This window comes from Mirounga leonina, unplaced genomic scaffold (genome assembly GCF_011800145.1).
Source record: "Mirounga leonina isolate KUSES-001 unplaced genomic scaffold, KU_Mleo_1.0 Mir_179, whole genome shotgun sequence".
Classification (NCBI taxonomy): Eukaryota; Metazoa; Chordata; class Mammalia; order Carnivora; family Phocidae; genus Mirounga; species Mirounga leonina.
In genome coordinates, this window is record NW_023270466.1 from 1,681,697 (window position 1) to 1,793,178 (window position 111,482).

At 37.0% G+C, this 111,482-nt stretch overlaps 1 protein-coding gene across 5 annotated transcripts; it reads right to left on the reverse strand.

The window, feature by feature from the left end:
- Nucleotides 1-26,635: 26,635 nt before the first annotated feature.
- GKAP1 (G kinase anchoring protein 1) lies at nucleotides 26,636-96,685 on the reverse strand. Of its 5 annotated transcripts, none has more exons than XM_035024389.1 (12): nucleotides 96,664-96,685; nucleotides 84,891-85,143; nucleotides 83,448-83,591; nucleotides 73,997-74,074; nucleotides 69,376-69,499; nucleotides 67,001-67,023; nucleotides 47,279-47,428; nucleotides 37,029-37,130; nucleotides 33,379-33,442; nucleotides 29,849-29,919; nucleotides 29,240-29,317; nucleotides 26,636-26,963 (listed from the first exon to the last, which is right to left on the reverse strand). In XM_035024389.1, exons 2-12 carry the CDS (start codon nucleotides 85,098-85,100, stop codon nucleotides 26,916-26,918), a joined length of 1,092 nt encoding a protein of 363 aa, XP_034880280.1. In that variant the 5' UTR covers nucleotides 85,101-85,143; nucleotides 96,664-96,685; the 3' UTR covers nucleotides 26,636-26,915. The 5 variants fall into 5 exon arrangements, with proteins under 5 accessions (XP_034880280.1, XP_034880279.1, XP_034880278.1 ...); XM_035024388.1 differs by having other exon boundaries at nucleotides 96,593-96,685; XM_035024387.1 differs by having other exon boundaries at nucleotides 96,531-96,682.
- Between the last annotated feature and the right edge of the window lie 14,797 nt (nucleotides 96,686-111,482).

The following is a 111,482-nucleotide window of genomic DNA, read 5'->3' on the forward strand; positions in this document are numbered from 1 at the left end:
TGGGATTGCTTACTTCCACCACCAAACCCCAGTGTGTTTTCCCTTCCACCTTTTCGCCAACCATCTCCCACTTACACCTTGTGTCCAGAGGGTAAGATGCAAAAGGGTTGAGGACATTTTTCTAAAACTTATGGAGACCCATTATGTCCTCCACGTAGGCCCTCACAGGCCATTATAAGGGAACTCAGAGAGACTGTGCTCAGCTATGTAGTTATTATCCTTATGCACTAGGCCCATGTCAGTCCAACAGGAAAATCCAAGTAGCTGACCTAGAATTAAGTTTAATCCCTTAGGCCCCCTTCTGATTGTGCTGCCACCAAGAGGGTGTACCAAGCAGGCAAGTCTGCAATTGCCATTAGGGAAAAGAAAGAAGCAATATGCCCAGGAATGTCCTGGGTAGATTGCTGGATTTTCAAAGTAGGTGTGTAAACTCCCCACCCCACCCATTTGTCCTTATCATAATCCAGGAAGTGGCTAAGAGGGGATGATTCCTTTCTGGGGATGGCTACATCCAGTGACCAAAATATCCCAACTAATTAGTATATGAACTAGGAGGAGTTGAGGGATATCGAGTAAGAAATCTTTTTGAGTTGATTTCTGAAGTGAACTGTCCCAACACTCAACACTACCAGATGCCTGTGGGTAGCAAAAAACATGGGAAGTCCATTAAGTACGTTGGCCATTAGCCCATTGTTGAGTGGCTTTTGCAATAAAAAGTACACCATTGTCAGACTGCAAATGGTCCAGAAAGCCTAACATGTGACACAGATTAACTTCAAAAGGGCCACATGGTGTGACTAGAGTCAGTCAATTGGACTGGAGCAGTAACACCAAAGCTAAAACAGTGTCAGCAGCAGGGAGGCACCACCAATAGCCTTGAGAGTGGATCAAAAGTCTAATGTAATCCAGGAGTAAGTGGTGGCCATAAGCCATGCAGGGTGGCTTTGTTTGCTGTGAAACAAATGTGTCACCTTTGGTCAGGAGTCCAAGTCTGGCAGGCAGTGGTAGGGTAGTTTCTCTTTGCATGAGACACATTAATTCCTGTACTTTGTGCCCACTCTATGGTTGGTGTGGACTGTGTCCAGCACAGTGACAGACACAGATGGCAGTGGTGATGGTCAGGGCAGCACAAAGCTCCGTCAGCAGCTGGACTCTAGTCAGTCTCCTCAAAATGGCCCCTTCCAGGGACATCTCCACGAGAGACCCACGTGGTTGGCTCCACAGCTGTGATTTGTTTCCATTGTTCATGTCGCCAAAGAAGAGGGATATTTTCCATCTGCCAGTCTGTAGTTTTCCAAGTTCAGACCAAAGAGCCAGACCGTTGGCAACAGCCGAAGAGTCAACACAAATATAACAAGAGCACTATTGGGCAGAGATAAAGAGAGTGGCCTTGAATTCTGCCCACTGAGAACCAAAAGTTCTACATGATGACACTGAGCTTGAACAGCTGTTACAGTTCTGAAACCTACCAGGCTTCCATGTAGCCAACCCATCAGTGAATCAAACCCAGGCATTTAGGGGAAACTGTAAATCGAAAGCTCCATTAAGCCAGTGATTTTGCTTCTGGCAGGAAAATCAGAGGGAGGAAAAGGCGAGGATAAAGCTTCTCCCGGGGGGATAGCTCCCAGTTGTTTGTATAAAGCCAAGATGCCACTGGGGCCAGGAGTATTCTTGGATACACCATTTCCATTTGATAAGCGAGGCTTATTGAGCCCTTCTCACTTGGACAGTCATTCAGTCCAAGTTGACCCACCCCAAAATATGAGTATCATGCTGCGAGTTGCAAGCCCTTTACCTGTCAGGCCTTCAGTTGCAACAAGAGCTCAGCAGCAAGCCAATAGCTGCTCTTCAAAAGGGGTGTATGCAGTAGCCGGGTCCCAAAACCCCAAACTGGCACCTCTGACAAGAGGAAGCTCTGATTGGCAAGATCATCAGTCCCACAGACTTGTAGCTCAAACTGTGGCACCTCAAAGGTACTAGCATTTCCCTACATGCTAGCTCTCCGCAATCAGGAGAATCTCATCTGGCACTTTCAGGAGAGGAAACACAAGTACCTAACACATCGATTCCTCATAGACATTCAGATGTAAAAATAACGATAACACTTTGTACTGGCTGGAGGGCCCCACCTACAGGGTCATGATAGTCGTTCCCCCCCCTCCCCCGCCGCCCCCGCCCCATGAAGCCTGCCCAAATCCTGTTAGCTGAGTCCAGGTGCCGGGTCCCCATGGAAGGGTTAGAACGGTGACTTGGGCGTGTGTATCCAGCATAGCCATACAGGGGTGAGCTCCTCTCCTTCCCAAAGTTGCCCAGCATACTTGCTGGGTGCATAGACTTTTGATTCCCCTTGGTGACAGGGCATCCTTGGCCCTCCCCTAATCATCTTTCCATTAAAGCGGCCAAGGCTGACACAGAGGAGGAGGGAGGGACCAAGAGGCATGAAGGAGGGTGACTGCGTGCTGGAAGTGAAGCACCTGGACTTTGTTGGAAGTGGTGCAGTGGTTGACTGCAGCTTAACCAAACAGACTTCCAGTGTTACCCGTGCAGCCCAAGCCCTGTCTTAAGCAGCAAAGTCATCATTCGCTCACCCGATTCCAGCTTCAGGAACTGTGGCAGGCCACAGCCACCTTTCCCAGCTGTGGCTGGGGTTTGTGCCCTTTGGCGGATGGCCTTTTCTGAGAAGTCCTCCTTAATCTGAGGCATCTGCTGCCCGTTATCGAAATAACATCTCTTAAATTCAACGTCAATACTAGGGGAAAGTTTTCCATGATGCAAGGGCAGACTGTAAGAATTTATCTATATTTCTTTGGGTCTGTTTCTCAATCTTCAGTGGGTTACCTCATCAGCATCATAAACCCAATGTGGGGTGGAGAAAACACAGCTAAATTCTTTCCCACAAGAATTAGTTGGCCTCAGAAGAAGCTGAGAGGGCCAAAGTGCCTTCTAACAGTTTGGATGCCTTGTAAACAAACACACACACAAAACAACAACAAAAACTCTGAGACCCTTTACTCTCATCTCTGGATGGATCTAAGATTAGCATGATAGACTTAAGGGAAAAACAGCTTAGCGGTTGCCATTCTTCTTCTTCTTTTTTTTTTTTTAAGTTTATTTATTTACTTAGTAATCTCTATGCCCAACACAGGCCTCCGACTCACAACCCCAAGATCAAGAGTAACCTGCTCTTCCAACTGAACTAGCCAGCGCTCCAGCTGGTGCCATTCTTAAGAAGTATTGTGCACCCGAGCACCTGGGTGGCTCAGATGGTTGAGTGTCTGCCTTCGGCTCAAGTCATGATCCCAGGGTCCTGGGATCGAGTCCCACATCGGGCTCCCTGCTCCTTGGGAGCCTGCTTCTCCCTCTACCTCTCTCTCTCTGTCTCTCATGAATAAATAAATAAAATCTTAAAAAAAAAAAAAAAGAAGTATTGTGCACCCACTCCCTCATCTCCCAAGCCAATAAGCCAAAGTTCTAAAAATTTGTCGGGTTTCTGCCCATAGCAGTAGTGAATTTCCCTTTCATGTTCAATGTACTGCATGTCTCTGTCACTGCTTTCTGAAAGAGGGCAAAACTTAGTACTAGTTGTCAGGATGGGGTGAAGCTGAGGGTGATCTAGTATCAGCCTCTCCTGGCCAACTTGCAAGCTGACAAGTCAGTGTGCTGCCATTTTGTGGGCAGTCGTGCACAGAAGACACAAGGGTCCCCGGTCAGAGGCAAAGGACTTTACTCCTTACAGCGGTAGCTGTAGACAGAGGATCAGCGCTGTCTGGTCCAGGATATAAGCCAAATCTGAGCCTGTGCTTCTAACCACTCTACTATACTACCTTGAATAAGCTGAGAAAGTCCAACCTGGATGAGAAGTCTCAGTGTGAACATGGAAGTTGTTTTCAAATAGGTGATGAGTAGTCATGTGGTTCCTGAGAACAGAGTGAGGACCAATGAGTGGGAATGATAAGGAGGTAGACTGAGTACATCCTAAAGGAAGAGCCTTTAATAATTAGAGGTCCTTAACAATTGACCAAATTGACTTGTGAAAGTTTATGTAAAAGGAAATACCAACAGAAAGTATTACAGATGTTACAGAGGATTCATGCAGTGGCTGGGCCTGGTAACTAATCTCCAATACACAGCTCACTTTAAAATTCACTGGAGAGAGGCACCTGGGTGGCTCAGTCTTAAGGTTAAGCAGCTGTCTTTGGCTCAGGTTATGGCCTGGAATGGAGCCTGCTCCCTGATCAGCGAGGAGTCTGCATCTCCCTCTGTCTCTGCACCTCCCCACTGCTCATGCTCTTTCTGTCTCGCTCTCTCAAATAAATAAATACAATCTTTAAAAAGAATTCAGTGGAGAAAACACAGCTAAAAATTTTCAGCACAAATACTGTTTTCCAACTTCCAAAGAGGCTGAGTTGTGCCCTAGTACCTGTGTAATATCTACTCTGAATTTTTTTTTAAAGTATAAAGAATGCATCTTAAAGGGAGCTTAAGTGTAATTAGATCTTTATTGTAAATACAGGCTGAATTTGATAATTAAATGAAAACTTTATAGGATAGGTAGATTGGGTCTAGACCTATTTTTGTAGGACCTTAGACTCTGTAAAATAACTTACGTAACAACTAGCTGTTGTTTTTAGAATGTTGTACCTTTAAATTCGCTGTTGTGAGAGCTAGCATAAGAGCAAGGGAGAGAGAGGGAGAGAAACAGAGAAGCAAACAAGCAGGGAGGGGGAATGTGCTTTGGGAGCTGCTGGTCATTGGGGGAAAAGCAAATATTTCAAAAGGGGTAGCTTCTCTTCAAAGTGGAAACTAGATCTATTAGTACTAAGCACACATGAGAAAAGAAAGAGATCGCATCCCAGTAAAAGGGAAGGAAACATAGGCATCACTGACATGTACAAGTGTTTTTGTCCTTTGGAGTTGGATTATTAAATCTATTTTACCGCGTTATTCTTCAACACTGCGTTTATTCCAAAGGGCTCCAAAGGATAAATCCAAACCCTTCTGAATCATATCATCAGCATTTAAAACTACCGTCAGGTACACCATCAACACAGCCAAAACACATCGTCTGGGTTTTCGGAATTCTTATTAGACAGACACTCACTTGCTTGCTGAAGGGTACCGCATCCCACAGTCATCTGCATCTCACTTCAGAAAAGTTACAGAGTTTTCCATTTAGTTGAAAGACTGGATAAGTAATACTTCTGAGTCTCTGATTAATATAAGAGCAATAAAACCGTAGGAACCTTTATTAAATAGCTCGAGGGAGCTAGGACAAAGGGAAAAAACTTTATATTAAATATTGAAGACATTAGCCCCAAATAGCCTGATATTCAAAATAGGGAAACTGCCTCCATGATTTCACCTCCAAGGATCAGAGGATGGATTTATTCTCTCCTGGGTGAGCAGTTGGAGGTAGAAATCAACTGATGAGCAAACAAAACTGAAGAAGGGGGTGTTATTTCAATGATTTTTCTTTTTCCTATTAGCAACGCTATCAGAAAGAGGCAGGGGCTTGGTCCAATGCATGCCACGTTCTGTTTGTTCTATTTTGTTTTCCACCCTTCGATTGCTTATTTTCTGAGTTTTAATTCAGTTAAGTTCTCTTGTTTGAGCTGCTTTCTTGTTTAAGGCTCAGGAGGCACTAGACTGTCTTGATAGAGTTGTTTTCCAAACATATTAGGGATTCTCTAAAGAAAAGAAAGTTAATATTCAGAACTCATAGTCTTTTTTTTTTTTTAAGATTTTATTTATTTGAGAGAGAGAGAGCAGATGAGAGGGGGGAGGGTCAGAGGGAGAAGCAGACCCCCTGCTGAGCAAGGAGCCCGACATGGGACTTGATCCTGGGACTCCAGGATCATGACCTGAGCCGAAGGCAGTCGCTTAATCAACTGAGCCACCCAGGCGCCCCAGAACTCATAGTCTTTAAGCAGAGGCCTGCTGCTAAATTTCTGGGTGGAGGTGCAGGTGCTGATTTGTAGCATTTATCAGTTGCCAATATCCATGCTGTAAATATTCCCACCTTGGCCAATTACAAACTATCAGTGTGATTGGAATATTACTGATTTCGGAGTTGGGAAGAGATTCGCACAATCAACTCTCAGGAGCCGGTGAGAGTCATGGCCAACACATGACTGTAATCTTAAGTCACAGATTACTCCTCAACATACAGTGTTCCCATTTTAGTCATGTATGCTTTTTAAAGGGCACTTTTAAAACTTATGTGGTGTTCAAAAATTCCCTGGTAATATTTTTTTAAATCACAAAAATGAGCAATGGATATTTAGAATCTTCAAGGGCCCCAATCATATTTATAAATCAGAGAGAGAGAGAGAGAGAGAAGCCTAGTTTCTTCCTTGAAGGATTTAAATAGTTGTTTGTATTTAAGGGGCTGGGATCTAGGATCCTTTTCATTTTCTAACATACCATGAACTGCCTTGTGGAGAGTATTAAAACAAGAGATATTTGCAAACAGTGTTCCTTTTTTACTAATTAATTTTATGATACATAATAGTACATAAAGTTTATTATATATATACATATACATTTTAAACATATTTATATAGAGATATAATTATATCCAAGATCAGTAAATAGAATATTCTTAGCACCCCAGAAGACCCCATTAACTGTGTGGCTTCCTATCATAATCCTCTCCCATCTGCTAGAGATAATAAAATGACTTTCAGGATAATAATTTATTTGATTTTGTGTTTTTATCACCTAAAATAATACACAATGAAGTTAATTTTGCCTACTTTCAAATTTCCTTTGCATAAACTCGTACTATTTGTTTTTTTTCTGTCTTCCTTCTTTCACTTAGTATTACATTTGTAAGATTGACCCATCATATGGGGCTTGTTAATCTATCTTAGATGGACTTTTTTCCCCCCATTTTTTTCCTATTACAAACAATGCTAGTGTCAATATCCTTATACATATAAAACATAAGGTTCTCCAAGGTATATATCCTTATGGGTGGAACTGTTGGGTTATGGGGTCTGTGAGTCCTTAGCTTTGCCAAATAATGCCAAAACATTTTCCAAAGTGGTCATGACAATTTACACTCCTACCAGCTCTGTATGAGAACTTAAATTGACCCCAAATTTCACCAACCTGGGTATTATCAAACCTTTACACTTCTACCATTTTGGTAGTGGAATGAATGGTTTCTCTTTGTGGTTGGAATTTAAATTCAGTTGGACACATTTTCATATTTTTATTGGCCATTTGGATTTCTCTTTATGTAAAGAGCCTGATATTCTTTTGCCTATATTTTTCTGTTTGGTTTTAACAATCTTCTGGGTACATAATTGTGATTTCAATTTTTATTTCCCTTATTATTAATAAAGCTGATCACCTTTTTATATGTTTACTGGCCATTTGGATTTCCTCTTCTGTGAAGTGCCTGTTCAAGCCTTTTGCCCATTTTGGAATTCTGGTCTTTTGTCGGTTATATATATTGCAAATAGCTTTCCCCACGCTGTTGATTGCTTTTTTAGTCTTCATAGTACCTGTTCATGAAAAGAGGTACTTTTAAGATAGTTAATCTTTTCCTTTATGACTAGTATTTTTATACTTTTTCAGACCCTGAGGTCAAGAAAATATTCTATGTTATTATATTAGTTCCTAGGGCTGCCATAACAAATTACCACAAGCTGGGAGGCGTTAAATAACAGAAATTCATTTTCCCACAGTTCTGGAGGCCAGAAGTCTGAAATTAAGGTGGTGGTAGCGTTTGTTCCTTCTGGAGGCTTTGAAAAGAGAATCTGTTTCATGCTTCTATCCCAGCAAGCGCTCTGCTCACTTTCAGCAACTCTTGGCGTCTTTTGGCTTATAGTTGCAGAACTCCAGTCTCTGCCTCATGTTCACATGGCCTTCTCCCTTGTGCTTCTCTTGTGCGTCTTTTCTTTCTCATATACAGACACTCATGGTTGGATTTAGGGTCCACCTTAATCCGGGATAATCTCATCTCGTGATCCTTAACTACATCTGCAAAGACTCTTTATACCAAAGGGTCCCATTCTGAGGTTCCAGATGAACATCTTATTCAAGCCACTACAGTTACATCCTAAAAGTTTAGGGTTTTGCCATTCACATATAGCTCTTCAATCTATCTATAATTAATGTATTCCTGTGTATGGTATGAGGTAAAGGGTTTTTTTAAAGATTTATTTATTTATTATTTTAGAGGGCAGAGAGGGGTAGAAGTAGAGGGAGAGAATCTCAAGCAGACTCCCCGCTGAGCATGGAGCCTAACACAGGGCTCAATCTCATGACCCTGAGATTATGACCTGAGCCAAAATCAAGAGTCAGAAGCTTAAACGACTAAACCACCCATGCACCCTTGAGGTAAAAGTTCTTTGTCCAATTGTTCCAGGACCATATATTGAAAAGACAGTCCTTTCCTGTAGGAAATGATCTGCAGGACCATTCTCAGAAACCAAGTACTGATACAGCTGTACTCTAAGCTCTTTATTCAATCTATTTCTGAGGCAATTTCACAGTCATAGTTACTGTGATGTTATAAAAATTCTTGGTAGCTGGTAGAACAAATCCTTAAATAATGTTTTATCTTCAAGGATGTCTTGGCTTTCCTTGGCCCTTTCCTTCAGCCAAGTACCACAAAACAAAACAAATATTCTGTTGAGAATAACTGAGGTTATTTTAAGTCTATAAATCCACTTGGAGATAATTAAGATCTTTAAAATATAGGACTTCGACTCCAGGAACATGGATACATGTACTTATTTAGATCTTTATTGCCTCCTAATAAGCTTTTTTTTTTTTAATTCTTATGTTAATCCCCATACATTACATCATTAGTTTTAGATGTAGTGTTCCATGATTCATTGTTTGTGCATAACACCCAGTGCTCCATGCAGAATGTGCCCTCCTCAATACCCACCACCAGGCTAACCCATCCTCCCACCCCCCTCCCCTCTAGAACCATCAGTTTGTTTTTCAGAGTCCATCGTCTCTCATGGTTTGTCTACCCCTCCCGATTTCCCCCGCTTCATTCTTCCCCTCCTGCTACCTTCTTCTTCTTCTTCTTTTTCCTTAACATATACTGCATTATTTGTTTCAGAGGTACAGATCTGTGATTCAACAGTCTTGCACAATTCACAGCGCTTAACAGAGCACATACCCTCCCCAGTGTCTATCACCCAGTCACCCCATCCCTCCCACCCCACCCCCCACTCCAGCAACCCTCAGTTTGTTTCCTGCGATTAAGAATTCCTCATATCAGTGAGATCACATGATACATGTCTTTCTCTGTTTGACTTATTTCGCTCAGCATAATACCCTCCAGTTCCATCCACGTCGTTGCAAATGGCAAGATCTCATTCCTTTTGATGGCTGCATAATATTCCATTGTATATATATACCACTTCTTCTTTATCCATTCATCTGTCGATGGACATCTTGGCTCTTTCCATAGTTTGGCTATTGTGGACATTGCTGCTATAAACATCGGGGTGCACGTACCCTTTTGGATCCCTACTTTTGTATCTTTGGGGTAAATACCCAATAGTGCAATTGCTAGATCATACGGTAGCTCTATTTTCAACTTTTTGAGGAACCTCCATACTGTTTTCCAGAGTGGCTGCACCAGCTTGCATTCCCACCAACAGTGTGGGAGGGTTCCCCTTTCTCTGCATCCCCACCAACATCTGTCGTTTCCTGACTTGTTAATTTTAGCCAGTCTGACTGGTGTGAGGTGGTATCTCATTGAGGTTTTGATTTGGATTTCCCTGATGCCGAGCGATATTGAACACTTTTTTATGTGTCTGTTGGCCATTTGGATGTCTTCTTTGGAAAAATGTCTGTTCATGTCTTCTGCCCATTTCTTGATTGGATTCTTTGTTCTTTGGGTTTTTGTTGAGTTTGATGAGTTCTTTATAGATTTTGGATACTAGCCCTTTATCTGATATGTCATTTGCAAATATCTTCTCCCATTCTGTCGGTTGTCTTTTGGTTTTGTTGACTGTTTCTTTTGCTGTGCAAAAGCTTTTTATCTTGATGAAGTCCCAATAGTTCATTTTTGCTCTTGCTTCCCTTGCCTTTGGAGATGTTTCTAGGAAGAAGTTGCTGCGGCTGAGGTCAAAGAGGTTGCTGCCTGTGTTCTCCTTTAGGATTTTGATGGACTCCTGTCTCACATTGAGGTCTTTCAACCATTTGGAGTCTATTTTTGTGTGTGGTGTAAGGAAATGGTCCAGTTTCATTCTTCTACATGTAGCTATCCAATTTTCCCAACACCATTTGTTGAAGAGACTGTCTTTTTTCCATTGGACATTCTTTCCTGCTTTGTCAAAGATGAGTTGACCATAGAGTTGAGGGTCCATTTCTGGGCTCTCTATTCTGTTCCACTGATATATGTGTCTGTCTTTGTGCCAGTACCATGCTGTCTTGATGATGACAGCTTTGTAATAAAGCTGGAAGTCCGGAATTGTGATGCCGCCGGCTTTGCTTTGCTTTTTCAACATTCCTCTGGCTATGCGGAGTCTTTTCTGGTTCCATACAAATTTTAGGATTATTTGTTCCATTTCTTTGAAAAAAGTGGATGGTATTTTGATGGGGATTGCATTGAATGTGTAGATTGCTCTAGGTAGCATTGACATCTTCACAATATTTGTTCTTCCAATCCATGAGCATGGAACGTTTTTCCATTTCTTTGTGTCTTCCTCAATTTCTTTCATGACTATTTTATAGTTTTCTGAGTACAGATTCTTTGCCTCTTTGGTTAGATTTATTCCTAGGTATCTTATGGTTTTGGGTGCAATTGTAAATGGGATGGACTCCTTAATTTCTCTTTCTTCTGTCTTGTTGTTGGTGTATAGGAATGCCACTGATTTCTGTGCATTGATTTTATATCCTGCCACTTTACTGAATTCCTGTATGAGTTCTAGCAGTTTTGGGGTGGTGTCTTTGGGGTTTTCCACATAAAGTATCATATCATCTGCAAAGAGTGAGAGTTTGACTTCTTCTTTGCCAATTTGGATGCCTTTGATTTCTTTTTGTTGTCTGATTGCTGTGGCTAGGACTTCCAATACTATGTTGAATAGCAGTGGTGATAGTGGACATCCCTGCCGCGTTCCTGACCTTAGGGGGAAAGCTCTCAGTTTTTCCCCATTGAGAATGATATTCGCTGTAGGTTTTTCAAAGATGGCTTTTATGATATTGAGGTATGTACCCTCTATGCCTATACTCTGAAGATTTTTGATCAAGAAAGGATGCTGTACTTTGTCAAAGGCTTTTTCTGCATCTATTGAGAGGATCATATGATGCTTGTTCTTTCTTTTGTTAATGTATTGTATCACGTTGATTGATTTGCGGATGTTGAACCAACCTTGCAGCCCAGGGATAAATCCCACTTGGTCGTGGAGAATAATCTTTTTAATGTACTCTTGGATCCTATTGGCTAGTATTTTGGTGAGAATTTTTGCATCCATGTTCATCAGGGATATTGGTCTGTAATTCTCCTTTTTGATGGTGTCTTTGTCTGGTTTTGGGATCAAGGTAATGCTGGCCTCATAAAATGAGTTTGGAAGTTTTCCTTCCATTTCTATTTTTTGGAACAGTTTCAGAAGAATAGGTATTAATTCTTCTTGAAATGTTTGGTAGAATTCCCCTGGGAAGCCATCTGGCCCTGGGCTTTTGTTTGTTGGGAGATTTTTGATGACTGCTTCAATTTCCTTAGTGGTTATAGGTCTGTTCAGGTTTTCTATTTCTTCCTGGTTCAGTTTTGGTAGTTGATACATCTCTAGGAATGCATCCATCTCTTCCAGGTTATCTAATTTGCTGGCATAGAGTTGTTCATAATATGTTCTTATAATTGTTTGTATTTCTTTTGTGTTGGTTGTGATCTCTCCTCTTTCATTCATAATTTTGTTGATTTGGGTCATTTCTCTTCTCTTTTTGATAAGTCTGGCCAGAGGTTTATCAATCTTGTTAATTCTTTCAAAGAACCAGCTCCTAGTTTCATTGATCTGTTCTACTGTTCTTTTAGTTTCTATTTCATTGATTTCTGCTCTGATCTTTATGATTTCTCTTCTCCTGCTGGGTTTAGGCTTTATTTGCTATTCTTTCTCTAGCTCCTTTAGGTATAGGGTTAGGTTGTGTACTTGAGACCTTTCTTGTTTCTTGAGAAAGGCTTGTATTGCTATATACTTTCCTCTTAGGACTGCCTTTGCTGCATCCCAAAGATTTTGAACAGTTGTGTTTTCATTTTCATTGGTTTCCATGTATTTTTTAAATTCTTCTTTAATTTCCTGGTTGACCCATTCATTCTTCAGTAGGATGCTCTCTAGCCTCCATGTATTTGAGTTCTTTCCGACTTTCCTCTTGTGATTGAGTTCTAGTTTCAAAGCATTGTGGTCTGAAAATAGGCAGGGAATGATCCCAGTCTTTTGGTACCGGTTGAGACCTGATTTATGACCTAGGATGTGATCTATTCTGGAGAATATTCCATGGGGACTAGAGAAGAATGTGTATTCCATTGCTTTGGCGTGGAATGTTCTGAATATGTCTGTGAAGTCCATTTGGTCCAGTGTGTCATTTAAAGTCTTTATTTCCTTGTTGATCTTTTGCTTAGACAATCTGTCCATTTCAGTGAGGGGGGTGTTAAAGTCCCCCACTATTATTGTATTGTTGTTGATGTGTTTCTTGCCTCCTAATACGCTTTTATACTTTTCTTTTCAGCAGTCTTTTTTTTTTTTTTAAGATTTTATTTATTTATTTGAGAGAGAGAGAATGAGAGACAGAGAGCACGAGAGGGAAGAGGGAAGAGGGCAGAGGGGGAAGCAGACCCCCCGCTGAGCAGGGAGCCCGATGTGGGACTCGATCCCGGGACTCCAGGATCATGACCTGAGCCGAAGGCAGTCGCTTAACCAACTGAGCCACCCAGGCGTCCCCTTTTCAGCAGTCTTGCACACCTTTTTTTGGATTAGTGTTATATATTTTTATGTTATCTTAAATGATATCTCTTAAATTTTTTATTTAAAATTATTTAATGAGATATATAGGAATAAAACATAATTGTGTGTGTGTGTGTATGTTTGGCTAAAGATGAATTTTAGTTGTTCTCTTTGCCTATCTAGATTTTTTTTTAAATGGAACATATACAGCAGGAATTTTTAAATCTACTTTTTTGAGATATCATTTACACACTATAAAACACACTCAATTTTAAGTGTATGGTTCTGTGAATCTCTCAATATGTGTACACCTGTGTAACCACTACCACAACCAAGATACAGAACATTTCCATCACCCTGGAAAATTCCCTGAGCCCTTTCCCAATTAATCCTTACCCCCGACAATGGCCCCAGGAAACTATTCATCTGTTGACTGTCATTATAGATAGTCTTTTTTAGAGTTTCATATAAATTAAATCAATATGTAATCTTTCATATCTGGCTTGCTTTATTCAGGAAAATTACTTTAGCAAATTACATACAACAATACATTAAAAAGATCATTCACCACAATCAGATGGGATTTATTCCTGGGATGCAAGGATGGTTCCACATACACAAATCAATAAAATCATGATCATCTCAGTAGATGCCACAAAGCATTTGACAAGATTCAACATCCATTTATGATTAAAAAAAAAACCTCTTAACAAAATGGGACTATAGAGAATATACCTCAACATAATAAAGGCCATATATGAAAACCCACAGTTAATACCATCCTCAATGATGAAAAACTAAGAGCTTTCCCTCTAATGTCAGGAACAAAACAAGGACGTCCACTCTTACCACTTTTATTTGACATAGTACTAGAAGTTCTAGCCAGCAATCAAATAAGAAAAATAAATAAAATACATCCATACTGGTAAGAAGAAGTTAAACTGTCACCATTTGCAGATGACACGATACTATACATAGAAAATCCTAAAGATTCCACCAAAAAAACCCCTAGAAGTAATAAACCAATTCAGTAAAGTGGCAGGACACAAAAAGAAATTAGTAGTTTCTATACACTAACAAGGAAGTTGCAGAAAGAGAAATTTTAAAAAATAACACCACCATTTATAATTGCACCAAAAAGAATGAAATACCTAGGATTAAACTTAACCAAGAAGGTAAAAGACCTGTTCTCTGAAATTTATAAAACACTTATGAAATAAATTGAAGATGACACACAAAAAAATGGAAAGATAGTCCATGTTCATCGATTGGAAGAATTAATATTGTAAAAATGTCCATTACCCAAAGCAATCTACAGATTCAATGCAATTCCTATCAAAATACCAACAGCATTTTTTTGCAAAACTAGAACAAATAATACTAAAATTTGTGTGGAACCACAGAAGACCTTGAATAGCCAAAGCAATCCTGAGAAAGAAGAACAAAGCTGGGGGTATCACAATTCTAGATGTCAAGATATACTACAAAGCTGTGTGTAATCAAAACAGTATGGTGCTGGCACAAAAATAGACATATAAATCAGTTGAACAGGATAGAGACCACAGAAATAAACTCACATTTATATGGCCAATTAATATATGACAAAGGAGGCAACAATATACAATGGGGAAAAGACAGTTCTTTCAATTAATGGTGCTGGGAAAACTGGACAGCTATATGTAAAAGAATGAAACTGGACCCCTTTCCAACACCATACACAAAAATAAACTCAAAATGTATTAACGACCTAAATGTGAAACTTAAAACCATAAAAATCCTAGAAGTGAACACAGGAGTAATTTCTCTGACATTAGCTAGAGCAATATTTTTCTAGATATGTCTTCTAAGGCAAAGGAAACAAAAGCAAAAATTGGGACTACATCAAAATAAAAAGCTTCTCCACAGTGGAAGAAACCATCAACAAAACAAAAAGGTAACCTATTGAGTGGGAGAAGATAACTGCAAATGATATATCCAATAAGGAGTTAATAGACAAAATATATACATTAAAAAACTCATACAACTCAACACCAAAAAAACAATCTGATTAAAAAAGGGGCAGAGGACCTGAATAAACATTTTTCCAAAGACAGACAGATGGCCTGCAGATACATGAAAAGATGCTCAATATCACTCAGCATCAGGGAAATACAAGTCAAAACTACAATGAGATACCACCACACATCTGTCAGAATGGCTAAAATTAACAACCAGGAAACAACAGATGTTGGTGAGAATGAGGAGAAAGGGGAACCCTCTTATACTGTCGATGGGAATGCAAGCTGGTGCAGCCACTCTGGAAAACAGTATGGAGGTTCCTCAAAAAGTTAAAAATAGAGCTACCCTACAATCTAGCAATTGCACATTTACCTTTAGATCTTAAAAGGATTTCAGATATTACCTAAGAAAAATTTCATTTTGCAGATAAAGAAATTAAAGTGAATTTTCAGGTGAAATTGAAGTTTTGTGAACTTAAAATACTTAGGAAGTATTTTGAAAGTTGCCAATAGAAATGACTACTCTAATATGTATATCAGAAAAAGCAAAGGTAATGTGGTGGTTATCAAATTTTAACATGTGTAAGCTTCTCCTGGGGGAGTTTGTTAGAATTTTAGATACCTAGGCCTGCCTCCAGAAATACTGATTCACCATAGCCGGAGTGAAGACCAAAACTACATGTTTTTAACAAATACCACCAGGTAAGTTTAATACAGATGATTTGCAGACCAGTTTGAGAAATAGTTATAGTGGAATGGAACTGCATTCAGAATTCTAGTTCCTGGCCCCATGATTTGGTCACTGGGAGACTTTGTGTAAATCACTAATTAAAAACAAATAATATTCTGCTTCCACCCATGAAAGCAGGTTCCCTTTTATTCTTCTAGTGATCCATTTCATAGACAGTATAAATTATCCATAGGAAATAATGTTGCCTTCCGTCTTCTCAGTGGGGAGTCTAGATGAAGCTCTCTAGCCAAGGATAAAAGAGAAGAGACATTCTTGCCATTCCAGGCAGACACAGTACCCTGATGAAGAAGTAATTGGTTCCATCATCTTGGGGTGGGGGAGATGCCTCTGAGGAAGTCAGGGAGGAACAGTTTATTTACTGAGTTATAGCATATTTAACACATACTAAGGTATGTGGCCTTCTTAATTCAAGCTGCCCAGAAGAGGACTATAGGGCCCTCTATTTTAGGCTAACTGGATGCGCTCCTGGCTCTTAATGAGAGTTACTGTATTTGTGGCTTGACTCTCCCTGTGCAGTTAAGCCACTCAACGTTCATATTTCTAAGACGGCATGTTTTTCTGAACTGCAATGTAACCAATTTGCATCACCTTATTGAAGCATATAGCCTTCTCATGCATACAGGATCTTGTATGCCACAGAGGTCGGTTTGAATTTTATTTTCTGTGCATTGCGAAGGCAATGAGGGGTTTTAGACAAAGGAATGACATAGTCTGATCTACAGTTTTGAAAAGTTGACCTGGTTGTATGTGAATGAATAGTGTGGGCATAGGAACAGAAGCAGGAAGACAATTAGGAGGCTTCTGCACTAATCCAACAGAGATGATGATGACTGGAAATAGGGTGTTGACAATGAGGCTGGAGAGATATGGGTACATTTGAGATAGATTTGGAAGAAAACTTGACAGCACTTGCTAAGAGATGGCATGTTGAAAGGCAAAGATCAATGACAACATAAGCATGTGGATGGATATTCGTATCATTTGTGGAGACAGGAAAAATTGGAGGGGTGATAAAATAATTTTGAGATGTCTCTTAAAATATCCGAGTAAGGATAAGTATAGTTGACCCTTAACACAGGTTTGAACTGCATGGATCCACACATATGTGGATTTTTTCAATACAGTACAGTTCTGTAAATGTATTTTTCTTCATGATTTTAATAGCATTTTCTCTAGCTTATTGTAAGAATACACTATATAATACACATAACATACAAAATATGTGTTAATTGACTATGTTAACAGTAAGGTTTCCCGTCAACACCAGGTTATCAGTAGTTTAGTTTCTGGGGAGTCAAAATCATGTGCAAATTTTCGACTGTGCATGAGGTCAATGCTCCTAACCCAGGAGTTGTGCAAGGGTCAACTGTAATTGAATGTGTTATCTGTAGCCAACCTATCTTTGAGAAGCCAGGTATGGAAATATAAGTTTGAGAGGCATGAACATATTGCTAGTATTTAAAGCACAGTAATGGATGAACTCACTAAGCAGCATGAGGAAGGTAGACAATGCAGAACGAAGTCATGGAGCACCATAATATTAAGAAGTCAGACAAGGAAGATCTTGCAGAGGAGACCATAAGGCGTAGCAAGCAAGATAGGAAGAAAATGAGAATTTGATGATGTAGATGCTTTGCTGATGTATTCTTTCTAGGACTGCCATAACAAATTACCACAAACTTGTTGGCTTAAAATAACAAATTTATTCTCTCATAGTTCTGGAGGCTAGAAGTCTGAAATCAAAGTGTTGGCAGGGTCATGCCTCCACTGAATGCTCTTGGGAAGAATTCTTCTTGGCCTCTTCCAGCTTCTGGTTGCCCCTGGCAATCTTTGGCATTCCTTGGCTGATACCTGCATCATCACTCCAATATTTTCCTCTGTTGTAACATGGCCTTCTTCCCTATGTGTATGTGTCCAAACCCCCCTCTCTTTTCTCTTACAAAGAGAACGGTCACTGGATTAGGGCCCACTCTAATACAGTATGACCTCATCTTAACTTGATTTCATCTGCAAAGACCCTGAGTCCAAATAAGGTCATGTTCACAGGTATCAGGGGTTAGGACCTGAACAGATCTTTTGAGGGGAAGGTGCACAATTGAACCCATTATGGCTGGATACTGTCAATTTGTGATCAGTATCTGTTCTCACTTTCTTCAAAAGGAAAAGGTAGAAACTGTCAGTCTCTTAAAGCCTGGGGTCATTCTCCATATTCTGTTGATCAAAGAACACTCTTGAACTACCCAGATTCAAGGGACAGGGACACAAAACCCCTCACCTTTCTGTCATGTCATTGCAACCTCAGCTCCAAGTCCAGGATGTCAGCATCTAAATCAGGCCCAGGTGTAGTTCTTCTCAATTCCAATCTCCAGAGAATTGAGAGGCAAGTTATCTACCCCCTGCCCACAAACAGGATAACCACAATAGACACTTCTACTCAGAAAGGAGGAAATTATGAGACACTCAACAGTTACTGGTCTACTTAGCAAATCTGAACTCTAGTGAGGCGTATGTTGCCAATCCCTTGATTAGAGCCTTTCGGCTCTGTTCTTGGCTCCTCTCTGAGTCACCCTTATTTTTTCTTAAAAAACAGCCCTTATTTACATCTGGGTAGCTTCCTCAGACTGCTTCCTGCCAGTAGAAGTTTGATGATCCAAAGGTGTCTCTTTTATTTTGTATTGTTCTTATCCCTTTCAGTTCAAGCTGGTACAGTGCCTTTAAATTTTTTGTGTATTTCTTGTAATCATCTTCATTAGACAAAAAACATATCCATACCTGTTTTGAAGAAAAAACTTCTCTACTCTGTGCTGTCCATAAGGCTGTAGCACAATGCCCTTAGGATTCTTTGTAGCTCTGCCAGGCACTCCCTAAGTCTTTGAAGTCTTAACCAAGGGTCTTAAACAAGTACACCTTTGAGATCTTTATCCTGAAATCTTTATTGTTATCCCTCTGATTTTATCTTTGCCCTAAAGCCATTTATTATTTTGAAAATCTTTGGCAGGGAAAGTCTGAGTTTATTTTTGAACCCAACAATTCCTGGCTCCTTTATATTTTCTTCAAATTCTGCTCAAGAACTTGTTCCTTTAGTTCATCAATTTCTTCCTGTATTGTAGCACAGGCCATTACAAAACACCAATTGTAATTCTATATTGTCTGAAAAACCTTCCCAGCCAGACTTACCTTCATGAGATTTTCTATGCTACTACAGCCAATAATGTTGCCAATCTCTTGTCATTTCAAAACAAGAAGCCCTTTTCCAGCTTTCAATAACATTTGTCTCCCTGTCTTTTAAGCTCTCACCAAAAGTCTCAAGTCCCTTCCACACTCATTAAGAAGACCCTTAGGATCTTTCCACCTTTTGCCAACACCAATATCATATGCACCGAGTTTTATTACATTACCATTCTTCCAAGAAACAAATTTTGCCTTGGTTATTTATTGGTGCATAACAAACTATTCTCAAACTGAGTACCTTAAGACAACAATTTGTTATCTCTCACTGTGCTATGGGCTGTCTGGGCAGTTCTCACTTGATATCTCTCATGCAGTTGCAGTCAGAACGCAGCTCAGGCTGGGGTCATAATGAAGCCCTGACTGGGAGAGATGTCCAAAATGACTAGCTCACATGGCCTACCATTGCTGCTGGCCATTGGCTAGGCTGTGGTCATCAACCAGAGTGCCTATAGGTAGTCTTCCATGTAACTTGAATTTTTTTATAGCATAGAGGCCTCAAAATAGTTACACATGGTATTTGGCTTTCCACATAGGGAGCACTTCAAGAGGGTAGAAGTGGAAGTTGCCGGTGCCTTAAGGCCCAGGCTTAAAAACAGGTATAGTGTTATTTTTGCTGTATTCTATTGGCTAAAGCAGTCACAGAATACACCCAGATGCAAGAGGAGGAATCATAAATGCCACTTCTTGATAGAAGATAGGTCAAATAATTCCTGGCCAAATTAGAGGAAGGGGCAGTTCAGAGTATTTGTGTGTGATTTTCACACACACAGGCATGCGCACACACACACACACACACACACACTTTCCCTGAATCTGTTTTTCTCTTTTGCCATTTAGCCCAGTAGTTTTCAACCTGCATGGCTGCTGTTTTTAAATCATCTGGAGAACTGATTTACTATAATATTCCATGACAACTTTGTTTGCTATCTTATAAGCATAAAAGGCTGATATTCAGAAATGAGAAAAAGAACCCATTATTCTGACCAAAAAATAATACTTTGCTAATAAGTCTAGATGTTAATAGTATGACTAGCATTTTCCTTTATAAAAACCAAAAAAGGTATCTTAATGTATATATTATTTCTTAGTATATACAGTGTTACTGATTGGGTAACTAGACATAAATGTTAGGTCTGGTAAGATTAAAATCACTGGCTCAAAATGAACTACAGTGTTGAAAAAGAGTAACTAAAATTCTAATTGCCAGCTGTTTTCCTCCAGCAATAGTTGGCTTAATGATAGCAACTTGAAACAGTTATTTAAAAATGTCAGCCCAGTCTGCAATAAAACTTTGTACAATAAAGTGGTGGGTATAGATCCATTAAAGAAGAAAATAGAACAAATAGAATTTTTAGTTCCTTCTTTTCCATATGACACACCAGCTTGTTCAGACAAACTCTCCAGTTTATAAAAGCTAAAATGTGGAAGGAATTCATAAAAGCATTGAAGGCCTGACAAAGGAGGAGGTCACCAAGTCAATCACTCAAAGAAAAGGAGGAAAAGAGATAAGCAGAAATACAGAAGGTTTGTCAGACTGGGATTTTTAAAAAGTACAAAATGCTATTCAGAAGAGAGATATTTAAAATATAAGGACAAAACAAACTAGTGATAGTCACTTTGTAAAAATAAAATCACCACGGGGGCGCCTGGGTGGCTCAGTTGGTTGAGCGACTGCCTTCGGCTCAGGTCATGATCCTGGAGTCCTGGGATTGAGTCTCGCATCGGGCTCCCTGCTCAGCAGGGAGTCTGCTTCTCCCTCTGACCCTCATGATCTCTCTATCTCATTCTCTCTCTCAAATAAATAAATAAAATCTTTAAAAATAAAATAAAATAAAATAAAATCACCAGGAAGATAGGAAAAAACTCAAATTTGTATGTACCTCAAAAGAACTGACAAACATAAAGTAGACAAATCCATAATCACAGATTTAACATATCTCTCAGTAACTGATAGGACAGAGGGTAGAATCATTGAGGATACATCAGATTTCAAGAAACTTGATCTAACTGGGCATATACAGAATATCGCACACAACAACTATAGAATACACATTCTTTTTAAGCCTACACATAACACTTACTAGGTAGGTCACATATTGGTGCCTACAGCAAATCTTAACAAATATCAAAGCATGTTCACTTATCCCATTTAAATTTTTCTTTAAAGATTTATTTATTTATTTATTTGAGAGAGAGAGAATGAGAGAGAGCACATGAGAGGGGGGAGGGTCAGAGGGAGAAGCAGACTCCCTGCCGAGCAGGGAGCCCGATGCGGGACTCGATCCCGGGACTCCAGGATCATGACCTGAGCCGAAGGCAGTCGCTTAACCAACTGAGCCACCCAGGCGCCCATCCCATTTAAATTTATGTGCAGCTGTATGTCAATTATATCTCAATAGAGTTATGTTTTAAAAAACTAATTTTATACATGATGGTACAATCAGTGCTCACTATATATACTGAGGTATGGAGAAGAAAATTATCGCTTCCTTAACAAATTCACAATGAGGAGCATACTATATTTAATATTTATAAAATAATTCACATCTTAATTTGTAATATGAATATCAAAAAAGTTAATATTGAAAATGTCACCAGAACAATATGACATGGTTAATGGAAGTAAAACTTCTAAAATTTTTTAAATGGGAAGTAAAACAAGGGAAACATCAAGCTGGTTGGTTAAATTTTACAAGTTTTCTTGCAGCCATACAGTCATATGATTCACAATGCTACCTTCTCTGCACCAGTTCTATTGGAATGAAGGGTTCTGGATTGAAAGACAAAACAAAACTTCCACATCCAGGAGATGTCTCTTAAAAATCAACATAATTCAACTGAACATGTCAATAAGTTGGGTCAGTTAATACAACCTACTCCCATAACAGCTAAATTACTTAACAAGTAGTAGTGTTTTTCCTTTTTCTTAATTTCAAAAAACAGTACATTAGATAAGATCTGGGGGGGGAAAACAACCCATAATTCCCCATAATCCCCCTATCCCAACACAGTTTTATTTCAGAATTACTACTTTCCAGTTTGTCCATGTGCACATATATTTTCACATAGCTACAACCAGTTTAAAAGTTTTTATTTTGTTTTTATATTTAAATGCTGGTCAACATAGTCTATGTTTTTAGTCATCTTAATTATACTTTTTAAAAGGCTGCATAATTATTCCCACTGATGTGTTATATTATTTAGTCATTCAAATTGGATCTTGGGTGAGACACTGAAGTTAGACATTTGGGTTACTCCATGGTTCCCTACTATACATACTGTTATACCTGTCTAGATCTTTTAAAACTTATTCTTCTCTCAAATTATTTTCTAAGGGTAAATGATCCAATATCAGTATTAGTGGGTATAAATACTTTTCTGGCTCTTGAAACATTACCATAGTGCTTTTCCTAAAGGCAAAACCTAAAGTATAAGGCTGCTAACAGTATATATAATGGCATCCACTTCTTAGCAACCCCACTAGCTGTGGGCGCTCATGTTAGGTAACATTTTGAATTGAATTAAAAATTTACCCCAGGGGGTACCTGGGTGGCTCAGTCAGTTAAGCATCTGCCTTCAGCTCAGGTCATGATCTCAGGGTCCTGGGATTGAGCCCCGCATCGGGCTCCCTGCTCTGCGGAAGCCTGCTTCTCCCTCTCCCTCTCCCCCTGCTTGGGTTCCCTCTCCCGCTGTGTCTCTCTCTGTCAAATAAATAAATAAAATCTTTAAAAAAAAATTTACCCCAGGAAAACTCAATGACAGATTTTAGAGAATCTTAGACTATCTTTCACTTACCATCTTACATGTTGCTTCAGTAATTTTTCATTCCCATGGTGTATAAAAGCTAAGTCATTGAAGTTTACTAATGTCTGTGTCATTAAATTGTGTTTCTTTTCTTTTTTTTTGAAGATTTTATTTATTTATTTGACAGAGAGAGAGAGAGAGATCACAAGTAGGCAGACAGGCAGGCAAAGGGAGAGGGACAAGCAGACTCCTTGCTGAGCACGGAGCCCCATGCGGGCCTGGATCCCAGGACACTGGGATCACGACCTGAGCTGAAGGCAGCCGCTTAACTGACTGAGCCACTCAGGTGCCCCAAATTGTGTTTCTTCTTTAAATCCTTCAATTCTGCTCAAACATTCTTAAATTGTTATATGGAAAGGGTTATATAATTCCACTAACAGAGAGCAGCTTAGCTTATAATTAAAAATCACAGAGGGTTGATAAGGCAACCAAATTGTGTGATGGCAAGAAAATACCTAACTGGTGGACTCACAAGACCATTCCTCACCCTCACCCCCAATCTCTTTGTTATCTTGACTGGCTCCTTTGTGTTCATGAACACTGCAAAGGTCTCCTTGGTCCCACATAAAAACAAACCAATCCTCATTCAATCCTGTGGCCTCTTCAAGGTACCTTCGGGCCCCTTTAATTGCTAAAAGTGTTAAAGAGTTTAACTTTTTCCTCAATGCCTTGCTCTGTGCCACTGAAGAACTATTTTGAAGGTCATTAATATGTCCTTTAGCTGTCCTATAGTTTTTCCTTGGGCTTATAAACAGACCTCTCAACAACATTCATGACCATGCCACCCACTTTTCTGACCACTACCATTCCCGAAGTCTGTCCTCAGCAATACTTCTCTTCAAAAACTTTTGCCTTTGAGTGTGTCAACTATTCATACAACTCAATTGTACACATTACAATTCATACTGTTAACACCAGTCAAAGGACTATATTCCTAACTTGATGGACTCTACTTTTAGTTGCTCTGTGGGCAAATCCAGTTTAAGAAGTCAAAGCCAATTCTGTCCATCACGCTACATTCATTCCTCCATCAGTCCACCCTGCTAATGGCACTATCATTCTCACTCTCATTTCGGCATGAGATCTTGTTTTCATCTCTGACGCCCTTGTTCATCTTGTTTTCATCTCTGACGCCCTTGTTCATTTTCTCACTCCACACAAGTTTGCTAGATTCCACTCTGGGAATGTTTTTTACTCCATTTTCTGAATCCTACTGCCACCTCTCTAGTTCAGATCCTCTTTATTCCATATTTCTATTACTGGAGCTTCTTTGACACTCTCTTCCAAATTACTTCTTCTATAATTTGCTATTACATCACTGCCATTTCAATCTTCCTAAAGGGCAACAGGGATTACATCACTCCTTGTTCATAAACTTGCCCATGCCTACCAGATTATGTAGAGATTTCTTAATCTGAAATTTAAGATGAATGATAGCTATCCCCAAACCACCTCTCTGGCTATCTCATTACTGTCCTATACTCTAAGCAAAATGAAGGCAATCTCTTTCCTCAACGCATTCTTTATCTTTCTGTTCCTTGAACACTCCATTGTTTTTCCTTTTTCCATCTTTTTTATTTTCCTTTTTCATTACATGACCTATACACTTAAAAGCTGCTTGTCCTTCAGGAAGCAGTTACAAAATACTATTTTTCCTATAAGTAACATTTGGCTTTCCTCCTTATGGAATCCACTGTATTCTATCTTGAATTTTAGTTATCATGTGCTATGTTTTTTTATTCCTGTTAGACTGAAAATAATTTGAAGGAAGAGACTGCATCTTAGTTTTTTTAACCCAGTACTTTCACTAGCTGTTCTCATTTGATATCCAATTTCACACTGTTCAATCATTTATTGAATATTCACTATGAGTCAAGGTCATACAACTAATAATAGAAGTGGGACTTCAACAGAGTTCTAGTTCCTCTGGCTTTACTAACACACAAATACAGAAAATGTAAAAAAATCCCACAGATCTCGAAAATATTTGCTGAATTTAATTAACCAGCTATATTGTCATAATCATATTTTAAGGAAGACCTTATTAATGGAGTTTGAAATAATTAAAATAAATTGCCTAAGATACCCCTTTAAAATGGTAAGATGCATTTTCTTCTGTACTCCAACAGCAATTTGAATATAACAGTATTATTTATTAGAATATTTTATGAGTATTTCTTTACATTTCTGTTTTCTTCCAATTGACTGTGGATATATTTGCATCTCTAGTACTTAGCACAACACCTGGCACATGATAAGCTATCAATAATTTCAATGAACATTCAGGAAATGGAAAAGAATCTAAATAATAATATATATTAAAACAGAATGTCCAAGAAATCAATTTAATAGAAAAGAAACTCCAGGGCCGCCTGGGTGGCTCAGCTGTTAAGCGTCTGCCTTCAGCTCGGGTCATGATCCCAGGGTCCTGCTCAGCAGGAAGCCTGCCTCTCCCTCTCCCACTCCCCCTGCTTGCGCTCTCTCTTGCTGTGTCTCTCTCTGTCAAATAAATAAAATCTTAAAAAAAAAAAAAAGAAACTCCAATTAATCACTGATTGTCTTTTCTCTTTCCTACTAGATAAAGCTTTCCCCGATGAAACTAAAGTATCAGCCTACAAGTGATAGATTAAGCCATGGAAGTAGATATATCAGTCAAGGAAAAAGAATTCAGGGAGAAAAATAGAGCAATGCATACAGTACTCCAGAGAATACCCATCTCAAAAGAGGATGATCAATGAAGTTTTCTATGTGCCCAGGTGATTTTAAATCAATATACACCAGTAGAAAATGGCATATCTGTTTAGCGTCTACTATGTGCCAGGCACTGTGCTAGAGGTTAGATAATGTACTAAATGGATAATACGCAGGCATCCAAAGCAGATGACACAGTGTGCTTTGATAATTCAGTTCATAAACTACTTGGGTAATTCAGTTATAATTGAAATTATTCAAGTTCTGTCTAGCTTGTTCATATAGGACAACATTAGAAATTTGATTTTGTTCATCAGAGTTGAAAAATGTGGCATCATGGAATATGACCATATAAATTTAATGAAATATTTAGGTTCTAATGGCACCTATTCTTAATCAAAGTTAAAATTAGGAAAAAACTATCTAAAAAAAGCTTTACCACTTTATTAAATAATTATTCAGTATCCATTCTGTGCCACACAAAGGACTAAGTGCTGGGAATATAGGGAAAAATAAGAAGTCACAATTCTTTGCAAGGTTCATGTAACCTCATGGAAGGACCCAGACATAAAAGCCATGATGACATTAAGTATTTTTTTCTTTCAAACACTTAACATGAAGTGGAATTTTTCATTTAATGCTGGTTTTAGAGGCCAAGGTCAGTATTTACGTATTCATTTTTGTTGTAGAACCAAAAAACCCTCTGTATTTTAATGAATCATATTTGTATTTCACTGACTACACTAAAAACAAAATCAATCCCATAAACTACTATTTATTTTAGCGATTGATGAAACCCATGAAAAATCTCTCATTCATTCCTCCCCCACTTCAATAGTTTTTCTTTTCTCAGTGTGTCATGCTTCTGTCCACAAGATAGACTGTTCTCTAAACAAGTATTTCAGCACAGATTTTGCTCCTTCTGCCTGGAATGCCTCTCAACAAATTTACAGCAAAGGTATCTACCCTCTAAAAACTATCTCATACAAGTTTTCTCAATTTCCAAACAATATGCTATCACACTAATATGTATGGTAATTACTTTTGCTGTTGTCTTTACACCTCCCCCACTTCTATGTCCCCTGAGCATAAGCTACTTGAGGGTATCCACCATTTTTCACTTATTTTGCAGGTCCTATAGGGTTTAGCATGCAGAAAGTGCTGAGTAAATATTCACTGAACTTAAACAATCCAATTAACTAATAATACTTTCACATTGTTTCTGAAAATTTAAAAAATCAAACATATTAATGGAAGAGTAAATTAATTTTATTGACTGATGAAAAACTAAAGTGATAAGAAGTATGGATAGTAAACAATAATCATTGAGTTCTGCTGGAATTCTATTTTTCTTCTTTTCACTTTAAGCCAAAAGGACATAAAATTATAGACTGTTAGTGAGCTAATCATTTTAAAGTTTCTTCAACAAAAACTGCATAGTTTAGCAGTTGCACAGCATTAAATATATACATTTTTGCAAAACCCTGAAAGTTTTAATTTTTGTGTTGACCTCAAAGGCTAATGGAATCACCTACACTGGTCGGATTCAGAGTTTCTTTTCCCTTTTCTGCCACCCTGTAAAGAAAAATAGGGCAAATTATTTAGGAAGTATCATTTTGGGGGCATTTTCATTTTAAGAATAAATGAGACCAAAGGCATTTTGAGTATGAGGAACAAGCAATCTTTTTGAGTTTGTTGTAAATTTGAATGTGCATACCACTGAATTATTTTTACAAGGTTATTTTTTTACAAATGGTTAAAGCAGGTTGTATGAAGCAGTTACTTCCACTTGAATTAGTTTAGACTCAGTAAGATCACCAATATTTTATTTTTAGAGCTCATTTGGACTGTCCCAGGTTTTTAAAAATATGTAATTTTTGATCAATACTAAAATAAACAATTTGCTTCATATAATCAGCAAATTTGCTAATTCAGTTCATTACCTTTTAGAATAATTCAATTTCTAATCCAAGTTAGTCTTGTTCATATTAGACAGCATTAGAAATCTGATTTTGTTCATCAGTGGGTTGAAAAGCAGGTTATACTTTTCATATTGCTCAGTGACATATATGAATCTGTATTTAATTTGCTCCAAATGAAACTCGACCTATGAAATTTTACTTGACCCAAGGAAAGAGGTAGGAGTTTAAAAGAAGTTTTTTACATAACTTTTAACATAACACTTTCTGCCTGACTCTAATTTAAAAAGCAAATACTCATTGTAGAAATACAGAAAGTACCAAGGTACAAAAAAGAAAATTAAAATCATCCTTAACTATTCAATTCCCCATTTTAACCATAAGTAACGGTTTGATGTATTTTCCTTACAATAATTTTATAGTTTTCTCCTCCATTTTTATAAATTATGGCAATGATACCCAAACTTAGTTGATCAATAGAATCACCTAAAGTGGTAATATTTTTCAAATTCTGATGTCTAGACTTTGTCCCGGATCTATTTATTTATAATTACCAGAAGTGGGCTGAACAACCTGTAATTCATAAAGTTCCCAAGTGATTCTTGGTCACTTTCGTGGTCAGCCAAGTTTGGGAACTAGAACTTGTCTGTGGAAGTGCATTTCTTAAACTGGTGGTTCTATCAGGGGCACATGGAATCCAGACCCATTTACTAGTGTTGGCAGCTACTCTTTGTTGCTTTCATCCTTGTTCTGCTCATAACTTCCCTCTTGGTGGTCACATACATTTCTACATCAACCTTTTTTATAAAAAAAAAATCAAGTATAAGAATGCCATTATTCATTCCTGACCAAATAAAAGTTTTGCACAGATTCATTCAGAGAAAAAAAAGTAGAAGAGAGTATATGGGACCTGAGATGTGTAATACCATGTATTAAAAACAAAATTTATTTCCTGTAGCAGGAAAATACAAATACATTTACTAAAAACTTTCCCACAAAGTAGATACCCACTATGCGTAAGTACCGGTGTTACACAGCTTAAAACTCTTACCTTGTTTTTCAACAAGATTAAAAACAAAAACAAAACAAAACAAAAAACCCCACACAAAATTCAAGAATCCTTTTTGAAGTCTCCCAGGCAAAGGGAATTCTCCTTCCTAGACTGATGAGAGGTCAAACCTGGGGCTGTTAAAACTTTTATGTTCTCCAGGCCAACAGTGGTGGCTTTCCAACCTTTTCGACTATGACCCCCCACATTAACACATTTTTATATCATGACTTAGACACACATACATACATACAAATATATGTGTGTGTGTGTATATACACATATATACATATACACATATATTGAAACAAAGAACTGATTTTTTTTTTTACTGCTTCGTCCAGAAAAAAATGCTGAATGCCAGCTTGTAAATGCAGAAGAAATAATAGAATTAGAAAAAGTCACTATTTTTGCAACCACCAAAATAATAACTGATACAAATATCATCAATGGAAGCTAAAACCACTGGGTAAAAAGAAAAGGATAGTCACACAATCTCAAAGTATCACTTCACATATTTATTAATTATAAAGGGGAAAAGATATCTTTACAATGCAGATATCTAGAAGAAACTGTTGTACCCAAGTGATCAAATTTATATAATAGGACAAATGTCATTATGTACTGTCCCTCAGTATGATTCACTGACACATATGCCACATCATGTACCAAGGATTTTACTTTAGTTATTGCTGTATGTACCAATATTTAGGATAACCTTAACATTTTCTAAAGTGTAAATTATACGACCAATAACAACAAAATTATTAATATGTTTGGCAAACAGATTTTGGACTGAATAAAATAGTGCTTTATTTTCACACAGTATCTATTCTAAATGTATTATTTGTGATAAGAACACTTTCAAAATTATAAAAGCATACCTGGTATTTGGCTAGTTCTGCTTGTAATACTTTCACTTTAGATCTTTCTTGTTCTAATGCGGCATGAAGTGAAGTCACCTAAAATCAAACATTCAATTTAAAAAAGGCTGTCTCTTTAGGCAAATACTCTTTAATTCTTAACATTTACTCACAATGATGAATTTGATTACTAGATGAACAGACATCAGAGGAGAACCACCTCCTGTCCACCAAGCACACACACAATTTCAGTTAAGCATTTTACTCAGTTATATACTAAAGATGAAGAGGAGAAGCTCACTATTCTAAGAGAAAATGCAGAGTAAGGATGGGAAGGGGAAAAGTCAAATCCATGAATAGGATAAATTCTATCTGCCCTTTTTATCTCTGAGTCTGCATCAAGTAAAACACAACCTTATCTTCCCTTAGTCTTCAGGACATAACTCCCTCCCTCAGAACAGTAAACAGAATCTTCATTCATTTGCTGTTACATGGTAATAATGGAGTATAATTTGTTTCACTTTATCACAGTGTTGATGGGCTGTATTTTTGTTTAACCAAGTTTCATAATTTAGGACTAAAGAAAAATAGCTTAAGAAAATCAGTCCTGTATATTTCAGTTTTTCTTACCTGTATAGTTAGCTCATTCTTGATACTTTGTGATTCATCAACTTGCAGAAGTATTTCTGCTTTATCTTTCACTGACAAGAAAGGAAAAACAGCAGTATAATCTTTTTAATCACTCAAATACTTGAACAATACTTTAGTGAACCAAGACAGCAGTGCAGTTGGGCAAAGATTAATTGTCCTTATACTGAATGAATGTATTTCTTAGTTTTATATAGCTCTTACTTTTTCACTGGTAAATTCTGATCATTATTACTACAGCAGTTTTTCTTGGAAATTTCACATTTTCTGTGGTGTTAAAATATTAATTGTATAGATATCTTGAAAGAAAATTTTTTCCCAGCTATTCTAAAGAGGACAAGTACAGAAACAATTTCTCATAGGAATAAAAAAAATATCTTGACTAATCTTAAAGCAAGATTTTAAAAGCAAGGTAGAATGTTTTTGTTTTGTTTTGTTTTGTTAAATTGTCAGGGCGAGCAGTACTGTAAGGCCCACAAAAATGATTTTGATTTGACTGTTCATACCAATAAAGCACCGTCAAGTAAATGTAGCTCATATGATAACTGATTACATACACCTGTGGTCTTTTAGAACTATCCCTTTTTCTAGAGGTTTTCCCTCTTTGGGGAAGCAAGAGATTTATCTACATTTCGGCCCCTAGGTCTCCTAAGCTTTAAAAATCTTCACATGGCTAACAACTTCTTTAACCCATAGTAATGATTATAATACATGAAAAACTAACTCGTCGACTTTGAAGACAAACTAGGAGAGACTGAAGAGGTAAAACTGTAATAAATTTAGTGAAGGAGGAAAAGATCAAATATATGAGTACTGTTATCACCACAGCTCTACCAATATAACACTGTAATTCAAATTTATCTGTCATAGTTTAATGCAGTGAAGTGAGACACTGCATCAAGAATCAAATCACAGTCTCTCAAGATTCAACTTGGTAACTTTTACATCCCTGCTCCCCAGAATTAGGCATAGTCACTTAGAACTAGTGATTTTTAAGAATTATGTAACATTTCAATTATAGTCAGTTTCCCAATAACATGCTTGTTTTGAAAACACATATTTGTTTCATTGAGATTGTTGTATTATGAAACAACTTGAACATAACATGAATTTTGCATTTGCTTGAGCATAATTTCACAAATACAGAAAACAGCACCCATGCACACACCTCAAATATCAACCAGCTATTTCTGTCCACTGTTAAGAACCACACCAACTTTCCATCCTTCCACTGCTTCATAGTAACACACAATCTGCGGACCCTCTGAGGCCTATTTCCTCAAGCAAACTTAAGGCAGTCTTTCAGGTAAAGTGCCATACTTATTATAGTATTTGTGTTTAACCACTTTAACATGTGTAAAACTGTGTTACTGTTTTTATTAGGCTCCCAACTTTTTTTAAATGTGTCTCTGATGAAGTTTTTTTTTTTTTGAGTGTTGCACCCTCCTAATCCCATTTCCCCATAAACCTTGTGGTTTTAATTGTGTGCTTTTGCAGAGATTGGTAATTTTTAAGAATATGTGTTGCGTTATAATGGAGCTGACTGTATTCACACTCACATTATAAATGCTAGCATATGTGTGCTCTAACGTAGTATATTTTTTATGTAATGGTTCTATATAAAATTCTTCTACTTGGATTTTTTTTAAACTTAAATTCAATTAGCCAACATGTAGTACATCACTAGTTTTTGATGTAGTGTTCAATGAGTAATTTGTTGCATATAACCCCCAAGTGCTCATCACATTACGTGCCCTCCTTAATGCCCATCACTGTGCTACTTGTTATTTTTTTAAAAGTAATCTCTAAACCCAATATGGGGCTTGAACTCATGACCCTGAGATCAAGAGTCGCATGCTTTACCAACTGAGCCAGCCTGGCATCCCTACTTGGATTTTTTTATAGTATACAGTATGGACACTGATTTTTAGCCATTTTAAATGTATTTTTGAGAGAAAGCTTTTATCAGTTAACTTTCTCACTTTTCACAAATGTTTCCCTAAATAGGAATATTACTGTTTTTACATATTTAAAAATCATGCATCCAATGTCCAATGATACCCCTAATTTCTTCAATTAGAAATATAGCTTGTAAACAATTATTTTTTTTCATAATTTTGTTCATTAAATGATCCACATGGAACTCTTAACATCCACAGATCTATTAAATGATCCACATGATCCACATGGAACTCTATTACATGCACAGATCTAAATTAATCTCAGAATATTCTTTCCCCATTATTCTTTAACTTCTTCAAATAATGCCTTTCCCCATTATTCTTTAACTTCTATTTCATCATAGTTAAGCTGTATAAGTTAGGTTATAAAAAAGAGTAAAGTTATCAAACAGTAAGTTTGAATCTATTTCAACACCATATATTCTGTTCAACTGAACATGATTCCTGGTTTTTACTCATATGTTTTGATAACTGTTTTTTAATATAGTTTACAATTTTGATTGGACAATTCCACTCCCAGTATCTTCAATTTTTGGTATCTTGCTTATTCTGATTCAAGGTGAGTTTCACAATTTCTTGAACACTATACAGTACACACAAGAGATCTATTTGGGATATCACTGACACTTATTAATAGGGAAAACTTTATTAAATTTAATTTTGTCTATTCAGAAGATTTTCTTATTCAGGTCTTCCTATGTGACTTTTATGATTTATAATTTCCTTTGCATGAGCTTCATATTAAAAAAACTAACACACTTCCTTTTCTGTTATGAATGAAAAATTTTCATAGAACTTTCAAGGTAAATATCACTAGGTATACATAATCAGGAATGCTACTGATGTTGTGGAGGGGCTTCATATAACATCTGCTTTACTAATGTAATTATCTCTAATCATTTTTGATTGATTTCCTTGGCTTCCTGCTGGTGAAATATTGCCAAAGTTTAGAGTGGGCCGCAAAAGTATAAAGAGTTGGGGAGGGGCGCCTGGGTGGCTCAGTTGGTTAAGTGTCCAACTCTTGGTTTTGGCTCAGGTCATGATCTCAGAGTTGTGAGATCAAGCCCCATGTTAGGTCTGTGCTCAGCACGGAATCTGCTTGTCCCTCTCCCTCTGCTCTTCCCCCTGCTCATGTGTGCACACACATTTTCTCTCTCTCTCTCGTTCTCACTCTAAAATCAATAAATGAATTAAAAAAAAAAAGACTTAGGGGAAGGGGAGAAGGAAAACCTAAAATGATGATAGGCATTCTCCTCTAATAATTGAAAAGAGAATCTTAAGCAAGGTCTATTCTTGGTTTCCTGCTGAATGTAGTCCAATACTTTATAAGAATTGAAATTTCAAGCTTTCTCTTACCTGAATAGTTGGAAACTTGTGTTATACTAAGGTGCTGTAAGAGTAACTTGTAATAATAAAATAATCAGCAACAATTCAATCTGAATCACTCTGGGAAAATTTTTTATTTTATTGAGTTAATCATATATCTTGAAAAATTATCTTCAAATATTTTTTAAGGTTACTTCTAATTCTAAAAACACACAGATCACTTACTTTCACCTTCCTGAAGCATTTTCAATAACTGTGCATTTCTTGCCTTTACTTCTTTATACTTTGCCTAATAGTCAAAGAAAAAAGATTTAATTTAAAGTAAATGGTGTAATTAATGATTTACTCTGAACTTATTGAGCTATGAATTCTAGGCTTGCTGAAAGACAGAAATTACTTTTGAAAGAAGTAGGATGGAGGAAAATGTATTCAGTACTATCTCCTCCTAAATTAATTCCATGGTACAATACTAGAAATTAATATTATAGGTGGTGGAAAATAAAGAAGAGATAAAACTGGAGAAAATTCAGGATAATACCAAATTTTCTTGAAGTTCTTTCTCTTTTTTTTCCTTAAAACCCTATACAATTCAAAATAATTAGATGAAAACAAAGGAAGATGATTCACAGCTCTAGACCAAACTGTCCAGTTCTATACTAGAACTTTCTGCATGTGTTCTCTATCTGCCATTGTCCAATATGTGGCTACTAACTACTGGGAGTGCCTAGGTACACACACACAGTAGTTACAGAACTATACAGCACAGTACTATGTCTGCTCATTTAAGGCTTTATTAATCTCTCATTATTTCATTAACTATATGTTGTTAAAGTAACTTTTAGCTGATACGAACTAGTAATTCACTGGAATATCTTTTAATTCTTTTTCAATTTCCTTTTCCAAATGATTTTGCTTCTCATAATACATAGATGACACAATTATACACTTATGAACAAGAGGAAATATGTTCCCACATTAACATCTTTATTCCAAGGAATTTTCTCCCTACAATACCTTATTTAACATATCTTAAACAGACTTAATTATTTATAAATATTTAATATATTAATACATTATAGAAAACAATACATTTAATACATTATGGAAAAACAAAAGATCAGGGAAAGAAAGCAGATCAGTATAAGAAACCTGTAATTTATTCTCTTAACATGTAGGCACAGAAGTACAGAAGTTACTGATTCAAAAATCTGTCTTGTAAAACATTTTTAATGTATTTTAAATCAAGGCAAATAGAGATGGCTTTTACTAAACACTCTATCCAGTAAATTGCTGATAATAAACCAGTAATGATATTCAGTGATATTGCAGACAATACCCTGAACAGAAGTAAACACCACAGTAAATATAAAGGAAGCAGAACTTTTGAGAAGCTTAGGTAAGTCAGATGGACACATAAAAATATGAAGGGGAAAAACATACATAGTTAGCTACAAGTATATTCACTATGAATATATATCCACTATGAATATGAAACTGTATCTAAGAAATTCTCTCCCAGGGCCTCAATCAATGTTAATATCTTGCCAAACTCTATCTCCAGCTCAAGTCTTTTGTCCAAGGTGCAGATCAGTGTTCAGAGACACCTCTTGCAGTAGCCTTCGGGTCTAAAGTCAGCTCATAAAGCAAGAATCACAAATAAGCAAAATCACCTATGAAAAATCTTTATGTTGTCCATAAAAATAGCATATATAGTTTTGTATATACAACCCTGAATAGGAAATTTATCTATAAAAACAAAATGTGTAACATACTAATGCCATGCAATTTATAAGAGCATGAATGAAATATACAGGACCCTTATTAGTATTTTTAATTTCATGAAAAAGAGAGAACTTAAGTTAACTAAGTTAAATGATACATATATTGTGAGTTCAGCTGCATCCTGAACATCTATGCCTACATCCATAGCCATTTCAAACTTAGCATACACAAAATGGGCTTTTACTAAACACTCTATCCAGTAAATTGCTGATAATAAACCAGTAATGAATATATATAGTCCTCTCTGCCCAAACCTATTCAAAATGTGCTCTTCCTCTCACACTCCATAGCTCTTCATTGTTTTACTACACTGTCTTCACTCCAGGCCTCATGTATGTGTGTGTGTGTGTGTATATAGTGTGTGTATACACACACACACACATATATATATTTTATATGCATCTTATAAATATATTTATATACATCTTATAATATATTTAGGTCGAGTTTTTCAGTAAGAATTGAAGTATATATATACTTAGCACCAATCCAGTGGTTCTAATTGCAGTTCTTTTTTTTCTGCCCATAATTTATGAAGCTTTGAGTTTATTTATTTAATTCTATTTTTTTCATCATAAGTGTACTCTTTAATCCCCATCACCTATTTCCCCCATCCTTCCACCCACCTCCCCTCTGGTAACCATCAGTTTGTTCTCTATAGTTAATAATCTGTTTCTTGGTTTGTCTCTCATTTTCCCCCTTTTGTTTTGTTTCTTAAATTCCACATATGAGTGAGATCATATGGTGTTTGTCTTTCTCTAACTGGCTTATTTCACTTAGCATTATATTCTCTAGATCCATCCATGTTGTTGCAAATGGCAAGATTTCATTCTTTTTATAGCTGAATAATATTCCATCACACACACACGCACGCACACACACACACATGCCACAACTTCTTTATCTTTGTTGTGCCCAACAAAAGAAAAGGAAAATATAAATCACAAAGAAAAAGCTAAGGGAGATGGGTGGATGCAGTCCAAAAAAAAGGTTTTAGCTGGGATGATTCCTAAAGGCATGTGTAAAGGAGAAAGGAAAATATAAGAACCATGAGGGCTGGAACTTGATTTATCATTTTTTTCACTATTACATTATGTGGGGCCCAGAAAAGTACCTGGCACATTATAGGTACTCAATAAATAACTGTTGAGTGAATAAATATTAGTCGAAAAAGAATGACACTTGAGATGAATAAGAGATTTTTTGAAAAGCCTAAGGAATCCTTGCAAGTAAAAGAGTAACATGTAGCTCTTGGCTTAAAAAAAATTGTATAAATAACAAGTGTTGACGAGGATGTGGAGAAACTGGATCCTTTGTACATTGATCATGGGAATGTAAAATGGTGCAGGTGCTATGGAAAACAATCTGGCAGTTTCTCCAGAAGTTAAACATAGAATTACTATAGGATCCAGCAATTCCACTTTTAGGTATATACCCAAAAGAACTGAAAGTAGGGACTCAGATACTTGTACACTAATGTTCATGGCAGCATTGTTCACAATAGCGAAATGGTGGGAACAATGCAAATGTCCATAAACAGAATAAACAAAATGTAGTATATATATATATATATACACAATGGACTATCATTCAGCCATAAAAAGAATGAAATTCTGATACATGCAAAAACATGGATGAAACTTGAAAACATTACGCTAAGTGAATTAAGCTAGACACACAAAGACAAATATGATTCCACTTATATGAAGTATCTAGAATAAAGCAAATTCATTGGGATTAGAGGTTATTAGAGGGCTGCAAGAAAAGGGAAATGGGAAGTTATTTAATGGGTACAGAATTTGGGATGATGAAAAAGTTCTGGAAATAGATAGTGTTGATAACTACACAACACTGTGAAGATAATTAATGCCAATAAATTATATACTTAAAAATGGTTAAAATGGCAAATTTAATGTTATATATATTTTCACATGATTAAAAATCATAGTCATTCAGATTTTATATCATTAAATGAGTTTAAAAACCTAAACAGCAGAAATATTATTTTGAATTAATTAAATATTATATATATTAACATAAAAGAAAACCAGAAAAGTGCAATTTTATAGAATTAGCAGTAAATAATTACAAACCTCCCACTGAGTGATCACATTTTTCAGCTTCTGGATTTCAGCATCTTTCCTTTCAAGTTCCAACTTTAGTCTTTCAATTCTTCCATCTTTCAGAACTACTTCCTGTGGGAGAAAAACACTATTTTAGAACTAAGATAGTTCTGAGGTGCCTGACTGGCTCAGTCAGTAGAGCATGTGACTCTTGATCTCAGGGTTTTGAGCTCATTGAGCCTCACTTTGGGTATAGAGATTATTTAAAAATAAAATCTTTAAAAAAAAAAAAAAAGGAAAGAAAAAACTAAGATAGGCTTACCGATTCTGGTTTGCAATATTCCTTTGTGAAAAGTTTAACAGGAAAAAAAATCCCGATTTTCCTGATTTCAATTCATTTTCTAAAGCAACCTTAAACTGCTGACTACATTTCTACTTCTACTCAAATATATAATTGTAATTATTACAGTGAAAGCAAATAAGATATTTATGATTAATCTCAAGCTACAAACATAACAGAATAATATCAGAGCTTTGAAATATTTCTATACTGGAATAAACATATTAAAAGTGCTCTGTTACAAGTTGTTATTAGTCTATCTTTAAAACCCAAAAGAATTTAAAACTTATGAGAAATAATAAATAGTAATGAATTTTTATAATTATTTTATAATTTATAATTATTTTATAACTATACAAAATAAATAAATAACAAAGAACAAAACCCCCAAATTAAGAACTTTTCTCTATATCAGCAATTAGCAGGTAGAAAATGTAACTAGAAAAACCATTTCCCCCAGTAGCTATAAAAAAATCCCTAAAAATAAAATTCAGAAATGTTTAGGATCTATAAAGAAAATTGTAAAATATTGAAAAGGACATGGAACAAAGTATGTTTATAGATAGGAGAAATAAATATTACTTTGTAAATTCAATAAAATTTCAACTGAAATTCCAGTCAAAACTTCATCTGGGAAACAAAAAGTTAATGCAATGAATGCAATGAATGCAATGAATGCAATGAAGAAGAATTTGCCTACCAAATAACTGTACACCACAGAGCAAAAATAACAATAGTGTGGTCAGGGCACCTGGCTTGACAGAACAGTGTACCAGAAAAGAAAGTCCAGAAAGATATTTAAGATATAAGAATTTACAGTAATATAATTATGGTATTTTAAAGAAGTGAGAAAAGGCTGAATTACAGAATAAATGTAGGTTACAGGATACGTGGCTAACTGGGGAAAAAAATCAAGTTAAATAAATCCCTGCCATCTTGCACCACATACCCAGACAAATTTAAATGTAAAAAAATCATCCCAAAGTCAAATAAGAGTATAAACTTGTTCTATTTATCTAATGAGTGATGTGGCAACATGAACTAACTCTAAAGGTTCTCTCTGAGCACCTAACCACTAGGTGCTGCATGGACTATGGTGAAGAGAGCTGAAATGACTCTCGCTCTCATGGGACTTGTCTGGGAGAGGAGGCAGATACAAACATAAATGCTGCAATTAGAAAGCGAGGTTTAAGCTATGAAGGAAAAAAGCAAAATGCTATGAAGGAAATAATGTGGATTATTCCCTTGTGGATTCGGGAAGCTCTCTCTGAGGTAGTGACACTTAAGATGAACTTTGAGTGATGGGAAGGAACTGGCTAAGCAAAAAGTGGAGATAAGAGATTTCCAAGTAAAAAGAACAGTATGTTTAAAGGCCCCAAGGCAGGAAGGAGTGAGCCTAGAGAATGTGAAGGAAAAAGAGGCCAGTATGGTTGGAGTTTAGTGAGGGGGTAGATAGTATAAGACAAGAGGCGTGATCTTGGAGGGCCTTGTGAAGCAGTGAAGGAATTTGAGCAGGACTATCAGCTTTCTACTCATGTTACATTTATGCTTTTAAGGGATCACTTTGGCTGCTGTGGAAAATGCATTAGACTTCCTAAAAGAGGTGGAAAAACCCTTTAATTGCTACTGCAAGCCCACGTCAGTGAAGATCATGCCTGAGATTAGAAGCAGTTTAGATGGAGAGAAGTGTACCATATGAGAAATTATTTGGGAGCAGAATCTACAGTATTTTATTAGCAGTTGAATGTGGCAGGTGAGGATGATGAGCACTTCAAGATTCTAGTTTAAGGAATAAGGGGGGGTGGATCCAGATTAGAAACATATATAATATTAGGCCCAAGAATTTCACTTCTAGGAATTTACCTTAAATGGAGAAGTGAGGTGGGGGGATATCTCCACTGCAGATCTATTACAAAAAACTAGATATCAATTTAAATGCCCAACAATAGGATATAGATTAAATATATGGCAAATTTATAAAACTGAAAACTCTGAAATCACTAAAAATGATACAGAACCATAAAATATATTCACATGGTCTCAATCTCACTATATGCAAAGAAAAAATTCTGGAAGGACATACACTAAAAATTTACTAACTCTTAGGAGATTTATTTTTGTGAGATTATGGAAATTTCACCTTATTGTTTAAAATTTCCTTTTATAAAAATTATTTTATACTGAGTATAGAATCATTGAATAATATAAAATACTATTCTAATTTTGAAAAAATGGAAACACTTAAGCATTAAAATAAAATCTAGATGAATAAGAATATCTATCATCTTTGAGTAGGAAAGCCCTTCTGAACATAATACCAAACAGAGGAAACTAAAAGGAAAAGACTGATTACATTTAACTTGATGAAAAAATCTCCAAAAATACTAAAACAAAATCAAAAGATAATGAGACCCTTATGGTTTTCCTCCCTCTCTGTTTTTATCTTATTTTATTTAAACTGGAAAAAATAGTCATAACTATATGAAAGGCATATGACCAATAAACATGAGAAAGTATACAATCTTAGTATTAAACAAAGAAATGTTATATCAAACTGGTACATTTAAAATATTTTTTTCTCAGTGTGGGGTAACTGAAAGCAATTTAGTTATTAAAAAACTCAATTATTTAATGTATAAGAATTATTACTTAATAACCCAAAATGCTCACATCTTTAATTTAACTAAAAAGTGGTCCATTTAACAGTTTCTACATTATAAGAGGGGGAAAAAAATACATATCCACGGGCGCCTGGGTGGCTCAGTTGGTTAAGCGACTGCCTTCGGCTCAGGTCATGATCCTGGAGTCCCAGGATCGAGTCCCGCATCGGGCTCCCTGTTTGGCGGGGAGTCTGCTTCTCCCTCTGATCCTCCTCCCTCTCATGCTCTCTGTTTCTCATTCTCTCTCTCAAATAAATAAATAAAATCTTTAAAAAAAAAAAAATAAGAGGGGGAAAAAAATACATATCCAAAGAAAAGTAGAACCAAAATAAACTATTAATAGTTTTCTCCAGGTGAATAAAATTAAGGTCATTTTTTCCCACTACATCTACAAACTGGGGATAATATCTACCAATTTCATAGTTAACTGTGCAAATTAAATGAAATAACCATTTTAAGTACTTAATATAGTATCTGGCAAATATATAGTAAAGCCCTCAAATATTAATTTTTGCCATTATCATTTCTCCACTTATCAGTAGTTTTCAAATTTCTTTAACAAAGATGACTTTTTGGGATGCCTGGGTGGCTCAGTCGGTTAAGTGTCTGCCTTCAGTTCAGGTCACGATCCCAGGGTCGCATCGGGCTCCCTGCTCAGCAGGGAGCCTGCTTCTCCCTGTGCCTGCCACTCCCCCTACTTGTGCTCTCTCTGACAAATAAATAAAATCTTTTTTTTAAAAAAAAAAAGATGACTAAAAAGGGGTGCCTGGGTGGTTCAGTTGGTTAAGCATCCGACTTTGGGTTTCGGCTCAGGTCATGATCTCAGGGTCCTGGGATCGAGCCCCGGGACAGGCTCTGCGGGCAGTGGGGAGTCTGCTGGAGATTTTCTCTTTCCCTCTCCTTCTTTCCCTCCCCACCACTCACATACTCTCGCTCTCTAAAATAAATAAATCTTTAAAAAAAGACAACAAAGATCACTTTTTAAAAACAGAAAACCATAGTTTTAATGTGCATTCATTTTTATAAAGCCCTATATTTCAATTAATAAATTGAAAAAATATCTTCTGGGGCACCTGGGTGGCTCAGTCGTTAAGCGTCTGCCTTCGGCTCAGGTCATGATCCCAGGGTCCTGGGATCGAGTCCCACATCGGGCTCCCCGCTCCGTGGGAAGCCTGCTTCTCCCTCTCCCACTCCCCCTGCTTGTGTTCCCTCTCTCGCTGTGTCTCTCTCTGTCAAATAAATAAATAAAATTAAAAAAAAAAAAAAAAGAAAAAATATCTTCTAAGTAGAAAATATTATATACTAAAATGAGGATATAAGAATGTACAAGATAAAGTCCATGACCACAAAGGATTTGTAATCTGTTAAGAATGATAATAAAAACGTGCATGAAATGTGCCATGAGAAAAACAAAATGCTGTGGGGTTAAAAAAAGAAGGAAAGATCACATCCAGATCTTCTGTGTTTGGTGTTTGGGCTGGGGCAGTGAGAGAAAGCTTCAGGGAGAAGATGACAAGTGACATGAACCTTGAGCAAAGATGGGTGAGATCGAGCATTCTGTGATAGGTGTTCTGTACTCTAGCCAGGAGAAAATCTGGGAAAAAATATGGCTAAAGTTAATTAGGTTGAAACTACACAACAGAACAATGCTTTTATACTTATTTGACAGTGATCCACATTAAGGAATGTTTTAGATCATGACCCAGAATACACACATGTCAGTGTATGTACATGTACTTATGTGTGTATGCTGTGTATGTGTACATATACACAGAAACAAATTTTATAAAATATGAATAGATAGAGGTCATATACTCGACATTTTTCTTTTCTTTTTTTTCTATTACCTATTGTATTTTTCTACTACCTATCTATAAACCTACTAAATTGATTTCTGGACTGGTTAAATGAGGTAGAACTCTCAGTTTGAAAAGCAGAGCCTGAGGACCTTACGTATCAGGTCAAGGATATTGTACTTGATTCAATGGACATTGAGGTTTAAGGACTTGGTGTGGCATGACGGAAGTCATGCTTTTTAAAAAGTCATTTGGGGGGCGCCTGGGTGGCTCAGTTGGTTAAGCGACTGCCTTCGGCTCAGGTCATGATCCTGGGGTCCCGGGATCGAGTCCCGCATCGGGCTCCCTGCTCGGCGGGGGGTCTGCTTCTCCCTCTCCCACTCCCCGTTTGTGTTCCCTCTCTCGCTGTGTCTTTCTCTGTCAAATAAATAAATAAAATCTTTAAAAAAAAAAAAGTCATTTGGTAGCAGTGTATAAGGGAAATTACTCCTAGCATTAGAAGGCAGGAGGCAAAACGAGTTGTTAAAAATTACTGAAATAATACCAGTAAGAGATAATGAGGACCTAAATTAGAAAAGTGCTTGTGAAAATGGAAGAGAACAGAGATTTGAAAAATATTTCAATTAAAAACTCCCAGACCTTGAAAAACAGAAAAGTGAAAAAGGAAGTTTGGAGTCTGGATATCTGGATAAAATGACAGAACCAAAAACAGAAATCATGGAAGTCAAGCAACCTGCTTGGTTTGGAGTAAATGATGGGCATGAGTTTGGGCATAGTGAGAATAGGTATCAACAGAGCAAAAGAGCAAGATATACAAAGGCAATTAATAAAACAGAGCTGTGAAGTCCATAAGATCAGCAGTGGATGATCTACCCAATGCTGGTGAAGTTGTGGGCAATTTAGTAAGCTCATACCCTGCTTCTAGGAAGACAATGTTGATACTAAGATGTTTACATCCTTTGATTCAATTACTATCTTTTAAGAATTTTTTCAAGGAGCACCTGGGTGTCTGAGTCAGTTAAGTGTCCGACACTTGATTTTGGCTCAGATCATGATCCTGGGTCGTGGGATTGAGCCCCTTGTCAGGCTCTGCACTCAGCAAGGAGTTTGCTACACTTGTGTGTACTCTCTCTCTCTCCCCCTCCTCAAATAAATAAACAAATCTTTAAAAATATTTTATTTCAAGAAGGGGTGCCTGGCTGGCTCAGTTGGTGGAGCATGTAACTCCTGATCTCAGGGTTATGGGTTCAAGACCTATGTTGGGTAGAGATCACTTAAAAAAATAAAATCTTAAAAAAAAAAATTTGTTTCAAGAAAATATTTCATAAAACAATTAAACATAGGAAGATGTTCAATGACTATCAAGTGACCATTCCAAACAACCTAAATACTCAACAATAGGGCAATGAATGACCAAGTGAATTACACTATACTGATTTGACAACATAATGCATGGTTTACAAAAGGGGCTACAAAACTATATAACTTATTGTTACAATTATTTTTAAAATACTTATGCATGTCATTTTCCTAGAAAAGTGGTATTCAAAAATGAAACCACATGTAAAGAATGGGTGAATTAGGGTTGATTTATTTTTCACCTTTAAAAATTCCTGAGTATATTAATGTACAGTAAAAGAGGATTTAACCATGGCAAAAAGAAGAGCTTTCTTTCTTTGAGAAAGGAGTACAATGGAGAGAGGAAGGAGATAAAGAAAGAGAGAAGTATTTTTCTAAATGGTCTCAATCTTTTTCTTTTCCCCATTACACTCTACACTATGAGAAAATCCTAATTTTTTAATTATGAAAAATTTTGCATATGCAATAGAAATATATAATGACACACATAAGGTAAAAATAATAGGTAGATTAATAATTTGAACATTACCAAAATTTTGGCATTCCCCCATGTGCCCCTTCCCAATTATCTCTCTTTCCCTTCCCACCTGAGGATATCCCATTTTATGAATTTTGTATTGTCATTCTCTTCCTTTGTTAGTCTTTTACTGCATATACATGTATCACTAAATAATACATTAAATTTATTTTTTTTGAAATATATATAAATGGCATCAAACTATTATTTGGTGACTTGCTTTTTTCATTGTTTTTGACATCCATTCATGTTGCTATGTATACTGTAGCTCATTCGTTTCTCCTGTAGATTTTGTTATTATGAACAACTGAGGGTTTTTTTTTTATTTTTATTTTTTTAATTTTTTTATTATTTATTTGACAGAGAAAGACACAGCGAGAGAGGGAACACAAACGGGGAGTGGGAGAGGGAGAAGCAGACTCCCTGCCGAGCAGGGAGCCCGATGCGGGACTCGATCCCGGGACTCCAGGATCATGACCTGAGCCGAAGGCAGTCGCTTAACCAACTGAGCCACCCAGGCGCCCTGAACAACTGAGTTTTGAACATTCTTTTTGAACATGTGTCCAGGGTTTAATCTAGGGTAGAATTCTAGAACATATGGTCTGCTTATCATCTTCAACTTGAAAAGTTAATACCGGTTGCTAGGGTCTGGGGGAAAGGGGAACAAGGGAGAGGCTGGTAAAATGGTCCTAACTTTCAGCTATAAGATGAATAAGGTCGGAGAATCTAATGTATACCATGGTGACTATAGTTGATAATACTGCATTGCATAATCGGTGTTTTAAGAGGCTAGAACTCAAATGTTCTAAAAAAAAAAAAAAGATAAATATGTGAGATGGTAAATGTGTTAATTAACTAGATGGGAGGAAACATTTCATAATGTTTATGTATATCAAATCATCATGACATGCATTTTATTTATTTTTTATGATGTGCATTTTAAAGCTGAAAAAAATACTGTTGCATCTTTACCACAAAAATAAATAAAAAGTTAATACCAGTTTTCCAAAATGGTTATATCGATTTACACTATACCACTAGCAGTATGCTATTGTTGTTCTATACCCTTAATAATACTGTCTAATTCCTAACACTAGTCTTCAACTTCATTCATAGGCACTGCAGTGAAATTATCATCACATAAAACTTGGTCCTCTGCTCAAAAACCTTCAGAAATTCTTTACTGTCTACTGACTAAACCATAAACCAGGCCTTTAAATCCTCCACAATCTTTTCCAACCTAACTTACCAAACTTATACTATACTCCTCAAAGGTCCTTCTGTTTTAATTACGCTTGTTTATACTTCACCACCTCCATACTTATGGCATTCTAGTTTCTCCTCCCTCACCTGTGCATATTCAAATTCTACTGTTCTTTATATTCCAATTCAAAAGCCATTTTCTCCTTAGAAAGCCATCTCTGATCTCCATTCCTGTGAATTACCATGGCACTTTACCAATATATCCTTTTTGGGACACGCCATTTTCTACCTTGTACAAAAATAATTATATATTGAGTACCTTGCACAACATACTCTGATAAAAATTTTAAATCTTAACTGCTAATTAATTGCAACTCCTAATAACAGTACATAAGAGGCAGGTAATTTCATCCCAATGTAGCTTATCAGCTTACATAAGCTGTATTTTGTGTTATTAGGTTTGGTTGACTTCAAAGACACTTGTTCTATACTGCACTGTTGCTTTGGTCTTACTAGATCATTAACATTACTTAATCATTTAACTTAACTTTTATATGCCAAAATTTGTTCTATGAAGGGTTTGAGACACCTATTTACTGAAATACACGAATATAATTCTTTCTATCCAAAAATGATCTGAGATGGCTTAAAAAAAAAAAAGATATGGACCACAAAGGGGAGAACCATAGTCAACGAAAGAAGAGGAAGCACATATGTTAACCATAAATGTTAACATGGTCGCATGGACTATACAAAAAGTTAAGGCAAGACTGGAAAACATTAAATTTAATTCAATGTTAGAAAGGAAGAAGCTCACAAGTACTTTTTGTACAGGCAAGGATTTCCTGCCACTAAGTTGAAAATAGATTTCCATGTGGAATTATGTTAGTGTTATTTATAAACCCATCATACTGCTGCATTAGAATAAAAATGGTCTGACTTCTTTTGTGTCCTATATAACACAACATAGTAGGTGTTTAATTTGTTGAGTGACTGAATTTACCAATCTTAATGAAACAAAGAGGTAATATCCACAGAAGAATAAAAGGATGGGAAACGGGCTTTTAGATTTTGGAACAGCCACTGTAGGAATCTGTCAAAGTCAAATTGTACTGAATTGCTGAATCGTTACACTGTATACCTGAAACTAATGTAACACTGTATGTTTATTATAGTTTAATTAAAAAAAAAAAAAGGAGAGAGAGAGATGAACCAAAGGACTGTTATGTAGAAATGAAGATCTGGCAAAAGTTACATTGCACTGATTTTCAGAACAGAACATTAGCATTGTCTTAAAATATGTATATATTTTCCAGCAACACCTGGCAGCCCAGGAATTAAATCAGAATAGAGAAAGTAGGCAATACTGTGAAAGTCAGTGCTGTGCACCTACAAGGGAAGAAGAGAAAATTAAGGAGGTAAAGGGAAAGCATTTGTGGGAACACTACTGAAATTACTTACTACAAATTTCAGGCGGAGAACAATTATTGATGGGTTAGAGGTCAATATAAGGTAAAGACCGGATGAAAGTTTAAGAATAAGTTAGACCAAAAAAAAAAAAAAAAAAAAGAAAGAAAGGAGTAAATAAAACAGAAGACTAGCAGTTGTGGTGAGAAAAATAAATGCAGACTTACAGGTCTCTATATGATGAGATCTTTTCTTTCTTTTTTATTTTTTGAGTAATATGTGAATATCATTCTTAGCTTGTGGGCAATAGTTTGCAACCCCTGGTCTACAGGTTAAAATTCCAACTTCTTGGTTCCTCTTAAAAAGACCTTCATAATCTAAACCCAAGCTATTTCCCTGGCCCTGTTACCCCAGCCTCACACACTCTGTGCATCTCAGTCAAAACCTTCTATTTCCTGAATATTCAGTCTAAGGCTTGTGCAGCTCTGGGCCTCTGCTCTTACACTTCTCATAGGGCCCCTCCATTTCTCTGCTTACGGTTTATTCATCATTCAACAGCCATCCCAAATGTCAATTCCTCAGACACCTTTCACAATTCACCCAAGGAGGGAGCTAGCACCTTCTCTATTCAAAACCTCATTTGTATTGTTCATCTCTCTCAAGCCTTCGTCATGCTGAATGATATTCTATAGGTCTGCCTCCTCTTATCCCCACTGCTCTGAGTACCAAAGTGAAGGACAGTCTCACCCATCTCGGTATTCCCACTCCCCTATACTGGTGACTAACAGTACCTAGCACACAGCACACACTCAATAAATATTCAATGAATGGAGTACCTCATACTTGCTAATATAAGTATCTATGCGTGATAATGACTAAGATATCCTAAAACTGTAGTGTCATATCATAATTGGATTCCACTGTTTAAGTTTTTTTAAAAAAGGAAAACTGCATTTTAATTTCACTGTGATTTTAAGAGAATTTTCTATTTTACATGCCTGGTTGTGTTCATGAGCTGCGCAATTATCTGTTCCATTATATTCTGTAAGCTGTTCTCTTCTTTTTTCTCTAATAAGAATTTTATGAACATCATCTTCCAGTCTATTGAAGAATCCTCCATCATGTGATAAAGTCTGAGAACTCAATTCCTGTCAAAAATGAATTACGATTTACTATCATTCAACACAAAAGTGTATGCATTTAATAAACCTAGTCAGCCACCAGAAGGCTGGAGAATGAAAGAAAAATGGTAACTAAGAGACAATCAACCATGTGATTCTTCTGTATCTCCAGAAGATAAACAGTAGAGACACATTCTTAGAAGTCCTTTTCTTGATTTTTTTTTTTTTTTTGAGTTGGGTTGAGTGTCTGCCTTTGGCTCAAGTCATGATCTCGGGGTCCAGGGATTGAGACCCACATCAGGCTCCCTGCTCAGTGGGGAGCCTGTTTCTTCTTCTGCCCCTCCCCCTGCTCATGTTCTCTCTCTCTCAAATAAATAAATAAAATCTTAGGAAAAAGAAGACTCTTAACTATAGAGAACAAACTGAGGGTTGCTAGAGGTGAGGTGGGTGGAGGGATGGGCTAAATGGGCAATGGGCATTAAGGAGGGCACTTGTGATGAGCACCGGGTGTTATATGTAAGTGATGAATAACAAAATTTTGCTCCTGAAGCCAATACTACACTATATGTTAACTAACTTGAATTTAAATAAAAATAATGAAATAGAAAAAAAATTTAAAAATAGTAGCTGAAAACTTCCCAAATTTGATGAAACACGAGTATAAACATCTAAGAAGCTCAAAGAAGCTTCCAAGTTAAGATGAACTCAGAGAGGGGCGCCTGGGTGGCTCAGTCGTTAAGTGTCTGCCTTTGGCTCAGGTCATGATCCCAGGACCCACATGGGGCACCCTGCTCAGCAGGAAGCCTGCTTCTCCCTCTCCCCACTCCCCCTGCTTGTGTTCCCTCTCTTGCTGTCTCTCTCTCTCCGTCAAATTAAAAAAAAAAAAAATCTTTAAAGATGAACTCCAAGAAAACCATACCAAGACCCATTATAAACAAAACTTCAAGGGGCGCCTGGGTGGCTCAGTCAGTTGAGTGCCAGACTTTTGGTTTCGGCTCAGGTCATGATCTCATGGGCTGTGGGATTTAGCCCGGCATTGGGCTCTGTGCTCAGCAGGGAATCTATTTGAGATTCTCTCCCTCTGCCCCTTCCCAGCTCTCTCTCTAATAAATAAGTAACTCTTAAAAAAAAAAAAAACTTTCAAAAGACAAAGACAAAGAAAATCCTAAAAGCAGTGAGAAGAAGTGAATTACCACATATAAGGGATATTTACTAAGACCATTAGCATATTTCTCTTCAGAAACTTTGGAGCCTAGAAGACATGGGCCAATATATTCAAATGCTAAAAGAAAAAAATTTTCAACCAATTATCTTATATGTGGCAAAACTGTCCTTCAAAAATGAAGGAGGGGCACCTTGGTGGCTTGGTCAGTTAAGCGTCTGACTTCAGCTCAGATCATGATCTCAAGGCCCTGGGATCGAGCCCTGCATCAGGCTCTACACTCAGCGGGGAGTCTGCTTGAGATTCTCTCCTCTCCCTCTGCCCCTCCCCCTGTTTGTGCACTCTCTCTCTCAAATAAATATAATCTTTAGAAAAAATGAAGGAGAGTGTTATAACTTCAGGATATTAAATGTAATCCCCATGGTAATCACAACGAAAATAGCCAAAGAATATACACAAAAAAGGAAACAAGAAAGGGATTTAAACATTTCACTACAAAAAATCAACTATACACAAAAGAAGACAGTAATGCAGGAAATGAGGGATAACAAAGCTATAGGGCATATAAAAAACAAATGGCACACTGATAGAAGTCCCTCATTATCCATAATTACTTTAAATGTAAATGTGATTAAACTCCCTAATCAAAAGACAGATATTGTCAGATTGAATAAAAACACACATCCAACTATATGGTTTCTACAAGAGACTCTCTTGGAATCCAAAGACACAAATAGGTTGAAAGTGAGGAAAAGGAAAAAGATATTCTGTGCAAATATTAACCAAAAGAGAGCAGGAGTGACTATACTATTAGACAGAACAGACTTCAAAATAAAAAAAGGTTACCAGAGACAAAGGCAGACATTATATATTATAAAGGGTTTAATACAGCAAGAAAATATAACAATTATAAACATTTACATATGCAATGACAGGCCATAAAGATATATTAAGAAAAACTGACAGAATTGGAGAAATAGGCAGTTCTATAGTAATAATTGAGACTTCAGTACCCCACTCACAATAATGATTAGAATAACCAGACAGAAGGAAATAAACAACTTAATACAAAAAACCAACTAGATCTATCAAATATATACAGAACACTCTTCTCAAAAACAATATACACATTCTTTTCAAGGGCACATGGGATATTTTCCAGGAAAGCCCATATACAGGGCCACAAATGAAGTTTCAATAGATTTTAAAAGATATTATATAAAGTATCTTCTCTGACCACAGTGGGATAGAGTTAGAAATCAATAACATAAAGTGGAAAATTTATAAAATTGCAGAAATTAAACAACACAGTTTTAAACAACGAATGGATCAAGAAAGAAATCACAAAGGAAATTAGAAAAATACTTAGGGATAAATGAAAACCAAAACACACCATACCAAAACTTACAGAATGCAGCAAAAGCAGTGCTAAGGAGAAATTAATAGCTATAAAGGCTTACCTTAAAAAACAAGTAAGATCTCAAATCAACAACTCAACTCTACAACTTAAGGAAGTAGAAAAAGAACAAAAAACTAAACCCAAAGGTAGCAGGAGGAAATGATAAAGATTAGAACAGGTACACAAAACAGAGAACAGAAAAATAACAGAGAAAATCAATGAAACCAAAAGTTGGTTCCTCAAAAAGATCAACAGAATTGACAAATCTTTAGCTAGATGGATGAAGAAAACACTCAAATTACTAAAATCACGAATGAAAATGGGGACATTACTACTGGTTCTACAGAAATAGGATTATATATGAACAACTGCATGCCATATAAATTGGTTAACCTAGATGAAACGGACAAATACCTAGAAACAAAAACCTTCCAAGACTAAATCATGAAAATAGAAAATCTGAATAGACCTATAACTACTAAAGAGATTTAATCAGTAATCAAAACTCTCCCAATGAAGAAAAGCCCTGGACCTGATGGTTTCACTGGTGAATTCTACAAAACATTTAAAGAAGAGCTAGTATCAATGTAGACACTTAACCGACTGAGCCACCCAGGTGCCCCTTTGTTGTTACTGTTACTGAGTTTTAGGTGTTCTCTATATATTCTGAATATTAATCCCTTATCAGATGTATGATTTGCAAATATTTTTTTTCTTTCTGTAGGTTGATTTGGTCATGGTGTGTAATTTTTTAAATTAGCTGTTGAATTGTGTTTGCTAGTATTTTGTTGAGGATTTTTGCATTGATATTCATAAGTGCCACTGGTCTATAGTTTTCATGTAGTGTCATTGTCTAGCTTGGGTAGCAGAGTTATGCTGCCTTAAAAAATGAGTTAGGAAATGTTTTCTCCTCTTCATTTTTTGGGAAGAGTTTGAAAAGCATTGATACTAGCTCTTCTTTAAAGTATGCAGAGCCCACTTAAGATTCTCTCTCTCCCTCCCTCTGCCCTACCCCTGGCCTGCATGTGCATGCTCTCTCTCTCAATAACAAACAAAAAACAACAACAAAAAAACCCACTACAATGAGTTACCACCTCATATCCATTAGAATGGTGCTGTCCAGAAAACAAGTGCTGGCAAGGATGTGGAGAAATCAGAACCTTTGCATGCTGTTAGCAGGAATGTAAAATGGTACACCACTGTGTAAAACAGTATGACTGTTCCTCAAAAAATTAAAAGTAGAATTACCACATGATCCACAACTCCACTTCTGAGTGTATTCCCAAAAGAATTAGAGGCAGGGTGTCAGATATTTGTACAGCCATGTTCACAGGAGCATCAATCACATGAGCTAAAACATGGAAGCAACCCACGTGACCACTAACAGATGAATGGATAAGCAAAAGTATACAGTGGAATATTATTCAGCCCTAAAAAGGAAATCCTGCAATAATGTATAACATGGGTGAAACTGGAAGACGTTATGCTAAGTGAAATAAGTCAGTCACAAAAAGACAAATACTGTATATGATTCTACTTTATGAGGTACTTAGAGTAGTCAGTCAGAGACAGAGTAGAATGGTGGTTGCCATGGGCTGTGGGGACAGAAGAATGGGGAGATATTATTTAGTAAGTATAGATCTTCATATTTACAAGATACAAAGAGTTACGGGGATGGATGGTGATGATGGCTGCACAATATGGATGTAGTTAATACCACTGAACTATACACTTAAAAAGGTCAAGATGGTAAGTTTTGTTATAGGTATTTTGCGACAATATAAAAATGGATCACAGACTTTAAAGGAATAACTAAAACTAAAAACTTCTAGGATAAATCATTGTGAACCTGGGTTAGGCAAGAGCTATTAAATGAATACTAAAAGCACAATCCATAAAAGAAGAAATGGTAAACTAGACTTCATCAAAATTAGAAACTTTTGTGTTTCAAAAGACAACATTAAGAAAATAAAAAGTCAGGGCACCTGGTAGCTCAGTGGGTTAAGCATCTGCCTTAGGCTCAGGTCATGATCTCAGGATCCTAGGATCAAGCCCCACATTGGGCTCCCTGCTCAGTGGGGATTCTGCTTCTCCCTCTCCCTTTGCCCCTCACCCCCCGCTTGTGTGAGCGCATACTCTCTCTCTAATAAATAAACTCTTAAAAAGAAAAAGGCAAATCACATCCTGTGAAAGAATATTTACAAATAATATATTTGATAAAGAACTTGAATCCAGAATGTTTAAATAAATCTCACAAAAACAATAAGATGACATACTTTAAAAATGGGCAAAATATGTGAATAGACATTTCACCAAAGAAGACATTAAGACTGGCTGATGAGGGCATGAAAAGATGTTCAAAATCACTAGTCACCAGGGAAATGCAAATTAAAACAACAATGAGATACACTACATACCCATTAGTATGGCTACAATCAAAACAAGAGACAATAACAAGTGTTGCCAGGGATGTGGAGAAACTGGAACCTTCATACATCTCTTGTGGGAATGAAAAATGATACACTCTGGAAAACAGCTTGACCATACAACCCAGCAATTTCACTCCTAAGTATCCACCTAAGAGAAATGAAAACAAGTATCTACACAAAGATATGTATGAAATATTCACAGCAAATTCCATCAACTGTTGAATAAACAACATTTACACAATGAAATGCTATTCAGCAATGAAGTGAGATGAACTATTGACACACACTATAATGTAACATGGATAAATCTCAAAAATGGACTATGGTTATGGTTGCACAGTTCTTTAAATTCATTATAAGTTACTGTATTGAATTATACACTTAACAAAGGGTGAATTTTATGGTATATAAACTAACTCAATAAGACTTTCTTTTTTAAAGAACACCCATGATAGCACTATTTTACTTAAAAACTAGAATATTACCAGTACCTTGTCCTCTATTGTATGAGTAACTGTTCACATGAATTTAGTGTTTATTATTTCCATATTTTATTGGTTTTATTAGATGTCACTAAACAATATTCATTTTGGATAAGTTTTGGGGGTTTTTTAATTTAAAAAATTTTATTTACAAAGTTGGACATTTTTTATGGTTTTTGTAAAATGCTTGATTTTGTAAAACACTTGATGTCTCTTAACTACATTTAAAATTTCTATCCTTTGAGATAGCAAGAAAACAAAAACAGCCATCTCTTTTTTAACCATATGATAGGAGTTCTTTCTGTGTCTGGATAATGAGTTGTGTTTTGAAAACATGTTCTCTCAATTGTGCCCTTTTTTACATTTTTTAATATTTTTGTGAAAAATAAGTTATTGATTTTGAATAACAATTTACCAACCATCCATTTTATGGTGTTTTTGTTAAGATCTTCCTTACCTAGAGCATCAAAAATATATTCCATATTTTTTAGTTCTATGGGTAGTACAATTGCCTTTCACACAGAAGTATTTAATCTATGTGGAATAGATCTGAATGTGTGATGAAAGATCAAGATCCAATTTGACTTTTTCCCAATATGACTAACAACCGTCCCTTGCTTTTCCACATATAAGACATGATGTTAAGTAATGAGCACACTGTGGAATTAGCGACAGGAACAAATCAACCACTGGAACAGAATAGAGAGCTCAAAAAATAGACCGCTGCATATATGGAATTTTGATGAATGACAGGTAATACATTAAATATTGGTTCTTCTTTAGGAGCTCTTTGCTTTTTTTTTAGCCTTTGTTCTTCCGTATTAGTAATTTGTTGAGTTCTTAGGGGTAAAAAAGCTTTTAGGATTTTCATTGGAAATGCAGAAACAATTTGGGAAAAATTGTTATAAAGCTTCTTATCCACTCAAACAACATGTCTTTCTATGTAGGTCATCTTTGTCTTTCAATAAAATTTTATAATTTGCTCCATTAAGTTTCTGCATAACTTTTGTTAGATCTTTAGGTACTTTATAATTTTTTGTTGCTACTATAAATAGTATCCTTTTAAGAAATAACTTCTCTTTTGTACTTGCATAAAGAAAATCCAATTTTAAGCTTTTAATTTTTTTTTTTGGAATCTTTAAATTGAGTATAGTTGACACACAACTATAGATTCAGGTATACAACACGGTGATTCAACTTCTCTATATGTTACGCTGTGCTCACAAGTGTAGCTACCATCTGTCAACATACATCACTATTACAGTATCACTGACTATATTCCCTATGCTGTGCCTTTTATTCCTGTGACTTATTCATCCCATGACTAGAAGCCTATATCTCCCACTGCCCTTCACCCATTTGCCCATCCCTCCACCCCACTTTCCTCTGGCAACCATCAGTTTGTTCTCTGTATTTGCAGGTCTGATTTTGCTTTTTGTTTGTTTCTTTATTCATTTGTTTTATTAAGTTACACATATGAGTGAAATCATATGGTATCTGTCTTTCTCAGTCTGACTTATTTCACTTAACATAATACCCTTAGATCTACGCATGTTAAGAACATATGAAGCATATATACAGTTTGAAGAATAATTATAAAGTGACATGCTTATAAGTTACTATCAAGGTAATAAAACCCTGCTAGCACCCCAAAAGATTCCACGCTTCTCTTTTCTTCTTCATTAGAGGTGTGACTATTTGAACTTTTTGTGATAATCTCTGATTTTATTGCCTGTCAACCTATGCATGCATCCCTAAATGAGTTTAATTTTGCTTGTTTTTGAACTTTATATGGAATCATGTTGTTCCTGATAACAGTAATTCATTCACTTTCAATGCTGATTAGTATTCCATTGACAAAATTTGCCATAGTTTGTTATTCATTTCATGGTTGATGGATCATATGGTAGTTCTATTTTTAATTTTTTGAGTAACCTCCATACTGTTTTCCATAGTGGCTGCACCAATTGACATTCCCACCAATGACACATGAGGGTTCCCTTTTCTCCACACCCTCGCCAACATTTGTTATCTCTTGTCCTTTTGATAATAGCTCTTCTAACAGGTGTGAGGTGATGTCTCATTGTGGTTTTGATTTGCATTTTCCTGGTGATTAGTCATGTTGAACATCTTTTCATGTACCCGTTGGCCATCTGTATGTCTCCTTTGGAAAAATGTCTACCCATATCCTCTGCCCATTTTTTAGTGAATTGTTTTTTTTGCTATTGAGTTGTATAACTTCTTTATATTTTTTGAACATTAACTCCTTATTAGGAATACAACTTGCAAATATTTTTTTTCCATTCAATAGGTTACCTTTTCATTTTGATGATGGTTTCCTTGGGAGTGCAGAAGCTTTTCAGTTTGATGGAGTCCCACTTGTTTATTTTGGCTTTTATTGCCTCTACTTTTGGGGTCAAATCCAAAAAACTCATTGCTAACGGCAATGTAAAGCTTACCACTTATGTTTTCTTATAGGAGCTTTCTTTTTTAATTGTAGCTGACATACAATGCTACATTAATTTCAAGTGTACAATACAGTGATTCAACAATTCTATACGTTTCACAATGCTCACCACAGTAAGTGTAGTCACCATTCAATGTTATATTATTGACTATATCCCCTATGCTGTACTTTTCATCTCTATAACTTATTTGTAACTTAAAGTTTGTACTTCTTAATCCCCTTCAATTTTGCTCATTCCTCTACCACCCTCCCCTCTGGCAACCACTAGTGTGTCCTGTTTATGAATCTATTTATGAGTTTTGTTTGCTCATATTTTAGATTCCACATATAAGTTAAATCATACGGTACTTGTCTTGCTCTGCCTGACTTATTTTACTTAGCATAACATCCACTATGTTCATCATGTTATCACACATGCCAAGGTTTCTTTTTTTTTTCTTTTTGCTAACTTTTCTAGGAGTTTTAGGGTTTTACGTCTTATATTCAAGTCTTTAATCAATTTTAAGTTAATTTTTGTGTATTGTATAAGATAGTGGTCCAGTTTTCCCAATACCATTTATTGAAGAGACCGTCCATTCCCAATTGTATATTCTTGCTTCCTTTGTCATAAATTCATTGGCCACATATGTGTGGATTTATTTCTGAGCTTCTCTATTTTGTTCCATTGGACTGTGTCTGTTTTTACACCAATACCATACTGTTTTGATTACTATAGCTATGTAGTACAGCTTGAAATCAGGGAGCATGATATCTCCAGTTTTGTTCTTCTTTTTCTACATTGCTTTGGCTATTCAGGGTCTTTTGTGGTTCCATACAAATTTTAGGATTTTCTGTTCTATTTCTGTGAAAAATCCCACTGGAATCTTGATAGGGATTGAGGTGAATCTGTAGATTGCTTTGGGTAGCATGGACATTTTAACAATATTAATTCTTCCAATCCATGAGCATGGGGTATCTTTCCATTTATTTGTGTCTTCCTCAATTTCTTTCATCAATGTCTTATAGTTTTTAGTCTACAAGTCTTTCAACTCCTTGATTAAATTTATTCCTAGGTATTTTATTCCTTTTGATGCAACTGTAAATGGGATTGTTCTCCTTAATTTCTCTGATAGGTTGTTATTATTATTATATAGAAATGCAACAGATTTTGTATATTCATTTCATATTCTGCAACTTTAATGAATTAATTTATTACTTAATAGTTTTTGGTGGAATCTTTATTGGGCCTTTTCTATACACAATATCATGTCATCTACAAATAGTGACAGTTTTACTTCTTCCTTTCTGATTTGGATGCCTTTTATTTCTTTTTCTTGCCTAATTGCCCTGGCTAGGACTTCCAGTACTATGTTGAACGTTTTAAAACTGTAACGAGTTACCTCTTCATAAGCAGTATACCATTATTCCATATTCTCACCAACAATTCAAATCATCAGATGCTTTGGGGGCACCTGGCTAGCTCAGTGGTAGAGCACGTAACTCTTGATCTTGGAGTTGTAAATTCAAGCTCCATGTTGGGTGTAGAGATTACTTAAAAATAAAATCCTTAATTACACACACACACACATCATCAGATGCTTGGATTTTTGCTAAACTGGAGGTTAAGTAATATTCTCTTTGTGGTTTTAATTTGCATTTCCATGATTACTAATGAGGTTGAACATCTTTTTATATGTTTTTAAGCCATATAAATATCCTCTTTTGTGAGTACTTGCTTTTTCGATTCTTCAATGAGTTCTATTTTAGAAAAAAATCTTTTCCTACTCTGAAGATCATCCTTTCACTTTTCTAACATATTTTGATGGAAAGAAGTCCTTAAAGTATAAATTTAAAGCTAGTGGGTTTTATCTTTCCTACCCTAAAGTTATAAAAAAATATTCTCGTATTAGCACCTACAAGTTTTGTAACACAGCCTTTGACTTTTAGGTCTTTGATCCACTGTGAGTGAATTTTTATGTATGACATGAAGTAATAATCTAATCTTTTTTCCATAAAAATACTCAATTGCCCAAAACCATGTGTTTAAAAAAAGTTCATCCTTTACCCAGTAGTATTCCATATCACTCTGTTACAGATCAGGGTTACATTCATGGTTGAGTGGTTGGCCTATTTCTGTGCTATTTTGTTCTAATAGTCTATTTATCTATCATTATGCCTATACCTTACTTTATTAATTATTAATTTTATAAAAAATCTTGATATTTGATTGGGCAAATTCCCCTATCTTTTTCTTCAAGAATGTTTTGGTTATTTTTGGTCCTTTGCACTTCCATATTAATTTTTTAGAAGTGCTTTAGTTTTTAGCTTAAAAACTAGGTTGTCAAAATGAAACAAACAGACTCAAATACAGAGAACAAACTGGTGGTTGTAAGGGGCAGGTGGGTAAAACATTAAGGAGATTAAGATGTACAAGCTTACAGTTATAAAATAAATAAGTCATGGGGATTTAAAGTACAGCTTAGGGAACATTCTCAACAATATTTGTAATAACTTTGTATGGTGGCAGATGGTAACTATACTTACTGTAGTATTTTGTAATGTATATAAATGTTGAATTGTTATGCTATACACCTGAAACTAATATAATCGTGCAGGTCAACTTCAATTAAGAAAAAACTAAATTGTGGTTTTGGTTGGGATTGCACTGATTTTACAGATTAATTTGAGAAAAAGTGATATCTTTATGATAATAAGTTAAGGTATATTCCTCCACTTACGTCTACTTGCTTGCAATAAAGTTTTGTAATTTTCCCAATATAGGCCTTACAGATTTTTATTAAATTTATTCCCAGGTATTACTATATTACTGTAAAAAGCATTTTGATTTTAATTACACTGTTAGTGGCATACAGAAATACAAATAATTATTGAAACTGTTTCTTTAGCTATAGTGAAAGGAACTAAAGCTAGCATCATAAAAAACCTTTTGTCAGCCTTCCTACCAGGAATGCAAAATAACTTTCTTTATTTCACAAACCCCTGTACCTCTAACAAGTCTAAAATAGTATATCCACTTTGGAAAACAGTAGTTTCTTACAGTTAAACACACATCAAGAGAATAAAAAGTACAGCATAAGGTATATAGCCAGTGATACCGTAACAGCATTGTATGGTGACAGATAGAAGCTACACTTGTGGTGAACATCTAACATATAACTTGTCAAATCACTGTGTTATGTACCTGAAACTAATTTAACATTGTGTGTCAATTACACTCAAATTTTTAAAAATGAAAAAAAAAAAATTAGCAAACATAACATCTACCCCATGACATAGCAATTTCATTCTTAGGTTTTTACCTAAGAGAAATTAAACATGTAAGGACTTGTACATGAATGTGCATAGCAGCATTATTCATAATTTAAAAAGTGGAAACAACTGGGGCACCTGAGTGGCTCAGTCGGTTAAGCTTCTCTTTTTTTTTTTAAAGATTTTATTTATTTGTTTGACAGAGAGAGACACAGCAAGAGAGGGAACACAAGCAGAAGACAGAGGGAGAGGGAGGAGCAGAATACCCGCTGAGCAGGGAGCCCGATGTGGGGCTTGATCCCAGGACCCCGGGATCATGACCTGAGCCGAAGGCAGATGCTTAACGACTTAGCCACCCAGGCGCCCCGCCCCTAAGCTTCTGACTCTTGATCTCAGCTCAGGTCTTGATCTCAGGGTTGTGAGTTCAAGCCCTGCACTGGGCTCCACGCTGGGCATGGAGCCTATTTAAAAAAAAAAAAAAAAAGGTAGAAACACCCCAAATGTCCAAGTAATTAATGTGTAAATAAAATCAAATACAATGGAATACTATTAGTGATAAAAAGGAATGAAGTACTGACAGATGTTACAACATGAATGAACTTAAAAACATTCTGCTAAGTGTAAATCTCAAAAACCACATTTTGTATCATTCCATTTATACTAAATGTCCAGAATAGGCAAATCTATACAAATGATGTAGTGGTTACCTAAGTCGGGGTGTGGGGTTAGGACCAAAGGGGTACAGGGAATAACTGGTAATAAGCATGAGGTTTCCTATGGGGATCACAAAAATATTATACAATTAATTACAGTAATGGCTGCACAACTCTGTAAATATACTAAAATCAGCTGAATTATACACTTTAATGGATAACTTTATAGTATGTAAACTATACCTAAATAAACCTGGGTTTTTAAAATATTTTATTTTATTTTATTTAAGTAATCTTTACACCCAACATGGGGCTCAAACTCATGACCCCAAGTTCAAGAGTCACATGCTCTACCAACTGAGCCAGTCAGGTGCCCCTAAATAAAGCTGTTTCTAAAAAATGTTTTTTTATTTTTGGGCGCCTGGGTGGCTCAGTTGGTTAGGCAACTGCCTTCGGCTCAGGTCATGATCCTGGAGTCCCTGGATCGAGTCCCGCATCGGGCTCCCTGCTCGGCAGGGAGTCAGCTTCTCCCTCTGACCCTCCCCCCTCTCATGTGCTCTCTCTCATTCTCTCTCAAATAAATAAATAAAATCTTTAAAAAAATAAAAATTAAAAAATAAAATGTTTTTAAAAATTTTTATTTTATTATGTTATTTTTTTTTTTTAAAGATTTTATTTACTCATTTGTGACACAGAGATACAGAGAGAGAGAGAGCATGAGCAGTGGGAGAGGCAGAGGGAGAGAGAGAAGCAGACTCCCGGCTGAGCCAGGAGCCCGATGTGGGGCTCGATCCCAGGACCCTGGGATCATGACCTGAGCTGAAGGCAGACGCCCAACCATCTGAGCCACCCAGGCGCCCTTATTATGTTATGTTAATCACCATACATTACATCATTAGTTTTTGATGCCATGTTCCATGATTCATTGTTTGCATATAACACCCAGTGCTCCATTCAATATGTGCCCACTTTAATACCCATCACCAGGCTAACCCATCCTCCCACCCCCTCCCCTCTAGAACCTTCAGTTTATTTCTCAGAGTCCATAGTCTCTCATGGTTCATCTCCCCCTCTGATCCCCCCCCCTTATTTCTCTCTTCCTACTTTTTTTTTTTTTTTAACATATAATGTATTATTTGTTTCAGAGGTACAGGTCTGTGATTCATCAGTCTTACACAATTCACAGTGCTCACCAGAGCACACATCCTCTCCAATGTCTATCACCCAGCCACCCCATCCCTCCCACCCCCCACCACTCCAGCAACCCTCAGTTTGTTTCCTGAGATTAAGAATTCCTCTTCAGTGAGATCATAAAAAATGTTCTAATAGCCTTATTCCTAATGGTCCAAAAAATGGAAACAAACTAAATGTCCATCCACAGGAGAATAAATAAACACATTACGATATATTCATACCATGGAATACAATTTAACAATGAAAAGGAAAAAACTACTGGTACACACAACATCAATGAACCTGCAACATTCTGGAAGGGAAAGAGCCAGACCAGAGAATAACATACTGTATGCTTTACTTCAAATAAAGAAGCAGAATTAATCTATGATGATAGAAATTACAACAGTGGTTGCCTGTGGGGGGCAGGGGATGACATGAGAAAAGGACTGGCATGGGGTAGAAGGGAACTTTCTGGAGTGATGAAAATGTTCTTTACCTTGTTAGGGATGTGGGTCGTATATTTATATGTGAAACCTCATCAAATTTCACTTAAGACGTGTATATTCTATTGTGCGTAAATTATACTTCTTAATAAAAAGCAAACAAACCTAGCTTCCCACTGAGTCCCTATTTCCTACGTGAAGAATACATCATTTATAGAGTAAACTGACAAATATTAATGCTTGATCAACAATTCCTTTCATACTTCCAGGGACTGTAAGACACCTTTAGAAGAACAGCTTCCCAGCTTTATAGTTTTAAGATACATTAATACATGGTAATATGCAAACCTCAAATGCTCTATCTATGTGTGCGATTTCTCTTTCACTACACTTGAATGCTCTGAACTTATTTCAAGGGAAAATCTAAATAATGGCATTCTTAAATGAGCTCTTATATTAAAGATGACATTATATATGGGGTAAGTCTACCTTCTTCTCCCCACTAGGACAGACTCTGGTGGACTCAAGTCTTGAACTTGAGATGTTTATTTACTAAGCCCTTATCATGCAACACATAGGCTACTCTCATGGAACTCACAATCTACTGAAAAAGACCAAAACTAACACATAGTAACAAATACAGTAATTAAGCACTCTTCCATATACGTCAGAAATGGCAAGTGCCTGTAAGACACGCACTTTTTCCTCTTTTATAAATGGCAAGTGTAATTAATCGATAGTGAAATTTTTTGCTGCTGAATAAGGATGCAGTCTCACAATTCTACTTCATGCAATACTCCACTAAGCAGAAGACCCTAACAATGTGCTTGAACTAAGAGAAGAAATAAAATCTATGTGCCTCTGTTATGTTGTAAAAATATATGGAAGAAAGAGACCCAGAAAGGCTAGAGAAGGTTTCAGTGAGAAGAGAGAACATTCATTCATTCATCAACCAACTTCCCCATTTACATTACCTACTACGCAACAGGAATTAGGAAAACTAAATCAATGAGATATGGCCCCAGACCTCCAGGAACTCAAATTCTTTTTTTTTTTAAAGATTTTATTTATTCATTTGAGACAGAGAGATACCGAGAGAGAGAGCATGAGCAGGGAGAGAGGCAGAGGGAGAGGGAGAAGCAGGCTCCCCACCGAGCCAGGAGCCAGATACGGGGCTTGATCCCAGGACCGTGGGATTATGACCTGAGCCGAAGGCAGACGCTTAACCGACTAAGCCACCCACGCGCCCCGGAACTCAAATTCTAAAGAAGCGAAACAATGATAACAGTGTTGAGTGTTATGAAGTATATACAGAATATTCTGGGCATCTGAGACCAGGAAAAAAATGACTCTTTAGCCAAGTTCTGAAGCATTAGTTTAGGCAAATAAAGATGGCAGAAGAGTGACATCACATAGATGGCAACTTAGATTGTTCCTGACTTCGCTCCCTCTCTCAGAAGAACTAACAACTATTCATTCACAAGACACCACTGAAAAAGATGGAAGAGAAGAATACATAGGTAGACAAGGTAGCATGAAAAAACACAGTGTGTTCCGAAAAACTCTAAACACTTTTCCATGGCTTGATGCAGGTCAATCGTGAAATATGAGAAAGATTTTTTCAAAAGTAGTAAGGGAAGGGAAATAGCTGGGAGACTATTGGTTTCATAAACTCTCCTCTACCATTCAATTACTATTATATGCATGTATTCTTGAAGTAAAAATTTAAGTTTAATGAAGAACATACTCTAAAAAAATAATGGATAAAGGAAATCATCATTAATAGCTACAAAGGCACTGAGTGCAACTCTGAGGGGAAACTTTATAATGGTTGACAACATCTGAACCCATTGATCAAATTTTTAAATAAACTTTTAACTTCAGAATACTCTTAGATTTACAGAAAAGTTTTGGATGACAGTTTCCACATATCGCTCACCCCATTTCCCCTGTTGATAACATCTTATATTATTATAGTATGTTTTACCACTAAAGGACCAACACTGATACAATACTGTAACTAGATTCTAAATTTCATTCACATTACACTAGTTTCCCCCTAATGTTCTTTTCCTATTCCAAGATTCCAACCAGGATATATATTACATTTATCATTTCTCCTTAGCCTTCTCTGTCCATGACAAATTCTCAGACTTAGTTTTTGATGACCTTGAAAGTTTTGAGTTATTCAGGTCAGGTATTTTGTAGAGTGGCCCTTAATTTGGATTTGTCTGATGTTTTTATCATGGTTTGACCGGGTTTATGTGATTTGGGGCGGGGGGCTGGGAACCACAGAAGTATAGGCCATTCTTACCACATCGTATCAAGGTTATGTGCTATCAACATGATATATCACTATTAATATTAATATTGATCACCTGGTCAAGGTTGTGTTTCCCAGATTTCTACAGTGTAAAACTAACTAATTTCCCTCCCTCTTTCTGTACTCTACTCTTTGGAAGCAAGTTACCAAGCACAACCCATACTCAAGAAGAGTGGAAGGAGTTAAGCTCCCTCTCCTGGAAGGGGAATATCTACACAAATTATTTGGAATTTTCTGTAAAGGAGATTTGTCTCTTGTCTTTTATACATTTATGTGATCATTTATGTTAGTAATAGCCATTTCTTTAAGGAGATCAATTTTATCATAAAAATAACCATTCTATGTCCCCTAATGTGATATGATAGAAAGCATATCACACCATGTAGGGAATATTCTTGCTTCCCTCATCTCCTCAAAGAAAAACTGAACTTTAACCTATCAAGACTCAAAAGCTAATTAACAATTTATAGGAAATCCTATAAGGATGTAACCTCAAGATCCCCTGGTAACCATTCGATCTGTCAGGAGGTGAAGCCTTAGATAGCAACTGAGACTTGTGAGAGAAATGAAGAATCCTAAACCTATATAAATCCCTGGATCCAGTCAACTATAAGGCCAGCTCTTTCCCTATCCTTCCTCGTTTGTTATACCACCCAAATAAGCATCTCTTTCTTGCTTATGTTGGATTGAGTTGGGCGTCTCTTACTTACAACATAAGAGGGTTAACAAATATAATAAACACAAATAAGGAAAGGCATGGGAACAAAAATGAGTTCAGGACATTGAGGAGTAGGAAACAGGCTGAGTTGCTTAGGAAAAGCTAGATTTTAGGTGAGATTTTTAAAAACTAGGTAGAATTTATTTGCTTTTAAAATTTAATGGGCTATTATTGCTGTTCTCCTGTATCTTGGTAGCGTTAACTATAGGGTTCAATTTTTAGCATATAATATTTAATTGCACACTGATAATTTATCATAATTTTAGAAATCAACAGAGTCAACCTTACTTTTCAGCTAATATAATGAGGACCTAAATGAATAAGTTATTCATCCAAGCTCATATATCTAAGGTAGACATGCAGGAAGCATTGTGCAAAAAAAGGAACTAGGGTATGGAGCCAGATAAGACCAGGTTTGTTCCCCTGTTCCCTCTCTCACCCAGGGCTTTTTATTTTTGATGTAATTTTTAAATACACAGTACATAGACATAATAGAAAACTTCAAAATTTACATTGTGAAAAGCAGCCTCTCTCCTATCCCAATAAGCCCTCCTCCCCCCACCCTTTGACAACCACTGTTACAACTTCTTGGGTACTCTTCTAGAGATAGTCTATTCAAGCATATTGAAGACTTGACCTTTTAGACTTTAAGACATAGGATGATCACTAAAAATTTTAAAGCTATTGAATGGTACTAGAAGGACTGGGGCTGGGGAGGCAAGATAAAAGTGGAGCTAAAGAGGAAGCAGTACCTATGAGATACTCCAACCTGCAGCACCAGTGTTTAAAAAGGCAACACGTGAAAATTAAAAACAACTTTAAGGATCAAATAATGCTCCTTAAAAGGCATAATCAGTTAAGGTTTCTAAGAGGAATATACAAGCACCTATTCTTTATTCATTCTTCTTGTCTAGAATTCTTATGGGATGTTCTTGACTATACTGAAGAATGGGTAGGGGACTGGGGTAGCAGTGGCAACCAACACTTCCTGGTCATTTAAGGAAGAAAAATTAATTGTTCCCATCCTCTACTCCTGCAAATGTCAATTTCATTCTAATCATTTCAAGGTGAGAGAGATTACAAAGAAAGCATGGAGATTAATAACATAATCAAAATGGATGGAGAAAGAAAAAGGGGAATGATGAAATCAACCTGAGAACAAGTTTAGATGGCAGTTAGAGGAATATACAGGAAGTTCAAGTACTCCTCATCACCTAGCAATAAAGTAAAAAAAAAAAACAACTTTTCTCTTTTGAATTTTATCCAGTAAATACCTGATTTAAGAAGGAATGGATGAGATGCATACTGTTCTCAAGAGAGGTTAGGAATTTTAAAGTTCCCATGGGGGAAAAACATCTCTTGGCTTAAGTTAGAGATGGAAAAATAAGTCAATTACTGAGCATACATATGTAACAAAGACTTGTATACTTTTAGAAGTAGAAAGCATATCTCATTTTAGACTTGAAATCAGACATTTTTTTCAGATTTATTTTTGAACTCTCTGAAAAAGCTCTTCTAGATTCCTAGAGTGATGGCATAAATGCTACAACACTTAAATATTCAAGTCCCAACAAAGTGACACCTCTAATGAAATGGAACATGACTTTGGTATATTTTTAACAAGTATCAAGGATAATGTGAATTACATGTTCTTTTGACCAATTTCTTAAAGTAGTTATGTAGGAAATAAATTATAATTAGACTGCATTTACAAAAGTAGAAAATGTCTTAATAATTAGGATCATTCAAAGTGAATTTTATTACATATCAAATTATTAACAGAAGACAATCAGAACACAGCTCTAGAACTATAATAAAAGACAAAATATATGCTGTGTCACCACCTATGCTTGTTTAAATACAACTTGGATGGAATATATTAAATACATGAGATCCTGTCAGTCTGAATTTTTTTTCCTCTTTCAAATCAGGAAAGAAGGAAAAGCATGAAACAGTTTATAAAAATTATTTTTCCCTTCACTAACAGTTGCTGGTAGTCTCTTAGGAATAGGGTGTACCATTTGTATCTGCTTTCTTATTTGCATAAACCTATCCTCCAAGTAAGTCAATGGATTAAAAAAATGGAATCAGTCCAAAAGTACTTGTTTTCCGCTTCAAACATAAAATGAATACTCAGACTATATTTGTGGTCATTTAAATTTTAATCTAAAAAATGGTGACAGTAGTTTTTAAATAAAAAGAATTTCCACCATCCATTTTAACAAATCAATTTTGTGCTTGTGTGCATAGTTAAGGACTATAGACACAGAGTTATTTATATGTGGTTTCCTAGAGATGATTTCATTTTCCTGACCTGTCAAGCAAATACTTGAAACAACATCAAAACTGGTCAAAAACCATATATGTATTACAACGTGAAAACAAGGAACATCTCTGACCATTCAAAAAATCAACTGATGGAATTACTAACAAGAATATATACATAATATAATAGGGAAACTTCCAAATTAGTAGTCAAAATAACTCCTAACATTTTATTAGTACCTTCTTCAATACTAGAAGATATTTTATAGTAGTACCTCCCAATTCTAAAAGATTTGTAGAATCTGGTACTAGAGTCTTAAAAAAAAAAAAAGTTATCAATAGCCCTAGGAAGTTATGTGTAGGGAGCACTACCCTCTAATGGTGAATTAAGAGTAGTATATGATCGATAGCTATAAACTATAGAATCGTATCTTATCTCACAACTTCCATAATTCCAAAATATCTTGAGACTTTGTTTCAGGATATCAGGATATTTTTAATAAAGACTGGAGTGTTACACCACTTTTCCCTAAAATTTTAAGCTTACATGTGGTAAATCTTTGGTGTGGGTTAGGATACTAAATGAGGATACTAAAGCCAAATAATATACCTTCTTCATATTTCCTTCATGCAAATGGTATTTTTATTCTACTGTAATATATTTTATATCCTTATAATAGCCAGATCGACAGGACTAAATTCATTCACAACAAATCTATGCGCTGTCCTTTAAATGGTTAGGTCTCAAAAAAGACTTACTGCCAAACAGTGAAGTGTTATTCTTAAAATCATCAAGTGTTTTCTAGAATAAAGATGGTTACAATAACACTTACCTCAGTCTTCTTACTAATGTGATCTGTAAATGAAAAAAATGATGAAAATTCATTGAAAAAATTAACAATATTAATATTTTATTAGTATTAATAATTATTATACCCAATATGTAAAAATATTTAAAGTAACTGAGAATTTTAAAGTTATAATAAGAGTTACAGAAGTCATTTGGGGGTTATCTAAGATATCAGATTTCCCTCTCTAGGTATAAGATGTTAAATTTCAACATATAATTACTAATTTGCTCTGCTTAGGGGCTATATCTTATATCCCAGTAAATGCCACCCATACCACAGGGTATTATTAAATTTTAAACATTTGAATTCTAAATAATTTAGGTCTTTGGTTTCACACAATTTGGGGGGGGACAAAAAGGGAAGCAAATATGTCTAAAATCAAATCACAGGGTACTGTAACTGCAAAATTGTACAGAACACTGCCTTTGTGGAAAAAAATAAAAAGGAGAATAGTAATTTGTGTCCTTTAAACCTCTTAGTTTCTTTATTTTAAAAATATACATCATAGTGATGTGATAATACTATCAGAAATCTTAAAAACTGATGTATATTTATAAAATGAAAAGAAAGAAGGCAATAAGAAATATATCCAGATTAAGCAAATCATTGACTTAGTAACAACACAGCATTTCTGGAAAGGGATTACAGAATGAGGAAAAGGAAGACATAAGGGAATCCATACAGATACAAGGTTGAAACTAAAGTACATAGAGGTAGTAAGTGTTCTTATTTAAATTAGAGATGACTGGGATATCTAATATTTAACATTGCTTCTTGTGCATAGAAGAAAATTTCTCTTCTCAAAGACTAACAATAATTTAATAGAATAGCAATCATATGACTGAGAATTTAAAAGCTGGTCCAGCTCTCTAAAGCATCTGTTGATCAGAATAGGGTCTGTAAGTATAATAAATGTCAAAATCACAAGTTTCAGCTCAAGCTACAAAATCCTAATTATTCCTAATTTCCTTTTTATTCCTAACGTCACAGCCATTCTAGTGTCTAGCATACAATGTAATGCCAGAACCTGAGAAAGAATCATGACTGCTTTAATCATGTCTTGAAATAGTCATCTACCTTCCCTTTAACAGTACCATACTGATGTCTTTCTTAATCCAACTAATAAATTTACATAGTACTTATAATCAAACATGAAAAATAAAGAAGTTTTCAAAAGCATTCTTTTCATGTTTCTGCCTAGTTTTTAATGAAATATATTTTATATAAAATCTTTCTTGCCAAAATTTAAACGCTAACATACATCTGTTCTTTTAACCTCAAATAAGAAACTTAGTAAGAGAGGCAGACTATAGGAAAAACCATCCTGATCCTTAAACCAAAGCAATATAATGCTCTAAATTTATTCCTAATTTCACAAATAGGCTTGCTTCTGAAAACAGTAAAGTATTTCATTGTGGGTTTTTTTTTTTTTTTAGATTATTGCTGTAGTATTAATACTCACAGAACAAATGCCCAATGTATTAATTCATATGAATCCAACAGATCACTATCAATGAACAAACAACTGTTCATTTGTCAGCAACTATTCTGACTGGCATAAGCACAACGCTGTCCAAAAAAATTTTCTGTAATTATAGTCATGTTCCATACCTGTGCTATCTAATGTGGAAGCTACTAGTCACATGTAGTTACTGAGCATTTGAAATGTGGCTATCGCAACTAACGAATTTTTTTATTTTAGTTCATTTTAATCAGTTTATATTTAAATCGCCACACATGAATAGTGGCTACCATATTTAACAGTATAGACTTAGGGTTTTCACGATTCCCCACATCAAAAAAAATGTGCTTTATGGTCTGTCTTCAAAAGTTTGGTGAATGGTGTAGTTTCCTTGTCTTCTCTGTTCAATAAAAAAATACAAATGATATTATAAAGTTTTCTGGTAGTAAGTCTCACTCTAAAAATTTGTATTTTAATTTTCTAAGGTGTAGTTCCAGATAATTTGAAGAGGTTGACCAATAATGGGTGAAATCTGAAGATACTATTCCTGGTCTAGTGCAAGTCCATTCACTTTATGTATAAGGACAGTACTCATGTTTCAAGATGACTCAAAAACTACAAATACAATTTTTATTTTCAGTGAGTTTTAGAAAACGGACAAATTCCGATACAAAAAGATGTATTTGTACTGAAGTTTTATGGGGATTTAATGACTACTTTTAAACTACCCCCCCAAATTGTTTCTTTCCAAACAGGTCTACATTTTTCACAATCTCAGTAACACATTAACAAAACAATTTTTACTTATTTTAAAAATTAACAAGGAACTTAAAACTTAAGTATATAAAGACTTAAAATAGTCTCTCTAGCATAATAGATTTCATACATATATTACCTTCAGATTGAAAATCTTTTAGTGATACTGTGAGAGGTTTGTCTTTTCCCTGATGATTCTTTCTTTTATCTTTTTTATTCATAACCTTTGACTGAGTTGAAGCATTTTCAGCATTTTCATACTCCTAAAAAGAATTACCAACAATAATTAAGCTTGATTTACACTGGTAAAAAATCAGCATACTGTTATAGGTAATATATTAGAATTTTATTTTTTAAAGGTAAACTGCAAATAAAAAGAAATCAATACTTGAAGCTAGCCAAATTGTATAAAAGCATAGCTTTTTTTTTTTTTTTAAGAGAGAAAGCACACACGCAGGTGGGGAGGGGTAAAAGGAAAGTGAGAGAGGGGATCTTAAGCAGGCTCCACTCACAACAAGAGCCCAACACAGGGCTGGATCTCATGACCCTGAGACCATGACCTGAGCTGAAATCAAGAGTTGGACACTTAACTGACAGCCACCTAGGCACCCCAGGATAGCTGTTTTTTATTTATATACTCAATCTCTTGCCTCTTAAACATTAAAATAGAAACAGAAAGCTATACCTTGTGGTTTATAACCTCTCCTAGTTGCCACTTCTTCTTTATTTCGGGACCAAACTTAAGACAATCATCTATAGTCAATTTCCTTTCTCACCACCTCTGCCAAATCTGGCTTCCCCTGTTCTCTGCCACTAAAATTAAGGTCAACCTCCCCCACAATGCCATATCCAAAGACACTACTTTTTCAAACATCTCTTGGTTTTCTCAATACACTCTGACTACTCTTTAGTCTCCTTCACTGGCTTCTCATTTCCAAACTCTTCTCACCATTATTCCATTCTTAAGCTATTCTTTTGCTTTATACCCATTGTTCCTCAAAGTTTAAAGTTCTACCTATACACTGATGATTTTTGTATGTACAAACAACTCACTGGACTGTTCAGTAAGCATCGCCAAACTAAATATGTTCACCCTGCCTTCCTTACTGGATCCTCCAGTGAGGACCTTGTTTAATGCCACCATCACCCACACAACTGTGTAGACTAGAAACCTGCGTCACCTCTGTCTGCTCTTCCTGCAGACTTTATATACAAATTAGTCACAAGGTCTTGTTGAGTTTATCTCCTTATATCTGTTCTCTTCTCTTCAGACCTTCTGTCATTTCCTTATCTTCTTTGGCTGGACACTGCAACACCCTCTAATTTTAGCCCCTCAATCCATCTTCTACATGGCTATAGCATGAGTTTCGAAAATGAAAACCTGAAATCAATCTAAAAGTTGAAAATATTCAATAGTTCTCTGCCAACAGATTTATAAAGCCCAATCTCCTTAGCCGGGGGCATGAGATTCTTTATATCCTATCCTTCAGAAAGTACCTCTAGCAACTCCAAATCAAAGACACTATACCCTTTCACATTCACATATCCTGTACATTTGCCACTCCTTCCCTGACAATGCCTACTTTCTCTGGCCTAGACTGTGACCTTTTAATACACCTAGTAAGACTCCTCTGTAAGAATCCTTTTCTAAAACCCATCCCCATCAAAGGCAAAAAAATTCTTCCATATTTCTGAATTCCCACTGCACTGAGAACATTCATCTCTCAATGCTATACATAGTAATTATATGTATGTCTTCCTCCTCTACACTCAAGGACTGGGACCATATCTTTATCTTTCTATTATGTGCCTTGCACATTTTGGCTATTCAAAAAAAGATTTGGCAAATGAGTAATAGAACAGAATAGAAAATGCCACCCCAGGGGTGCCTGGGTGGCTCAGTCAGTTAAGCATCCAACTCTTGATTTTGACTCAGGTCATAATTTCAGGGTTGTGAGATCGAGCCCCACATTGGGCTGTACACTCAGTGGGGTGAGTGCTTGAGATTCTTTCCCTCTGCCCCTCCCCTCCATGCACACTCTCTCTCTCTAAAATAAATAAATCTTAAAAAAAAAAAAAAAGAAAAAATGCCATCCTAAACTTTAGCTCCTAAAAAAACTCTTACACTAAAATAATTATAGTTATTTTATTAGAATATTGACTTAAAACTCAATGACTACATTAATGCAATCACATCAAACTAACCATTGCATAAAAGAGGAGTTCCTCCCTTCTCTGAAAGTCTTTATTGTCTGATAGAACCAATGCTTTTGGGTAGCAGGCCTATGGCCGTGCCAAGAAAACTGGCTGGGAGCATGGTATTTTATCAGCACTATCTACTCTACTCCTCCTCTAAATATATAGCTAGTTCTTTTAGCTTTAGAATCTAGACATATATCTCACAACAATAAATCATTATTATATGATAGTATTCTATTTGATAAATTTTATCTCTGAAGTAAGCAAGTCAAGAGATTTTTTTTTTTATACTTTTCCAGTGTAACTTGAAAGGTCTATTTAAATAATGAAATAATAGGAAAGCTAGCTGTGTTCATTTTTCTAATTGCCAGCTTTGTGTTTAAATGGGCGACTAACAATAAGGATCGTAGTTATTCTTGATTATTCAGGATAATCAGACTAGGGACATGGAAAATGAAACTAACACATATAATGTATGAAGTCTTTCTTCCTTTTCCCTTGAACTACAAGTAAAAAGCAAAATCATCTGCTCTAGATTTTAATTCCTCTCTTCCCTTCATCTTAAGTGAAGGAGCTAGTGTACAATGACAGCCTAAAGGCCCTTAAGCATGACCAGGGTCATTTATGATCAAATACAATCACAAGCTGAATACATTTTACAGACCAAAAAAATTTCCAATGCATGTAAAGGACTAAAATATCAAATCCTATAAAAATAATAAATGCTCAATTTAAATATAGAAACTAGAAGCCAACACTACCTTTTACTTAAGTGTTCCTATAGTTTCAAGCTGTACAATGCACTTCAGCAACCCAATATCACAGTTTAGATAAAATTCAGAGTTCACAAGGCCAAAACATCAGAAATTGCCTCACATTTAGTTAATTGTTATATATCTCCAGCAGAAAATCCCTGTACTCAATTTTAATTTTTAAATCTACTTATTTCCTGTGTTTATTTAAAATAAATTAAAATAGGGCACCTGGGTGGCTCAATTGGCTAAGTGACTGCCTTCGGCTCAGGTCATGATCCTGGAGTCCAGGGATCGAGTCCCACATCGGGCTCCCTGCTCGGCGGGGAGTCCGCTTCTCCCTCTGACCCTCCCCTCTCTCATGCTCTCTCTCTCTCATTCTCTCTCTCTCTCAAATAAGTAAATAAAATCTTAAAAAAATAAAACAAAATGAGTTAAAATAAATCATCTGCTATTAATTTCATTTCCTCTCTTCCCTTCGTCTTGGGTAGACTAATTTCTTAAGGAAACATTCCAAATCACCAGAGTTCAGTCTGTTGCCTCTCAAAACCTAGGGAGTAATCTTATTATAAAAGCTTTGTAACCTGGGTGGCACAGTCAGTTGAGCATCCAACTCTTGGTTTCCGCATGGGTCATGGTCTTGGGGTCATGGGATCGAGCCCCATGTTGGGCTCTGTGCTCAACACAGAGTTTGCTTGGGACTCTCTCCCTCTGCTCCTCCTCCCCACCCCAGCTCTTTCTCAAATAAATAAATAAATCTTTTAAAAAATTATTTTTTAAATTTTTTATTGTTATGTTAATCACCATACATTACATCATTAGTTTTTGACGTAGTGTTCCATGATTCATTGTTTGTGCATAACACCCAGTGCTCCATGAAGAACGTGCCCTCTTTAATACCCATCACCAGGCTTACCCATCCTCCCACCCCCCTCCCCTCTAGAATGTTTTTCAGAGTCCATCGTCTCTCATGGTTCGTCTAAAAAATTATTTTTATTTTTTTTATTTTTTTATTTTTTATTTATTTTTTTAAAAGATTTTATTTATTTATTTGACACACAGAGAGAAAGCACAAGTAGGCAGAGAGGCAGGCAGAGAGAGAGGCAGAAGCAGGCTCTCCACTGAGCAGGGAGCCTGATGCGGGACTCGATCCCGGGACTCCAGGATCATGACCTGAGCCGAAGGCAGTCGCTTAACCAACTGAGCCACCCAGGCGCCCTATTTTTTTATTTTTTTTAAAGATTTTTTATTTATTTATTTGAGAGAGAGAGAATGAGAGAGAGAGAACACATGAGAGGGGATAGGGTCAGAGGACAAAGCAGACTCCCTGCCGAGCAGGGAGCCCGATGCGGGACTCGATCGCGGGACTCGATCCAGGGACTCCAGGATCATGGCCTGAGCCGAAGGCAGCCGCTTAACCACCTGAGCCACCCAGGCCCCCTAAAAAATTATTTAAAAAAAAAACTCATAATAGGGGCACCTGGGTGGCTCAGTCGTTACGCGTCTGCCTTCAGCTCAGGTCATGATCCCAAGGTCCTGGGATCGAGCCCCGCATCGGGTTCCCTGCTCTCCAGGAAGCCTGCTTCTCCCTCTCCACTCCCCCTGCTTGTTTTCCCTCTCTCACTATCTCTGTCAAATAAATAAATAAAATCTTTTAAAAAAAAAAACCTCATAATAATATTTTGTTACAATGGTGAATTTTTAGGACAAGCTTTAATGGAGAACTTTTATACAAACTTCAGGAAGGTTGGTCCTAACCTCTGACCACTTAAACTTCTAAAATATCTAAATCAATAAATGTGTAAATACCTTTTTATGTTCTTCATATTCTAATTTACTTAGCAACAATGCCTTCTCAAGATCTGCTTCAAACATTTCAGATGTCAGCTAAAACAAAAAGAAAGTTTCACAATTATGCCACACTAAATAACCGTGACAATATATACAGGAAAGGAAAACAAATACATTAAAAAACAATCTGGGTTCTCCAAATATATCTATCCATGCCAAAGTAGAGAACCCTGTATTTTACAGAAGATACCAAAGCAAACTCCCAATTTTGAGGTTTCTATTTCCCTATTCACTGTCAATTATATATTATACGTCGCATAATTTTTTCTTTAGTAAAAAAAATTTTACAAAGAAATTGACACTGTATTAGAGGTCAATGACGGTATCCAGTTTAAGACACAGAAAATTGTAATAGTGATTACTACTCAAAAATGTAATACTGAAAAATAACTCAATAAACATTATAAAACATACCATTCCCTTAATATAAAGTAATCCACAGGTACAGAAACGTTAAATAAGGTGACCAAATGTTCTGGTATATCTCCGATGTTCAGAATAATTATTTATAGTGCACCTTTTTACCTCCATCCTTTTATTTGGTTGTCTTACCTTTAAGGTCATCTAATACTATAAAAAAATAATTCTTTAATTTGTGATCTATATCTTTTGGTTCCTCTTTCCTACCACTCAATATCATCTTAACTTCTTCTTACTTACAATCTAGCTCCTACTACCCTCTAATCAAATTACTCTCCAAAATTGGCAGAGAGAATTGCTATTGTAGGTGAATGAGACTTTGGTTTCTACCCCTGGAGATAAGGTTATGTCTGCAGCTGAATACAGGAGAACTGCAACATGACAGGAGTAAACTTCCTGGATTTGTGTACATGGATGTGTCAACTTATGTGGACTAGATAATAAAGGCACAAATTTAGTGGACATCTCTAGTGTTTGTCCAGAATCCCTTCCTTTATTCCTGTGAATAGCTATACTTCACCCCAATGTCCTGTGATTCTAGTAGGACAGTCAATCACATAACCCTGTATACCACCCATCACCAAACCCACACAAACATCCAAGCTACCATCATCAACGTCAGGGTGGTGGCAAGGGATTCAACTCTTTTTTGATGTCCTAGGAATTAAACTTTGAGAACCAACACAAATCAAGTGGGGTTTGATCATCTGATGCAACAGCCTCTGTAAGTGAGCATACCAGTTATACCGATTCACGTCTCTAAGCACTCCAGAATTCTTAGTTTCCATCTCCCCCAAGGCACACTTGTTTAATTCTTAATTCAAATCTGTGAATCCTTTCAACAAATGACTTTTGCCAATGGTAATTAGAATTATTTCTATTGCTTAATGACAAAACATCTAAATTAAAACAGAAACTGACTCCAAAAAAGGACTGATTTCCAAGGGATAACTTAAAAATTAGAAAAATGTTAACACCAGACACCATGAACTAAAGCTTTTATTCCTAACCCAGTTATCCCTTTGAAAGCACCTATCTAAACCTACATTAAGACAATAAAAAGAAGGGGGAAAAGATTAGGTTTATCACAGAAAAAAAATTAATCTAACTCAGAGAAAAATGCAATTAGAATTAAAATGGTAAGTAAAGGTATATACACTAGCAAATATGGTTAAACCCAGAGTAAATTCTACATATTTCTATAAAACTAAAACAAACTGAAGAATTAATCCAAATTAGTAATAATCAGGAAAAAGTAAGAACCTTTCAAATATTTATAATACAAAGGGATATTCAAAAACAATTACACAAAAAGTTTACATCAGGCGCCTGGGTGGTGCAGTCAGTTGAGCGTCAGACTCTTGGTTTCAGCTCAGGCTGTGATCTCAGGGTCATGGCATTGGGTCCCACATCAGACTCCACATTCAGTGCAGAGTCTGCTTGGGACTCTCTCTCCCGCTCCCTCTGCTCCTTCCCCCACCCCTGCACACACTCTCTCTCTAAAATAAATAAATAAATAAATCTTAAAAAAAATAAAGTTTACATTAATTTCTCCACCTAAACTCAAAGCAAACTGAGTATTAAATATTTATTTATAAGTAAAGTCAAGAAGTCATCCCAACACAGAAAAAGTAACAAAAGTACTTAAGTTTATTCTGATCAAAGCTGGTTCAATTTACCACTAAATTTTTAATCCATATTAATGATATTTTATATTTATAAAAAGGGCATTTAATATTATTTCCAATATGTTATATATTCTGACCAATATTCCAAAAATAAGTTAGGAGAAGAACAGGTTAGAGAATTGGGAGTCTTGGAAGATATCATTATTCTTTTTCTTACTAAGTCAAGAACTTAAAGTAGCTGATTCTACTAGCATGATAAAAACTGAATGAAATGGAACCTTTAAAGTGGAAAAATATGGGTCTCCTTAGCATTTGATTCTAAATGCAGCAGCTCAGAGCTTTTAATTTTTAACACAAACTAGTATACAAGGAAATACAAGTAGGCAAAAATGATTTAAGTTTCAATTTAAATCTTTAAAACTTAGAACAAATTTTCCCAAAATGTCCATATGATCAATCAGCCAATGAGGTAATAGACAACCTTCTATGTGCTTTGCCTGTACGGCTTTAAAGCAGCAGCATATATTTGGCTTTTGCCCTCAAAGAATCTCTACTCCAGTTGGGGACAGAACACTAACACATACGAAGTACAGGAAATAGAATAAGACATTGAAAGTGCTACAAAAGTGGAGGAAAAAAACATACATAACAAATAAAACTCAGAGAAACATATAGAAAAGACATGAATTTAAGTTTGTCTTTAAATGGTAGATATAATTTGGAGAGATAGAAAAAGGAATAGAATTTCAGGAGGAAAGAACCAAGTGAACAAAGATATGATATTAAAAATAGGTGTATTATGGGATACATCAAAGAAAGGGGATACTTGATATGTGAATTCAATACAAGAGAGATGTAGACAAAACCCAGGCTTTGGGAGATCACATTGGTGGATAATTTAAATTCCGATTCCATGTATGCTAACTGACCTTGGGCAAATTACATGACTTCTATAAATTTGAGTTTCTTCATATATAAAAAGGAAATAGAAATACCAACTTACAGGGTAGTCTTAAATATTTAAAGCTACTAATACTTGTAAAGTGCCTAACCCAGTGCCTACCTGGCACAAGACTCACACACAGTAAATAGGAATTCCCCCTCCTCTACGTTGGAGAATAGTGGAAAATGAGGTTGCTTAGGTAGGGAAGGATTAGATTCCCGGCACTCCCTAAAAATTAGGGACTCAGGACAGATGAAAGAGAATTGCTGATGAAGGTAATTTTAAAGAAACAAACGGAACATCAGAAAAATGAAGGCTTAGAATCAATGTGTTTGGCTGAACATCTGTAATCTCAGCATATAGAAACCTGAACCAGAACATAAAAGTGCAGAAAATAAAGAAGGCTATATCTTGGAACAGAATGACCAAGTTTTGGAACACTGACTGAATATGAAATATGAAAGAAGAATGAATCAAAGATAAGATTTTTGATCCTAGATAACAGGGAGAATGGTAGCACAAGACTAAAACAAGAAGAGAAAAAAAAAATATGATTCTAAGTTCTCTAAACATATCTTACAGCATTAATTAATCGTAAGACTACTATAAGTATAGTTGTCAATCTAATTCATCAGTACATGTACAGGCAGAACTGGGGGGCAGTCTGAGCCTAAAAGACAGGTACCAGGCAAGAAAATGCAAAAACCACCATGATTTTTAAAAAAGTATCTTCTATTAAGTCTGCAAATTGAGAATTCCTCATCATTTATGGGAGGAGGAGAAAAGGAAGACAAAGAGGAAACAGTAAGCACTACAATGCCTACAGAACTGAAGAAGATACTTACATGTGCCCAAGATAGAGTACTTCAGATCCCCTTCCTTCCTTCATTGCCTCCTACTCCCCATCTAGTAGTAAAACATTTTTTTTTTCCTAAACAAACCTATAGCTCAAGGGCTTATGATCAGTTAAAGAATATGAAGAACCAATGAAAAACAGGAAGGCCAGCAAATCTTTTGGAACTAGACCTTAAAAAATTAATTTTAAGTCTAAGTACCATAACAATTTTATCCATTTTACATCCAAGCAAAACAAATTCCAAATGAAGAGTTACTCCTCATTTCCCACAGGCATCATGGGAACAGGATTTTGTAACACAACAGAGAACATCATTCTGAAGACATCTAACGCTTGCAGCCAACTGTTTCTTTAGCCACAACTGCAGGAGTGCCCTGTGGTCCTCTAACTCCATGAATGTCAGAGTGTGGACCACTTATCTTTCATTAATCTGGAAAGCAGAATTATGTTTCCAAAAATCTTCTAATAGTCTTATTGAACATTACAATTTACAATTTTAAAGGCTGTCAATGTTCTACAAAAATTGGATCTATGTATACACACTAATTATCACATTCAGCTTATTTCAGTTAATGTATCTTCACGTCCTCTGAGTGTTGTTTACATTTTTTAAATCTGCATTTTTGTTGTATGCTTTATTATGTCGCCCAAGTAACAAAAATGGTTCAATGATTTACTGAAGGATTAAAAGTAGGAATGAAAACAGAACTGTAAATACTACTACTTATAAAAACAGCATGAATTTTTAAATGAACAGAACTCTAATACAGTGACTATAGAACATAAATCTGTACGTGTCAGGATAAGTATGATATCACATAAGCAGCTGAAAAGGAAAATTATAAGTAGAAAATTAAGATAGTGAGCATTTGAAATTTTGATTTATTGAGTCAATCTATTTGTTCCTAGCTGCCTGCTATGAAACATGGTCAGACCAATGGCCTGAAGACACCATTGTTTTTGTTTCACTTTCAAAGCACAATGACTTGTATGAGTCTTTCCAGAACAAGCACCACATAATGCTTTTTCCAGAACAAAAGTGATGAATTTTGTTGCTAAAGAGAGAGCCAAAAAATACAGAGGACTTATGAATTTGCACTCCTTATAGGGAAACAGGCACAAGCCAAACAATTGCCAAGGGACTTATTATACCAGCCATGAGGTTAAATGCAAATATCACAATCACAAACAAACAAAAACAGAACAAGATATTGGCAAAACACCTCTATCAGATGCACTGGAGGATTCAATGTAAAGGAACAATTACCACTGTGCACATGCTAGCCAATATTTCACTTCAGAGCTGGGCAAAACCAGTGATGTGCGGAGTTTGAATCAGTAAGAGGAAGAAATACACAATAAAATTTTATCAGTTTATCACTAAAAATCCATGAGAATAAATTTTTCTATTCAGTTAATTATTTTTGAGCCATGATACAGACTTACAGAAAGGTACACTGGAATCAGCAACATCAATGTATCATGAATAAAGGAAAACAACATCTACACAGAGGTTTATTCCCAGGCAACAGATATTGGTGAACAGTATGTCTCTTGATCTTAATTCAGTATTAAAAGTAGTAAAAATTATAAATATGATTAAATCAAAGCCATTGCCTATTCATCCTTTTTAAAAACAGCTTTACTGAGATATAATTCACATATTTCATATATCACATAAAATTCACCCATTTCAAGTGAGAAGGAAATCCTTTTGATGCATACAACTCTGCAAAGAAATAGGAAATATAAGACTATCTTTCCACTCTGAAGTATGTTGGGACAGATACAAGTCTATGAAATGGAAAATGAGATACAAACATTTCTTAAAACACTAATAGTGCATTAAAGATTATCTATACAATTTCTAGCAGCTTTCAGAGCATACCTCAGCAAAACACACAGTATCTTGAGTAGCCTGAACCTATCCTTTCAGGGTCAATGTGTCACAGTTTTTAATGTTAAGGAAAAGATAAGAATTAAGATCAAAATGTGGCCCAGTGGGTTTGTCCCTATTGGGTCCTTTAATGAGTAAATTCAACTATTTCTATTTATTTATTAAGTGAAATGTCTATTTTTCTTTTTTTTACCTTATTTCAAAGGCTTCCTTGCATCTTCCTTGACTTTGTAACTTTTGCTTATATGGACCAGGTTTAATTTTTTTTCTTCAACTGATTTAAAATTCATAGAATGAAAAGTCTTATGTATAAATTGTTCTCTTTAAATTAAAAAAAAAATCACATTTGGAACTATATATCTTGTTATCAATATGAACCGACCTATTTCCTTCCTAATTTTTGTATTCAAAAACAGGAATTTCACTTTAGACAAATTCTTAATGTGAGTCAGTTTCTCTTTAATAAGCATTTACAATCACTGTTTAGAGTTAATTCTGCACTGAACTAGCTTCAATGCTTGCCACTGGTGCTTTCCAATTGTTGTGCTCTTTATTTAGATTTGCCTTTTAATTGGCAGGAGCATATCTCAGAAAAGTTTGCAGAAAGGATAATGGCGGTATGCCTCCTTAGCCCTTTCATGTCTGGAAATGTGTTTCTTTAGCCTTCACAAAAATGGCACCTTGGCTAGATATGGAACTCTTGGTCTTAGCATTTCAATTCTGGCATTTAAAGTAGCCTGTTTTCCCGTGTGTGTGTGTGTGTGTGTGTACAGTATTATTTCCTTGTCTCTCATTCTTAAAATTAAAAACTTCTTACAAGTTTTCCCAAAAAAGTCTTTAAAAAAGGCTTAAGTTCTTTCAAGTTCAGATTTGAGTGCTTTACTTAGCTTAGGAAAATTTCTATCAATATTATCTTTAATGACTGCCTCAATTCTGCTTGTTGTAGGGACACTAATTATGCCTCTGTTGAATTTCAGTTCTGTGTTCCAATCTATATCATGCTGATTTTATTGGCCAAATATATCTCAATACATATCTTCATACAACTGACTCAATTTTCTTCAGTGTATAGTCTATTCTTTAGCCTAATGAAATTTTTAATTCTGCTATTTTATTTCCCCAATTTTTTTATTTCACCTATTTCCCTCCCTTCCAATTTCTCTTGGCCACTTTTTCATCTCAGTCTACGACCTCACCTTATTATATAACATTATTAATCTCCTTGACTTTTACACAATGTTCTAGCCTCTGGGTTTTCATTAAGGCAAAAGAACAGGTGATGTCTACAATCAACTTCTGTTTCCTGTAATAAATCTTTTAAAAGTATGCTTTCACTTTGGACACTAAGTACAATGTTCTTTTCCTTTCGTGGTGCACAAATTGCTTCAGTTGACATGAGATCAACTAAGATCCAGTGTTTGCTCACACAGAGATGGACTGGATGCTTCTTTACTGTCCACCTAGTTGCTGTGTAAACCAGCTCTCAGATTTTATGCTGAGGCTTAGCTGATGTAAACTTACATTATCACCTTGGTGATTTAGGAGTAGAGAAGTTTGTCTTAGCAAAATTTCTCTTTTGTGTTTGAAAAAAGTAGCCACATAACAGAAAAGCTTTCTATAGCCATCTTTTTGTCTCATCTCCCTCAAAACTGGAATTTCTCATCATGTTGTTCCTTTACTGTGTCAGGGAGAACACCCACCATACTATGTACTTTCTGCCTAGTTTAGTCACTGTCTGGTTCCTACTTTTAAAATCTGTTAGGGGTGCCTGGGTGGCTCAGTCGTTAAGCGTCTGCCTTCGGCTCAGGTCATGATCCCAGGGTCCTGGGATCGAGCCCTGCATCAGGCTCCCTGCTCGGCGGGAAGCCTGCTTCTCCCTCTCCCACTCCCCCTGCTTGTGTTCCCTCTCTCGCTGTGTCTCTCTCTGTCAAACAAATAAAATCTTTAAAAAAAATAAAATAATAAAATAAAATCTGTTATACCATACAGTAAAATAGATTCCAAATGGTTTACTGTCCATCTGTTCCAAGGCCTGCCCTTATCCATTCTTCACTTATCAATGTAATTATCCGAAGATCTACTCTATTTCCCATGACCTTGATTATTTTTCTGCAAGTAAGGATTCCAAATATGGTACCAGGTTTTCTGAATGACCCATCAATAGTATAACCAGCAGAAGTTCTTCGAAGTTCCTGAGTCTGGGATAACATTCTTGTACAGGGTCAGGGCCAAGTCAACTATTTCCTTTCATAATTACCTGGTCATTTTGGCAGCATTCAGTGGGCGCAGTAAGAAGGGCAATCAAATATCTGTGCTCAAGTTCCCACATTACATGAAATTTATTTTGGTGCAAATTTGTGTAGTTTTCCTTTATTAATTTTTCAGTACCCTTTGGGTCACTGGGAGAAATTCTCTCTGGTGAAGACACTGGTCAATTCTATTACTGTCTAAACAAGTAGATCATTACATTTATACTTGTAAACCAGAAGAATCTGTGATAATGAATGCTGCAGAAGGAAAAAGGAAATAATCAAATAAAAACTAGAGGGTTTAACACAAGATGATTTATCCAGTATACCACTGCCTGGAAATATCTTTTAAGCAGCATTTGTGCACAGCTCTTGTGTAATAATTGACACTTGTGATGATGGGCCTAAGGCATTACAAAATCCTAACAAAAATGCTATAAGTAATATAGTTTATGTGCTAAGAGTGCAGTTTAGTATACTCTAATTCTTTCAAAACTGGTAACCGAAGCATGATAGGTATAGCACTCTACTAAGCCAAACACCTGCTAGAACAATACCTCTTCCCAACAGATCAACTGCCAGTTTAACAGGTAAGCAAATAAATTACTATTCATTTCCCATACATACAGCATCTCCTAGAGTACATTCCAGGCTTAGTATGTTATTTTCCTGAATAGCACAAACACCAAAAGAAACTGATTGGTCTTAAAAGTTATCTATTTGATTTCATTATTAATGATACTTATTTAATAGAGGCACAAGGTATCATGTAAATAGGTTAAAGAAACTAACAAATGCCATAAACTATTTTACATCAAAGCTGAAAAGGAGGGGTGCCTGGGTGGCTCACTAGCTTAAGCGTCTGCCTTCGGCTCAGGTCATGATTCCAAGGTCCTGGGATCGAGCCCTGCATCGGGGTCCCTGCTCAGCGAGGAGTCTTCTCCCTCTGCCCCTCTCCCCTGCTCATGCTCTCTCTCTCAAATAAATAAATAAAATCTTCTAAAAAAAAAAGTTGAAAAGGAAACCTTTCCCTTCAAAGTCTTTCTTTTTGAAGCAAAACTGTGGTATTAACAGGAGACCTTGGACCGTACAAATATTGATTTTTTTACTTGAAATAATTTAATCCTGTTATTCTACTTTCCTGATCTCTCCCTCATTTGTAAAAAGGCAGATGAATTGAAACCTCACAAAATAACTGCTTTGAATGGCCAAAGCTAACAAAATAATAAGTATATCAATCTTTCCCTAGTGGATGAAAAACAGAACCTCTTACTAAAAGCACAAAGATGTGTGAATTAATCCAATACAAAATGCTCCTCAGAATAGTGGTGTCATGGACTCGGATGCACTGCCACTTTAAAAATGCATAAATTCACTGAAATACAAAGCAAAATAATTTGATTTACTTAACTGTACCTGCTCATCTCTTTGCCTCCACTCTTGCCAATTTTCTTCTCGTGAATCCTTCTGCACTGGGTTTGGTAATGAAAGCTCATGTTGAGCATTACAAATGGCATGGGAGGATTTCTGGGGAATTTTCTTAAAAGCAAGATTCCTGAGCTATGAAACAAACAAAAAGCATATTAAATTCAGTCTACCAATCCTGGAATACTAATGATTTTTTTAAAAATCAGTAATATTTTTATACTTCTAAATACTATTCCATTCATTATGCTAACTCTCAGAATCACTGTGTTTTTCTTAATCTTTGTAAAATATTAATTTCCTCAGTATTTAGATAATGTTGGTGGGTTTCTAACAATTTAGTAAGTGCAAATGGAAATGTAATCTATTATACCATCTTTTTAATGATTCCGATTACTTAAGTGATGAAGTTTATAGGAGTAGAAAATAGGAAAACAAGTGTGCTTCTGACTATGTTGTACACCTGAAACTAATATGACATTGTATGGTGAGCATAGCATAATGGATAAACTTGTTGAATCACTATATTGTACACCTAAAATTAACATAGTATTGTGTGTCAATTACCCTCAAATAAAAGAAAAAAAATTTTAATGGGGATAATAATACAATTTACCTTACCAATAACCTTTACAGGGTTGTTGTGAGGAATAAATGAGTCAATAGAGGCAGAGTACTTAAAAAGTGCCCTTCTTATAATTAACATTATAAATTTAAGAGATATATATATATAAGATGTTGTTTGTCAGCTACACTTAATTTTTTAAAAAAGCAAAATAATGGGATTCAAAGATTAAAGTTTAATGGCTTACAAATTTAAAAGTTTAAATATAAGTGAGAGAAAATAGCTTAAACAACTCTAGCAACTACTTTGCTAGTCCTTAAAAATACAGGACCTAGACCACAAAGTAACATGATGAGCTAAAACTGGACTGGCCAAACCACTCCCAACAACAGTATCATCATCATCACCATCATCATTATCTGAGATGCAGTAGTTGAAACAAGAGAGAAAAGGAGTGAGAGGTTATTATGGATTGAATTGTAATCCCCCAAAAGATATGTCGTAGGCCTGAAACCCTCGGGTGTCTGTGAATGTGACCTTATTTGGAAAATAAGATCTCAAAGATGTAACCAAGATACCTTGTGACACGGTTACACTGAATGAGAGTGGGCCCTAATCCAATACAACTGTTGTCCCTGTAAGAAGAGGTGAAGACAGAGATAACAAAGAACGCCAACTAACAGCAGAGGCAAAGACTGAAGTGACACAGCCACGGGCCAAGGAATGTCAAGGACTGACAGCCACGAGGAGCTAGGAAGAGGCTGGGAAGGGTTCCACACAGTCTCACAGAGAGCCTGGCCCTTGCACACTCCTTGGTTTGGACTTCTACTTATAGTGGGACAGCAGACACAAATAGTTATAATTGTTACCTCGTTTGCTTCACTCTGTTGCTGTTCCTTCTTTTTTCTTCTTTTTTCTCTCTTTTTCTCATTCGTAGTTGATTTGCTTGCTTGAGACTTTCCAGTATTCCGACCTTTGCCTTTTCCAGGCTCAGAATCTGATCCACTGCCACTATCTACTTGCAATAGGGCAAAACGAGAAGCAGTAGTGGGAACAGAACTAAGTACTGCTGAGGCCATTGTAAATATTTCTATTTTAAAATACTTCTATCAAGAATAATTCCTGTGGGGAGGGAAAAAAGGGGGCAGATGAGTAAACATAATCAGTAAAATCTGTTCTAGATTCTAGAACAATCTTTCACACACACACACACACACTTCCTCCTGACATTGAATTTAGTCATATTTGGATTCATACCCATAGTCCTACTGGCAATAACATTCTTTTTTAACTTGAGTAAATAATATAAAATTGTATAATATAAAATAGAAAAAAAGTAGAATGAGATTTCACAGACAACTATTGCAAGACTACCACCAATAAAATGTATTCATTTTTCCATATATGGTTTTCAAAAATTCATGATTTTCTTCTTTTAAATATACTGCTGTAATATATACATATTTACAGAGAGCATCCTAAATCAATATGCAGCGGTAGGAGTATTTTTCACTGCATACAGAGACCCTTAGTCCAACTCCATGTTAGTCTCCAACTTTCAAGATGGGGAAAAAAGGAGTAGAAAAGGAAGAACACTCATATCATATACAAAATACCGCCTTAAGTTTGATTTTGGAGACTGCTACTAAGTCACAGAACTGACAGCAGAATACAGAACTTAAATTTCCTCAACCAAAGGAAACTTATCAAAATCACCTTCCACATTATCTTCTGCTTCACTAGTTTCAGTGTACCCTGAGAGAACTTTCAGACTTGGGGTATGAAAGGTCCTACAGTAATATCTAACCCAATTCATTAATCATTTAGTTTTACAGAGGAGGCAGCTGGCACTTGGACTGGGTAAGTGACTTGCCTAAGGTCATTCTGCAAGTTAGTGGCAGAGTCACGACCTGAACCTAGGTTTGCTGAACCTTGCTCTCCAAGTTCAAAGTAAGAAGCCCTGTAACTACTAGAAGACTTGGTACTCTTTCCATTCAAAAAGAAACAGATTGTGAAACTCAGAAATTTGTTCATTTTTATTTTGAAATGTATCAAGTACACAACTGAATAAAAAATGTTTGTAAATAAATGAATACTCCAAGTAACGAGCACTAAGATTAAGAGAATTTTAACCCCCCCGTGCCTCTCCTCAACAGCATCCCAACTCCTGCTGGCCAGAGATAACTATTATCCTGATTTTTGTGTCAATCATTTGCTTTTCTTTATAGTTTTAACATATCTATCTCAAGCCACAGTACCCATATCCGAAATAGCTACTGTCACTTCCAAAATATCCTCTTGTTTACACAGATTCCCCCCCATCAATGTGATATGGGACTATGCAAAAGTACAAATACTAGAAGTGAGAATCACTGAGGTCCATTTTGAAAGCTAACCACACACTACAGTTTGTATGTTTTTAGGAGTGAACAAAAATGAAAAGCAATCTTCCATTTTAACCCAAAAATCCAGAAAATTATTTGGAAATCTTTGAATTTTCTGTTAAAATAAAGAAAAATCAAAGTAAGAGCTGATATTTGAAGATACCACCTAGTAGTTATTAAATAAAAGTATTTTATTATAAATACCATGTTAAGACCTATTGCTCCTATGCTCAAAAATATGCAAATCAAGATAAAATACCATGACATATAGAAATGACATCATACTGCTAAATTATGACATATTTTTAGGCTTAAATCTTTGCTGCAAGCATGAGACTTAAGGCTTTATAAGTTACTACAAGGGAGAAGATATTACAAAATGAAAAAGAAGTTCAAGACTCAAAAACAGTAAGGAAAGCATTAATTCTACTTCAACTTCAACATGCCATGTTAAAAATCCTTTAAGTTTTAGTTGCTTTGAGTACTTTAGGTACAATGATCCTACACAGTTATTCAACAACTATTATTACATTTCATTTTAACTGTTGGAACTATAAATTGCATGGGTTAGCCACTGACAAATATTCATTGACCCTCCCTGAAGGGGAATTATGCACCACTCTCCTACTGAACGGAGGCATGACCATGTGAGTTATTTTGGCCAGTGAAATATAAGCTTCAAAAAAGCTTTTAAAAGCCAGAACGTGGTTCCTGCTTCTGTGATTGAAGCGTATGTTGAGATGGAGTCTCCATCCGTCAGGTCTGATGGGTCTGAAACTGTAATAGATACGTAGCTTGAGCAAGAAAGCAACTTTGCTGCTTTAAGCTGCAGAGATTTTCAGGTTGTTGTTACAGTATAACTTAGCCTTATCATGACTGATACCTTACACAAATAAATTTCTTTTCCATTCTAGGACTGAGAGCAAAACCGTGAATGTCACATTTAGACTGTTCTGCTTGAGTTAAATGTTCACAAAAGTCCAACACATCTCCACAAAGCTCATAGAAAATTTTCTTTCTGTGGCACAGGGCAGAGCTTCCTTACCAACGTATCCTCAAATACAGTTTCCCTGAATCCTTAGGGCACCTAAGAAAACTCTGGAGAATTCAGAGATGCTGGGCAGGCCACCACCAGATGCAAGCAGTCTCATCGGGTGCTCCGCAAAGGGCGGTGCCTGCACATGCTGTTCTGTGGCTACCTGTCAACCGTGGAGAGGGAAGTACGTAAGCCCCTGGAAATCTACTTCATCAGGCCAGGGTAGAACGCACTACTGCCCATCAGGGGAGGCGGGCCCAGGGAACTGCTGGGAGAGTTGGTGCTCTAGGTACCCCAAATGCAGCACGAGCAGTAAGGGAGTGGCAGCTGCTGTCCGGAGTGGGAACGCACGAAGTCTCCTAGTGAGCAAGCTTCCAAGTAATGACCTGGAAGCTCTCCATTCACAGGGAGCAGATACTTCCTCCCACTTGCCAGTGCTATGCCTTTTTAACGGCATAAAGTTCAGCTGCAAGGTGACAGCTCAAACAATGCATATGCTTTCTGAAAGTAAGACCTCTGTCATTTTAAACACTCGAAGTTAGGAAGTCCAATCGACTCTGAATTCCTTTCATTTTATCACAACAAATTCTTTACTACAAAAAAATAAGAAATCCTTTACTACATCTTCTATGAGAAAAGCTTTGAGATTCTTTAAAAATAATTTCAACTGATATAAATTATTGAATAGTTATTAAAAATGGTTTTTTTCCATTTTCATTCAAACAAAATTTCAATGGAAACTCAATTTGAAGAAAGCCTCATCTAAAAGTCTGGATCAGGAATTGTATATTCTTATTTTATGGACAAACCTGTTATTTAAAAACTTATGTTCATGGAAGCAAGCACAATTTTCTCATGAGAAACCCTAAAAAGATTTTGAAGTTTTATACAAACTCAGCATTTAATATCTTTCCTAATACTTTGTATTTTGTTTTACTTATCCTAATCATATAAAGAAAATGTAACACATTTTTTCCACCCCGCTCTATACAGACCCTGAGGATCCCTTCCCAGTTTGGGGGCAACGAGATGCTCTGGTCTTTTATGTTTGTAATGCAGAAATCAAATGGCAGAAAGGCACTGGCCTACCATGCCAACCCGGAACAAGAATGCCTAGTCAAACCTGGTCAACCCGCTGCTTGCTGACAGCCCCTGAGCAATCCGCCTCATCTCTGTTTCCTCACCTTTGAAATAAGGACAAGAGTGCATAGTTCACTGGGTTGTTGTAAAGATGAAATAATATACGTGATGTGCTTAGAACAGTTGCCAGTACAGCAGAAGCACTCAAATGCAGACACCTGCTGCTGTTCTTACTATGATTACTAACTGAAGTATGTCTTGAGGTCCTGTGAGGCACAGGAGAACTGGCATAAGCTATTTAAAAATCTGGCTAAGCATGTCTGACTCCATTGCAAAGTGGTTTGAGACTTAAATCGACATCTAGCCCTTCTCAAAGTTAAAACTTCAACCTATGAAACGAGAGGAAAAAGTGTTTAGGCCCTGAGAGGTAGTGGTCGAGTCGTCAGCCGCTGAAGAGAGTCAAACACTTGAAGCTTATACCTAACAAACTGCAGAGGGAAACTCCAATTAGAACAAATAGTGTCAACTGAGAAACCGTGAAAAACAAAAACCGTTTTTCTGAGGAGGCAGCTACCTATAATACACCTCAGTAACCCGTGTGTTAAAATACTTTAACTCAAGAAAGGGCAGACGGAAAGAGGGAAATGCTCACCTATAATGATCCCTTGTTTGGTCTGGGGCAGGAGTATAACATAGAACAGAATAGTGGCCACCCCTTCACTATACATAGCAGCTGAGGGGGTAAGGAAATGGGACAACTGGAAGGGCTTCATCATCTGTGCTATCTGCTGTACTTTAAAGGAGGGGGCTGGGCGCCTGGGTGGCTCAGTTGGTTAAGCGACTGCCTTCAGCTCAGGTCATGATCCTGGAGTCCCGGGATCGAGTCCCACATCGAGCTCCCTGCTCAGCGCGGAGTCTGCTTCTCCCTCTTCCGCTTCCCCCTCTTGTGCTCTTTCTCTCTCTCAAATAAATAAATAAAATCTTTAAAAAAAAAAAAAAAGGAGGGGGCGAATGCCTGGGTGACTCAGTGGGTTAAGTGTCCAACTTGGTTTTGGCTCAGGTCATGATCGCATGGGTCCTGGGACGGCTCCATGCTCAGGGTGGAGTCTGCTTGAAAGAGTCTTTCCTTCTGCCCCTCCCCCACTCGCATGCATATACACACTCACGTGCCATCTCTAAAGTAAATAAAAATCGTTTAAGAAAAAATGTAATAGCTAACACATCATCTACCTTAACAGCCAAGAAAGAAATCTATGCAGCATGTCAAAAGGTACACTAACCAGTACTTCAGAAGTGGAGGGGTGCGGGAAATGTAAATTTTAACTGAGAGAAGGAAATAAAAATATAAAAATAATCCCAAATTTGTAAATATATGTATTGCTTCCATACATACCAAAAAGAAGGAAATGCACAGGACTACACATTATGTTTATTTCCTTTTCTGTAGTTTTAACTCTCTCCCCAAATATTCTATAATGACCATATTTCTTCTATAAGAAAAAAAATCATTTTGGGAAGGGAAAACGGCTACCTATACCTAAAGTCACAAAGGTAAACATAATGTACTCAATGCAATATTGATTTTTCTGCCCTATGCCGAAACTTAGAAGGGCAGCTACAGATCAAATTGACATAGAGATGCTCTGATCCTTCCTGTTAGTGATACAGAAGACAAAGGACAGAGAACAAGTGTCAAAGACTGCTTGGTGCATGCTTTTAAGAGAACATTACCTTCATTAACAAATTTTTCAGAACTTGCAAAAAGATAATTATGTTATACCATCCAGGGATTTATTTGAAACTTTTTTTTTTTCGGTAAGCCTTGAAGAGAAAAGGGGATAAATAGGCAGACCATGAAAATATCAGGCTTTTTTATTTTTAAAGACATCATTTCAGGGAATGGCTAGGGTTAATATTCCTTCAGAATACTATTCCTTTGGTCTTGTGTCCTAAACTTCTGCATCTCCACCTATAGTCATAGCTAAGAGATATTAGGATGAGTAGTTTCAAATAGAGCTCTTCTTCTCCCTACTATTTGCCTTTTCTTTCTGTCTCAATGGTCTTTAAAATAGAAATACTCAAATGCTCAGGTGTTTACATACCCTTAAGTGATATAGACATAATTAAGATACACAATGCAAAAACTACATAGTAGCCATCTTGAAAGCTACCAACATTGGTCAGTCTATTAATGTGGTGGCTAGTGCTATAAATTAAACAGTCATTTACATATTACTAAGATACTATACAAGTCAGGTTTTTAGTCTAGAAATATAATGTTTCCCCTCTTCCCTTTGAGTCTCCTTTTAAAAATAAGTTAAAGGCAAGGTGCCTGGCTGGCTTAGTTGGTGAAGCATGTGACTCTTGATCTCAGGGTTGTAGCTTTGAGCCCCACGTTGGGCGTAGAGATGACTTAAAAATAAAATCTTAAAAAAAAACACAAAAAACACTTAAAGGCTAAGAGAAAAAGAAATTAAGAAAACAATTCCATTTACAAGTGCATCAAAAAGAATACCTACGAATAAATTCAACCAAGCAGCTGAAAAACCGGTACACTGAAAACTATTAATACACTGATAAAAGAAATTAAGGAAGACACAAATAAATGGAAAGATATTTTGCACTCATGGACTGGAAAAATTAATATTGTTAAAATGTCCATACTACCCAAAGCAATCTATAGATTTAATGCAACCCCTCTACAAAATTACAATGACAATTTTCACAGAACTAGAACAAAAATTCTAAATTTTGTATAGAACCACAAAAATAGCCAAAGCATCTTGAGAAAGAACAAAGCTGGAGATATCATGCTTCTAATTTCAAACTATATTATAAAGCCATAATAATCAAAACAGTATGGTACTGGGGCATCCAGGTGGCTTAGTCGTTAAGCGTCTGCCTTCAGCTCAGGTCATGATATCAGGGTCCTGGGATCGAGCCTCGCATCGGGCTCCCTGCTCAGCGGGAAGCCTGCTTCTCCCTCTCCCAATCCCCCTGCTTGTGTTCCCTCTCTTGCTGTGTCTCTCTCTGTCAAATAAATAAATTAAAAAAGAAAAAACCAGTACCATACTGTCAAATAAATAAATTAAAAAAAAAAACAAAACAGTACCATACTGGCATAAAAACAGACACATAAACTAATAGAATAGAATAGAGCCCAGAAAACCCACCCAAACATGGTTAATTAATTTACAACAAAGGAGGAAAAAATATACAATGGGAAAAGGACATTCTCTTCAATAAATGGTGCTGGAAAAACTGGACAGCTATATGCTAAATGAAACTGGACCTCCATATTATATCATACACAAAAATTAACTCAAAATGGATTCAACACCTAAATGTGAGACCTGAAACCATAAAACTCCTATAGGAAAACCTAAGCTGGGATGCCTGGGTAGCTCAGTCAGTTAAGCCTCTGCCCTCGGCTCAGGTCATGATCCTAAGGTCCTGGGATCAAGTCCCACATTGGGCTCCTTGCTCAGCAGGGAGTCTGCTTCTCCCTCTGCCTGCTGCTTCCCCCCTGCTTATGCGCGCTCTCTCTCTCTCTCTCTCTGGCAAATAAATAAATAAAATCTTAAAGGAAATAAAAAGAAAACATAGGCAGTAAGCTACTTGACATCACTCTTGGTGATATTTTTAGATCTGACTCCAAAGGCAATGGCAACAAAAGCAAAAATAAACAAATGGAGGGAGACTGCTTCTCCCTCTCTCACTCCCCCTGCTTGTGTTCTCTCTCTAGCTGTGTGTGTCTCTGTCAAATAAATAATCTTTAAAAAATAAATAAATAAATGGGACTACATCGAATTAAAAAGCTTTTGCACAGCAAAGAAAACCATCATCAAACAAAAAGACAGCCTACTGAATGGAAGAAGATATTTGCAAATCACATATCTGATAAAGAGCTACTATCCAAAATATATGAAGAACTCCTACAACTCAGTGACAAAAAAAATCCAATTAAGAAATGGGCACAGGATCTGAATGACACTTTTCCAAAGAAGACATACTGATGGCCAACAGGCCTATGAAAAAATGTTCAACATCACTAATCATCAGGGAAATGAAAACCAAAACCATAAGATGTCATCTCACACCTGTAAGAATGCCCATTATCAAAAAAGACAAGAAATAACAAGTGTTGGAGAAGTTGTGGAGAAAAGGGAACCCTTTCGTACTGTTGGTGGGCCACTATAAAAAAAACAGTATGGAGGTTCCTCAAAAAATTAGAACTACTATATGATCCAGCAATTCCACTAGTAGGTATTTACCCAAAGAAAACAAAAACACTAATTTGAAAAGATATAAGCACCCCTATGTTCACTGCAGCATTGTTTATAATAACCAAGATAAGGAAACAATCTAAGTGTCCACTGATGTTTGAATGGATAAAGAAAATGTGGTGTGTGTGTATGTGTATATATATACATACACATACACATACACAATGGAATACAAACTCAGCCACATAAAAGGAAATCTTGCCATTTCTGACAACATGGATGGACCTTGACGGCATTATGCTAAATGAAATAATTCACAAACAGAAAATCTAAAAAGCAAAACAAAAGAACAAATAAAACTCACAGATACAGAGAACAGACTGGTGGCTATCAGAAGGGAAGGGGGTTGGGAGATAGGTGAAAAGAGTAAAAGGGGTTAATTGTATGGTGACAGTAGATAACTAGACTTATTATGATGACAATCACTTTGTAGTATATGCAAATATAAAATTATGCTGTCTACCTGAAACTAATGTGTTATATACCAATTTCACTTCAATAACAAAATAAAAATAACTTGGAAGTTAATTTAAGTAGTTGAAGACAAAAGAAAATTCCCAAGATAATTTTAAAACAACTGTTTTAGGGGCACCTGGGTCGCTCAGTTGGTTAAACGTCCAACTCTTGATTTCAGCTAAGGTCATGATCTCGGGGTCATGGGATTGAGCCCCACATCAGGTTCCACATCAGTGCGGAGTCTCCTGGAGATTCTCTCTCCCCCTATTCCTTCCCCTCCCACACACACATTTGTGTTTTCTCTCTCTAAAAAACATTTTAAAAATGTAAAAACAACTGTTTCAGGTCAAAATGCACAAGAAACACAAAGAAGTTCACAAATGTAAATATGCAGGCAGCTCATAACAAATAAGTACAATATTCTATAATTTCTTAATAACTACCATTAGTAAAATCTATTAATTCCTCTATACTTGAAATCACAGCAATATCAAATTAGAGTGAAGTCTCCATTTTAATATATACTCAATACTAAAAAAGTCCAATTATTTGACTTATCAAATATTATAGCATATGTTAGGACTTCCTATAGTAACTGTCCTTCCTTAGATACTGTACTATAGCAAAATAAACTACTTAAAATTTCCTGAACACACATTTAGTTTTACTTGTTCTCCTTTTCTCCACAACTTCTCCAACACTTGTTATTTCTTGTCTTTTTTGATAATGGGCATTCTTACAGGTGTGAGATGACATCTTATGGTTTTGATTTTCATTTCCCTGATGATTAGTGATTTTTTTTCTGTTGCCTTTGCCTAAAACGCCCTCCCTCTCTTCCACATAAAACTTCTATTCACTCTTCAAAATCCTGCTCAGGGGCTAGCAGCTCTATGAAGCTTTCTCTGATCTGCCCCTCAACTTAATCATTCCCTTCTCTGTAATATGCCTGTACTTTTATATTTATTATTAAATGGATTCCATAAAATTATGGTTATTCTTGTGCCTAGCCACCTACAATCATGATTTCCCAACATTCTGAAAGTCAATCCCTAACAAAACCACAGGACCAAGCACACAAAAGATAAATTTATTGAATTTTAAAAATATATTTATATTCCCCAAGTACACAGCTATCTATGCATTGAAATATGTGCTTTAAAGTAGAATGCACAGCAAAAGAAAATGCAAAGTGCATTATAGATAATCATCAGTTCTCATAATTCCAATGTGAATTAACAATGATTATTAGCAATTCAAATTTATTTCATTAGAAGTGCCATTCTATGAAGGGGGGGAAATCGGAGGGGGAGAAGAATCATGAGAGACAATGGACTCTGAAAAACAAACTGAGGGTTCTAGAGGGGAGGGGGGTGGGAGGATGGGTTAGCCTGGTGGTGGGTATTAAAGAGGGCACGTTCTGCATGGAGCACTGGGTGTTATGCACAAACAATGAATCATGGAATACTACATCAAAAACTAATGATGTAATGTATGGTGATTAACATAACAATAAAAAATTTTTAAAAAAAGAAGTGCCATTCTTCTAAGTGATCAACACAACTAATTTTGTTTAGGAAACATATTCGCTTAAGAAACATAACTGGTTTTAAAGTGCTGATTAAAAAAATTAGGATACATCAGGTACTTAAGTAAACTCTAAAAATGAATAGCCTAAATTGTAAACAGCAGGATTTCTAAATGGCTGGTACTCTTGGACCCTTCCACCAAGGTTCTGAGGACCACTGCCACTATGACCTCATCCCGCCAGACTATGACCTCTCTAGGGTCAAGAAACGGTAGCAGTAGCCATACCTTAGTCAAGAACAACCAGATATATTCCTTTAATAAAATGATAGTCATCTTCCATTAACACCATCAACCAGTTTAGCCTAATCAAACAAGAAATTAATATGATGTAGATATAATTAAGTGTGGCCTCCTTGAAATGTAACTTAGATTTAAAAAGACAGACTGGGCATAAAATGAAATGGCACTGAGTATCAGTTGTTTAGTACCTGGTGAAATTTTAGCAAATATATTATTTCATGTTCTGTGTTCCTCAAGTAACACAACTAAACAGTATCTTTCACTTTGGCTTCCAATAAAATTCACAACCAACACTTGCCAAGTGCATACCAAAACCATGCTCCCAACACACTTCCTGCAAACAAACCACATAAATTTAATGGGTATGTCCTAAATTCCATTTTTTCTTCATAGTTAAGTACCACTTCCCTAATCAAATCTGCACCTAATTTCTGGGGGCTGTAAAATCTAAGCAAAAAGTACAAGCAGGTACTGAGTGAGGACCTAAAGGATTCTCCTACGGATAAAACACGTGTATTTTCTGAAGGGGGTAAATCAGAGGGGGAGAAGAACCATGAGAGACGATGGACTCTGAGAAACAAACTGAGGGTTCTAGAGGGGAGCGGGGTGGGAGGATGGGTTAGCCTGGTGATGGGTATTAAAGAGGGCACGTTCTGCATGGAGCACTGGGTGTTATGCACAAACAACGAATCACGGAACACTACACCAAAACTAACGATGTGATGGATGGTGATTAACATAACATTAAAAAAAAAACAAACACGTGTATTTTCATTTGCCCCAATGTTCTTTTGGTCAACTTCCAGGTTCTTGCTCTTAGTCCACAGAGTGAAGCCACTAGATTGGTATCTTACACATAAATTTGTTGTAACCATTTATGACAATTAAGAATATCCCCCGTTAATGAGGATTTGACTAATACCAAGTAGAGTATACCTGTTGAGAAACAAAATCTAAATTCCCATAGATTAAGTATTTTTAATTTTTCAATTTCCCATGAAGTTTCTCTTATACTCTCACAGCTGCCAGTCAAATTTATTAAGCTGGTGATTAAGGTTACAATCAGAAGCAGTTACTACATAAAGAAATAGATAATACTGAACGATGTACAAAAAAATTTCACTGGCTTTTCAGGAAAAGAAAGGTGAGCTTTCATTAGTGCCTCCCGTGAAAGCCGTAGCACCCACTCCACCGTAAAATCTAAGGTAAGAATGAAAAATCTCAAAGAAGCTGGGGAGAAAAGACAATTTAATAAGCCATTTTTGTCATGACTGTTCCGTATCTACTAAGCCCCCTAAATGCTAGAGATCTGACAAAAATCCTGAAAGACTGCTGTTCCAAAGAACAAGGGCAAGAAAGAAAATTCAAAACCCTTCTCGTTTACTTTTCAACAGCTAGCGGGCAGGAGGAGCACTTTCTTCAAAAAGTAATCCACGATACCTCATCCATGAATGAAAGCCAAATTTCACCCCTAGGCTGTCAACCGATGCTCCAAAACTTACTCGCGCAAAGTATACTGAGAAAGAAATAGGACTGGGCGAGACCCAACTCGGGCAGAGAAGCGGCTTCAAACCTGAAAGGGAGAAAACAGCGAGTCAGGTCGTGGCTCCAGAAATTTCCGAGCCCGGCGCCCGGCGAGGGAGCGCGAGACCCGCGGCGGGGAGGGGGCGGCGGCACCTGTCACTCGGCGGCCCCGCCACCACCGGAGCCCCCCGGCCCGGGCGCCGCGGAGTCTCGGGAGGCTCAGCCACGGCCCGGGCGCCGGGGCCTGAGGAGGCGCGGGTCCCTCTCGTCCTCCCCGAGCCCCGCGCCGAGTGGCGGGGCCGCGGCCCTTCCCGAGGAGCGGCCCTCCCGCGCGCCCTCTGCCCAGAGGCTCCGACCGGCGGGGCCCGTCGCCTCAGGCCGAGTCCCCAACCGCCGCGCCCGAGGCGCACGGAGCGGCGCGGCCGAGGCGCCACCCCCGCCTCAGGGGCGCCGGAGCGGCTCCCCGCGAGGCGGGCCCGCCCTCCGCGTACTCACCGGGCCTCCCCGGCCGCCGGCTCGGCCCTCCTCTCCCTCCTCCCCCCGCCGCCGCCGCCGCCGCTCCCGCGGCTCCCGGGGCGGCCGCACTGGGCGTTGGGACTAGGCTGGGTCAAGGGGCGGGGGCGGGGCCGGGCTCGCGCCGGGCAGGGGTCGAGCGGCGGCCCCGCGAGCGGGCGCCGGGCACTAACGGGCCCCGCGAGCGGGCGCCGGGCTGGGCGGGCCGGGCGGCCGGCGGCGGGGAGCGCGGCTGCAGGCTGCGGGGAGGGGAGGGGAGAGCGCGGCTGCGAGCCGAGGGCGGGAGGGAAGTCCCGGCGGAGGGGGCGGCGTGAGAGCCGCGGGGCGGAGCGAGGGCGGGGCCAGGCGCGCCGGCCGCCGCGCGCGGGGGTTTGTTTATTTTCTCGGTTGGTGCGGCGCTGGCGCGTGGGGAGAGGTTCGCCGGTGACGTGAGCGCCCCGAGTTGGGGGAGAAGACCAGAACCACCTGCTGGAGAAGGGGAGCTACGGGGGCCGGGCAGGGTCCAAACGGCTCGCGTAGGCGGCGGCGCCGCGGTCCTCGGGGTTACCGGGAAAAGAAGGGCTTTCCCCGGGCGTGTGGAAGGAGGGAAGCCTCCCGAGAGGATAGGGCTCCGGGCCATTCCCCCCGCAGTTCGGCGGCCTCACCTGCGTCGCCGAGAGCAGTCTGGGGGCCGTGGAGTGGAAGAGGGCCGTGGGACCTAGTGACCCGGGTTCGACCTCCAGTTAGTGAAGTAGGGATAGTCCTGCAAATCAAGGTTTCGATGGCAGACTGCATCAGCTCTCCGTAAGGAAAATAACCAACGTTGCTCAGCTCTCTGTAGAGTTACACAGCACTTCAGCGTTATCTCCCTTGGTGCTCCATCAGGTAGCAGGATTCTCATTTTACAAGCCAAGTAACTCACCCAAAGCCTCACAGCTAATAAATGTCAGAGCTGGAACCCAGCTGTATTCACTTCAGATTCTGTACTGCTTACCATTGATCACAGTATGTCCCTAAATTACTTTGATTTAACTAATAGTAGACATAAGCTCCCATAGGTAACGTCAGCGGGGTTACGGACGGTAAAGATGTTAACCTTACCTTCGGAGAGTAAGGAATAAAATAAAGATAAAACACTTCTAATAAAAGACAAACCACGATAGGTGCCATATGAAAAACACGAAGAGTACTGAAGATCAAAAAACTGCTCATATCTGTCTGGGGGATCAGGAAAGAGAGGCAGCATGGAGGGGGAGGCATTGGGAATTGACCCTGAAGGAGATGAGGAGGTTTTTACAGCAAGAAGGGGTAGCATGAGAACATTTATGAAGATCAATCAATGAACGTTATGGTCAGGAAAAAGTAAATGGTTAAATTCCAGGGTATGTTGAGAAGTGGCAGAGACAAAGGGGAATGGGGCCCTATGCCAAGTGGGAGAATTTGTATTTAACACAGTACTTTGAGTTTTCGTGGTTTAAAAGTTTGGGGAAAGAAAGGCCTCTCTGTGAATGGATACAGAAATCAGAGGTGGGAAAACCTCCAGACAGACCTGCAAAAGGCCAGGTGAAAGGTAACGATGAGTCTGAACTAAAGGTAGGGCAGGAAGATGATGTGGAAGCAAAATCAACAAAATTTGGCAATTGATTAATTGGTTTTACAGGAAGAGGGGATAACATGAGAACGTATATGAAGGTGGAAGCGAAAAATCAAAGATAGTGGAGGTTCTGAGTGTGTAGGTAATTATAGAAGAGACACAAGTAGGAAGTGCTTTTTGAGAAATCAGTTTAGATTTGGACACTAAGAATCTGAAAGATTGTTGCAACAGCCAGATAGAGGTGGCTACTAAGAAGTTAGAAATAAAAACTTTGAAATATAGGAAAGAGGGTTGAACTAGAAAACAGATTGGTAAGTTAGCAGCTTAGTGGTGCTATCACTGTGAGAGAAAAGAAAACAAAGGGCAGAATCTTGGAGAACATCTTCTTTAGAGCTTTGCTACTCAAAAGTGTGGTCAATGGCCCGGCAGCATTGGCATCACCAGGGGGTTAGAAAGGTAGAAATTCAGCCCCCTCACCCTCAAACATGCTAAATCAGTGCCCTCAATTTAACACGAACCCTAAGTGATTTGTACCACATCATTGTTTGATAAACTCTGACCTAGATAGGAGAAGCCAACAAATAAAGAAGGGATCTAATCTAGATGAGATAAACCAGCAAAGAAAGAGGGAGGAGAAAGTGAGAGGAGAACCAGGGTAAAGCAAAATCACCAAAGCAAGGTAAATTGGAGTTTCACAAAAGCAGGGGCAGGAAGGAGTGTTTATCGACCCTATCTAATATCACAGAGGTTAAAGAGCACAAAGAAAGTGTGTCTGAATTTTGTAATTGGGTGGTATGATCATATGACCATGTTGTTCTAATTAAAAGCTTGGAAATTCCTCCTTTGTGATGGGGACAGCCTAGAAATATAATCCCCAACCCCCCACCCCCATGTATATGGGACATATGGAAGTAGGCTTGTGGATTTGATAGAAATTCTTTTCTAGTTGCTTCTATTTTCTCAGTGAACTAAGAAGCAAGATCATTTGGCAGACTGCTAATTGTCCATCAAGATCTTTTCTTCCCTTCCTCCTGGGCACACAGACTATTTTTCTCAGCTTTTCTTCCAGTGAGTATGGTCAAGTATTAAGTTATTGCTAGTGGAATGTGAGCAGACATCATTTCTGGCCAGTGTGTCTCCATGCATTTTTCCTTTCTGCCAGCTGGATTATGCAGAGGACTATAAGCCCCTGGGGTTGACGGAGCCACAAGAAAGAAGGTGCCCTGATGGAGAGCTGCCCGCTGATCTGGAACCCCCACCGTCAATTATTATGTGAGCAAGATCTAAATTTCTCTATTAGGTTGGAGCTTTTTTTTGGGGGGGGGTCTCTTTTAGCTTTACTCTAGCTAATGTAGTCAATAACTGATGGGGCCGGGGCTTGGGAGAAGGTGGAGGGTGGAGAGGTGAAAAAGCAGTCTGACTGTGGGAGAGAGATTGACTAGGGAAGCATAGTAGGGTTTTCAGGCACTAGTAAGGGCTTGCCTGAATGAGTGGTCAAGAACTTACAGTCAGACCAGTGAATATGGTTGTGCATTTTCTGCTACCCATATTCCATTGCTTATGTGTGGTTTGGGATTAACCAGGACTGAGATTTGGCCAGGCAAGTAGGATGGGGAGCGATGGGCCAAGTGGCTGAGGGTAGAAGCAAAGGGGGCACTGTAACTTCAGAGGAGGTAAGAGGTAAGGCTATGAGAGGGGTGGGAAACAGTGCAAAAAATGGTAGGGCAAATAGATTGGTGTTTCTGATCAGGTTGAAGAAGAGTTGGAGTTTTGGTACTATAAAGAATAATGTGAAAAGATAAGAGAGGGTTGGAGAGTAGGAGGCTTGAAATTAAAATGAGAGGGGGACTGTAGTTGTCAGTAATGTCAAGGTATAGGGAATAATGATGAGAGTGGGTTGCTGAGATAGCAGCTAGTGTAAGATCGTTTGAAGAGAGCTGGTCAAGGAATTCAGAGTGTTTGAAATATATGATATATACGTATTCATCTCACAAAGAATTACCAAAGGACTGTTAGTAATGTTGGAGTAGCAAGTAGCCTTGGAGAGAGTGATAATGAGCCTGGTACTAAAATTTTCAAAGAATGAGGGGTTGAATTCTCTGAATTAGGGTGTTCAAGGCCATCAGTGCTTCAGTGTGTTGAAGTCTTGCAGAGATCATGTTTCATTTAAACAGGCACTTTCAAGTTTTGTGTTACTAATGTAGGATTTGTAATTGCTTCTCTTTGACCTCTCAGATTACAGATGGTAACTGCTTTCTTTAAGAGGAAATGCCCATCTGTCTGTATTATAAAACAAACACATGCCAGACTTCCCAGTTTAAATGACTGTGCTTTAAAATTTGTCATAAATTACTCTGTCCTACCTCCAACATGTATCCTCAAATAGATACATCAAATGTGATGTTAGCTATGCTACATCAAATAATGGCTGTATATGTTCGAAATCTACATGAAAAACCTTAGGTATAACTTAAGTCAGCAACAATAGGGATTGACTAGAGATCTGACAAATTGAAAATGAAGAGATTGCTTATAACTTAGAGAATGATGTACCACGTTATATACATAGGGACTCTGGAGTCAGATTGCTGGGGGTTGAACCATAACACCCATCTAAGGGGTTATTGTGAGGATAAGATATGTAATATATACAATATAGATAAGCATTTAAAAGACTGCTTAGCACATATAAGCACTCGATAAAAGTTATAGTTATTCTATTATTGTACTATAATTCTTCTGGAATTGCCTATAACAATATTTTAGCTTTTTCTACTTAGAAGATATGTTCATTACATCTATACATGTTAAGACCTATTAATAAGGAGACTTCTGGTTAAATGTGGTGCATCAAACACACCTTTTTCTCTACTTCAGATACTTCATTAACAGGACAGTGAAGCAGGGGTGCCTGGCTGGCTCAGTCAGTAGAACGTGCAACTCTTGATCTCAGGGTTGTAAGTTTGAGCCCCACATTGGATATAGAGATTACTTAAAAACCTAAAAAATAAATAAATAAATAAATAAATAAATAAATAAATAAATAAATAATAAAATCTAAAAATTAAAAATAAAAAAATAAAATGAGGGGTGCCTGGGTGGCTTAGTCGGTTGAGCGTCTGACTCTTGATCTCGTCTCAGGTCTTGATCTTACAGTTGTGAGTTCAAGCCCTGTCTTGGGCTCCATGGCCAACATGCTCAGCGTGGAGCCCACTTAAAAAAATAATAATAATAAAATGAAATGAAATGACGGTGAAGCAATAAAAAAAGTATAAACCCATAACATGAAGCAAAGAGGAAAAGATCCCTGCTAAAGAAGGATCCCTGCTGAAGAACAAACCTTAGGAACAGGGAAAGCATATGGATGAGTGATAAGTGACTTACCAAAACTGAGAAAATTAATACCTAAGCCTTTGGGAGGGGGTAGAGCCAGCCAGAATGGACCCATTCACATGACAAACTCTGATGTGTGAAGGCTCTGAAACTAGAGCTGCCATAACTCTGAAAGCAGAGGTGAAATGGGACTGAAAACCAGAATTCATTATGAAAGTTGAATAAAGAACAGTGGGATCCTTCCTTCCCCCGAATCCCTACCCCATTCCATGCTGCCTTACCTCAGTAGAAGATAGGATGTTTACTTTCTGAAGAGGTTGAGTCAGAGCTCATCTGGACCCCAGGCAGAGCTGAGGACAGGAGTGACTCACTCCACAGAAAAGCAGAATTAAATGAAGTTGTGCATATTGAATCACAAGACATATCCTGCCTGCTCTATTCTCAAATTCAGGTTCTAGGTATTTGAAGAAACCTCACAGGAAAGATCTTCAGATGAACTAACAGAAGAAAGAAAGAGAGAGAAGGACAGAGAGGGATGTGGGAGGAAGGAAGAAAGAAGGAAGGAGGGAAGGAAGGAAGAAAAAAAAAAGAAATAGAGGAAATAGAGCTAATGCAGGGAACAGAAAAAAATGTCAAAATGAAAAAAAAAATCTCAAAAATTCTAACTCAGAAATTCTTTTTTTTTTTTTTTAAAGATTTTATTTATTTGACAGAGAGAGACAGCGAGAGCAGGAACACAAGCAGGGGGAGTGGGAGAGGGAGAAGCAGGCTTCCCGCCGAGCAGGGAGCCCGATGTGGGACTCGATCCCAGGGCCCTGGGATCATGACCTGAGCTGAAGGCAGACGCTTAACAACTGAGCCACCCAGGTGCCCTCTAACTCAGAAATTCTAACTCACATATGCTCAGGTGGCTACTGGAGGGAGGTACCTCACCAAGATCAGGGTGTAAACCAAGACACAGAAACACATAGGACCTAATAAAACAGGAGCTCCGACAAAAGGAGAAAACAGAGAATTCCTGAGATGAAGCTGAAGAAAAGGTCCAGGTTGACACCTGTGTAACAGCCTGGAGAGCAACCAGTCCATTTCAACACAGGAGGAGGGAGGGCTCCAGAAGGGATGTCACCAAGAAAACACAAAAACAAAAACACGGAACTGATCGATTACCTAATGTGCTCAAATCTTATGAACAAAATCTCAAAGCTCTGATGGAAGAGATGAAATGGTGACAAGTATGGAGAACAGTAAGCAACCCCAGAAAGAGGGGACTATAAACTCCAGGGGAAACAAAAGATTTGTGGTGGACTGTGTGATGGTTTAAGAATATTTGATGTTACCTCCCTGGAGGAGAAGTATACTTCCCTGCCCCATCGTGAATTGCAGTGGCCAGTGAAATAGGAGCACAAGCGAATATGTGACTTCCAGCCTGAAGCTTAGGAGCCATGTCTCTGCCCCTGCCACAAGACAGGCACTGTTCAGAGGCCGCCTCTGACCGTCTAAGTCCTGAGTGAAGACACATGGCACAGAATTTCAAATGACCTGCCATTGCATAGGCAGTGTCAATGAGAAGTCAACCCTTATTATCATAGGCCACTGAGGTTTTGGTGGTAGTTTGTTAATGTGGCATAATTAACCACTCCTGACACAACACGGAGCAATGTGGACAACATATAATAGGCATTAAATATATACGATAAATACTCAACAAGGTAATAGAAACATATTGAGCAATTAGTAAATGGCGCAAAGTGTCTAAAACTGAAAAACTAAGATGTGGCAGTAGAAATAAGATCTTTAGAAATGTGGAATTAAGTAGCACAACAACTTTTTTGGGGGAAGCAGGCATCAGAGTAATGATAGATGGAGCAGGGACTTCTGTTCATCATTATGAGCCTTGTAATCATTTGACTTTTAAACCATATACATTGTCACTTTGAAAAAAAAATTACATTTATTTTTAAAAAATGAATTGGTAAGTGAAAGGAGGAAATGTTGTATTATTGTTTTTGGTTCAGCCAGCTTAATAGACTGACCATTAATCATCCCACTGTAATACTAAGATTGTAAGTAGAACCTAATTCTTGATTAGCTTTAAAAATACCTTTTTTCAAGAATATTGAATAAATTGAAGCACCAAAAGCTAAACTTTTTCATTGTACCTTCACACTGTCCACTGCAAAATAGAAATGTTCATGCTGCTTTCCTAGTATTTTGACTCAGCTACCTCCTTCCTGCACCCTTACTGTGGTGTTATTTATAGTGTACTATTTATGAAGTCAAATGTCACTAACTTGAATTTAAAAAATGACCTACATGCATATGGAATTATCTTGTGAAAAACTATTTTATACTTTCAAAAATGATTATTTTTAAAAATACCCTTTGGTCTTACATTAGACCAAAAAAAATTTTTTCCTCAGATGCCTTGCAGTGATTAAAACTGATGTTATGTATAGTTACAGATATGTATATAGAGATCAATATCCTGCATATATATATATATATATATATAAATATATGAGGTTCAGATATATATCCATTATTCACGTATAAATTATTTGTAAACAATTTGTTCTACTTAATGGGTTTTTAACTCTCTTCTGATATCTTGTACACCATTTGTCTATGTCTAAAGGATCTGGAGCAGCAAAAGTAGACTCGTCCAATTGCCATATAATAAATGCAGCAGGCTTTCCATAGCCTTTGGACTCTTTAGTGTGGCCCCTTTCTGATATGAGCTCTCTTCCTATCCTCATTCCCAGCCATCCCCTATACCCAGCACTAATTCAGTCATTCAACAGATACTTATTTGGGGTCCCCAGTGTACTAGCATGCAGTTCCCTGAGTATATGATGTCTCCCACTTCTTAGCCTTTGCAAAGGAGTTTCCTGATCTAAAATGCTATTCCTCCCATTCCTATACCTTCTAAAAGCCAACCTGTCCATTAAGACACAAGGGGCACCTTCCTGGGGAAGCCTTCCCTTAACTCTTAAAGTTAAAAGCCCTTCCTCTATACTCCTATCGTACCCTCTATATTTTTACCAGAGCCATTATATTCTCCTTTATATTGTGAGACCCATTAAAGCAAGAACCTGGCCTGTTTTACTCACTGGTATGTCACTACAGTGCCAGACTCACTGTACACATTCAAATGGGCAAAATGTTATTGTCTGTCTTTTCTCAATGGACTATATGCTCCTTGATGGATGGGTCTGTGATTTAGTCACTTTTGTTTCCTTTAGTATTTAGCACTCGGCACAAGACCTAGCACACAGAAATTTGTTGAATAAATTAGCTCTCTCTGCATTATCATTAATCTTTAAAATATATGCGTTGAGGGGGGTGCCTCAGTGGCTCAGTTGGTAAAGCATCTGCTTCTGGCTCAGGTCATGATCTTGGGGTCCTGGAATCGAGCCCCACATCAGGCTCCCTGCTTGGCGGGGAGCCTGCTTCTCCCTCTCTGCCCCTATCCCTGCTTGTGTGCTCTCTCTCTCAAATAAAATCTTTAAAAAACAAATATATATATGTATACATATATATATGCATTGAAGAATATATACAAAGTATCCTCATGATACAGAGAGACCATGTGCTGAGGATTATTCCTTTTGTGTTTTACTTAAATAGGAAAAGTACATGTGGAAGACCCAAGACTGGAGACCACAAATGCCAAATTACCCAGCTGTGCTCTATGATCTTACCACCCATAACCTAGATTAAAAAAAAAAATGAAATTCTTAAAGGAATAATCTTAAAATAACCAGCTAAAAATTTATCAACAACAGCAACAACAAGTTGGAATTTCTGCTCATTTAGTCAGTTTGTATGGGTAAACATTACCTACATTCCTTGATTCGTGGTATGGTATATTTCTAACCCAATTTACTATCAATAAAAACCAAATTATTATCAATATACAAAAATCAGTTATATTTCTATCCACTGGCAATGAACAATCTGAAAATGAAATTAAGAAAACAAGTCCACATATAATATCAAAAGGAATAAAATATTAAGGATCAAATTTAACCAAAGAAACATAAGACTTACAACTATAAAACATAGTTGAAAGAAAGTAAACAAGACCTAAAGAAATGGAAAGTCAGCCCATGTCCATGGATTGGAAGACATAATATTGTTGAGATGGCAGTACTCCCCAAATGCAGCTACAGATTCAAAGCAATTCCTATCAAAATTCCAGCAGCCTTTTTTTTTTTTTTTTGCAGAAATGCATAAGCTGTTCCCAAAATTCATATGGAAACTCAAGGGAACCCCAAATAGCCAAAACAATATTGAAAGAGAACAAAGCTGGTGAATTGACACTTCAAAATTTACTAAATAATTAAAGTAATCAAGACAGTGTGGTATTAGCATAAGGAAAGACATAAGCCAAAGGAAAAGAACCAAGAGTCCAAAAAAAACCCCAAACATTCATGATCAGTTAGTTTTCAACAAAAATGCCAAGACAACTCAATAAGCAAAAAATAGTTTTTCTCAACAAATGGTACTGGGACACCTGGATATTCAGATACAAAAGAATGAAGTTGGATCCCTACCTCACATCATACACAAATATTAATTCAAAATATACCCAAGACATAGCCATAAGAGCTAAAAACTCTAAAACTCTTAGAAGAAACCATACATGTAAATCTACACAATTTTGGATTAGGCAATGGTTTCTTAGATATGACAACTAAATCCCAAACAACCAAAGGAAAAAAAATAAATTGGATTTCATCAAAAGTAAAAACTTTGTAATGCAAAGACCACCATCATGAAAGTGAAGACAACCCACAGAGTCAGAGAAAATATTTGCAAATCATATATTTGATAAGAGACTTATATCTAGAAGATATAAAGAACTCTTACAACTCAACATTGAAAAGACAAGTAATTTTATTTTTTTTAATTTTTTTATTTTTTTTAAAGATTTTACTTATTTATTTGACAGAGAGAGACACAGTGAAAGAACGAACACAAGCAGGGGGAGTGGGAGAGGGAGAAGCAGGCTTCCCGTAGAGCAGGGAGCTGGATGCGGGGCTCGATCCCAGGACCCTGGGATCATGACCTGAGCCGAAGGCAGACGCTTAATGACTGAGCCACTTAGGTGCCCTGAAAAGACAAATAATTTTAAATGGGCAAAGAATTTGAATGGCCATTTCTCCAAAGATGATGCACAAATGGCCAATAAACACATGAAAAAATACTCAATGTCATTAGTCATTAGGGAAATGTGACCTAAAACTGCAATGAGAGGGGCACCTGGGTGGCTCAGTCAGTTAAGCATCTGCCTTTGGCTCAGGCCATGATTCTGGATTCTGGGGATTAAGCCCCACATCAGGCTCCCTGCTCAGTGGGGAGTCTGCTTCTCCCTCTGACTCTCCCCGGTCTTGTGCTCTCTCTCTTTCACTCTCTTATTCTCAAATAAATAAAATCTTAAAAAAAAAACTGCAATGAGATACTACCTCATCTGCTAGGATGGCTATAATCCAAAAAGAGACAGACAATAACAAATGTTGATGAGCTGACGCTCACACACTCCTGATGGGAATGTAAGATGATATAGCTGCTGTTAAAAGTTAAACAGAATTATCATGTGACCTTGAAATTCCACTCGTAGGCATGTACCCAAGAGAATTGAAAACATTCACACAAAAACTTATACACAGATGTTCATAATAGCCAAAAAGTGGAAATAACCCACATGTCCATCAATTCATGAATGGATAAACAAAATGTGGCATATCCATACAATGGATTGCTATTCAGCCATAAAAAGGAATGATATACTGTTACATGCTGCATTAGTGAATCTTGGAAACATTATCCTAAAAACGAAAAGAAACAAAACAAAATAAAACAAAAAAAGAAAACATTATCCTAAGAAGGCAAACACCAAAGGATACATACTATATGATATCATTGATATGAAATGTCAAGAATAGGCACTGCCAAAGACAGACAGTAGATTGGAAGTTGCCAGGGGATGAGAGAAAGGGGAAATTGGGACTGATTGCTGATAAGGACAGATTTTCTTTTCCAGGGTGGGGGGGTTCATGAAAATGCTCTGGAATTAGTATGATTGCACAACATAGTGGGTATACTAAAGACTACTGAACTGTGCACTTTAAGATGATAAATTTTGGTAAATTTTATGTGAATTATATCTCAATTTAAAAATTTTTTTATTAAAAAAAAAGGGGAGGAATGAAGGGGGGTAAATCGGAGGGGGAGACGAACCATGAGAGACTATGGACTCTGAGAAACAAACTGAGGCACATACCGCATGGAGCACTGGGTGTTGTATGCAAACAATGAATCACGGAACACTACATCAAAAACTAATGATGTAATGTATGGTGATTAACATAATAAAAAAATTTTAAGATTTTTATTTATTTATCTGAGAGAGAGAGGGAGAATGCACACAAGCGCACAAGCAGGGGGAGAGGGAGAAGCAGGCTCCCCGCTGAGCAGGGAGCCTGATGTGGGGCTCGATCCCAGGACCCTGAGATCATGACCTAAGCCAAAGGCAGATGCTTAACCATCTGAGCCACCCAGACATCCCAGTGATAGGGCTTTTAGTTCTCGGCTCTATCCTCAGTAATAAGAGGTTAATAGATAACACTAAGCAGGAAGAAAACTTTATTTATAAAATAAATATCTATAGAAATTTTCAATCTGTTGTATATAGATGCCCTTTTTGTTATGTTCTCAGAATACAAGTAAGTTAGCAGCTCACCCTTTGCGAGAGGCACAGATTCTTCCCCACGTAAGAGCTAAATCCTAGGGCACTGGCGCTGGCTCTGAAGGGTGTTTTGGTTTGCTGTGGCCTGGCCAGTTAAACTCACACAATCAGGTCCTTATGTCTAGTTTCCCTTCTCTTTACTGGGAGAGAGTAAACTTCGTAATAAAGCTTACTGAGAAGACCTCAGTAACCCTGAAGATAACTCTTCCAGGAGAAGAACCCATTAGTATTCTTCCTTTCTGATTTATTTGTTCACAGTCCACTAGAATACTTCTGATTGTAGGTTCCATTACTCTTGAAGTCTTGGCCTGTTCTTTGATTACTTGGCTGTGCAGATCATGGGTGCTCTGATCTAAATAGAGACAAAATATTCTTTAACACTGACAGATGCTTGCAAACTGAGGGGAATGAGCCTCCCTCAAAATGCCTATGAAGGAAAGACCACCATGGTAATGTCAGATTTCATTCTAATATGTTTCTTGTATATAGTAGCTAGGAATATCAAATACCAAAGAATGAATGACTTTGCTGTTAATTTGATCACATACTTATACATGTCCCCCAAATTAACTTAACTTGAGGGGAAAAATTAAGTTTAAAACATCTTTGTGACTACCAAATGGAAACCATTCTTCTCAGTTTTAAGAAGTTGTTTTCTACAGAATTCATCAATAACTCACAAATGTAATTGTTATTAAAGAAATAAGGAACAAATAGGCAAAAACCGGTGGTTAAAAACCCAGTAAAAACATACTCTTTAGGGGAACCTGTGTGGCTCAGATGGTTAAGTGTCTGCCTTTGGCTGGGGTCATGATCACAGGTCCTGGGATCGAGCCCCATGTCAGGCTCCCAGCGCAGCAGATAGTCTGCTTCTCCCTCTCCCTCTCTCTCCCGCTGCTTATGCTCTCTGTCTCTGTCTCAAACGAATAAATAAAACCTTAAAAAAAACCACCATGCTCTTTAATTCATAACTCAAATAGTCATGAAACATTTCTTATGCCTATAAAATACTCAGCCAAGTCTTTATTTTCTTAGGAGTATAGATTTCACATGAAACTTTTCCAGAGAGTACTATTATTCCCACTGTTGCTAACAAATATAACTAAAACTCAGAATTTGTTTAAAAATATTTTAGGATATATGTATAAAATAAGCAACCACATTTGTGCTAAAATGTTATCCCATTTTGACAGCCAACTCTATGGAAAATCTACTTAAAATTCCATCATAAACATATATGTTTTAGTTTTCAAAGTGTTTTCATGCATTTATTTGATAAAGTAACAGACTATTTGCCTTATAGAAAAATTAGCAATTTCCCTCCCAATTAATTTATTAAATAATTACTTTTAGTTGCATTTGAAAGATTAGATTTTTATATAAAATGCCAGGGAGTGGGGGCACCTGGATGGCTGAGTTGGTTAAGCACCCAACTCTTTTTTTTTTTTTAAAGATTTCTTTGAGAGAAAGAGAGATAGAAAGCACGACTGAGCACAAGCTGGGGGAGGATCAGAGGGAGAAGCAGACTCCCCCACTGAGCAGGGAACCCAGGACCTTGGAATCATGACCTGAGCCAAAGACAGACGCTTAAATGACTGAGCCACCCAGACGCCCCAGCATCCGACTCTTGATCTCAGTTCAGGTCTTGATCTCAGGGCTGTGAGTTTAAGTCCTGCCATGCCCAGTGTAGAACCTACTTGAAAAGAAAGTGGGCGGGGGGGGGAGGGGGAGGTGCCTGGGTGGCTCAGTCAGTTAAGCATCTGACTCTTGATCTTAGCTCAGGTCATGATCTCAGGGTCTGAGATGGAGCCTCATGTGGGGCTCCAGGCTGGGCATGGAGCCTGCTTAATCTCTCTCCCTCCCCCTCCCCTAAATTAAAAAAAAAAAAAAAAGTCCTATAAAATGCAAGCGAGTGACTCATAAATTGCTCCTTTTTTTTTTTTTTAAGGAAAGGCTCGTGTTTCAGAAAAATATAATTATTTAATGTACTCCCATTAAGATTATAACCTGGGTAATTCTGGTTGTGTTGTGGGCATGTTTTACAACTGGTGACACCTGGTGCTAGCTGGGAAAATGTCCAATGAAACAGACAGGCTTAGTTCCATTCCAGGCTTCAACTGGAACAATTCAGATGCTGCCCAACCCCCAGGTGATGGGCATTTCAAAAGGAGATTGGCCTCTCGGTATACAAATATGTTGCCCTGTTCCCGCTCTTTCCATCTAGAATAAAAAAATCCATGCTAGAGAGTAAAAACAAAACTTTGACCATTTTAATACTTATGCATCATTACATAAATCAGCCAAATTCAGATTAACTCCTCACTCCTTTTTATGGTGGACAGTGAAGTACCACTGCAGACAACAAACAAAAATGAATAACATCAATTCAGCCTCTCAGGCAGGCCAATCACTGCTGGTTTGTAATCATGAATGGAAGTCTTTTATCCAGGGGTCTTTCAGTAGAAAAATTCGGGGATATTTTAGCAGAGAGAAAAATTAAGCAAAATGGTTACGTATTGTATAAAGATAAATCCCAGTAAATTTGCCTACAGTGTTCGTTTTGGCATACTATTCATGGCTCTTCAATGGTAAAATCGCTTAAGTTTTATTTTCTTTGGTTTATTTATTGGTTGTTGGAATTTATCCAAAACTACTGTTTCTTGTAATTCTCTCTTGAATAGCTCCACAATTTCCATTC

Coding starts and splice junctions, on each gene's coding strand:
- GKAP1 (XM_035024389.1), bottom strand. CDS start 85,100: ATGGCCTCAGCAGTACTTAGTTCTGTTCCCACTACTGCTTCTCGTTTT. Junction 47,429..67,000: donor ACATTAGTAAGAAGACTGAG/GTAAGTGTTATT, acceptor CATTTTTGACAG/GAATTGAGTTCTCAGACTTT. Junction 37,131..47,278: donor CAGCTCATGAACACAACCAG/GCATGTAAAATA, acceptor TTTCTCCCACAG/GAAGTAGTTCTGAAAGATGG.